General features: G+C 52.8%; 5 protein-coding genes and 1 long non-coding RNA gene across 9 annotated transcripts; 5 read left to right on the forward strand and 1 right to left on the reverse strand.

Annotated features, from left to right (window-relative positions):
* Positions 1–6,368: 6,368 nt before the first annotated feature.
* On the forward strand, positions 6,369–10,804 carry LOC100739611 (proteoglycan 3). The gene is made up of 6 exons (XM_021083042.2): positions 6,369–6,405; positions 6,757–6,892; positions 7,362–7,672; positions 8,761–8,892; positions 9,727–9,838; positions 10,628–10,804. The coding sequence occupies exons 2-6, from the start codon at positions 6,832–6,834 to the stop codon at positions 10,684–10,686; spliced, it is 675 nt and encodes a 224-aa protein (XP_020938701.1). The 5' UTR covers positions 6,369–6,405; positions 6,757–6,831; the 3' UTR covers positions 10,687–10,804.
* Positions 10,805–17,637: 6,833 nt separating this feature from the next.
* On the forward strand, positions 17,638–21,727 carry LOC110255185 (proteoglycan 3). Its single transcript, XM_003480700.5, has 6 exons — positions 17,638–17,674; positions 18,026–18,161; positions 18,629–18,939; positions 19,684–19,815; positions 20,648–20,759; positions 21,551–21,727. Exons 2-6 carry the CDS (start codon positions 18,101–18,103, stop codon positions 21,607–21,609), a joined length of 675 nt encoding a protein of 224 aa, XP_003480748.2. The 5' UTR covers positions 17,638–17,674; positions 18,026–18,100; the 3' UTR covers positions 21,610–21,727.
* A 4,478-nt stretch (positions 21,728–26,205) lies between these two features.
* P2RX3 (purinergic receptor P2X 3) lies at positions 26,206–59,084 on the reverse strand. The gene is made up of 12 exons (XM_003353865.6): positions 58,769–59,084; positions 50,820–50,955; positions 50,310–50,381; positions 50,043–50,106; positions 49,110–49,203; positions 48,735–48,812; positions 47,915–48,056; positions 46,951–47,087; positions 29,099–29,192; positions 28,804–28,869; positions 28,031–28,108; positions 26,206–27,335 (listed from the first exon to the last, which is right to left on the reverse strand). The coding sequence occupies exons 1-12, from the start codon at positions 58,885–58,887 to the stop codon at positions 27,222–27,224; spliced, it is 1,194 nt and encodes a 397-aa protein (XP_003353913.1). The 5' UTR covers positions 58,888–59,084; the 3' UTR covers positions 26,206–27,221.
* A 1,952-nt stretch (positions 59,085–61,036) lies between these two features.
* Positions 61,037–70,522, forward strand: SSRP1 (structure specific recognition protein 1). 2 transcript variants are annotated; one of them, XR_014836960.1, is made up of 17 exons: positions 61,037–61,183; positions 61,681–61,819; positions 62,255–62,440; positions 63,081–63,186; positions 63,479–63,669; positions 63,774–64,004; positions 64,141–64,244; positions 64,320–64,448; positions 64,645–64,866; positions 65,590–65,684; positions 65,774–66,209; positions 66,348–66,393; positions 67,809–67,938; positions 68,358–68,528; positions 68,682–68,770; positions 69,584–69,770; positions 70,026–70,522. XR_014836960.1 is itself a non-coding variant. In XM_003353864.5 (17 exons), exons 2-17 carry the CDS (start codon positions 61,766–61,768, stop codon positions 70,095–70,097), a joined length of 2,130 nt encoding a protein of 709 aa, XP_003353912.1. In that variant the 5' UTR covers positions 61,037–61,183; positions 61,681–61,765; the 3' UTR covers positions 70,098–70,522. The 2 variants fall into 2 exon arrangements, 1 of the variants encoding a protein (XP_003353912.1); XM_003353864.5 differs by having other exon boundaries at positions 65,590–65,662; positions 66,071–66,209.
* A 1,046-nt stretch (positions 70,523–71,568) lies between these two features.
* CNOT12 (CCR4-NOT transcription complex subunit 12) lies at positions 71,569–98,077 on the forward strand. 3 transcript variants are annotated; one of them, XM_085011114.1, is made up of 12 exons: positions 71,569–71,696; positions 74,564–74,671; positions 75,732–76,365; positions 78,103–78,172; positions 82,792–84,324; positions 86,280–88,402; positions 95,134–95,488; positions 95,702–95,852; positions 95,947–96,074; positions 96,755–96,912; positions 97,150–97,222; positions 97,640–98,077. In XM_085011114.1, exons 2-11 carry the CDS (start codon positions 74,578–74,580, stop codon positions 97,208–97,210), a joined length of 5,307 nt encoding a protein of 1,768 aa, XP_084867240.1. In that variant the 5' UTR covers positions 71,569–71,696; positions 74,564–74,577; the 3' UTR covers positions 97,211–97,222; positions 97,640–98,077. The 3 variants fall into 3 exon arrangements, with proteins under 3 accessions (XP_084867240.1, XP_084867239.1, XP_084867241.1); XM_085011113.1 differs by lacking the exon at positions 71,569–71,696 and adding an exon at positions 74,065–74,249; XM_085011115.1 differs by lacking the exons at positions 71,569–71,696; positions 74,564–74,671; positions 75,732–76,365; positions 78,103–78,172; positions 82,792–84,324 and adding an exon at positions 85,378–85,625.
* Positions 98,078–105,171: 7,094 nt separating this feature from the next.
* LOC146405111 (uncharacterized) lies at positions 105,172–111,971 on the forward strand. Its single transcript, XR_014836961.1, has 2 exons — positions 105,172–105,427; positions 111,799–111,971. It is a non-coding gene; the product is annotated as an uncharacterized LOC146405111 (long non-coding RNA).
* The last annotated feature ends 26,182 nt before the right edge of the window (positions 111,972–138,153 follow it).

Genomic DNA, 138,153 nt, shown 5'->3' on the forward strand with positions numbered 1-138,153 from the left:
GTCTTTATGGAACACTGCCTGGCAAGCAGCAAGAGTGTCAGTCAGGGAGAGTCCCAGCTCTGCCTACTTGCCTTACCTTTGCCCTACCTCCCAGCCTACCTTTCACTCCTGCCTCCTTCAGGGTCACCACATACAATTTCAGTGGGTTGATGACAGTGCCTGGAGTTTTGTGTACTGGGCTGCTGACCCGCCCTGGAGCGATACAGGTGGATGTTGGTCTCTGTTCACCCCAGTGAGGTGGGAGTGGGGATGAGTGATGGAAAGTCCTGGGAGGTGGGAGGGAGGCACAGGGAAGCTGCTAGGAAGAGGCACACCCTCCAAAGGCGAAGCCTCCTGATCTTTGGCCTCCATATCCACTGAGGTGTGGAGACAGGCCCTCCTTGGGGCCGAATCAGGTGGGACAAGAGGCTGAAGCCCACTTCCTGTTGTGCCTTCCCAGGAGGCCACTGGAGTTGAGCTCACTGTGGTGTGAGCCTCCCAGTCCTCTGTTCCTACTGAGCTGGTTCCAGCGAGGGGTTCAGAGCTGGCCCCTCCTGGGCAGCCTCCTGCCCCCCCACCCCGGCCCTTCAGCCCCCAGCAATAAAATTGTTTTCCTAAAACTGGTATCTTTTTCCTCCAATCATTGATCCCCTTTGCTTAGCCCCGCTCATAAGCTTTCTGCCCTACAATGACCACCCTCCCCACCCTACTGTCTTCATAAAAGGGGCCAGAAGTTATCACTCTTAAGGAGGGGTGGAGCATGCGGCGGGGTCTGTGGGGACTTCTTGGAGACAGAGGAATGGGCTCGAGTAGCTCTCTTCATAGGACCCCAATTACTGGGCACATGGGTTCCTGGCATGGAGCCCCCACCCCCACTGTGCATGCTCCATCATCTGTCTCAACATTTCAAGATGCAGTGTCCTGTAATTTGCATCTCCATGACTGAGGACACTTTTTTTCCCCTCCCACAAACTGGGGTTGTGTTAATGTGCCAGGATATTGACAAGTCCCTGGGAACAGTGCACAACTCTCATGAGTGGGTGTATGAGTAACTCAGCCCCTTGTGCCTCAAGTGGGGAATAATTACGAGGCAAGTATTGGGTAGTGTTTTTCAATGGCTTTAACTTCCAGTTAACCACCGAGGTACCTGACTTTATAACACACGTCATATTAGCTGCCTTCTCTTCCCCATGGGAATGCTCCTCTTCCATATCAGCACCTTCCAAATAAACTCCTTGCACTCAAATCCTTGTTCAGGGTCTGTTTCTGGGGAATCTCAATATAAGACAAACAGCTCTACCGCAACTCTCTAGAAGGCCTGGGATTACGACAAGACACAGCCCCCTGCTGTTCAGGGATACAGATATAACAGAAGCACATCAGCATCTAGTAACTGTGCACTCTCCAAGTATTCCCCTCACCCACACCTGTACTGTGGCAGGTACCTTACAAAGATGTCCTTGTATGATCAGTAAATATTGTCTCATTGTACAGAGCCAGGCTCAGAGGAATTATGACCTGTTTTTTTTGTGTGTGTGTGCCCAACATCTAACTGTGACCCATGTTGTGACTCAGCTATCTCATTCCAAAGCGTGTTCTTTCAACCACAAGGATTCCCTGGCTGGAGGTGGAGGCTGCTTCCAGCACATGATCATGGGGACAGAGCACAGAGGGGAGGCAGGAGGGACTCCTCTCCCTTTGGGTATACCTTGGGGCACAGGACTCGAACCCTGTTGGACATGAGGATGTCCCAGCAGAAAGGAAGATGTCAAGTTTCTGAAGACCTTTCCTCCAGGACCCTTCAAATTGATAGACGTTCAGATGGTCCCAAGGTCTTAGAGGTAAATCAAGAACTTCACATTTGTTTTGAATGGCCACAGCCATGGCATATGGAAGTTCCCACGGCCAGGGATCAAATCTGAGCTGCAGCTGTGATCGTTCTGCAGGTGCAGCAAAACGAGAACCTTTAATGCACAGTGGGCCAGGGATTAAACCCATGCACTGGTGGTGACTAGAGCCACTGTGGTTGTTTTCTTAATACACTGCACCACAGGGGGAACTCCAAGAACTTGAATTTTTTTAAAGACTACTTGCTCAAGGTTGCACGGTAGGTTGAAAAAGATAGAAATCAAACTGAAGGCTATTGTAACTGCTGTGCTGTTGATTTCATTGACTGAGGATTTATGAACACTCTTATGGGTTCAGCCCTGTGCCGGATGCCCTGGAGGACACAGCTAGAGCAGAACTTTCCCCCTTGCCCTTGTGGACTTTGTACTCTGGTGTGGGGAGGCATTGCTTCTCTTCATTCTAGTGTTAATAATAAGGAGTAACAGGGAGTTCCCTTGTGGTGCGGCGGGTTAAGGGTACAGTGTTGTCACCGCCGTGGCTTGGGTTGCTGCTACGGTGCAGGTTCCATCCCTGGTCTGGGAACTTGTGCATGGCATGGGTGCAGCCAAATAAAATAACAAAGACTAATAAAACCTTCCATTTATTGAGCATTTCATAAGTGCCAAGCTCTGTGCCAGGGATTTTGTGCTAGGTGGACTTTGTCTTCTTTTTGTGTGAAGGAGAGCTTGTGTGTTTAAGCCTCTTCTGTGTGTTTGTGGCAGAAGTGTACTTCCGGTCCAAGGAGGTTCCCTTTTGGGGGGTTAACGTGAAGAAGGGGGCACGAAGGAAGTGTGTGGACTCCCAGGAACATCCTTATCTCCAGCTGGGCACAGGTCCTGGGTGCATTCCCTCTGCGACAGTCCCCCCGAGCTCTCCACGTTACAAGAGGCACGCTAACCATCCTCAAGAAAAGGTTTCAAAAGGTGAAAGAAATGAAATGAGAGGACTGGCCTTCCATCCCCAAAATGGGTTTGTGTTGTCTTCTTCTTTTTTTTTTTTTTTGCTTTTTTGCTTTTTAGGGCCATATTGTGGCATATGGAAGTTCCCAGACAAGGAGTCGTACTGGGACTACGGTTGCCAGCCACAGCCATAGCAACTGGGGATCCCAGGCGCGTCTGCGTCCTACACAACAGCTGATGACAATGCCAGACCCTTAACCCCCGGGTCAGGCAGGGGTTGAGCCCACAACTTCATGGGTACTCGTCAGGTTCATCTCACTGAGCTATGTCTAGAAGTCCCTGTGTGTTATTATTCTCATCCACAAAGATGCTAAGTGAGCTCTGGGAAACTCAGCTGGTGTCTTCACAATGAATCCCTGGAATTCCTGACATCGCACAACACACAGAGCAGGAGCTCAACCAATTCTTGGTGTTTACTTGTTGATTAAGGTGACAGTTCAGTCCCAGTTTCCTGGCAAGGGCTTCCCCCAACCCCACGTGCCAGGCCCTGTTATGAGAGTTTACTGGAGCTGATCTCATGAGGGGCAGGTCCTGTCATTAGCCTCAGTTTATGGATGGAGAACTGAGACCCAAACGGGTGGACTCTGAACTGGTGATTCCATTGGACACCACACTAGCTTGCCTTCCACAGAATGTGGGGCAGGTGGGAAATCGGAGACAAGGGGCTTAGTTTGAGATCCCTGCGGATATAAATCCCTCTTAGGAAGCCAGAGAGCTGGAGTTTTGTGGATGCTGAAAAGGGTGGGCACCGTTGGCTAGACTGGAGGTCACGCCTCTGGGCAAATCGAAGAAAGCCAGGACACGAGAGTCAGGCAGCCTCGGGTCCGACATGCCACTTCTTGCTAGGTGTGTGAACGTGGACCAGTTATTTAACCCCCCTGAGCTTTTGTAGCAGATATGGAGCCCAGAATGGCAGTGACTAGTTTGTGGGATGATTGTAAAGATGAGGAGGAATAATGGATGTAGAAGCCTTACTGACGCATACTGTTTGGTCCGTGGTTGGCCTTCAAGAATGCTACTCCCAGGAGTTCCCATCATGGCTCAGCAGTTAAGGAACCGACTATGATCTTTGAGGGTGGTGCTCGATCCCTGGCTTGCTCCGTGTGGCAAGGAGCTGGCATTGTCATGAGCTGTGGTGTAGGTCACAGATGTACTGAGATCCCAAGGTGCCGTGGCTGTGGCATAGGCCGGCAGCTGCAGCTCTGATTCCACCCCTAGCCTGGGAACTTCCCTGTGTGGTGCGTTTGGCCCTAAAAAGACACACACACACACACACAAGGTCTTCCAGTTTTCAATCAGACACACAACACCAAGGTCACCAAGGATGTCCCTGAAGTCCATGGGAATTCTTTGCCCAGGGTCAACATGGGGACGGGGAGAGTGGAGGGAAGGGGAGTCAGTGAGAGGAGGCAGAGGGAAGGCAGCCGTGGATGGATAAGGAGCTGGGGGACCTAGTTTGGGCCTGTCTCTGACTGGCTGTGTGACCTTGGGCAACTCAGTTAAGCTCTCTGAGATGCCATGGCCTAATGTGTACAACAGGGGCATTTTACCAAATAAGGCTGGCAAAACTGTTATTTTTATTTTTATTTTTGGAAGGCTTGTAAAGCTTCTCCTGAGAGTGGCTGACCTTACTGGGCATCCCAAGCACTGGGTGAAATGATGCCCCTGACCTGGGTCTCGGCCTGGCGAGAAGAATGGGGAGGGGCAAAACCCTCCCTCCCTGCCCGACCCCCACCCCACTGGGGACATCTCCCGCTTGAAATCCAGACACCAGTTTGGGGCCCTGGAACTAGCCAATCCCCACCACCCCCACAACCCCCGCCACCCCCAAGTCAGGTAGATAAGCCGAAATTCAGGTCCGTTGGGCTGGGGAGATAACGGCCAAGACCGTTACTCTGCAATCAGGCCAGAAGTGACCTCTCAGATACTTACTTCTCCATTTGCAGGTGCACGGGGAGAGCAGAGGAAGGGAAGGAATCCAGGCCTTTTCACCCTCTGGGCTGCTTGTCCCTGGTGCCCTGAGCCCTGGAGGGCTGGGCTGGAAGCCAAGGAACAAATTGGTGCTGCCCAGCTAGGGTACCACTGAGTTGAGTCACCCTGACCAGCAGGTCCACTGGCTCTTGGCATGCAAGTCCAGCAAAACAGGACTCAGCACTTGCTGGGTTCTCCCTGAAGTGCAGTGAGTTTGGCTGGAACATGAGTGGTTCAAGTTCTGACATTTTGTTCATCATGGTATTTTTGCAATTGATTCTGATTTGGGGAGAAAGATTGTATTAAATGTTTGTGGTTTATTTTTGCAGTTGATTCTGATTTGGGGAGAAAGATTGCATTAAATGTTTGTTTGTTTATTTCGTCTACTGAATTCTTAATTGTCCCCTTACATTGTGCAGCTGAGGCGAGCGAGTGCCTCACTGCCTTCCCCTTAGTCCTCACCCTGCTGGTGATGGAGGGCTGGTGGGAGATGGGGAGTCTGGGAGCGGGGAGTGTGGCCCACAGAGCACCTGAGTGCCTCTGCATGGGAATGCTTCCATTCCAGCTGCTGCCTCTTGGCCAGAGATATGCCTCCAGGTTGGACAAAATGGCATGTTCTAGGTCAGTGACCCTCCCCGGGGGCAAGTTTGCTTCCCAGAGGCCGTTTGGAAATGTGTGGACACATTTCTGATGGACACGCCTGGGGAAAGGATGATGGGCACCTAGTGGGTAGAGACCCAGAGATACTGCTCAACTTTCTGCAAGACGCTGAACGGCTCCCCCTCAGCAAAGAACTCTTTGGTTCCAAATGGGAAGCGCCTAAAGGTTGAGAACCTTGGTGGAGAGGCACCGTCTCAAGAGCCTAAGCTCTGCACAGGCTAAAGGTGAGAAAAAGGAGAGGGAGAAGGAGAGGAACAGAGAGGAAGAGAGTGAAGGAGGGAGGCAGGGAGGGATGGAGGGAGAGTGAGAGGGAGAGCGAGAGAGCGAGAGAGAGGTGGTTTTGGAGCCCCAAAGACTTAGAGATCTCAGTGCCCCCCCTTCCTGGCTAACCTTGGCAAGCCACTTTCCCTCTCTGAGACTCATTTTTCACCTCTCTGAGGCAGGGCTGATGACCCACTCTCGAGGGACAGGGGTCAGGAAGGTGAGGCGGCAGGGATGTGATGTAGGTAAAGCGCCTGGTCTAGACAAGAGCTCAGCAGGGCTGTGGCTCCCTTTCACCTCCTGGCTCCTCTCCTGAGCTCCCTGGGAGCCTCCACTTCACTTGCTGGCATGCCGACCGGAGGAAGGCTGTTCTGATGTTAAAGAGTGCTGTTCAGGGCCTCTTCCAGCAGACTCATGCCTGGATCGTAGTCATCTGGAGCTGTCTTGCGCCCACTAGGGGGTTGGGGCAGCTACGTGTGGCAGGAGGCAGGTCCCTGGAGTTCCAGCAGAGAGCAGAGCCCAACGGTGAGAGGATTAAGCAAACCTCTTATCAGCTGCACTGCCCACTCCCCAAGCCTGGGGCAATCATCCTGGCCCCTTCTCACTTCCCCAAAAGCCCAGTATAAGGGCTGCCTCTGGGGTCCAGCGGCCAGAGGCACTGAGTGTGAGGGCTTCAGACTCTGGAGAGGTAAGTGCTCCCTCTGCTGCCCAGGGAGGACAGGTCCAGGGCTGGGAGGATGCCACACCCTATAGAGAAAACACCTAGGAAGCTTGTCCTTAGGACCCGAATGGTCACTGCCCTTCCCCTTCTTCCCCTGTGTCAGTGAAACTGGCCTTGATGGTGCGCAGCCCTGTTCCCGCAGGGGCAACTGCTCTGCGGCCATCTTTCCTGCGCGCAGTGATGGAGCTCTCGGGAAAAAGGGACTTTAGTTCTTGAACTGATAACCCGCCTGGTCTGTTCACTGGGGGAGAAGGAAGCGCTCCAGCTTGCCCTTTAACCAAGCTGTTAAGCAAAAAGTGCCTCTCTGCCGTGTGCCAGGGACTGTGCAAACACACAGGACATCGCCAAGGAGGGCAGGTGAAGCTGTCTTCCCTGTCCCAAGACTCTGTGGATATGAAAGGCCTCCTGCTCCTGCCCCTTCTGCTGCTGGGGACAGTTTCGGCTCTTCATCTGGGTAAGTCCTTACCTCCCTTTCTCATCCATCTTTCTCGTTTCTCTCCTTTCCCCCTGCGAGTTCTTTTGCTCTTGGGGCCAGGGCCACAGCCTCCCCTCTTCAGGGGACCCAGCCCGTCTCTAGTGAGATTTCTCCTGGACCCAGAAGTGTGACCTGAGCTTTCCTTCGGGGCTCCTTTGCGAGGAGAAATGCCCATGTGTGAAGAGGAAGGACTTCCCACAGGCGCTTCCTGACCCTCCCCCACCCCCCCCCCCCACACACACTCAGGTGGTGTCAGGCAGCATCAGCTTCGCACGCATGCAGTTGTCCATGTACTGCAAGAGTTCTGGTGTCACCCAAGCCCAGGGCGATTCCTCCAGGCTTGGTTCTAGATGGCATTCTAGGAAGGCTGAGTGGGGCCACCGGAGCTGTCCGTGGTCCTGGAAGAAGGGGGACCCGGGCCTGAGGGCAGCTTACCTCTTCTTCCCAGAGAATGATGCTCCCCATCAGGGCAGAGGAGAGACACAAGCAGACCTGAGGCAGGATCTGGAAGGCTCAGGAGACCAGGAGCGAGAGCTGGCCCTGAATGATGAAGTGCCTGAGTCAGAGGGAGAGGCCAGGGCTCCCAGCTCTCAAGATGCCTTTGTGGATGAGGAGGCCATGGAGTCAGACCAAGCTGCCCTAGATGAGAATGTGGAGTGTCCCAGGGAAGAAGACAGAGTTCTAATGCAGGCGAGCACTGGGGGCCAGACCTGTTCCTACGTGTTGGTGAAGAGACGAAGGACATTTAAGAAAGCTCAGGTAAGTGGCACGGAGGCTACTATGTGGGGGGCAGAGGGCGAAGAGAGTGGATTCAGCCTTCTGTTCCCTATCATTTAGACGAAGGACATTTAGGCAAGCTCAGGTGGGTGGCAGGGGAGCCCGGGGGAGGAGAAGAGAGTGGATTCAACCTTCAGTTCTCTATCATATAGACCAGTGGTTCTCCAAGCCTAGTATGTATGCATCAGCCTCTCCTAGAAGTCTTTGTTTTTTTGTTTTTTTTTTTTTTTTGTCTTTTGTCTTTGTTGTTGTTGTTTTTGTTGTTGTTGTTGTTGTTGCTATTTCTTGGGCCGCTCCTGCGGCATATGGAGGTTCCCAGGCTAGGGGTTGAATCGGAGCTGTAGCCACCGGCCTACGCCAGAGCCACAGCAACGTGGGATCCGAGCCGCGTCTGCAACCTACACCACAGCTCACGGCAACGCCGGATCGTTAACCCACTGAGCAAGGGCAGGGACCGAACCCGCAACCTCATGGTTCCTAGTCGGATTCGTTAACCACTGCGCCACGACGGGAACTCCTAGAAGTCTTATTCAAACACAGATCTCTGGGGAGTTCCTTGGTAGCCTAGAAGTTAGGGATTTGCCTTGTTACTCATATGGCTCAGGTTACTGCTCTGGCTCAGGCTTGATCCTTGGCCAAAAACTTCCACATGCCACAGGTATGACCAATGCCCCAACCCCCCAAAAGCCCTTCACAGATTCCTGGCCTGTGAACTCTCAGTTTCTGGTTGAGCAAGTCCGAGGCTTAAGAAGTTGCATTTTTACCCAATTCCCAGGTATTGATAATTCCGGCCTGGCAACTGCACTTTGAGAAGCACTGGTTTAGTTCGATAAAGGGTTTTGGCGTAAGGTATACTTGTACCAAGTCCTTGTACCAATAGCCATTGGCTATTTTACCTGGGCAGTTCACTTCGCCCCTCAGGGCTGTTGTGTCTTCACGTCAATGGAAATGTATGGTACCACCTCTCAGAGATGTGGTGAGGATTAAATGATACTTGGCATGTATTGTTGAGAACAACAACAACAAAAAAAAAACCAGTCAATTCTCCACCCCATCTCCTCTTTCTGCAGTATGTTTGCAGAAGGTGCTACCGAGGGAACCTGATCTCCATCCACAATTATCGGACAAACCGTTTCATCCAGCGCTGGACCAGTTCACGTAACCAAGCACGTTTCTGGATTGGAGGCTTCATCAGGCACTGGGTAAGTGAGGGGCTGACTCCCAGGTACAAGAAGGTCTTTCTGACTGCCCCCAATGGAACACTGGCTGGCATCAGGCCTCATTCTGGCGCCTGAAGTGGCCTTCGAGTGGCGCACAGTGCCGTGCTCTAGCTGGCTAGCCCTGGCTTAGGAGACCTGACAACTGAGGGCTTCTCTTCCCAACTCCATGTTCAGGGATGACATGCTTGTAGCCTGAAATTGGCCCCACTGGATGTACATGCACAAAGGAAATGGGCAGTTGTTACAAATCAGGTTTCTTCCCTCCCGGTGCCTCTCTCCCTCCCCCAGGGCTGGTTGTTAAATGCTTACCAGCACATCCCTGGAGTCAGGAGATAAATTCCATCTCCAGCTTGGTCTCTTACTAGCCGAAGGACTTCCTCCAAGTTTCCGTTTCCTCATCTCTAAAGTGGGGTCCTTCTCTCAGAGTGGCCCTGGGACTGTGGATGAGTAAGTGCCATCATATTGGCCACTCAAGTGTGTTGCATGGGCCAGCAATGTGGACATCGCCTGGGAGCTTCTTGGGAATGCACAATGCTGGGTCCTTTGGAATCAGAATCTGCACTGGAACGAGATCCCTAGGAGATCTGTTTGTGCAGTTCAACCTGTGGGAAGGCTGCAAGTGATGCTTTGTCTGCCATTGTCATTGCCTACAAGCCCTGAGGGGTGCATCTCTAAGGTACCTGGCTCCTGGCCGGGTGGGCAGTGAGAGGAGCTTACTGTGCCCAGAAAGGGAAACTGAGAGTGCTTTCCCTGGAGCCCCAGAATCTGCCTGTCTTCCCACACACCACCCTCTGACCCAGCCTATCTCTAATCCAGAACCGGTGCAGAAGATTTCAGTGGAGTGATGGGAGTTGCTGGAATTTTCAATACTGGGCCCCAGGGCATCCTAGGAATGGGAGAGGTCGCTGCGTGTCCATGACCTCCAGAGGTGAGTGGGGCAGGGCACCAGGCCAGGGGAAGGGGTGGCAAGGTGGATTCCCACACATATGAGCCTTTGAGCTGCCTGAACACACCTCCACAAACCCATGCCCTTCTTTCACCTGGAGAAACAACGTCCTGTTTGTGAGAAGGGCTGAGATGTCAGGATGCCTCAGAGCAAAATCAGGTGATGGGGTGCCCTGGGCAGGGGCTAGTTGGGGCACAGAGCTAGGCCTGGGGCCTGGGGACTCCTTTCCCTCCTTGGAGATGATGGTGACAAAGGAGTGAGTCTGGGAGAGATGGGAGAAACAGAGGTGAGTGTAAGGTAGGGCTGCGGGAGGAGGAAACGTTGTGGGAATTAGGGATGGTGGACAGATAACTGGACCAGCACGGCTGCCAGTTGTAAGGGAGCGGACTTGGTACAGTGGCTAAGACCATATGGGCTGGAGTCAGAATGCGGCCATTGACTTCCCGGCTCTGCCACTTGCCGGCTGAGATACAGGCAAGGTATCACACCCACCAAGCCTCAGCTTCCTCATCTGTGAAATGGGAGTGATGAGAGCACCGACCTCTGGGAGGCATGGGGAGGATGAAGCCATCCTCCATGGAAAGCTCTTAGTGCACTGCCTCTGCCAGGGAAGAGATGGATAGACGTTGGCTGAGGGGTGTGGGAGTCAGGCTGTCAGATCCGGAGGACCACAGGCAGAGCCGACTTAGGAGGTGCCTGTGGAGGGAAGTGGGGGGCACAGGCCACTCCCAAGTAGCTGACATCCCTGACAGCACTGTGCTCTCCACCTAGGTGGTCACTGGCGTCGAACTTCCTGCAAAAGGCGCCTGCCCTTCGTCTGCTCTATCTAAGCCAGAGGCAAGGAGCCCCTGCCTTGGAGCCGCTCGCTCCCTGGACGCCCTCCTGGATGCCCCCACCAACTCTTGTTCCCCAGCCAAGCCAATTAATAAAGCCAGACTTCCCACAGCATTCCCCGACCCTTGTTTCTTCTTCGTGCGCTTTGCAGGACTCCTCTGCGTTGGAAAACCCTCAAAGCACGCCCTCCTGCTTCGTGGGGGGTGGGGGGTTTGGGGTAGGGGGTGGGCTGTGAGGAAAGGAAAAGACCTCTGAGGCCAGCGCCAGCGGGATTGAGGGGGGACGGGGTGGCGCGTTGGGATGGTGTCCTGCAGCGCCCCCCCGGGGCGGAGCGTGGACTAGGCGGCGGTCTCCCTGCGGAAGGCCCTCCCTCATCCCTCCAGGGGAGCAGCGCCTTTGGTGAGGGCATGGGGCACTGGCCCTCCAGTTTCCAATCGGTCTCAGGAAGGGATGCTGGGTGGGGTGGGAGGTGGGTGGTTTTACCAAAAGGCGGCGATATTGCTGATTCAAGAGTTGGGTGGCGCAGGGAGGTCCCGCCTGCGGGAATGGCTGGGAGGGAGGAGAAAGGAGCCTCCAGGGGCAACTGGCTTCTCTGGCCCTGGGTCTTCTTCCCCTCTGATGGTGGCCCCTAGGTCCCATCCTCCTCCCAGCCACCTGTGGGTGAGTGGAAAGGCCCCAACGTCCTCTGAGCTGGGCTCCCTAGTCCATTCCCAGGAGGGTGGCTGCCCCAGCCCCAGCCCCAGCCCCAGCCCAACCCCCCCGCCTCCCTCCCTAGAGGGACCACATTCTCAGGAGGGAGCTGCCCGCCCCCTTACCCCCTGCCACCCCCCGCGCTCCCTGTCCCCCACCCCTGTACCTTGAGGCCAAATCCAGGGCCTCTGGTAGCCCTGGGGCTGCAGTCCTGGTGCTACAGCCCCAGGCTTCTCCCACCTTCTCCGACCCCAGGGACGTGGAGAGAGAGCTGTTGCTGCTCTTGACTTTGTCCCAGCCTGGGCTCTATCTGGTCAGGGTCTGAGCTGGATGAAGTGGGAGGCTCAGACTTGAAACTGGGTATTCAGCGGGCAGAGAGGCCTGGGTGGCGGGGGAGAGAGACTTCTTGGGAAATGGGACATGTATTTCTGGGTGGACGTGTATCTTGGTGTGTACCTGAGTCCGTCTTTGTAAGCCTGTGCATCCCGCATGCAGGTGAGTCTGTGTTTGTACATATGCATGCATCTGTGTGTGAGTCAGCATGTATTTGCGTTGTCTGTGTGAACACTTTTTGTTTTAATAGCAGTATCTGTGGCATATGGAAGTTCCCAGGCCAGGAGTCTAACAGGAGTTGCAGCCACCAGCCTGCAGCACAGCCACAGCAATGTCAGCTCTGAGCCGAGTCTGCAACCTACACTGTAGCTCAAGGCAACACCACATCCTTTAACCCGCTGAGCAAGACCAGGGATGGAGCCTGCATCCTCGTGGATACTACTTGGGTTCTTAACCTGCTGAGCCACAACAGGAAGTTGTACATTTTCTCCATCTCTGCGCATGGATGTGCCCGTATGTGTGTCCTTTTTTGAGGGTGTGTATCTTGGTAGCTTTGTTGCTGATACACCCGCATCTGTGTCCACATGCATATGTGCATGCCTCTGTGTCTTTGGCCACACTCCCGAACGGAGTGTGAACGCATGTCAGTGTGTGTCTGAGCACACGCGTGTGCAGGTCTTCGTTTGCGTGTGTACATGGATGTGTATCCGAACAGCCATGTGACGAGAGGTGGAGATTCAAGGTTTGCCAGATGCGTTTTGTTGCTAAAGGTGCTGGAATTGCTGGAACGGGACAGGTTTGGAGAAGCCCAGGGGAAATGGCTGGTGATGATGCAGGAGGGATGAACACGAACAGGCCTCTGGCAACGGGAGCATGGGCCTTGGCACAGCCCTGAACCTCACCAGCGCTGGGCCCCAGGGCCTGCCTCTAGGTGAAGAGGCTTGTCCTCAGTAGAGGGGTCTGTGCCTCTGCCTTGGATGGAGACTGGTCCAGAAAGCTCCCCATCACTGCCTGTCAGTCTCCCAAGGGCATGGAAGGGGTGCTGGTTGGGGTCAGGCCTCCCCCCAGGTCCCTGCATCCTGTACTGCATCAGGCTAATTCTTGATGCTGTAGTTCTTCTTTTTTGTGTGTGTTTTTATGGCCGCACTAGTGGCACATGGAGGTTCCTAGGCTCGGGGTCTAATTGGTGCTGTTGCTGACAGCCTACACTCTGCCAGAGTCACAGCAATGGCAGATCCGAGCCGTGTCTGCAACCTACACCACAGTTCATGGCAATGCCGGATTCTTAACCCACTGAGAGAGGCCAGGGGTCCAACCCGCAACCTCATGGTTCCTAGTCGGATTCGTTTCCCCAGTACCATGACGGGAACTCCTTGACACTGTAATTCTTAAAGCATCAGGAGCAGTGGGAGTGGGGTAGGGAGGATGCGCTCCGCATAGGTGGCTTTGAGACTGGTACTTTGACTGGATGGCAAGCCTCCTCTTATCAGCCTCTACTTATCTCCTTCCTGGGGAGTGGGCTCTGGCCACTGCTAACCAGTAGTTTTTTTGTTTGTTTTTTTTTTTTTCTTTTTTCCCTTATAGCTGGTTTACAGAGTTCTGTCAGTTTTCTACTGTACAGCAAGATGACCCAGTCACACATGCATATATCCATTCATTTTCTCACGGTATCATGCTCCATCATATGTGACTAGATAGAGTTCCCAGCGCTATACAGCAGGATCTCATTGCTTACCCATTCCAAAGGCAATAGTTTGCTTCTATTAACCCCCAATTCCCAGTCCATCCCACTCCCTGCCTGCTTGGCAAGCACAAGTCTGTTCTCCAAGACCAAGGTCTTCTTTTCTGTGGAAAGGTTCATCTGTGCCTCATATTAGAGTCCAGATATAAGCGACACCATATGGTGTTTGTCTTTCTTTCCCTGACTTCCTTCACTTAGGGTGAGAGTCTCTGGTCCCCTCCATGTTGCTGCAAATGGCATTAGCTTTTCTTTTTGTGGCTGAGTAGTATTCCATGTGGTGTAGTATACACCACATCTTCTTGAACCAATCACCTGTGGATGGACATTTAGGTTGTCTCCCAGTCTTCACTGTTGTGAACAGGGCTGCGATGAACACGATGAACACGTGGGTGCATGTGTCTTTTTCCAGGAAAGTTTTGTCTGGATATATGCCCAAGAGTGGGGTTGCCGGGCCATATGGTGGTTCTCTGTACAGTTTTCTGAGGGAGGTCCGGACGGTTTTCCATAGTGGTTGGGCCAATTGACATTCCCACCAACAGTGTAGGGGGGTTCCCTTTTCTCCACACCCTCTTCAGCCTTTGTTACTTGTGGACTTACTGAGGATGGCCATTCTGACTGGTGTGAGGTGGTACCTCATAGTCGTTTTGGTTTGCCTTTCTCTGATAATCAGGGCTGTTGAGTATTTTGCCATGTGCTTGTTGGCCCTCTGCATATCTCTTTTAGAGGAATGTCTCTTCAGGTCTTTTGCCCATTTTTCCATTGGGTTGTTGGTTTTTTTGCTGTTGAGTTGTGTAGGTTGTTTGTGTATTTTGGAGATTAAGCCCTTGTCAGTTACATCATTCAAAACTATTTTCTCCCGTTCTGTCAGTTGTGTTTTTGGGTTTTTTTGTTTGTTTGTTTTGTGGTTTCATTTGCTGTGCAAGATCTTGTCAGGTTGATTAGGTCCCACTGGTTTATTTTTGCTTTTATTTCTGTTGTTTTGGGAGACTGAGCTGAGAAAACCTTTGTAAGGTTGATGTCAGAGAATGTTTTGCCTATGTTCTCTTCTAGGAGTTTGATGGTGTCTTGGCGTATGCTTAAGTCATTAAGCCATTGTGGGTTTAATTTTGTGCACGGTGTGAGGGTGTGTTCCAGTTTCATTGATTTGCATGTGGCTGTCCAGTTTTCCCAGCACTCCTCTCATGAGGGTCAGTTCCTGCCATTGGCCTCAGTTTATGGATGGGGAACTGAGACCCAGACAGGTGGACTCTGAACTGGTGATTCTGTTGGACACCACACTAGCTTGCCTTCCACAGAATGTGGGGCAGGTGGGAAATCGGAGACAAGGGGCTTAGTTTGAGATCCCTGCGGATATAAATCCCTCTTAGGAAGCCAGAGAGCTGGAGTTTTGTGGATGCTGAAAAGGGCGGGCCCCGTTGGCTAGACTGGAGGTCACGCCTCTGGGCAAATCGAAGAAAGCCAGGACGCGAGAGTCAGGCAGCCTCGGGTCCGACATGCCACTTCTTGCTAGGTGTGTGAACGTGGACCAGTTATTTAACCCCCCTGAGATTTTGTAGCAGATATGGAGCCCAGAATGGCAGTGACTAGTTTGTGGGATGATTGTAAAGATGAGGAGGAATAATGGATGTAGAAGCCTTACTGACGCATACTGTTTGGTCCGTGGTTGGCCTTCAAGAATGCTACTCCCAGGAGTTCCCATCATGGCTCAGCAATTAAGGAACCGACTATGATCTTTGAGGGTGCGTGCTCGATCCCTGGCTTGCTCCGTGTGGCAAGGAGCTGGCATTGTCATGAGCTGCGGTGTAGGTCACAGATGTACTGAGATCCCAAGGTGCCGTGGCTGTGGCATAGGCCGGCAGCTGCAGCTCTGATTCCACCCCTAGCCTGGGAACTTCCCTGTGTGGTGCGTTTGGCCCTAAAAAGACACACACACACACACACACACACACACACACACACACACACACAAGGTCTTCCAGTTTTCAATCAGACACACAACACCAAGGTCACCAAGGATGTCCCTGAAGTCCATGGGAATTCTTTGCCCAGGGTCAACATGGGGACGGAGAGAGTGGAGGGAAGGGGAGTCAGTGAGAGGAGGCAGAGGGAAGGCAGCTGTGGATGGATAAGGAGCTGGGGGATCTCGTTTGGGCCTGTCTCTGACTGGCTGTGTGACCTTGGGCAACTCAGTTAAGCTCTCTGAGATGCCATGGCCTAATGTGTACAACAGGGGCATTTTACCAAATAAGGCTGGCAGAACTGTTATTTTTATTTTTATTTTTATTTTTGGAAGGCTTGTAAAGCTTCTCCTGAGAGTGGCTGACCTTACTGGGCATCCCAAGCACTGGGTGAAATGATGCCCCTGACCTGGGTCTCGGCCTGGCGAGAAGAATGGGGAGGGGCAAAACCCTCCCTCCCTGCCCGACCCCCACCCCACTGGGGACATCTCCCGCTTGAAATCCAGACACCAGTTTGGGGCCCTGGAACTAGCCAATCCCCACCACCCCCACAACCCCCGCCACCCCCAAGTCAGGTAGATAAGCCGAAATTCAGGTCCGTTGGGCTGGGGAGATAACGGCCAAGACCGTTACTCTGCAATCAGGCCAGAAGTGACCTCTCAGACACTTACTTCTCCATTTGCAGGTGCACGGGGAGAGCAGAGGAAGGGAAGGAATCCAGGCCTTTTCACCCTCTGGGCTGCTTGTCCCTGGTGCCCTGAGCCCTGGAGGGCCGGGCTGGAAGCCAAGGAACAAATTGGTGCTGCCCAGCTAGGGTACCACTGAGTTGAGTCACCCTGACCAGCAGGTCCACTGGCTCTTGGCATGCAAGTCCAGCAAAACAGGACTCAGCACTTGCTGGCCTCCCCCCAAGTGCAATGAGTTTGGCTGGAACATGAGTGGTTCAAGTTCTGACATTTTGTTCATCATGGTATTTTTGCAATTGATTCTGATTTGGGGAGAAAGATTGCATTAAATGTTTGTTTGTTTATTTCGTCTACTGAATTCTTAATTGTCCCCTTACATTGTGCAGCTGAGGCGAGCGAGTGCCTCACTGGCTTCCCCTTAGTCCTCACCCTGCTGGTGATGGAGGGCTGGTGGGAGATGGGGAGTCTGGGAGCGGGGAGTGTGGCCCACAGAGCACCTGAGTGCCTCTGCATGGGAATGCTTCCATTCCAGCTGCTGCCTCTTGGCCAGAGATATGCCTCCAGGTTGGACAAAATGGCATGTTCCAGGTCAGTGACCCTCCCCGGGGGCAAGTTTGCTTCCCAGAGGCCGTTTGGAAATGTGTGGACACATTTCTGATGGACACGCCTGGGGAAAGGATGATGGGCACCTAGTGGGTAGAGACCCAGAGATACTGCTCAACTTTCTGCAAGACGCAGAACGGCTCCCCCTCAGCAAAGAATTCTTTGGTTCCAAATGGGAAGCGCCTAAAGGTTGAGAACCTTGGTGGAGAGGCACCGTCTCAAGAGCCTAAGCTCTGCACAGGCTAAAGGTGAGAGAAAGGAGAGGGAGAAGGAGAGGGACAGAGAGGAAGAGAGTGAAGGAGGGAGGCAGGGAGGGATGGAGGGAGAGTGAGAGGGAGAGCGAGAGAGCGAGAGAGAGGTGGTTTTGGAGCCCCAAAGACTTAGAGATCTCAGTGCCCCCCCTTCCTGGCTAACCTTGGCAAGCCACTTTCCCTCTCTGAGACTCATTTTTCACCTCTCTGAGGCAGGGCTGATGACCCACTCTCGAGGGACAGGGGTCAGGAAGGTGAGGCGGCAGGGATGTGATGTAGGTAAAGCGCCTGGTCTAGACAAGAGCTCAGCAGGGCTGTGGCTCCCTTTCACCTCCTGGCTCCTCTCCTGAGCTCCCTGGGAGCCTCCACTTCACTTGCTGGCATGCCGACCGGAGGAAGGCTGTTCTGATGTTAAAGAGTGCTGTTCAGGGCCTCTTCCAGCAGACTCATGCCTGGATCGTAGTCATCTGGAGCTGTCTTGCGCCCACTAGGGGGTTGGGGCAGCTACGTGTGGCAGGAGGCAGGTCCCTGGAGTTCCAGCAGAGAGCAGAGCCCAACGGTGAGAGGATTAAGCAAACCTCTTATCAGCTGCACTGCCCACTCCCCAAGCCTGGGGCAATCATCCTGGCCCCTTCTCACTTCCCCAAAAGCCCAGTATAAGGGCTGCCTCTGGGGTCCAGCGGCCAGAGGCACTGAGTGTGAGGGCTTCAGACTCTGGAGAGGTAAGTGCTCCCTCTGCTGCCCAGGGAGGACAGGTCCAGGGCTGGGAGGATGCCACACCCTATAGAGAAAACACCTAGGAAGCTTGTCCTTAGGACCCGAGTGGTCACTGCCCTTCCCCTTCTTCCCCTGTGTCAGTGAAACTGACCTTGGTGGTGCGCAGCCCTGTTCCCGCAGGGGCAACTGCTCTGCGGCCATCTTTCCTGCGCGCAGTGATGGAGCTCTCAGGAAAAAGGGACGTTAGTTCTTGAGCTGATAACCCGCCTAGTCTGTTCACTGGGGGAGAAGGAAGCGCTCCAGCTTGCCCTTTAACCAAGCTGTTAAGCAAAAAGTGCCTCTCTGCCATGTGCCAGGGACTGTGCAAACACACAGGACATCGCCAAGGAGGGCAGGTGAAGCTGTCTTCCCTGTCCCAAGACTCTGTGGATATGAAAGGCCTCCTGCTCCTGCCCCTTCTGCTGCTGGGGACAGTTTCGGCTCTTCATCTGGGTAAGTCCTTACCTCCCTTTCTCATCCATCTTTCTCGTTTCTCTCCTTTCCCCCTGCGAGTTCTTTTGCTCTTGGGGCCAGGGCCACAGCCTCCCCTCTTCAGGGGACCCAGCCCGTCTCTAGTGAGATTTCTCCTGGACCCAGAAGTGTGACCTGAGCTTTCCTTCGGGGCTCCTTTGCGAGGAGAAATGCCCATGTGTGAAGAGGAAGGACTTCCCACAGGCGCTTCCTGACCCTCCCCCATCCCAAACACACACACACTCAGGTGGTGTCAGGCAGCATCAGCTTCGCACGCATGCAGTTGTCCATGTACTGCAAGAGTTCTGGTGTCACCCAAGCCCAGGGCGATTCCTCCAGGCTTGGTTCTAGGTGGCATTCTAGGAAGGCTGAGTGGGGCCACTGGAGCTGTCCGTGGTCCTGGAAGAAGGGGGACCCGGGCCTGAGGGCAGCTTACCTCTTCTTCCCAGAGAATGACGCTCCCCATCAGGGCAGAGGAGAGACACAAGCAGACCTGAGGCAGGATCTGGAAGGCTCAGGAGACCAGGAGCGAGAGCTGGCCCTGAATGATGAAGTGCCTGAGTCAGAGGGAGAGGCCAGGGCTCCCGGCTCTCAAGATGCCTTTGTGGATGAGGAGGCCATGGAGTCAGACCAAGCTGCCCTAGATGAGAATGTGGAGTGTCCCAGGGAAGAGGACAGTGTTCAAATGCAAGCGAGCACTGGGGGCGTGAGCCACTTCTACTTGTTGGTCAGGAGCCCAAGGACATTTAAGGAAGCTCAGGTAAGTGGCATGTAGGCTACTATGTGGGGGGCAGAGGGCGAAGAGAGTGGATTCGGCCTTCTGTTCCCTATCATTTAGACGAAGGACATTTAGGCAAGCTCAGGTGAGTGGCAGGGGAGCCCGGGGGAGGAGAAGAGAATGGATTCAACCTTCAGTTCTCTATCATATAGACCAGTGGTTCTCCAAGCCTAGTATGTATGCATCAGCCTCTCCTAGAAGTCTTATTCAAACACAGATCTCTGGGGAGTTCCTTGGTAGCCTAGCAGTTAGGGATTTGGCATCATCACCTCTTTGCCTCAGGTTACTGCTGTGGCTTGGTTTTGAGCCCCATTCCAAGAATTTTCACAAGCCGCAGGTTTGGCCAACCTTTCCCCCACTACCACCCCCAATCCAAAAACAAACCCTTCACAGATTTCTGGTTTAGCATGTCTAAGGCTTAAGAAGTTGCATTTTTACCCAATTCCCAGGTATTAATAATTCTGGCCTGGCTACTGCACTTTGAGAAGCACTGGTTCAGTTAGATAAATATTTTGGTATAAGTTATACCTGTACTAAAACCTGGCTCCACCTGCCATTGGCTATTTTACCTGGGCAAGTCTCTTAACCTTTCAGGGCTCCTGTGTCTTCATGTCAATGGAAATGTATGGTAGCACCTCTTAGAGATGTGGTGAAGATTAAATAATACTTGGCATGTATTGTTGTGAAAAAAGAGTTAATTTTCCACCTCATCTCCTCTCTCTGTAGAACGTCTGCAGCAGGTGTTACCGAGGGAACTTGGCCTCCATCCACGATTACAGGATAAACTCTTTCATCCAGAATGCGATCTGTTTGCGCAACCAAGCACAGGTCTGGATTGGAGGCTTTCTAGGGCCCTTGGTAAGTGAGGGGCTGACTCCCAGGTACAAGAAGGTCTTTCTGACTGCCCCCAATGGAACACTGGCTGGCATCAGGCCTCATTCTGGCGCCTGAAGTGGCCTTCGAGTGGCGCACAGTGCCGTGCTCTAGCTGGCTAGCCCTGCTTAGGAGAACTGACAACTGAGGGCTTCTCTTCCCAACTCCATGTTCAGGGATGACATGCTTGTAGCCTGAAATCGGCCCCGCTGGATGTACGTGCACAAAGGAAATGGGCAGTTGTTACAAATCAGGTTTCTTCCCTCCCGGTGCCTCTCTCCCTCCCCCAGGGCTGGTTGTTAAATGCTTACCAGCACATCCCTGGAGTCAGGAGATAAATTCCATCTCCAGCTTGGTCTCTTACTAGCCGAAGGACTTCCTCCAAGTTTCCGTTTCCTCATCTCTAAAGTGGGGTCCTTCTCTCAGAGTGGCCCTGGGACTGTGGATGAGTAAGTGCCATCATATTGGCCACTCAAGTGTGTTGCGTGGGCCAGCAATGTGGACATCGCCTGGGAGCTTCTTGGGAATGCACAATGCTGGGTCCTTTGGAATCAGAATCTGCACTGGAACGAGATCCCTAGGAGATCTGTTTGTGCAGTTCAACCTGTGGGAAGGCTGCAAGTGATGCTTTGTCTGCCATTGTCATTGCCTACAAGTCCTGAGGGGTGCATCTCTAAGGTACCTGGCTCCTGGCCCGGTGGGCAGTGAGAGGAGATTACAGTGCCAGAAAGGGAAACTGAGAGTGCTTTCCCTGGAGCCCCAGAATCTGCCTGCCTTCCCACACACCACCCTCTGACCCAGGCTATCTCTTCTTCAGACCCGGTACAGGAGATTTCAGTGGAGTGATGGGAGTCATTGGAATTTTCAATACTGGGCCCCAGGGCAGCCTAGGAATGGAAGTGGTCACTGCGTGTCCATGACTGCCAGAGGTGAGTGGGGCTGGGCACCAGGCCAGGGGAAGGGGTGGCAAGGTGGACTCCCACACATATGAGCCTTTGAGCTGCCTGAACACACCTCCACAAACCCATGCCCTTCTTTCTCCTGGAGAAACAACGTCCTGTTTGTGAGAAGGGCTGAGATGTCAGGATGCCTCAGAGCAAAATCAGGTGATGGGGTGCCCTGGGCAGGGGCTAGTTGGGGCACAGAGCTAGGCCTGGGGCCTGGGGACTCCTTTCCCTCCTTGGAGATGATGGTGACAAAGGAGTGAGTCTGGGAGAGATGGGCGAAACAGAGGTGAGTGTAAGGTAGGGCTGCGGGAGGAGGAAACGTTGTGGGAATTAGGGATGGTGGACAGATAACTGGACCAGCACGGCTGCCAGTTGTAAGGGAGCGGACTTGGTACAGTGGCTAAGACCATATGGGCTGGAGTCAGAATGCGGCCATTGACTTCCCGGCTCTGCCACTTGCCGGCTGAGATACAGGCAAGGTATCACACCCACCAAGCCTCAGCTTCCTCATCTGTGAAATGGGAGTGATGAGAGCACCGACCTCTGGGAGGCATGGGGAGGATGAAGCCATCGTCCATGGAAAGCTCTTAGTGCACTGCCTCTGCCAGGGAAGAGATGGATAGACGTTGGCTGGGGGGTGTGGGAGTCAGGCTGTCAGATCCAGAGGACCACAGGCAGAGCCGACTTAGGAGGTGCCTGTGGAGGGAAGTGGGGGGCACAGGCCACTCCCAAGTAGCTGACATCCCTGACAGCACTGTGCTCTCCACCGCTAGGAGGTCGCTGGCGACTAATTTCATGCCTAAAGAGTCTGCCCTTCGTCTGCTCTATCTAAGCCAGAGGCAAGGAGCCCCTGCCTTGGAGCCGCTCGCTCCCTGGACGCCCTCCTGGATGCCCCCACCAACTCTTGTTCCCCAGCCAAGCCAATTAATAAAGCCAGACTTCCCACAGCATTCCCCGACCCTTGTTTCTTCTTCGTGCGCTTTGCAGGACTCCTCTGCGTTGGAAAACCCTCAAAGCACGCCCTCCTGCTTCGTGGGGGGTGGGGGGTTTGGGGTAGGGGGTGGGCTGTGAGGAAAGGAAAAGACCTCTGAGGCCAGCGCCAGCGGGATTGAGGGGGGACGGGGTGGCGCGTTGGGATGGTGTCCTGCAGCGCCCCCCCGGGGCGGAGCGTGGACTAGGCGGCGGTCTCCCTGCGGAAGGCCCTCCCTCATCCCTCCAGGGGAGCAGCGCCTTTGGTGAGGGCATGGGGCACTGGCCCTCCAGTTTCCAATCGGTCTCAGGAAGGGATGCTGGGTGGGGTGGGAGGTGGGTGGTTTTACCAAAAGGCGGCGATATTGCTGATTCAAGAGTTGGGTGGCGCAGGGAGGTCCCGCCTGCGGGAATGGCTGGGAGGGAGGAGAAAGGAGCCTCCAGGGGCAACTGGCTTCTCTGGCCCTGGGTCTTCTTCCCCTCTGATGGTGGCCCCTAGGTCCCATCCTCCTCCCAGCCACCTGTGGGTGAGTGGAAAGGCCCCAACGTCCTCTGAGCTGGGCTCCCTAGTCCATTCCCAGGAGGGTGGCTGCCCCAGCCCCAGCCCCAGCCCCAGCCCAACCCCCCCGCCTCCCTCCCTAGAGGGACCACATTCTCAGGAGGGAGCTGCCCGCCCCCCCCGCGCGCGCGCTCCCTGTCCCCCACCCCTGTACCTTGAGGCCAAATCCAGGGCCTCTGGTAGCCCTGGGGCTGCAGTCCTGGTGCTACAGCCCCAGGCTTCTCCCACCTTCTCCGACCCCAGGGACGTGGAGAGAGAGCTGTTGCTGCTCTTGACTTTGTCCCAGCCTGGGCTCTATCTGGTCAGGGTCTGAGCTGATGAAGTGGGAGGCTCAGACTTGAAACTGGGTATTCAGCGGGCAGAGAGGCCTGGGTGGTGGGGGAGAGAGACTTCTTGGGAAATGGGACATGTATTTCTGGGTGGACGTGTATCTTGGTGTGTACCTGAGTCCGTCTTTGTAAGCCTGTGCATCCCGCATGCAGGTGAGTCTGTATTTGTACATATGCATACATCTGTGTGTGAGTCAGCATGTATTTGCGTTGTCTGTGTGAACACTTTTTGTTTTAATAGCAGTATCTGTGGCATATGGAAGTTCCCAGGCCAGGAGTCTAACAGGAGTTGCAGCTACCAGCCTGCAGCACAGCCACAGCAATGTCAGCTCTGAGCCGAGTCTGCAACCTACACTGTAGCTCAAGGCAACACCACATCCTTTAACCCGCTGAGCAAGGCCAGGGATGGAGCCTGCATCCTCGTGGATACTACTTAGGTTCGTATCCTGCTGAGCCACAACAGGAAGTTGTACATTTTCTCCATCTCTGCGCATGGATGTGCCTGTATGTGTGTCCTTTTTTGAGGGTGTGTATCTGGGTAGCTTTGTTCCTGATACACCCGAATCTGTGTCCACATGCATATGTGCATGCCTCTGTGTCTTTGGCTAGTGTGTTCGGGAGTGTGAACGCATGTCAGTGTGTGTCTGAGCACACGCGTGTGCAGGTCTTCGTTTGCGTGTGTACATGGATGTGTATCGGAACAGCCACGTGACGAGAGGTAGAGATTCAAGGTTTGCCAGATGTGCTTTGTTGCTAAAGGTGCTGGAATTGCTGGAACGGGACAGGTTTGGAGAACCCAGGGGAAATGGCTGGTGATGAAGCAGGACGGATGAACACGAGCGGGCCTCTGGCAACGGGAGCATGGGCCTTGGCACGGCCCTGAACCTCACCAGCGCTGGGCCCCAGGGCCTGCCTCTAGGTGAAGAGGCTTGTCCTCAGTAGAGGGGTCTGTGCCTCTGCCTTGGATGGAGGCTGGTCCAGAAAGCTCCCCATCACTGCTGTCAGTCTCCCAAGGGCACGGAAGGGGTGCTGGTTGGGGTCAGGCCTCCCCCAAGGTCCCTGCATCCTGTACTGCATCAGGCTAATTCTTGATGCTGTAGTTCTTTCTTTCTTTTTTTTTTGTTCTTTTTATGGCCGCACTAGTGGCACATGGAGGTTCCCAGTCTAGAGGTTGAATCAGAGCTATAGCTGCCGGACTATGCCACAGCCACAGCAATGTGGGATCCAAGCCAGGTCTACCAGCTACACCACAGCTCCCATCAATGCCGGATCCTTAACGACTGAGCAAGGCCAGGGAATTGAACCAGTGTCCTCATGGATACTAGTAGGTTTTGTTAACCGCTGAGCTACGATGGGAACACCAGCAGGCTAAGTTTTTTTGCTTGTTTTTTTTTTGATTTTTTTTGTCTTTTCAGGGCCACACCTGCGGCATATGGACATTCCCAGGCTAGGGGTCTAATCAGAGCTGTAGCCACTGGCCTACACCACAGCTCACGGCAACGCCAGATCCTTAACCCACTGAGTGAGGCCAGGGATCCAACCTGAAACCTCATGGTTCCTAGTCGGATTAGTTTCTGCTTTACCGTGGCAGGAACTCCTTGACACTGTAATTCTTAAAGCATCAGGAGCAGTGGGAGTGGGGGTAGGGAGGATGCGCTCCGCGTAGGTGGCTCTGAGACTGGTACTTTGACTGAATGGCAAGCTTCCTCTTATCAGCCTCTACTTATCTCCTTCCTGGGGAATGGGCTCTAGCCATTCCCAGTATTCCAGTATACTGCCAGCCAAGGCCAGAGGTAGAAGGAGGGAGGAGAGTGGTGAGCGGGAAGGGTGCCTAGACCCTTCCAGACTGAAGCTTGCTTGATGCAGGCCACAGTAAATTAGATGTCCTTTAACTATCCAGCACAGCCTCAACTTCAACCATTATATATTCATTCCTTTGGCTGTTTAAGGCCTTTCAGTTTTGAAGCCCTTGATTAAAGAGCACCTATTCTTAGGAGAAGAAACTCTTGAGTGTGCTATCTCTTAATACCTCTGGGAGATTCACTGGTAACTTGCTGAGAACAAGGTTTTGTGAGAAGGTACACAGAAGGGAAAAATGTGTTTAACTGTTAGTGGGCATGGGTGGGGAAAGTGGAGAAGAAAAACTATTAAAATGGAGATAATGAAGCAGAGAGTGCTGTGTTCGCCTTTTTCTCTTCCTGGGACCTTGGAAGACTACATTCCTCAGTATTTCTTCTAGGAAAGTTGGGCTCTGCAGCTCGATCCTCAGTCTGGCCAGTGCAATGTGGTTGGAAGTGACAGAAGCCCCATCCGGGCCCGGGCTTTCAATGGTCCCCGTGTTCCTCCAGTTCTCACGTTTCTTGCCACAGTGATCTGGGAGTCCGTGTGTGTCTCAGGTGGCCTAGCTGCCAGGTGGAGGGGGCTGTCCAGCCTCCTTTCTTATATTATATCCTGAGATTTTGCAGTTTCCTTGTTACCGAGGCAAAACCTGGCTTAGCTGAACACCTATAGAAAAGAAGGTGCCAACAAACTTAGTTTTCCCCAGGCCGTTGTGGCACCGAAGTCAAGATCCCAGAACATTCCTGTGATCCTACCCTCAGCCCAGCCTCCTGAGAGCTGGATTCACTTGGGATGCCTGTGGGACTCCTGGTTGGCCAATCCAGGGCTGCTTCCCTCAGGTGTCTGCTGGTCACGTCACCCCTAGGCTGCCCCTGGGGAAGTGTTACCATTCCATCCTAAGGATGGGGTGGGGGGTGAAGGCTGAGCAGGGAAAGGGGTGATGGGCCTGGTGTGGGGGAATCTTACTGCCCCTCCCCCTGGGGTGGGGGATCACTGGGGTGGGCCTTTGCAAGTGCCTACAGCTTGGTCCTCCCAAACTACTCCCCAGGCTGCCCCTACCCCATTTCCCGCACCTTCTATAGAGGGGCCAGCCTCCACAAAGAGTCAAACTTGTTTCTGCTAAGACCTCATGATCAGGCCTGTGCTCCAACCTTTCCAGAACATTTACTGGGAAGCAAGTGAGAAGTGAAATGTATAGGGAGTTCCTGCTAAGGATCTGGCATTGCTGTAAGCTGTGGTATAGGTTGTAGATGTGGCTCAGATCTAGAGTTGCTGTGGCTGTAGCTCTGATTCGACCCCTAGCCTGGGAACTTCCATATGCCTAGGTGCAGCCCTAAAAAGGAAAAAAAAAAAAAGAAGTTGACTGTATACTCTAGGGCCCACCGAAGTCCCTTCTAATACCTAATTCTGTGCCATTTGTAAAAAGACGACCCATATTGTATATGCTTCAGGCTTCAGAAAACCTGGATCTGCTTCTGAGTTCTGCCCTGGTGAGATTCCTGGGTCTCCACTGTGGAAAAGCCTAGAAATGGGAGGGGGTGTCGGGAGCAAAGGGAAGCAGGTGGGCTTGGTCTTGCTCAACAGCCTTTGCAGCCGCCTGCTCCCACCTCCTTTCCTGAGCAGCAGGACACCTGGGTCTCTTTGGGCCCGTAACTGTATAACTCCAGACAAGTCACTTTTCCTCTCTGGCCTCAGTGTGTTCTTCCATAAGCAAGAGAATCAGACAAGATGGTTCCTAAAACCCTTTTAGTTTCTGACATTAGAAGACCGACCATCTCATTAGGGCCCCGCGGGGAAAGCCCTGCTGAACTCCTGCTGGCAGGGTGCAGGGTGTTGGGTCTTACTGGACCTTTTCATCACCGTGTTCCCAGGTCTGGGAATCCCATCCCACTCTGTGCGTGGGTGGGGGGGGGGCGTGTCCTACACAGCTGTGCAGTGAGGGGCCCAGATGTGTGTGGGCACGTGGAGGTCCCAGAGAAAGCAAGAATGGCCCCTGCTCTGGCTTGGGCTGAGGGAAGGAAAAATTCACTGACAGTTACGCCTCCTGTTTCCTTCTGAATTGGGGACCCACTCTAGTCTGAGAAAGAGGCCCTGCACTGGGGTCTGGCTGGTTGCCCCTAAAATGGGACCTGCCGCATTCCTGGGGATGGGCTGGGGCTTACTTTACGAAGCCGACCCCAATCCTGGTCAAAGCAGAGGAGCCTGAAGCAGCAGTGCCGACACCCCCTGGGCGTTTGTTCTCTCCTTGTGGGGTGTGGGTGATGGAGTTAATCAGACCTGGGTTCAAATCCCAGCTCACTCAATTCCTGGCTGTGTGGCCTAGGGCAAGTGACTCAGTCTCTCTGAGCCTCAGTTTATCTTCAAACTAGGGAAACGAATCTCTACCTCATAGCACTGTTCTCAGGATTAAAGGAGATAATGGGTGTGAAAGTGCCTGGCACCCGGTAGGCCTTGTGGCCGCTAGTTATTACTATTATTATCTCTACTCTGTGGAAGGGGGGGCAACTAGGTACCACTGCCCTGAGGGTCCTGGGAGGCAGACAGGGGTGAGGCAATGGGGTGCAGGTGAGACTGGGGTCTTGGCAGGGAGCACGACCTGTCTGTAGAGGATTGGTGGGGTCAGACACTTTGTGGGTGGCCTCGTCGGGTGAGCAGCAAAAAGGAGAGCCCCTCTCCCTCCCATACCACCCCCGCTCAGGTGGGGAGGCCTGGAGCCCAAGGGTGAGGGTGGGGCCCAGGGAAGAGGACTTAGTGGCCAATGGAGTAGGCCCCCGAGTCTGTGGACTGCTTCTCCTCCGTGGTCTGGTCACTGGGGTACACCGGGTTGGCCGAGGCTGTGATCTTCAGCGTGGTCTCGTTCACCTGCAGGCAGGAGGGCAGGCATGATGGCGCTGTGACTGTGGGCAGGGTCCCCCCATGGGCCCATCTGACAGCCAGCCATCAGGGCTTTTTTTTTTTTTTTTTTTTTTTGCTTTTTTAGATCTGCACCTGTGGCATACGGAAGTTCCCAGGCTAGGGGCTGAATTGGAGCTGAAGCTGCTGGCCTACACCACAGCCACAGCAATGCCAGATCCGAGCCTCATCTTCAACCGATACCACAGCTCATGGCAACACCAGATCCATAACTTGCCGAGCAAGGCCAGAGATCGAACCCGCATCCTCATGGATACTAGCAGAGTTCGTTTCCACGGAGCCACAATGGGAACTGTGCAGTTAGAGCTTAAGGTCTGGTCACTAAAGGAGTTAGAGTAAGTCTGAGCAATCCTAAGATTCTTAAACCTGAGCTCACCTATAGCAGGACTTGTCCTGCCCCAGAAACAGAGAGGGGACAATGTGTGGATGGGGACATTGACAGTGATGACCACAGAGCCCCCAGGGCTCTCCACAGAGCCCATGCTTAGCCAGACTGCCTCTGATCCGGACCCCAGATATGCCCTGAGGCCCAGTGAACTGCCCTGCAAAGCCCCCAAAAGGTGAGCTCCTGAGAGCATCGGGCCCAGGTCCCCTCCCTGCCCTGCCCCTCTACCTCTCGGGATACGCACCCTGGCCCCACTCACCTCCTCAAACTTCTTGGCTTTGTACTGGTCAGCGCCCTTGAGGAAGTTGAGCAGGATGATGTCACAGAGGACAGTCCCCTGGAGGAGGAAAGGCAGGGTGGCTTGGAGGAGCTGCAGGGTCAGAGTGGGGTGGCAGGAAGTGTGGGCAGTGGGCAGGCCTGCCCTCAGGCAGAGAGAGGTCAGAGTGGGGTGAGTCCCCAGGCCAGGGATCAGATCTGAGCCGAAGTTGTGACCTAAGCAGCAGTTGCAGCAACACTGGATCCTTAACCCACTGGGCCCAGCCAGGCTCCCAAGACGCCACTGATCCTGTTACACCACAGTGGGAACTCCCATCCAGGGGGCTTTGCAGGGGCTTTACAGGGTTTTGCAGATGTCTTCAGGACCCGCCTCCCCAGCCCCTAGGGGTGAGCCCAGACTAAAATGCAGAGGGACTGTGGGGGTGGGAGGGGGTACTAATCCTTGGGGGTTGGGCTCTTTCCCTGCCTTGCCAGCTGGCTCTGCTCCTCATCCAGGCTCTGAGGTCTGAGAACCTGGGCGTCTCCTCCCCGCCTTCAGGGTGAGGAACAGGCACTTGGTAACAAGTGGGAGGCTGCCTCTGAGGCAGTGAAGGCTCCATGATTGGAGATGTTCATCGAGGGTGGACCCAGCAGGGTGGTGGTGGCAAGAGGCTGAGCTCACATTCTGGGCAGAAGAGAGTCATTCCCTCCCACCCCTGCCAGCCCGGCCTCCACTCTGAGCGGCCTCCTGTCTGGGCCTGGAGGGACTGAACTCACCACACCCACGGAGGTGAAGGCTGCCACGGAGCTGATGATGGTGGGGATGATGTTGAACTTGCCGGCCTGTGTGCGCAAAGATCAGGGCGAGTGAGCAGAAGGTCCGGCAGGACTGGTGCATCCTGAGGCTGCACCTGGACTCCCCGGCCTGGGAGATGGTGGAGCCAGAGGGTTCTTGATGGATGAGCAGACCCCACGTGCTATGGACATGTGATCAGAAGGGACCCCACCCCCTTGAGGAGCCTCTTCAGGGCCCAGGCTTGGTGGACCCCATCTGCGCAGAAGAAGGACTCACATTCCCATACACCAGCACGTCGAAGCGGATGCCGAAAGCCTTCAGAAGTGTGCGGTACTCGCTGCCGTTCTCCATCTTGTAGTACTTGGCAAACCTGGAGGCCAGAGGGAGGTAGGTGGGTCCCACTGGGGGTTCCTGTCTCTCCTGCCTGGACCTTCGGAGTCCTCTAGAGCCCTATGACCTTCGCCACTGAGCAACCCTTACTGATGGTTTGGTGGGACACCTGCCATGGTCCTCCCTGTGTGGTCAGCTGATCCCCTGGACAGGCATCACCTCAGGGGCTTGTTACAAAGGCAGGTTCCCAGGCTCTCACCCTGAACCCTTGGAATCAGCATCTCTGGAGGTAGAGCCCAGGACTCTGCCTTTTAAATAATTGCTCTAAATGATTCTGATGTACATGAAAGTTTGTGCCCTGCCAGACTCTAAGTTTCTGCTGCTCTGTTTGAGCATCCCAGGGTCCAGCAGGCGCTCCCCTCTCCACGGGCTTCTCAGCCTACTTGGGATCAAAACCTGGTTCTGCCACTTGCCAGCCGTGCAACTTGGGCCAGTTATTTGACCTCTCTGAGACTCAATTTCCTCATGAGTGAGTGGGAGTAATACAGAAGTCCTGTCTCAATGGGTTGTCATAAAACCACACCTGTCTGGGGTTGAGAACAGTGGCTGGGACAAAGTAGGAGCCCAGGAAACGGTCACTGGTGTTGGCTGTTGATACTGCTGAAGAAATTTCTAGAGCGGTTTATAGAATAGTTTAAAAAGATACTTTCAGACTCCTCATCTCACAAATCTGTAGGATAAGGATGTGATTGCTCAATATTTATTTCTTCTTCTTCTTTCTTTTTTTTTTTTTTTTTTTTTTTTGTCCCACACCAATGGCACATGCATGTTTCCAGGCTAGGGGTCCAATAGGAGCTGTCGCCGCCAGCCTATGCTACAGGCACAGCAACATTAGATCCTTAACCCACTGAGGGAGGACAGGGATTGAACTCTCATCCTCATGAATACTAGTTGGGTTTGTTAACTGCTGAGCCACGACGGGAACTCCTCGATTTTTCAAATAAGGCTCCCAGGGTTAAGTGACTGGTCCAGGGTTAACCAACTGGCTGTGACTCAGTGCTGGATTTGCCTGCCCTGTTCAAGAATTTGTCCTCTAGGGAGTTCCCACTGTGATGCCCCTCCCAAGGATGTTAGAATTTCAAACTGTCCTGCCGGGGAGCAGCAAGAACTCAGTCCAGGAGAGAAATAAAGGAGGCAGGAGGGTTAACAAGCACTCAAGGAAGAGCCGCTTTACCTCCTAAATGTCCCTACAGTCTGCTCCGGCTGCCCCCGGGGAACTCTGGAGTCAGGCAGAAGTAAGTCCTGGCTCCACTACTTGCTGGTGGTGTGGGGCCTTTTATGTGACTTAGCCCCCAGGGTTTACTTGCCAGGTCTATCAAATGGGGGTGCCCAGGCCCTCCTTGCAGGACTCTTGGTGAGAGGAGGGACCACCGAGAACAGCCCGTGGAGGTGTGTGCTCTCTGGATCTCACGCTGGACATCCTGCCTGCCCCTCTACACCCTGTCTCTGCCCTTCTCTAGGGGTCCCAGGAGCCTGCTCTTCAGAAATGGCTTCTACCTAGCTCCCTGCCCTCTGCTTCCAGTAGGGGTTCAGCCAGTGGGAGGCGCCCCCCAGGCAGCCAGAGGGCGAGAGGGAAGAAGGGTGGGGCGTTCAATCTCCCAGCTCCTCTGCTGGGCCTCTAACAGGGCCCAGAGCCTGTGGGTGGCCTGCCTACAGCCCCATCCCTCCCCAGGGTCTGAGACTGCTCCCTCCCCCTGCCCTGCCACCCGAGAAGGTGGTATCAGCTCTCCTGAGGCCCCTCTGGTCCTTCCCCAGGCTTCTAGGTTCCTTTACCCTGCATGTATCTTTGCAAAGAGTCCGTTCATTCGGTCACCCTTTGGTTTTTTCTTTTTTTTTTTCTTTTTTCTTTTTTTAGGGCTGCACCTGTGGCATATGGAGGTTCCTGGGCCAGGGGTCGAATCAGAGCTGCGCTCCCAGCCTATGCCACAGCCACAGCAACGCTGGATTGTTAACCCACGGAAGGAGGCCAGGGATCAAACCCACATCCTCATGGATACTAGTCAGGTTCTTAGCCCGCTGAGCCATGACGGGAACTGCCATTCAGTCACCCCTTTAAGATCACTGACTGTTTCTTCCCAGGACACCTGCCCTCACTACGCCTCATTTTACAGAGCAGGAAGCTCAGGTCTCTAGAGGTTTATCTGGGTTGGGGAAGAAGTTCAGGAGGAGGGTAGCACGTTTTCTGTCTCTTTCAGTGCCTGGGCATAGCAGGACCCATGTGGCTCAATAAAGCACCTGTTACCCCATTAAGGCTATAAGAAAGCTGTAAACTATTTGGTGAGAAAAAGGTTTCTGGGGAGCCTGACCTGCGAATGTGTTTCTTGGGGGCTTTGGAGCTGGAGAGGGGGTGGGGGCGGGACAGGGGGAGCAGGATGATCTTCTGGAAAGTGAGACCCAGAGTAAAAATGAGAGCGCCCCCTGAGAGCGCCCCCTTGAGGAGGCTGAAAGGACAACTACTGAACCCTAAGAACAAAGGCTTGGAGGACACGGAGAGAGGCACCTGCTACACCCTCCTTAGAAATAAGCTAAGTATGGTCTGGGTGGCGGCAGCAGAGAGCTTCTCAGAGCAAAGCAAAATGCAGCCAACTCAAGTTGCACCAGCAGCAGAGTCAGACAGACACCAAGGAAGAAATCTTGTCAATAAAGATGCGGAGGCCACGGAACCTAATTCTGCAAGGAGGCCTCTGGGGAGATTTTAAGCCAGTCTTCGAAAGAAGTACCTGGGAGGGGCTGAAGGCCCCCGGAAGTCTTCACTGTGGCTTTCAGGTTGGCCCGAGGCTAAGTATGAACCTTCAACACCTCTGCACCCACGTTTACAGAGCACCAGAGAAATACGCACATCTCAAGATAAGCCCCTCAAGTAACCTTACCAGGGCCCCACTGTCCCATTTTTCAGGTGGAGAGGCAAGTGAGAAGGTACTTTGCCTGAGCCAGAATTCTGATCCTCACTTACAACTCCAAGGTCTGTGCTCTTACCCCAGAACCGTCCTGCCTCTGTGCTCTAAGTGGCCATGAGGAACACAGGCAGCTCTGTGCTGGATCTCAAAGCATTTCTGTATTCCGTGTTCTGTCTCCTATCACTGGAGAATCCAGGCCCCTTGTCTGAGTGATATAGCAGCTGAGAGACGGAGGCCGGGCAAGGGTGGGAGGTGGGCCACAGACGTTCAGGGCAGGGTAGAGCCTGGGACCATGTCCTGAGGTCTACACCACCGTCCTGAGGCTGCCGCCGTGAATCCTGCTCTGACATGGACTCGGGGAACAGAAAGTCAGCATCCTGGGCACTGCCGTTCAAAGCAAGGCTGGCTAAATTTATCTTGGGAAGGAATGTGAAGGGAACAGGGAGGAAAACCAAAGCGGACTTGGTTTTCCTCCAGCACCTGCCTTCCAAGAGGCAATAAGCATGATAAGATCATTATCTCACCACCACCCACCCTCGGAGGAGGCTTGGCAGGGACTGACTGGTTCTCTTCCCGGGCAGGCGGGAGGAGGAACAGCATTCAGGGAGGGAGGCCCAGGCTGCAGATGGGAGGCGAGGGGAGGATCTATGCATCCTGACTTCTGCCCTGGGTGTGGCCAGTGCGGGTCAGGGAATCCAGCCCAACCCTGTGGCAGAGACTGGTTCCATGCTCACTGGAGTCTGGCTGATCTTCTCTCTTGGCATAGGGCTGAACCACATTTCCCAGCCTCCTTGCATCCTGCTGGGGCCCCATGACTGGTTCTTGTCAATGGACTGTGATGGAAGGGCAGAGATGTGGTAGAGCTTCCTCAGCCTCCCTTGTCTGGTGCTTGGGGGCCAGGGGAGAACTCAGGCTCTAGAGGAGACTGATCAGTAGGTGGCAGGAGCCTAGATCCCTGAATGACTGCATGGAGCTCCCCACCCATCCTAACCCACAGGGAACTGTGCCAAGAGCAAGACACAAACCTCTGTGCTAAGCCATTGAGATGAGGGGGGGTTGTTTGTTACAGCAGTTTACAAGATTTAGCTGACTGTTACAAACTCCTATAACGTTATAGTCGAGAAGACCGAGGCTCAGGGAGAAGGAACATTTGTGAAAGAACAAAGAACGCATTCAAACTGGGAAGTAGGGAGTTCCCGTTGTGGCTCAGTGGTTAACAAACCCGACTGGTAACCATGAGGTTGTGGCTTTGATCTTTGTATGTTGCAGACTTGGCTCGCATCCTGAGTTGCTATGACTGTTGGGTAGGCTGGCAGCTACCGCTCCGATTTGACCCCTAGCCTGGGAACCTCCATATGCCGCAGGTCGGGCCCTAAAAAGACAAAAGGCAAAAAAAAAAAAAAAAAAAAAAAACCCCAAAAAACAACCTGGGAAGTAATTCCAAACTATGACGTTTGGAGTGGATAAGCAATGAGGTCTGCTGTATAGCACAGGGAACTATATCCATTCACCATTCATGGATGGAACACGGAGGATAAAATGAGATAAAGAATATATATGTGTGTGTGTGTGTGTATATATATATATATAAAACTGGGTCACTTTGCTGTACAGCAGAAATTGAAAGAACATGGTAAATCAACTATAATAATTTTTTTTTAATTTGGGAAGTAATTCAAGACTCAACAGAGAGAGGGCAAATTCTAGTGATGCCACATTCTCAGGAATAACCTGCTAATAACCTGCTAATAACCTGGATGTGGTTCTACAGCTTCTTTTAACTCGCTTGTGTGTGTGTGTGTGTGTGTGTGTGTGTCACACATGCGGCATATGGAATTTCCCAGGCTAGGGGTTGAAATGGTGCTGCAACTGCTGCCTACTCCACAGCCACAGCAATGACAGGATCCAAGCCGCATTTGTGACCTACACCACAGCTCACAGCAATGCCAGATCCTTAACCCACTGAGCGAGGCCAGGGATCGAACCCGCATTCTCATGGATACTAGTTGGATTTGTTACCACTGAGCCATGATGAGAACTCCTAATTTGATTTTTTTTTTTTTTTTTGTCTTTTTAGGGCGGCACCTTGGCACATGGACATTCCCAGGCTAGAGGTCAAATCATAGCTGTAGCCACCAGCCTGCATCACAGCCACAGCAACACAGGATCTGAGCCACGTCTGCGACCTACACCCAGATCATGACAACGTCAGATCCTTAACCCACTGAGCAAGGCCAGGGATCGAACCTGCGTTCTCATGGATATTAGTCAGGTTCGTTTCCACTGAGCCACATCGGGAACTCCCTAACTCGATTTTTGACCCTGGGCAAGTCACTTAACCTTTCTGAGCTTTTTATCTCAACTGAGAGGTGAGAGTAAAAAGAGCTACAGGAAGGATGAAATGAGATGGTGTCTAGATAGAGTAAGTGCTTAAAGCATGTTCCTTTTCTTTCTTATCCTGAAATCAAGGTAAAGTAAAATAATACCTAGGTTTGTCTTCACCACTACACTCTCCTGCCTCCTGGAGATAATAACATTAGCAACAGTAACAGCCAACATACACCGAATGCTTACTGTGTACCTGGCACTGTACTAAGCTCTCTTCACCTATTAACTCATTTAACACATACGACTGCCCCATGAAATTCAGTACTGCTGTGACTCCCATTTTACAGATAAGGAATCAGGATCAGAGGGGTTGAGCCACCTGTCTAAAGTCACACAGCCAATAGTCAGTCAAGATGGGATTCAAAGCCAGACAGTCCAGTTCCAGAGCCCACACTCTTGGCCAGTATTCTAGACTGCTCTTGTTGTTGCCTGGTTTCTGTTAGATCCTAGCTAATTTCTTTCAGTTCTCCAGCTGGGAACCCCTTTTGCATTTGCAAGGTGGGTCTTGACACACAGAGTTATCCAGTGGGAGTAGAACAGAAAGCTGAGAAGAGCCACAAAGTGTCCAAAGAAGGACCCCCAGCCTCCTCTTCGGGGAAGGAGAAGGGGAAGGGGAGGGGATGAGCTACTGCATACCTGGGCCCTGATTTCTCCCCAGTCCTCTGATTCCTAGCTCTCTGCTGTGGTCTTCACGGCTGGGAAGTGGTGCTGATACTGACATTCAACACCTTGGCCTGGGGTCTTGGGCCCCGCCAACCTGGCTGGGTCCACCTTCCCAGCCTCACCTGCAGACCCCCTCACCGAATGCACATCACGCTACCCGCTTCCTGTATTCCCCAAACACATGCCATAGACAGAGAGTTCTGTGCCTTTGCCCATGCTGTTCCCCAACCCTCCCTTTTCCACCATGAAAACTCCTATTCATCCATTAGGGCCCAACTCAGTGACTTATTTTTTCCACATTCAACGGATCTCTTGAGAACCCCTGCCCTGTGCCAGAGGCAGTGCTAGGCACTGCTGAGCCATCGGCAAGCTCTGCTCTCATGCAAGGACAAGAGATACGAATGAATCATGCAATCCCATAAATAGGTAAACTCAGATGTTGGGCTAGGAAGGAAAGGAGTGCCACTCTCAGCACAGCTAGTGAAGACACTGGACTGGGGCAGTGGGTCAAGGAAGGCTCTTTGTGAAAGTGGCACAAAGGCTGAGACTTCGAGGATGGACAGATGAAAGGTAAGAAGAAGGTCAGAGCTGGGGCAGATTTCCTGCCTGAGGGGTCTGCAAGTCTTTCATGCAAAAGGATATAGTGTTTTTGAAGAAGCTCTGACAGAGTCAGATGGAAGAGGCAGGGCTGGGTCCAGCTCACCCTGGCTGCCAGAGTCAGTGTGTGTCTCTTTTCCCATTTCCACATTCAGGGACTTCACGCTTTAGCTTGAAACTGACCATGGTGGAGTATTTACACCACGGAAATTGGCAAGTGCTACAGATCAGCGCTCTGTTGTTGTTTTTTTTTGAAGATGCTCAGTGTTTTATTTTGTTTGTTTGTTTTTGCTTTTTAGGACCAAACGTGCAGCATATGGAGGATTCAGGGCCAGGGGTTGAATTGGAGCTGTAGTCACCAGCCTACACCACAGCCACAGCCAAGCCAGATCTGAGCCTCATCTGTGACCTACACTACAGCTCACAGCAACATCAGATTGTTTAACCCTCTGAGCGAATCCAGGGATCGAACCCACATCCTCATGGATACTAGTTGGGTTCATTACCGCTGAGCCCCAACGGGAACTCCTCAGTGCTCTGTTTCTTTTTCCCCAGTGAGCTGGTTTACCAGTGTAGCGCTGAGACTGTACAAGCCCCCTGGGCTACCTGTCCTGTCTCTGCTGGGATCCAGGCCTTTCCTCCACTACTCGCCACGACAGACTCTAGTTAATAACTGGGACTGTGGACTATGAGTCAGGTCTCGCTGTCCCTCTTTGCCCCAGGCCTACCCAATGCAGCAAGGAGAGGGGTAAACACTTGCTGGAGGGATAAATGGATTTCCTGACATTCTTGACATCTCCTAGATAAAGCTTAGCAAGAGTGGCCTCTGAGTTTCCTCCTCCTGACTGGCATTTCTGCATTTCTCCCAATTCTTTAGGTGGAGCTGATATGATGTGATAACAACAGGCTGTTTCTCTCCCCAACAGAAACATTTAGATCTGACAGCTGGCTGGGTGGGAAGGTAGGTGCTATTGGCGGGAACCAGCTCCTACGGAGGGGACAAGAAGCGGTAAAACGTAAAGTGGAGCGTGTACTCCTGCTGAGAGCTAGGCTGGAGTCTTCCACTCCCATTATTTCACTGAGGCCGCACAACCACGGCTGCACAGGATAGCTGGTGGCTTAGAGGCTCTGAAAGGAGACAGTCCCGGGCTGGTATCCCAGCTTTGCCACTTTTTTTTTTTTTTTTTTCTTTTTAGGGCCACACATGCGGCATGTGGAAGTTCACAGGCTAGGGGTCGAATTGGAGCCACCGCCACAACGATGCCAGATCCGAGCTGCATCTGCAACCTACACCACAGCTCATGACAATGCCAGATCCCTAACCCACTGAGTGAGGCCCAGGATCGAACCCAAGTCCTCATGGATACCAGCTGGATTAGTTTCCAAGGCACCACAATGGAAACTCCCCAGCTGTGCCACTAGAATTAGCTGCATAACTTGGGTTACGGTGCCTCGCCCGCAGCCTCAGTTTCCGCAGATGTGACATAGAGACACAGCAATAGCGGCAGGCTTGTCGGAGAGGATTTGGTGAGCTGCTGGAGATGAAGCCTCCACTGCACTAGCACAGAGCTTTCAGTGAGCATTTTCTACTGACCACCTGACCACACTGTCCAGATTCGCAGGCTCTAGGGAAGCACTGAAACTCTCCTCTGGCCACAGGGCCTGCAAGGGGCACAGCTGGGATCTTGACTCAGGCCTCTGGAATCCAGAGCTTCCTGCCCACCCCCTGCTGCTTCCCTGCCAGAAGAGCCAGAAAGGAGAGTTCACTGCAGCCTGGGTGGGCAGGGAGCTTGTTCAGCTGGTGCCTGTGAAAACACCTCAGCTGTGGAGGCAAGCACAGCGTGCCTCTGACCATGACATGCCAGAACGATCAGAGGAGAGGACAGAGCCGACACCTGTCTATGCTGAGCTGGGGGTGGGGAAGACAGGGAGGGGCACCGGAAGGGCTGGAGCCAGTGGGGTTGGGAGCCCCCCCTACCCCGACAGCCCCGGATTTGAAGGAAGCAGGACGATCACCCAAGGTGCTGACTGCCGTCCACTGACCCAACACCAGTCTGTCTCTGGTCGTGGCCTCCTGCGGACCGACCTCCACAGACCACATTCCTGCCCAGTTCCCCTCTGTTTGGTTTGTTTGTTTGTTTGTTTATGGATGAACCTACGGCATATGGAAGGTCCCAGGCTAAGGGTTGAATCAGAGCTGCAGCTGCCAGCCTACACCATAACCATAGCAACGCCAGATCCGAGCCACATCTGTGGCCTACTCTGAAGCTTGCAGCAACCCTAGATCCTTAACCCACTGAGCGAGGCCAGGGATCAAACCCGCATCCTCATGGATACTAGTCAGGTTCTTAACCTGCTGAGCCACAATGAGAACTATTCCCTTCCAGTTTCCGGGGCGTTTGGTTAATGGGAGGCACTGGCCGGGAACCAGAGGATGGGAAGGAGACTGAAGGGATATTTATTCCGCCCACTGCTTCCCTGCTTTGCTGTGGTTCTGCCTGTGGCCGTGGCTGCTGCTCCTTCCTGTCAAGGACCCTTGCTCTCAGTCAGGCTCCCACTTCTTCCACTGGCTGGGGGTCTAGGGATGGGAACAGCTCCCATGTTGCAAGGTCCTGGGTGTGTTTCTTCACAAAGCTGAGCGGGCTTTCCCCCCAGGCCCCTCACTGGACCCCTTGCTCTGTGACCAGACAGGACGCCCCCAAACACAGACCTGAATCGAACACTTCTGGAGCCTGACAGTATGGTGGGTGCGTGTGTGCCCATGTGCGTACATGCAGCGATAGATAAAGAATGAGTAAGTACAAAGTCAATTACCACAATAAATCACTTGTCAGAGGCGCTTCTGCAGGCAGGGCCAAGTGGAAGCTCCATTCCACTGTGATTATCTATCACAGGTCTATAAATAAGAGTGCGTGCTTCAGCAGCCCAAGCTTCCAAAGCCTTTCCTCAGACGCCCACATGCGCTGATTCAGACTTTTAGAGCTTGAAGGAGCCTTGGAGATGATCCCCTTTAACCAGCCCATTTTACAGAGGAGGAAACTGAGGCCCACGGAGGGAATGAGAGCTGTCAAAAAGTCACAGTGAGCACCTCTGGCAAGGCCTGAACCATAGCCTGTACGTCTCCTGACCCACAGCCTGGGTCCTGCTTCTGCTTCACCTCTGCCTCCTCTTAATTATCCTTGGCTTGCCCCAGCATCAAAAGTTGCTCACGTAAACATTTCTTAGGGGGTTCTCCTTGTTAAGAATCTGACCAGTGTCCATGAGGATGAGGGTTTGATCCGTGACCTCGAGGATCTGGCGTTGCTGCAAGCTGCGTTGGAGGTTGCACGTGCGGCCTGAATTCAATCTCTAGCCTGAGAACTTCCACAGACAGCCATAAAATTTTTCTAAAACATGTTTTCTGTTTTCGTTTTTAGGGCTACACCTGCAGCATATGGAAGTTCCCAGGCCAGGGATTGAATGCATGCCACATCAGCAGCCCACGCCACAGCTCTCAGCAGTGCCGGATCCTTTAACCTACTGCGCCAGCCCAGGGATTGAACCCGCACCTCTGCAGTGACCCAAGCTGCTGCAGTTGGATTCTTAACCCACTGCACCATGGCGGGGACACCTGTAGAAACATGTTTGTTATTTGGGTTCACGTTGATCATTTCTACTAGATTAAAAATTCCTAAAAAAAAAAAAATTCTTTGGTCATAGGAACTCGGTATTGTTCACCTGTGTGTCAGCCACACAAAGCCCAGCATGAGATGTAACTGGAAGTTAAAAGAGATGCGCAAAGGCCTCCCCACCTTAGCCAGGAGAGGTTTCCTGCCGCTGCCTGAATACCGCCAGGGAGAGAGAGTCCCTACCTGTGGGAGCCGCCCAACTCAGCTTTGGATGGCTCGCACCTTAGCAGTGCTTCTTCACGCTGAGCTGACATGTGCAGCCGTTGGCAGCCAACAATTGTTGGCTGAATGGAGAAGGGTTTTTTATCACCATGTACAAATCCCTTGGAGGCGCTCAGACATCTGTTTAGAAACCATCCATCTCCCAGGGAGGGGTGGAAATTCCTTCCTAAAGCAGGGACACATAACTGTTACAACAGCAGGAAAAACAGCAACAAACTTACGGGATCTGGATTGGACCTGTGAGGGAAAACTTGGGCCTGGAATTTGGGTGTCTAAGTGAAGGAGGTGGTGTTCTCAGCAAAGCTTTTTGCCTGGCGGGAAGTACTTTTGCCAGCTGAAATATACTGTTACAGTTGATCTGATACCGATGGGGAAATATCTCCTGGCAGACTCGCTGCAAGGAGGTGAGGGAACATCCTTCCAGCGGGCTGGGACACTTCCCCTTAGAGAAAGGCCCCAAAGCCATATTGATTTACTTGTGTTCCAGGAACCTAATCAATTCCAAAGGCAGATATTTAAAATACGGGTTCTTTTACAAATTTAGCATATTACTGTTGATTAATCTTTAAGGAGGCAGGGGAAAAATCACATGGACACAGAGTTAGAAGATGTCGCTGAGAGCCAGGTTACTGGCTGTCTGCTCTTGCAGCAATCTTTTTTTGGCCTCAGTTTCCTCATCTGTAAAATGGGGGTAATCCCAGTGGTCTTATCAGGATACTCATGGCTGTGAGCCCAGGCTCTGGAGCCAGCCTGCCAGGGTTTGGATTCCAGCTCTAGCACTATTTGCTGTTTGGCTCTGGGCAGAGAAAGGCAACCTCTGAGCCTCAGATTTCCAGCTGTAAAATGTTCCCTCTTCAGAGACCACGGGATAATCCACATAAGAGCACTTGCTAAGTCCCGGGCTCACTGGTTAGTGCTCGATGAGAGTTAGCCAATATTTTCTACCTGTAGTGTTGGTTGTTGGGAAGACAGGCTGGACATGAACATGACAAAGGGCTGAATAAATTCAGGATCACTCCAATTGCCTCGCCTCCCACCGTGAGCTAAAGAAAGTGAAGAGGAAAACAGATCGGGGAGATTTCAAGCAAGTTCGCCCCATCCAAGAGGGCCCTGCACGTGTTCCTGTGGCAATGATGGAAAAGGCTGCTTTTTAACACATATTCTATGGCTTTTGGAAGGAGAAAAATCCAGATTGCAGAAAGAACGATTAGAGCCAAGGGCGCACTTTGATTCCGTCTCTGTCAATTGGCCTAAGATCTTGCTGATCTGCACGTAGCAGCTTGGAAGCAGAGCATGCGCCAAATTTCAGAGCTTCACGAAAGCTGCCGTGGGTACGTTTCCAACGCCAAACGATCACTAGAAACACCTCCGGCACGAGGAACATCTAGCAGCTGAGCGGGTGTTTTTTGTCCCAGACACCAAGAGAGGAAATCCAAAACTGCATTGCCTTTTAGTAGCAAAGCTGTCTTAGGAACTCTCGGGAGAAACAAGAAATCAGACATTGCTAAATGCACCGTTCTGCTTGGGTCCGGCAAGCGGGACCGGAGGTATATTCTTGACGGCTGCCTTTTTTTTTCCCCCCGCAAGCAGTGCGATGGTAGAAGGTGTGCTTGGCTTTCTTCCTTCTATAACAACAGTGATAGATTTGGTTCCTGGGTTTGAGGACTGGTGCTCCTCTTCATTAGGCTGTATAATCTTGGGCAAATCTCAGTGTCTTTCTGAGTCTACCTTGGGGGTGCGGGGTGGGCAGTGAGCTGTAAATCTCGTCCAAAGCAGGTGTGAAAGAGCTTTGCAAACTCAACTCTAGAGGCTCTCAATCTGGGTGCAGGGATAAACTTTTTTTTTTTTTTTTTTTTTGGCCACGTCTGCAGCATGCGGAAGTGCCCAGGCCAGTGATCGATCAAACCCACACCACAGCAGTGACAATACTGAATGCTTCCTCTTAGGCCAGCAGGGAACCCTGGGGTAAGCTTTGAAAGGTCTTCGAAAATCCTAATACTATGCTGCATGAATATAAATGCAGAGAAAAAGGACAAACAAACACTTCCTGCCAAAGGAGCGGAACTGGGGGAAGAAAGGGAGTTTCCATGTCCTTCATCTGTATGTATCTGGCTGGCTGGCTAGCTTGGATTCATTACTCAGAGGCTGGATTTCACCTTATTTATAGAAAAAAGAATTACCCCCCCCCCCTTTGCTTGTTTTAGGGCCGCACCCACAGCATATAGAGGTTCCCAGGTGAGAGGTCGAATCAGAGCTGCAGCTGCCGACCTACGCCACAGCTCACAGCAACACCAGATCTTTAACCCACTGAGTGAGGGCAGGGATCCATCCGCCATCCTCATGGATACTAGTTGGATTTGCTTCCACCACGCCACAATGGGAACTCCATAAAGTATCTTTGTAAAAAGAAACTGCGCACAAAATTGCCCACAGGTATGAATCCATCCGTGTATTTTTCTTGAGCAATCAAAGCTTTTGCCAGGGGCATGAAAGGGGCAGAGGCCTCCACAGGTGAAGCAGGGCTGTGGTTTTACAAAAGGAAGTTGTCAGGCCTCGAGAACTGGTTGTCTCTCATCACGCTCCTCCCTGGCCCACCCTGAGCCCTGCTGCCTCGGCTTTGCTTCTGGCTGTGACCTCAGCTGGGTCACAGCTCCTGTCAGGGGGTCCCTCCTCCCAGCTCTCTGTGTCCAGGTGCCAGGAGCTGCTTCCCGCCCTCGTCCCTTCAGAGCTGCATGGTCACCAATGTCCTGTTACTGCCTCCAGACACTACACCATCATTTGTGGTTTCTCTCTACTCCCTTGAAACAGTCCCTTTATTCAAATTCTCCTCAAATTACCCAGTTTGCATGAGCCATCTGTTTCCTGCTGGGACCCTGACTGATACCGTATTTGAAGTTTGTATCATCTCTGCCTAGCCACCGACACACGCTCCCGTAGATTCACTGACACACTGGCACACACTCACCTACTCACACAGCTGACACACACATCCACTCACACCCAACCTGCCCACACTCCCTCATAAACACGCACGTGCGCACACATGCCTGCTCAAGGGCAAACTCACATGCAGCACTCACACAACAACGCCACCTGCTCCCAGCACTTTGGGGGAACGCGGTGCCCTGGTTAAAATCCTACTCTGCTGAACTCAGGGTGCCCTTGCCTGTCACCCTGTGCACCAAGGAACTGGTGACCCTTGCTGGATGAACCCACCAACCGCGCGTTCTCAAAGTACTTGGAAAGGGGTGTCATAAAAACACCAAATTAAAGTGGCCCCCGGCATCCTGAGCCATGAAGAATAGACCTAGGAGTTAAAAATAAAATCTTGCACCAAATTTCATGTAGGGACTGATGGAAACCTTCAGGAGATCAGTCAGATTAGGAGGAACTTAGATGGACAGCTACCAGGTGCTTTGGGTGGGAGTGGAAGGGGGACAGATTTTAGCTGAAAATGAGGTCACCTTTCCAATAATCGGAGCTGTCAGTGATGGACAGGCCATCTTGGCAGGGGGCGGGGAGGGGGCTGCACCCCAGAGAGACTGATGCAGGAACTGGGAGAAAATGACCTCTTAGGCTACTCTAAGATGCATCCATGACCCCAGGCTCATCATGTCTTCCTTTGGAGGGTCTGCTTCCTCATCTGTTTTTTCGTTTGTTTGTTCTTTGCTTTTTTAGGGCTGCACCCACAGCATATGGAGGGTCTCAGGCTAGGGGTCTAATTAGAGCTGTAGCCGCCGGCCTACACCATAGCCATAGCAACACGAGATCCGAGATTCGTGTACAACCTAAACCACAGCTCACGGCACAACACCAGATCCTTAACCTGCTGAACGAGGCCAGGGATCAAACCCGTGTCCTCATGGATACTAGTCGGGTTTGTTAACTGCTTCCTCATCTGTTAAATGACCACCTTAGTCTAGGTGTTTTTGAAGGGTCTTCAACAGCTAAAAACTCTCCAGGTCTCTGATGCTGCAGGCCAAGGTCCTCAAAGGCTTGGGGCGGGGGGGGGGGGGGGATTTGGAAAAGGAGCTGCAGAAGTAACTAGTGATGGAAGCGTGAATCTCTAGCTGCCTCTGGATGTCTGGAGTTTGCAGATTAAAACAAGGCTGACTCTTGGCTGAATGAGTCCATGTCCCCCAGAGCAAAGAGCAACAGCAGGATATTGGCAAGGAAGAAAAAAAAAAAAAAAAAAAAGGTCTGGCCTCTGTTGGAGCGGGAGAAAGAGATTAATTTGCTTGGGAGACAAAAGGCCAGGGTAGGGATGGTGCCTGAGCAGCTGCTAATCTTTTCGCCTCTTTGGCCCTCAGATTCCTCAACTTTAAGTGGCGGATGAAAGTGTCCACCACACTGATGGCGTTTTTCTGAGGATGAACAAAGGTGAGTGTCCCGAGCCTTCCTAGTTGGGATGGAAAGCAGCCAAGAAAACAGGTTTGCAGCAGGTGCCCATGCTTCCTGGCTCTGTGACCTTGAGAGAATTATTTAAGTCAAAAGCCTCCTTTTTCTCATCTGTGAAATGGGGGCACCGAAGCCCCTTCCCCGGGGTGGGGGGGTGTTGGGGAGGAACTGTAAGCCAAAGCACACAGGAGGCTCTGCACATGGGGCAGCTCTCTAGCAGAGAGCTTTGAGGGTGTCTACAGAGCAGACACATCCTTTTTTTTTTTTTTTTTTTTTTTTCAGGGCTGCACCCACAGCATGTGGAGGTTCCCAGGCTAGGGGTCAAATTGGAGCTGTAGCTGCTGACCACAGCCACAGCCACATCAATGGAGGATCTGAGCCATGTTTGTGACCTACACCACAGCTCACAGCAATGCCGGATCCTTAACCCACTGAGCGAGGCCAGGGATCAAACCCTTGTCCTCATGGATACTAGTCGGGCTCGCTAAGCACTGAGCCACGATGGGAACTCCTAGAGCAGACACATCTTAGAGCATTTTAGGAACTGTGCCGTGGAGGGGCTGAACCTGGCTATGACCCTTTATCTCTCATCCGAGGATCTAGAAAGGTGGCCTGGAGCCTCCTTGTGGGGGCCCTTAGCTTAGCCTTGGGTGTCTGAGTGGTGCCAGCCACTTGAAGGCAGCGTGAGGGCAGTGGGTGGGCACCCAGGAGAGGGACTGGAGGGAGCTTGGGCAGAGCCCTCTGCCCGCCACGGCCTCAGAGATTCCCCCTCACCCAGGCTACTTCTCAGACCCTCTGGAAACTCAAATCACAAGGGTAGAATCGAGCAGCTTTGCCTCTTCATACTCCAGCCCAGAGGTCTGGGGTGAGGGGCGGGTCACCTGGGACCCACACCTCTCAGGGGGTTTTCCTTGGGCCCCTGGGGATTACATTGCGGGGTCCTTAGACACCCCCTAACTTGTCTCCCCACATGTAACCCCAGCTTATTTAGGATCTGGTCTGTCTTGTGTCCTGCTGTGTCTGGGGTCGTAGGGGCAGTGTGTGTGTGTGTGTGTGTGTGTGTGTGTGTGTGTGTGTGTGTGTGTGTGTATGTGTGCGTGCGCACGTGCACAGGTCAAGGCACTACAAATTTGCGAGAAAGGACTCCAAATCAAGTCTTCTTTAAATGAAAGACTTTGTTCTAAAGCTGTATGAGACCAAGAGTTGGGGTCTTCATATTAGCTCTATTCTTCATAAGCTCTCCTTTCAAATGAGCGATCTGGAGGATTGAAGAATTCCCCATGGCCAGAGGGAAGTTATGCAGAGGAAAGCTTGCATTTTAGATCACACGAATTTTATTAATACGTTACTATTTTAAGCCATCGTACAAATACCCTTTGTATTGATTTCAGTGTGATGCACTGACTGAATAAATATGCCAATTTCTGCCAGGGAGCCAAACAGTATTTTTAACCTACTTTAAAATATGTGTTGTTTCCTATGGGTTTTTTTTTTTTTTTTTTAAGTTTAGAGTTGACTATGAAGGCACTTTCAATTTTAAAAAATTCTTCTTTCCAGAGAATACACATCTATTTTAAACTATTAAATACAAAGCTGAATGGGTGGATACTTATTTTTTTTTAAACTATGAATAAAGATGGTGAGAAAAGGTGAGATGACTTCTTTGGCTATGAGTGCCATTATATTGCAAGCTACCCCATGACAAAAGGAATTTGCATATATAGCTGAAATGTATTCTCAAATATATTTTTTCCCTGATTCCTGCCTATTCATTTCATTTAGTCTGTTTAGTGTATACGCAGCATTGTGTACTTAATCAGGGTCCTGCTGGAAACTTCAAGATCTTAAAAAATTAAGAAAGAAAAAAAAAAAAGCAACAACTCCAGAGAGCTGAAGCTTTTCACACACTGGCTGATACACTCCTCGAGATAATAATGATACCACTGCCATTTCAGAGCTGGGGAAATGAGGATGGGAGAAGGTCAAGGGCTTTTCAAGGGCTTTCAGCTGGTTCCCAAGAGTTTATCTCCAAGTACTTCTTTTTCTTCAAAGTGGGGGGGGGGGGGAGCCCTCATGTCTCAAGACCATTGGGAATGTAAATTAGATAATATTTAAAGATTGGCATGAGTTCTTGTTTAGAAAGACCCCGATGAACCTTTGTAATTGTCCTTTGTGACTCAGATGAAATCTCCTGGTTATGGACAGAAAGGCAAAATGCCCACCTTGTAAAATGATACCAGCTACCACTCTAAGAGCTTTGCAGATCAAGAAAATCTCAAAAAATTCAGGGACAGGAGAAGGAGTGGGGCTGCTTGGCGCATTACAGCTTCAGAGCCAGAGCTAAGAATCGGGTCAGAATCACAGAACCCAACATTTCAGGAGACCCTGGTCACGTGGCCCACCTGGGAGCATGACTCTTCCTCACAGTCCCTCCCTGTGACTGGGAGCCACTGGCTCACAGGATGGCCTGCCATCTCGGAGGGGTTGACTGTTGGAAAGTCCTCCCTGATTTTAGCTGAAACCTGAGGGGGGCACAAGGGACCTTCTCTTCCCAGGATGCATTGTTGCTGGAGGTCTAGTTCTTTTTTTTTGTCTTTTTGCTATTTCTTGGGCCCCTCCCACGGCATATGGACATTCCCAGGCTAGGGGTCGAATCAGAGCTGTAGCTGCCAGCCTACGCCAGAGCCACAGCAACGCGGGATCCGAGCCGCGTCTGCAACCTACACCACAGCTCACGGCAATGCCAGATCCTTAACCCACTAAGCAAGGGCAGGGACCAAACCCGCAACCTCATGGTTCCTAGTCGGATTCGTTAACCACTGCGCCACGACGGGAACTCCTGGAGGTCTAGTTCTTTAGGTCAACCCTGCCTACTTTTCCCGATGTCCCAGGGGACGGGGGTTACCTGAAGTTGTAGCCAGGGGAGATGCTGCTCTTTTCAGAAATGCCGTCAAGTCGGGTGAATGAATATTTGGGGATGCACTGGTCCCAGGCCTTGTCCAGGTCGCACACCCAACCGATCTTAATGCCCAGAACTCCGCCCTGGATGGAGAAAGGGGGCAGATCTGAGCCCTCCCACAGCCTGCCAGCTCCCTGTCCTCGGCTGGAGTGGATGAGGCCCCCCAGGGGTGGGGGAATTGTGACAATTATACACATGATTTCTTTCCTTTCTTGTTTGTTTGTTTTCGTTTTTGTTTTTAGGGCCCCACTTGCAGCACATGGACGTTCCCAGGCTAGGGGTCAAACCAGAGCTGTAGCTGCCGGCCTATGCCACAGCCACAGCAATGTCAGATCCGAGCTGCTTCTGTGACCTACACCGCAGCTCACGGCAATGCTGGATTTAACCCACCGAGTGGGTCCAGGGATTGAACCTGCAAACTCATGGTTCCTAGTCGGATTCATTTCCGCTGTCCCACTACAGGAACTCCCCCTCTTTCCTTCCTTTAGGTGGAGGATGGATGTAGGGAGAAAGAAGAGTAAACTGTCATGTGTTGCTTGGCAAAGAAGTACAGTAACTTAAACCCTTGAGCCTCTAAACTCTGTTTTTGGTATCTTTAGTTCCTTTGCTACAACCCAGGAAAGTGGCCACAGATCCACTTTCCCAAGGTGTGGGCCTTTTTGGAGATCTGTGGTCTCTGCCTGCAGGTAAAGCGTGAAGAAAGGAATGGGAAACCGAGGCTTTCAGGGAAGAGAGAGGGAGGCCAGACGGCTCAGGGCAGGTGCCCATAGAACAGGCCCAAGGCCAAGTTGCAGGCCCAGGCCTCTCCCAGCAGGTGGCGCTACCGCCCTTCAGGGCCTCCTCCCCAGCATCCTGACCACCTGCCAAAGGGCCCCCAAGCAGCGGAAAGAAAGAGTGACTAGGTCCTCACCGTGCTGGCCAGTTTGGCAAAATCCTGCCCCGCGAACTTGACCACATCCCCCACCCGCAAGATGGGGCAGAAGGGCGCCTTGTCGGGGTGGAAGCGGCACGTCTTCATGTCTGCGGCCGTCAGGTTGGGAAGGAGGTTTCCCCTGGAGAGGAGAGGAGCCAGGGGAGGCCCAGGGTTAATCTGAGAACTGGCACGACTGGATTTTCCTCTAGCCTCTCGGGCCGATCTACCCTCTGGGCCCGACCTCCTGGACACCCACCTTCCCCCTAACCTCCCCTGCATCTTTCCGGTAACTGCCATCACCCCCTCCCGTGTTAGGGTCTGCGTGCCGGGCTCCCAGAGGGCAGGAGTCTTTACTCATGGCTCCTCTGTTGTGCTTTGCACGTGGCCGGCACCCACCCAAGAGTCGCTGAATGGGGGAGTCACTGAAGAGGGGCTGAATTAAGAGAAAAAGGACAGCCGCACAGGGGCTAGAGGGGGGAGAACGGAGGTGGGAGGGGCCCCTCGGCCCCGCCTTTGGAGGCGTCCCAATTCCAGGCCCAGGTTACTCTAGGCCCTCCCCCTGCCGAAGCAAAACCCACATGTGGGGTCCTGAGCCCCAGGGCAGAGAGCTGCAGAGAAACTGGCCCCTGAGTTCCCCTAATACTCGGTGGAGATGGCCTGCATTGCGGGGGGACGGTGTGTCGGGAATATGTGCCCAGGGAAGCTGGTGGAGGGGGAGAAAGGGGGTGATTCATGGTGAAGGCGTGTGCGTCTCCACGCCTGGCGGAGTGGGGTGGCTGCACTGTTTCTGGGCTTTAGGGTGGGAGCTCAGACTCACTTTTCAAAGTTGAAGAGGGGGAAACGGATGCTGTTTTTGATGAAAATAGTGAAGTTCTCGGCTTCCATCATGACAGGCCTGTGGGCGAGAGCAGGGGGCCTTAGCTTCTTGGAAGAAGGGGAAACAGAAGGAGCTTCCAGCCCAGGGACCACCTTCCTTCTGGGTGTCCCCCAACAAACACGTGATCATGGCCTCTGTGGGTCTGAGGGGCAGAGGGACTGGAGGGTAGCAGGTAGGGCGGGCTGGGGAAGAACCCATGGAGCGGACAGGGCTGGAGGTGCCCAGGAGAAGCCCTGAGAGCTCAGAGATGCAGAGCTCCCCCTGCTGGCAAAGCAGAGCTAGGGCGGGTCCTTTGTCGTCGGCTCAGGTCCTTACATTTCCACCGTGTCCACCTCGGCGGGGCACCAGCCCTGGATCTCACAGGTCCGGAGCACAGAGCTGTAGTTCACGCAGCGGCCCGTGAGGATCCCTGGAGGGCAGAGTGACAATGGCTGGGGGCATGTCTGGCCCTTCACCCCTTCCTCATCAGGGATGCCCTGCAGCCCCCCGCAAGGGACCCCACAGGTGTAGGGTAAGGACAGGCAGGGTCAGAGAGGTCAACTGGGGCCCAATAGCCCAGACCAAGCCAGAGGGAGGTGACAGCCCTCCCCTCATACGTTCCAAGCCCCAGTCACTCTGAAGACACCCTCATATCACGCTCTTCTGAGCCTTTGCTGCCTCTGTTCCTTTTGCCTAGAATGCCTTTTTTTTCTTTTTCTTTTTTCTTTTTTGGCCGCCCCCCAGCATGTGGAGTGCCTGGGCTAGGGCTCAGATCCAGGCCACAGTTGCACCTACGCCGATGCTGCGGCAACGCCGGATTCTTAACCCACTGGGCCAGGCCCGGGATGGAGCCTGCATCCCAGTGCTCCCAAGATGCTGCCATTCCCACTGCGCCACAGCAGGAACTCCTAGGATGCCCTTTTTGAAGCCAAATCCTACCCAGACTTCAGGACCCATCTCCAGCGTCCCTGCCTCTAGGAAGCCTTCTGGGGTCACCCACCAGGAACTAATCTCCCCAGACCCCAGGGATCCCACAGTCCCTCCATGATAGCACTTGCCACTTCCTGGCATACCTGTCTGTCACCACCATCCCTGGACCGGGAATGTCTCTGGGGGCGGCCCCACTGGGTGGCACACGGTGGGCAGCTATTAATGCTGGCAGAGTTACAAGGAAGGGGCGATTCCCACTCCCTTGCCTAGGGTGGGCTCTCCCCTGTGGGGGACTTGCTGACATCTTGGGGTTGTGAGGGGGGAGGGGGCAACACTCACCCCCAGCTGGGAAGCGCTCGGGCCCACACTGGCTGTCTGAGACACAGCGGAACTTCTCCTCGCTCTGTGGGGAGACAGGTGGGTGCAGGGCCTGCGTTGGCTCTGGGGGAGCCCACCCACCACCTCTGGAGGGTGGAGGTCCCAGGGCCCCAGCTCCAAAGCTGGACCCTGGGCCTCTGCTTACACCATCCCACCCCCATATTGCCCCCCACCCCCATTTTCCTCCCCGACCTGTCTCATCCAACCTCCCTCTCTCCCTCCTCTCACCTCTGGGCAGAATCCTTGCATCTGGTTTTCCGTTACGATCATCTTGGTGATGATGACGAAGACAGAGGTGCCCTTGGGAAGGGAAGGGAGGGGAGAAATGCAACAGTGCCACCCCTCGAGGCAGGTACTACTGCTACTCCCGCTATTGAGAGGAGGAAACTGAGGCTCAGGCTAAGAGAACTGGCCAAGGTCCAGGGCTGACAAAAGGCAGAGGTGGGGTCCAAGCCAGGCTTTTTCCAACCGCCCACCTGGCCCTTCTTGCTTCCTCTGTGTGTTGTCCTCATTTATAGGACAGGTTGGGGCAGAGCCGGAGAGAAACCCAGACACCTGGTGCTAGCTAGTGGGAAGGCAGGCCCAAGCCCCCAGCACCTCCCAGCCGCTGCGGAAGGGGTTTTCTGGATGACCGATGCCACAGAATCTGGTTTGGGAATCCCATCAGCACCCCCTCATCTCCAAACTGCCCTGAGTCTAGGCACCCACAGGGCTCTGGGGTACGTAGGGGGACCATACCTGGGGTGGGGTCACATAATCAGACACGTCCATGACTCGGTTGGCATAGCGTCCAAAGCCCTTCACCTTGGTCACCACCGAGGACTCAATGGCTGTGTCCCGCACCTGGTACGCCTTCTCGTGCAAGAAAACCCACCTGGGCAGGAGAGCAGGGGTGGAGAGCAACAGAGGAGGTGCTAGACCCATCAGAGGCTGGGCGAGGTCCCCTTCCTGCTAACATCAGAAGGACACAGGTGCCCAGCCAGGGGAAGCTGGGCTATAAGAGTGAGCCCTGGGCTGGTGTAGGCTTGTGTTCCTCCACCTTGCCCTCCACATTCCCTCTAAGGAGACTTGTAGACTTTTTTTCCCTAAATGTACCCCTTCTTTGAAATTTCTTTCTCTTTTGGCTGCCCAGCGGCATATGGAGTTAGAAGGCAAGGGATTGAATTCAAGCCAGAGTTGTGACCTACGCTGAAACTACAGCAATGTTGGATCCTTAACCCACTGTGCCAGGCTGGGAATTGAACCCATGTCCCTGCCGCTGCAGAGATACCAGCAAACTTGTTGTGCCACAGCAGTAACTCTTCAAAATTTTAATACTGTAGATATTATTTATGTCTTGTTTGTACATTTTTTTCAAAAAATTATTGTTGATTTACAATGTTGTGTCAATTCCCGCTGCACACCAAAGTGACCCAGTCACACACACACACACACACACACACACATATATATATGTATAAACATTCCTTTTCTCATATTTATCTTCCATCATGTTCTATCACGAAAGATTGGATATAGTTCCCTGTGCTGCACAGGTGGACCTCATTGCTTATCAGGGTTTGTGTATTTTTGCTTTCAACATAAAAAGAGTGAGATATTTTTCACTCCCCAAGAACCAATTTTCACCCGCATTGAGCATGCACTGTCATTTCTCTTTGACTGGCAGAGAGAGGAGAGGATCCCAGGCCTCTGACCTTTGCATCTCAGGCTTTGTTCATGACTGTATTCTATGTGCTGACACATAGTAGGTGTTCAGCAAACAAATCAGTGAAGGCCCTGGGAGCTGGGTGCTTGGCAGAGGCTCCATCCGTGCAGGGGTGGGATGAGAAGGAACAGAGGAGGAAGGGAGGGGCCTTGCGAAGCCTTTAGGTGGCAGGTAAAAGGAGTTGGGTGGAAAGGGAGGTGGGGCCTCTAATCTCACTCCTTGGACTGTGCTGCCACCCAGTGGACATTTACCTGTACTGGCTTTCCCCTGCAGCTTTAAGCCCACGCAGGACCATGAGGAGAGAGGGTTCCTTGACTTCTTCCATCCCTCACACCCCCCTGTCCCCCTCCCAGACTCTCCCAGCCTTCCCAAGCAGCACAAAGGGCCTGCTGACGCATCACTGTCTCTCCTCTGCCTTTCTGCAAGGCGCCCGCCTTTCTATGTGAAATCACCCATCACAGCCCTCAAGCCTCTCAATACGAGGGGCCATCCCACGTGCTCCTGACAGCACTAGGGCAGGCATATTCCCCACAGTGCAGACAAAAAAAACCCTGTCACATGTTTGGAAAATTCGGTGCATTCAGTTTGGGAGAAGCAGTGGTAATGTCTCATGGCATCTAGGAGCTCAGTTTCAGAATGCTGTCTTAGAGTCATTTTTTTTTTCTTCTCTTTTTACAGCTGCACCTGCAGCATATGGAAATTCCCAGGCAAAGGGCCGAACTGGAGCTGCAGCTGCCGGCCTATGCCACAGCCACAGCTACGCCAGTTCCAAGCCGCATCTGCCACCCATGGTGCAGCTTCTTGCAGCAACACTGATTCTTAACCCACTGAGCGAGGCCAGTAATTGAACCTGTATCCTCACAGATTCTAGTCAGGTTCTTAACCTGCTGAGCCACAGTGGGAACTCCTAGGGTCATTTTCTGATTCGGGAAAACCCCACCAAATGAAGATGAGAAGAAGGAATGGAGCATGGGGTGCAGAGGAGACAGAGCTGGGGGGTCCTAGGCTGGGAGGTGGCTGAGGGCAGTAAGTAAGCTGCCCTGAGGAGTTTATGAAGAGGGGACTTTGGGAGTTCCCATCCTGGCTCAGAGGTAACGAACCCGACTAGTACCCAGGTTTGATCCCGGGCCTCACTCAGTGGGTTAAGTGGTGTTGCCATGATCTGTGGTGAAGGTCAAAGACGTGGCTCGGATCTGGTGTTCCTGTGGCTGTGGTTTAGGCTGGCAGCTTTAGCTCCAATTCAACCCCTAGCCTGGGAACTTCCATATGCCTTGGGTGCAGCCCTAAAAAAACAAAAAAGGCAAAAAAATAAAGAGGGAACTTTAGGCCCAGGAGATTTCTGACCTCTGGGGTTCCCTACTGTTGAGGAACGCAGAGGGGAGTAGCTCCGGGGGCAGGCAGGGGTCACAGTCACTTGTGGGGTCCAGTTAATGGGAACAGAGGCTGACATCTGCCAGCAGCTCCTCCTCCAGTTTTCAGCGAGAGGGTTCAGAGTTCCCCCACTCCCTCCAGGGGGGCCTCCCTCAGGCGCCTGAATCCCGAATGCTGTCTTGAGTGGGAGAGAAAAGCTGGGTCACAGCCAGGGCTGGCAGCAGTCTCCTGGCCTGTCCTCTGCGAGTTGTGGCTGCCTTACCCCAGGTGACATCTGGCTGGGTGTACAGTGAAGTCATTTGAGTGCTCGTAAGATGCTCTCAGGAATACCACCCCCCTGTGAAAATCGGTCGGGCACTTTTCTTCTTTTTTGCGGGGGGCGGGGAGCACACCTGCAGCATATAGAGGTTCCCAGGCTAGGGGTTGAATCAGAGTTGCAGCTTCTGGCCTGTACCATAGCCACAGCAACACAAAATCCGAGCCGCCTCTGAGACGTACACCACAGCGCACGGCAACACTGGATCCTTAACCCACTGAGCAAGGTCAGGGATCGAACCCACATCCTCATGGATACCAGTCAGGTTTGTTACTGCTGAGCCACAACAGGAACTCCTCTCCTGTTATTTGAACAGGGAGGGGTTTCATCAAGTGTCCCAAGGGTCTGTGGCTCCCAGAGACACCCTACCTGCCACCTGACGTCCTTGCCAAAGGGAAGAAGCATCGCTTTCACGGGAAACAGCGAAGTCATCCAGCTGAGCATTGTCAGTGCCCGGGCTGGGACCCTCGGAGGGAAAGGAGTGAGGTCCCAGCTGGAGCATCTTTGCCACTGCTGCAGCCTCACCCAAGTGGGAGACACAGTTACCACACTCCCTTCTGGAACCTCCGTGTGCCCAGTCACTGAATGGTTACACCTCTGAGGCTTGGTAAGTGAAATGGTTTCTTGAGGCCCCTCCCCTGCTCCTAAAGTCTGGGGACATTCAGATGAGAAGTAGGGTTCAGAGGATTATTATCTAATCAACACGGCACACCGAGTGCCCTAGGCATTGAGGGTTCATCGAACATTTGTTCACAAGTCAAGGAGATAGCTGTGGCATTATCTTCATGTTCCAAAGGAGGAAACTGAGGCATGGAGCAGTGTGCTAACTCCCCAGGCTGGAGTGCGGGTTCCAACCCCAGCTGACGGCCGTGGAGCGCTCACGGTCCCCAGCTGTGTCCCAGCTCAGCACCTGGCCACAGCTGCCCCTGGACGGGACGCTGGTCCTCGTCCCCCTGGCCCTGCCCCGTCACCAGGGACAGCATCTCCTAGCTCAGGACAGTCTCAGGAGGCAGAGCCCAGGGCTCCAGGGACAGTTAACCAGCCTCTTTCCGGTTCCGCGTCCTCCCTCAAGGCTCCTTCTTGTGCCCAGTCGGAGGGCTGGTGGGGGGGAGGTGAGGCCACATTGGAATTTTTTTCTCCCGGTTAAATAAGAAGCGGAAGAGTTTCGGAGGCCCCGTGGGGCCGGAGGACATCATCAGGGCCGCTCAGAATAAGGAGACGTTTCATTTCCAGAACAGAGGGGCTGAGTCTGTCTCCAGAGGCCAGGGCCGAGGAGATGCAGAAGGACGGAGCCTTCGATTCTTGGCATTTACTCTGCGGCTCTGACTTTTTTTTTTCTCGTGTTCCTGGTTCATTATTTATAGAGCGGAAGGCGGGTGGCAGCTCCTTGGCAGGTGGGATGTGCAGGAAGGCGGCCAGCATCCCGGCATCCTCCTGTCCACCCCTGGGGAGTCGGGGAGGCGGGGGTGGGCCTGAGGGGCGTGGGTTGTGTGTGCAGCGAGCAGAGGGGTGTCTGAGGAGGGTGTGAGCTGGGCCGAGGGAAGGGGGGGCCATGCCGAGGGAAGGGATAAGCGTCCTTCTCACTGAGGCACCCCCCGCCCAGGCAGGCACTGACATACGTTCCCTCCCGTTGGCAGCACCCTCCCAAGGAGGTGTTCCTAAACCCATTTTCCAGATGTGGGGACTGAGGTGTAGAGATGTAAGGTGACCTGCCCAGGCTCCACTCCTGGTTGGTGTCAGGGCCAGGCTTCTAACTAGGTCTTTCCATCATGCGGCTGCGCTGAGGGGGACGGGAGACAAGAACGAAACCCACTCCTCCCTCCTGATCTGCATGATGGGGCTTTCCACATGGCTCCCCGCCAGTGTCACCTCAGGGGCTGCCTCGGGCTGAGAGGGTGGGAAGGGGGCCAAGAAGGTGGCATTCCAGGCACCTCTCTTTAAACTGGGGCAGCACCCCCTTTTAACTGCTTTACACATTGACCTTCTATGTAAAATCTGAGAGGGGTTGAATATCATGAACCCAAGTGGGTGGCTTGAACCCAAGTGAGTCTGTGGATCGGGCCTTGAACAGGGCACGGAGAGCAGGGCTCGGCCGGGTCAGAGGTGCCATCAACCACCACAGGCCCTTCCCATGGAGGGAGCATCAAAGGGCTGGGACCACTTTTGCTGCTGGCTTGCAGGGCGGTGGCTTCCTCCAGGAAGGCCCTGGAAACCAACCTCAGGCCAAGCCCTGGCTTCTGGTGACTCAGGCCCCAGGGATCTTTGCCTTCCTCCTCCTCAGGGGCCCATAGGATCCAGAAAGGGGACTGGATCCCAGGAAGTTCTCCCCCGCCCCTGCCAGGAGACTGGGCATCAGCACTTAGGCCCAGTGTGAGAAACTCCTAGTACATTCTGCTCTCTGTGCACCTGGGTTATATAAGGAAGGCAGGACGAAGTGGTGTCAACCACAGACAGGCAGCTGAGGCTAGAGGTGTGAGAGTGTGTGTGTGTGTGTGTGTGTGTGTGTGTAAATGATTCAGTGGTGTGTTGTGTGCAAATAGAAATGGTTGGCTTATGTCACACACGGTCTGGGTAAAGCGATGCATCTGGTCTACCTGGCAGGACTAATACAGAAGAGATTCAAGTATTAGTTAAGCATTAACATCAAAGCGCTCAAAATCCTTTCAGATTCTCTCGAGTCTAAGCCATGGTCATCTCTCTTCACATGACTGCATCCTCTCATCACAGGTTTTGCTGCATCTGCTTCTACCCGCTCCAACCCCTTGGTGTCTCAGCCAGGGTGGTCTTCCCATCTCCCCCACCCCACATAAGTCCAAACACATCAGTAGCTTCTCATCCATATCCATTCCGCTTCTGTAAAAACGAGAGATCTGAAGGTCTCCAGGTCTGGCCTCCGTCTGTGACCCCACCCCCATCTCACACCCCCCCGGCCTGTGGTCCCTCTGCTCCAGCCAAAAACCTTTTCTTCCCCGCCTGTCAGGCTCCTTCCCTTGGCAGAGCTGGGCTTCTCTGCCTTGGACCCCCTTCCTTCCTCTCTCTCACCTGGGTTGCTTCCCCTCATCCTTCAGCTCTCAGCTTAAATGTCACATCTCCAGAAAGCCTGGCCTTCCCTGACCAGGTCAAGGACCTCTATCCTAGCCGCCCTCTCAGCACCGTCCGTCTCTTCTTCAACCCTGAGCCACAGCTGGAATTTGACATTTGTTTGCGGGGTTGATTTGATTAATGCCCATCTCTGGCACCAGAAGCTCCAGAAGGGTGAGGACCCTTCCTGTTTTTGCCCACTGCTTTCTGCTCCACGCAGAACGCCTCCCGTGAAAAGATGCTCCATACATTTTTGCTTCATTCAGGACAATGGATTTGTAAATCCTAACGGTGCTTGGGCTCACGTGCACAAAGATGGGGCCCGGGGGGTGGGGAGGCTGGGCCGAAGAGCGCACTGATGGCAGGCGCTGCTCCGTGGGGAGCTGTCAGGCTGGGAGATGGATGGGCTTGGGTACCAAGACGCCAAAGAGCCTCTCACGCCCGCCCCAGCAGGCGGGGCTCCAGCACGGAGGATAGAGCCTCAGATGGATCAAGATGAGAGGGCAGTGTGTGGGTGGGGGCGAGCCGATGGGGCCTGGAGCCTGCCGTGTCTACCCTCCATCAATCTCCAGCTTGGAGCCAACAAGGCCAGGCTGGCCAGCCCGGAATGTGCTGAGGCAGCTTTGACACTCACCTGGACCCACATACCATTTTGCGGTTGTAGACAATAGCGTCACATACGCACACGAACATGGAGTCTCTAAGAACCAACTCCCAGCTGAGCCCTGGGGCTGCAGATGGGGGAACACGTCCCAACACCAGATCTCAGGAAACCTCCAAGTTGGAAGGGAACTTACAGGCCGTTTAATCCTACCCCAAAGCTTGAATCCCTTCAACATTCCTGCAAGGAGCTCCAGATGGACCGCCTGGCCTACAACATCTGCATAAACGAAGCCCAGTGCTTCTCACCAAGCACATGGAGCAAAACCAAAATCCCTTGATCCGCACCTGCTCACCTTTCCGCACACACCTTCACACGCTACTCCGACCTCGCAGGCCAGTGGGGCCCCTCACACGCCAGCCCCTACCCCCACATCTCCTTTGCTTTCCTTGTGTTAACTCGTGACAGTCCGCAGTGCCTTTCTGTCGCAGACCCACTGGCCAAGGAACAGCATGAGGCTAGAGACCCCCAGGGCAGGAAGGAAAAGCCCCCAGGATTCTGCCTGTCTTTCCTGGTGTGAATGACCACAGGAAGGACAGAACCTGTTTCCCCTGCCCCTTGGGCCACTGTCCGCTCACGGACTTTTGCGTTTGTGTTTGTGTGTGTGTGTGTGTGTGTGCGCGCGCGCGCGCAGGTAGGGGGGTGCCTCCAAGAGGTGGGGGCCGAGAAGAGGTGCGCAGCCCTTATCGGCTCTTAAGTAACTCCCAGGACGGGTTAGAGGGTACAGAGTCAGGTAGACTCGGAACTGTGTGCTTTCTGATAAAGGGGAGCGTTTCTGGATTCTTAAGGAGGATCTCTACATGATGTTTGGAAAAGCCACTCTTCTTCCCAATAACTCTTCCCCTAACTGGTATTTGTATCTGGGTTTCTCCCCCGCCCCCACCCCTGGGGCAGATTCCCCCACCCCACCCCTGCTTTGTCCTACTCTCCAAGAGCAAGGGCCTCCTCTCCCCTTCCACATCCTCTTCGCACTGTCCACCCCCCCGCCCCGCCCGAGGGGAGTCCCTGATTCGAGAGCGGGTCCATCCTCTCCCTCCCACTCTGCCATCCGCCTCATCAACGGGCACATCTCCATTGTTTTCAGCATCCTCCCTTCCCTCTTCCCGGCTGGCTCTCTCGCCTTTCTGAGACCCCCAAAGAGTTGATTGAGGGGAATGTGTGTGTGTAGGGGGGGTCTGGCTGTTCTCTGGTTGGGGGTCGGGGGAAGCTGGGAGAGGGGAAGGTTGTGGTCACTGGGACTGCTCCTGGCCGAGGGGGGTCCGCGAACAAGGACTCCTCTCCGAGGGCTGTGTGCCTACTGTCCGACTCCGGAGGATTCACTGGGAAAAGGAACTCATCTGGGGACCAGATGCCCAGTGGTGGCAGCAGAGGCCAATTCCTGGGATGTGGTCCCACAAAGTAGACTCTCCCTGCACTCCCCCCCCCTCCGCCCCCTGCACCCAGAGGGGAGATGCTCAGGCAGCTGGCCAGCGACACTGAGGGGCCGGGGCGGGGGGGGGGGCAGGACCCCAGGAAGCCCTCCTTTCCTGGAACCTGAAGGTTCACAGACTCACCCCACAAAGTAGGAGATGATCAGGAGCTGAACTGCTCGGTTGATGATCCCAATGGTCCAGCTTTTCACAACCACGGACTTGGTGGTCTCGTAGGTAAAGAAATCTGAGATGCAGTTCATGCTGAGAATGACCCCTCAGAAGGGACCCAGTGGTGGCCTCAGGAGGGAGAGGTCATCAGATGGGGAGACAGAGATCAAGGTCTGGAGGGGGCAGCTTAGAGGGGCTCAAGGAAAGGGCAGGCTGCTCCTTTAAGTCAGGCACCTAAGCCCAGTGCCCAGCTCCTCTCTGCTCTTGACACTCTGAGCTGCCAAGAGTCCAAGGCCAGGGCGGGGGACCCCCTTTTTGTTCGTCTCCACCCCACTCCCCTGTGATGTCATGGTAGGGGTGGGGTCTCCAATCCCAGGCTCCTGATTGCCTGGGATGCAGCTGGCTAGGGCCCTCTGGGACTCATGTTTTATCTGCACTCTGTCTATCGTTTCGGTTCCATCCTCTTATGCTGCATCTTCATCCCGGCTCACCAGCTGCTTCATGCTCTCTTTAAAGCCCCTTGCAACACACCACTCCCCAGCCACCTAATAGCCTGCCTGAGCTGAGTATCCCCTTCAATCCAGAGTGTCTTCCTTAAAGCCGTTCAATTCTGCAGGCGTCTCCTCCCTTCCTGAGTTGCCGGCAATACATGGGTCAAGGGGAGGGGTCTCCTGAATGTTTCTCTTGGTCTCCTGGGTGAGGGTGATTGGGGTTACATAGTTCCTATTTCTTACTCATGTTGGCAGTGACTGAAGCTCTACCTGCAGAGCACTATCACATTGGGTTTTTTTCCTTTTTCTTTTCTTTTTCTTTTTTTGCTTTTTAGGGCCGTACCCATGGCATATGAGGTTACCAATGCTAGGGGGTCGAATCAGAGCTACAGCTGCCGGCCTATGCCACAGCCACAGCCACGTGGGATCCGAGCTGCTTCTGCGACCTACACCACAGCTCACGGCAACACCAGATCCTTAACCCGCTGAAGGAGGTCAGAGATCGAACCCACATCCTTGTGGAGCCTAGTTGGGTTCATTAACCATTGAGCCACGAAGGGAACTCCCACATTGGGTATTTTCTTGTTCTATTTTGTTTTACCATCAGTTTACTTATTTGAATCATTTATTAGATGTCACATGCCTGGAAAACTGGGGCTGTTTCCATCTTGTTTACTAGTTTCCACAAATCCTATCACTGTGTTAGAGTTCAATACATATCTGTTGAATCTAGTTGGACTTATGTTGCTAGATAGCGTGGGAACAGCCATTACCCAGAGGTTAAAGTCGTGAGTTCAGGGAGCAACAGTGCATTCACGTCATCTTGTGTCCCAAGCTGGGGTAACTGTAGGTCAGACTGTCAAAGAAATCTGGAGTTTAAATATTCTGTCTCAATGTTTTGTATACTTGACATCTATTATCAATCATTCCGAATGGAGAATCACTAGTCGGGCTAAGTAGATTTTGGGTTTTGTTCCCCAGGCCACTCCTCTTAGGGCCTCAGTTTCCCGATCTTCAAAAGGAAGCTGGAGCAGACGAATCCAAACATCTCTTACTCGTCCAGCCTCCTCTGATTTTGCGAGGTGCACCCTAGGACTCCATAAGGGGGATCTGGCTTATGAAAGCCCAGGCTGCTGTGATTTCAAATCAGTTCTGGCTCCACGGTGAATGTGACACCAGCACTTGAACCTGATACCGCCGCTGCCGCCGCCGCTGGCCAGCCTCTTCCAGGAGACTCAAACCTTGCATTTATCGATGTCAAGTTTTGGGGTGCAGTGAACTCACTTCAAAAAGGATCCAATCCCTTGTGACAGGGGTGAGCAGTATAGTCACAGCGATACCAACACTCGCATTCTCTTCGAAGCCAGTGGGAGGGGTCATTTCTCTCCACAAGTCGTTAAATATTTTCCTTCTTGTCCTACAAACTCCTTTCTATTCCACAGAAACCACTATGGGGCGGGAGAGAGTCGCCCGTCATTGCTACGCACGCACACGCATCTTTGGCAAGTCTGATAAAATGCAACTACACAGTTTCTCTTTAAAGTCTTGTCGTTCCCGGAAGGAGTGTCTGTGATTTTTAAAGAGCCCGACACGCTCCCATTTTCTAGTCGGACGCCAAACGGGCGGAACTTCAGTGTAACCTGGCTTCCCTCAGGTCCTCCAGCGCTGTGGACGCTCTATGGGACCGCCTCGAAGGCGGGCCGCGTTTCGCGCCTCTCTAGCCGGCTCCTCCTCTCTATGGTCCGTGCTGGGCTTCCGGTGGCGGGACGCGGGGCCGCGCACGCGGGAAAAGCTTCCCCAGCGTCCCCCCCGGACCCCCCGGACCCTACACCCCCGCTGCGTCCCCCAGCGAGCCCACCGCCCGCTTGCGGGCCGTCTGAGGCCGCAGCTTGAGAAAGTAGGTGGTCGCTATCGCCGCGCCCCAGGAAGGCGAGGGCCCTGCTCCCCCGCGGGACGCGTGGGATGGACTGTTCCGCGTTGGAATCCGCGGGCAGCGGGCGAATCCATTTTAGCGGGAGGGGAGAACTGTGGGCCTGGGGCCGCGGCGCGGTGGGAGCGCTGGGAGGGAACTCCTGCTTTTTGAGCGGGGTTGGGGCGCGGGCGAGGTGCGGGCTCCGGATGGCCCAGGGGTTCCGCTGCTCGTTGCCATGGCGCCCGGTGGAGCGCCCAGAGGGGGTGTCTGGTTGGGATGTAAGAGGTACTTCGGGCCGGCTTCTTAAGCCCCGGCCGGGCCTGGCCCTGGAGTTCTGCAGAACCGGCTTGCAGGGTTCCCAGGCAGGGAGATCGTGAGACATCCCAGGCACAGGAAGGGTTGCCACTAGGCTCCCTCCGTGGCCAGCATGAGGTGTTGTTTTTTCCACTTAACTTCAATCCACTTATCCCTCTTCAATTCAGATTCCCAGCCTGCGTTGTGTATCTGCACAACGTACCCAGGAGTTGGGGCCCAGCTCCCAGTTGAGGCCTACAGGGGCAGGTCAGCATGGCAGAAACACTGGAGTTCAACGACGTGTATCAGGAGGTGAAAGGCTCTATGGTAAGAAGGACTGGGGCTTTTGAAACAGATGGAGGGAGGGAGGCGGAGTAGACTTTTTATCCACGCGCAAGAGCTTGTGCTGATGATGTTGCTACTTTGGAAAAGAAGTCAGTTCGATGTGTATTTGGTAGTTCCCCAACAAGAAGCATTACTGAGTGAGGGTACAAGAGTTACAGGATGTCAGAGTTTGAAGGGACTACACCTGCTGCTCAATCCTGAATCCCCAAACTGAGGACCTGCACGGGTTCTGGATGCCAGAGCGAGGATTAGAATCCAGATCTTCTGGCCTTACTCGTCTCTTCTTGCCAGCCCTCACCACTTCAGCTGTTATTGCTCCTGCCTGATACCTGACCAGCCCAGAATGGGTGTTGGGTGGGACCGTCCCTGCTCTACGCTATGGTCGTCCCTGTGCATTTGGGCCTGTTTTCCCAACAGAATGATGGTCGGCTGAGGTTGAGCCGCCAGGGCATCATCTTCAAGAACAGTAAAACGGGCAAAGTGGACAACATCCAGGCTGGGGAGTTGACCGAAGGGATCTGGCGCCGAGTAGCTCTGGGCCATGGACTTAAACTGCTCACGAAAAATGGCCACGTCTACAAGTACGACGGCTTCCGAGAATCGGTGAGATGCCCCTTGCCATAGCCCCCTTTACTGTGCCATCTTCTTTAGTTTTAATCTTCTTGAGAGAAGTGGGGCTCCTTCTGATAACCGTGCAGTTGCTAGTTTGGGATCCTTAAAGCAGGACCGTGGAAGCCATTAAGCAGTCAGTGTTCAGCTTTGGGCTGCAGAGTCTCGGGAGTTTCTTTGTGCTTTAACTCCAGAAACTTTTCTACTGTTTTGATTTTTTTTTTTTTTTTTTTTTTGGTGGTTTCTGCCTGTTGCCTTATCCAGGTTCAGGGGCTTACCTTGAGGTTTTAGGTTGGTGTTGTTTTTCCATTTTGAACGGCTTGTGTTAAAGGCTTTACTTCATTTCCACTTTCACTAAAGGAATACCTGTCCAAAGTCAGAAAAACACTGTGAGACCTGCAAGCAGGAGTGTCAGTCCCTTACTTTACTCCTCCCCCAGCCCGAGTCCAGCCAGTCCCCAGAAATAGCCTTTTTCAACAGTGTTTTATACAATATTATAGCTCTAAGTCAGCATGGATTTCTGATGAAAGTTTATTGGGGTCGTTTCTCAGAAGCAGATAATCTCAGGACCCTCAAGTTTTGTGTTAAGGCTACTGGGGTTTCACTGGGCTTGTTCTTTCCCCTCTTCCCACAGGAGTTCGAGAAACTCTCTGATTTCTTCAAAACTCACTATCGCCTTGAGCTGATGGAAAAGGACCTCTGTGTGAAGGGTTGGAACTGGGGAACAGTGAAGTTTGGGGGTGAGTCCTGGGGAAGATTGAGGTTTGCGGGGAGGAGGTAGGCTGAAGGGTTTCAGCCTTTAACTTGTTTTGCTCTCCTCCGCTGTTTCTGATTTCCTACCAGTTTGTAATTCATCACGTATTTATCGAGGACCAACACTGTATGAGGCACTGTGCCCGGTCCCTGGGGCACAGTGCGAACAAAATGGTCTCAGTGCCCTGTCCTTTGGGAGCCTCTAGGCTGGTAGGAAGGAACATTGTTTATGCGGAGCCGAGGGAAGGAGCTTGTGGCTCAGTGTGCCCTTTCCTACAGGGCAGCTGCTTTCCTTTGACATTGGTGACCAGCCGGTCTTCGAGATCCCTCTCAGCAACGTGTCCCAGTGTACCACAGGCAAGAATGAGGTGACACTGGAATTCCACCAGAATGACGATGCAGAGGTCTCTCTCATGGAGGTGCGCTTCTACGTGCCCCCCACCCAGGAGGATGGCGTGGACCCCGTTGAGGTGAGGCCTCCCCTGGTCTCTTGGGAGCAGATGGTGCTGAGCAGGCCCTGGGTGGCCCAGGAGCAGGATCTCTGCTGCTCGATTGCCAGGGTGTGCTCTTATAGGCCTTTGCCCAGAATGTGCTGTCGAAGGCGGATGTGATCCAGGCCACCGGAGATGCCATCTGCATCTTCCGGGAGCTGCAGTGTCTGACTCCCCGAGGCCGTTACGACATTCGCATCTACCCCACTTTTCTGCACCTACACGGCAAGACTTTCGATTACAAGATCCCCTACACCACAGTGCTGCGTCTCTTTTTGCTGCCCCACAAGGACCAGCGCCAGATGTTCTTTGTGGTAAGAAACCACTGGGGGTGCATTGTGCTGGGTTTTGCCCCCGTCTTTAGTAGACAGATCTCCCCCACATTCAGTTAACCGCACGGCCCTGTGGAGCACTGACTGCTGCTGAACTTGGTCGGCTCTTCCTTCCCAGATCAGCCTGGATCCCCCCATCAAGCAGGGCCAGACCCGCTACCACTTCCTGATCCTCCTCTTCTCCAAGGACGAGGACATCTCCTTGACTCTCAACATGAACGAGTGAGTGTGTCCCTGGTCTGGGCAGCTGTGCCATCCGAAGGCAGCAGTGCTTGTGACCACGCGTCTTGTTTGCAGGGAAGAGGTGGAGAAGCGCTTTGAGGGGCGGCTCACCAAGAACATGTCAGGATCCCTCTACGAGATGGTCAGCCGGGTCATGAAGGCACTGGTGAACCGCAAGATCACAGTCCCAGGCAACTTCCAAGGGTGAGGGTGCAGGCCTGGGCTGCCGGCCGGCCCGGGGATGGGCTGTGCCATGTCTCCACAGTAAACGCCTCCCGGGTTGGGCATGCAGCCCCTTACTGGCCTGGTTGGGGTGTGGCTGCCAAGGGGTGTGCCCTCTGGCCCTATGCCCCCTGCTGCTGAGGTGGGCGCTGACTGGAGGCCCTTTACCTTCCACCAGGCATTCGGGGGCCCAGTGCATCACCTGCTCCTACAAGGCCAGCTCCGGACTGCTGTACCCACTGGAGCGGGGCTTCATCTACGTCCACAAGCCACCAGTGCACATCCGCTTCGACGAGATCTCCTTTGTCAACTTCGCCCGTGGTACCACCACCACCCGTTCATTTGACTTTGAGATTGAGACCAAGCAGGGCACTCAGTATACCTTCAGTAGCATTGAGAGGTGAGCTCCTCTGCCAGTCACTTCCCGAGCATCCTGGTCCTGACCTGGCCTCGACCGAGAAGTCTGGCCTGGGGCTCCCCACTGACTTTTCAGGCCTCGGGCGGAATTTTTCTTCTGCTTTCTGGAATTTGGTCCTCCTCCTTGGAGTGCTCAGCCTTTGGCAGTCTCTCTGTTGCTTTTCTTCCTGTACTTAAAAGAGAATGGTTCTCCGTATTACGAAAGCTCTGTGTGTTTAGTGCTAGCCCTTCCCCTCCTCCCCTCACCCCACGATGGAAATACTATCTCCCTCTTTCCTGGAATGAGCTTCGTGCCCGAGAACACGGCAGCTAATGCCTATTGAGTGCTCGCTGTGGGCTAAACGTTTTACAAACAACCTCACACTTAATCCTCATAACCACCCTGAGAAGTATGAAATCCAGACCAGTAAAAAGATGATGGAACCCCCCTCTCCCACTGACATCCTCCCCCTGCCCTGTGCATTTCGGTAAATAGGTTCCCCCCCCCCACCGCCTTTTCTTTTCCCAAACTCTTGAGACCATGTAGGTTGCCTTGGAGACTGGCGTCTGACTCTTTCTCACCGCCATCGTCTGGGGGTCTCTGAGCTCTTGGTTGGACCGTGTGGTCAAGAGCTCCCGGCTCCCCTGGCTGAGTGTCAGGACAGCACCAGGTTCACCCCTGCATTGACCCGTCCTGTCTGGTCACACAGTGCATCTCCCCTCACAGGGAGGAGTACGGGAAGCTGTTCGATTTTGTCAATGCCAAAAAACTCAACATCAAAAACCGAGGACTGAAAGAGGTACCTCTGTGGGTGGAGAAGGGTGAGCCCCCCTCCTGTTCTTTCTGTGGGGAAGGGGCAGGGCTTTCTCCGGCCTCCTTTTCACTTTCTCTTCTCTTCTTACCCTTATAGAAAAAAGAGGTGGTGTGACCCTTCCCCTCCCGGTGCAGGTTTCCTCAGCATGACCTTAGAGCAGTTTCTGCAACCCCTTAGGAGCCCCCAGTGGGGCTGGGAGAGGGAGGGGCTTGGACTAACCGCCTTGGCAGGAAGTCCTGGGCCAAGGCCCTACACATCGGCTGTGTGTGGACAATCTGGCCCCAGGGTCTTCTGGGCACTGCTGCTCTGATCTACTCACAGGCATGGGGAGTGCTTTTGAGTGTGCAGGCACCAGGGTGGGCCGGCCCTCACTCGCGCCTCTTCCCTGGCCAGGGCATGAACCCCAGCTACGATGAATATGCCGACTCTGATGAAGACCAGCATGATGCTTACCTGGAGCGGATGAAGGAGGAGGGCAAGATCCGGGAGGAGAATGCCAATGACAGCAGCGATGACTCAGGAGAAGAAACCGGTGAGTTCGCCTGGGCAGTGCCCGGCACTGGGGCGGTTGGCTCTCCCTGGGGCCAGGGCTGGGCTCACCCTGGGGCTGGAGCTGGGCCTCTGGATTTCCCTGGGGGCCCGAGCTGATGTGTCCTGTGCTCTTTTTCAGATGAGTCATTCAACCCAGGTGAAGAGGAGGAAGACGTGGCAGAGGAGTGAGTTTTGGGTCCACCTCGTGGGGGTGAGGTGGTGGCCTCTAAGCTTAAGGGACCAGAAGATTTTTGGACATTCCCACGTCTCAGCATTAGCAGCTGACCGAGGGTGGAAAAGTGACTTCCAGTGAGGTGATGATAAACGGAAACGTTTTGAAAGTTGTCGGGATGCTTTGTAGGTACAAGGGACATTGTGAAGCCGGAAGATGAGTGTGGAGAGAGAATGGGAATAAGGGCCAGTGCTGGCCTGCTTCCCCGCTGGGGGGGCCTTTGGGTCAGGCGTAGCATCTTGGTGGCCTCACCTGTGAAGTGCCAGTGTTCCCCTTGTGTGGTATCCGTCGAGACTCTTGATTGCCCATGTCAGAAATGGACTCAAACTGACTTGAGCATAAGAGGAATTCTATAAGCTCATGTAACTGGGAGTCTGATGCTAGAACTGGCTTCAGGCACCTGGATCCAAGTATTCAAAAGTTGTGGGGAATCTGTTTTTTAATTCTTCTGATTTCCTTATCTTAGATAAGTTTGCTCCTTATAGCACTAAATGACCCTGAGAAGCTTTGGGCAGGTTTAATTCTACTGGTTTAACCCCCAGAAGCGCCATTTCTCTGAGAGTGGGGTGAGCAGTGTGGCTACCGTCCCCTCTTGAGTCTGAGTTACTGGGGTGAGCTCCGATGGGCTAGAGCTAAGCCACATACCTGCCCTTGGAGCCTGTGGTTGGAGTGAGCTCCTCCTGAATGGGGGCAAGGTGGTTTCCAATGGGAATTTGGAACTGTCTTAATCCAGAAGAACTGGAAATTAATGTTGGGCAGCAAAAAGAAAAAAATCTGCCGGAGTCTACTAACTAGTTCTGTTTGCCACATACTTATGAAGGTCAGTAAGCAGATGCTTGTGAAAATGCCTTGAAAATGGTTCAGCACCATTTAGCCAGAAGGTAGTTCCATCTTCTGGGGAGTTCCACGTGTATCGGATAGAACAGTTTGTTATGTGGGTGGGTGCTGGGTTGGGCTGAAGTTGATTTTCCCCACTTTTTATACAGTAACTTATTATCTCTTCATCAGAAAAGATTATAGGGTAGATTATAATGTTTAGTTCAAAGGAAGTAGTGAAGTGGACTTGGCCTGTTCTGGGCAAGATGGGACAACGGTTTTGTCTCTCAAGAGCATGGGGATGGTTAGGGTCTGGGTTAGCCTACAGTCAAGGAGAGCAGCTGAAGCCCACGGCTTCATTTGTTTTTCCTCATTGATCGATTCTCCATGGCTGGGCATGGAGGAAGCAGGGATGGGACTGGTGCTGGAGTCTGCGGTCCTTTTCCCACTCTCCTTTCTGGGCAGGTGTCTTTGGACTCATTTTCCTCCTGTCCTGAAGTTGGGGGGTGCTGTCTTCTCTCCCGGTGTCTTAAGACCCACTCTCCTTGACAGGTTTGACAGCAACGCCTCGGCCAGCTCCTCCAGTAACGAGGGTGACAGTGACCGAGATGAGAAGAAACGGAAGCAGCTTAAAAAGGCCAAGATGGCCAAGGATCGCAAGAGCCGCAAGAAGCCCACAGAGGTGCGGCCTCCTCTAAGGGGGCGGGGGGCGGCCGTTGGGGAAGGGAAGCCACCTTCTTCTGTCCCCCACCATAGGGCCTGCTGACTGGTCCTCTAGGTGGGTTTTTGTAGCCAGTGATGATGGCCTTGAGGAGCATCTTTGAAAGTCCTTGGGATAATTAGCTTCTGGGAGATCGGAAGTAGGAGCAGGCTTCCTCTGTCCTGGGAGCCCAAGGAAAGGGGCCCCTAAGGAGCATGACAGTGGGGTGTAGAGGGGAGAAGGGCATGGTCTTTGCCCTTGGGAAGCTCTCAGTCTGGCTTGGTGCTGTTTAGGCTTTTTTCCATTTTATCCCCTTAAGCAGGCGATCCAAATAATTTATTTGGGAGAATGCAAGGGTTTGTGGGAAATAGATGGCTGAAGCCATTTGGGTTCCTCTGCAGGTGAAGAAGGGCAAAGATCCCAATGCCCCCAAGAGGCCCATGTCTGCCTACATGCTGTGGCTCAATGCCAGCCGAGAGAAGATCAAGTCAGACCACCCAGGCATCAGTATCACGGATCTTTCCAAGAAGGCAGGCGAGATCTGGAAGGGAATGTCCAAAGAGAAGAAAGAGGTGAGTGGCAGCAGACATGAGGAGTGGTGAACTTTGTAACTGATAAAAGGGGCAGTGAGTGATAGGCCATTGGTGGAGCTTTTCTCCATTTTTTGCCTGATTCAGGGAAGAGGTCTCATTTTTCTTTCTTTTTTCTCTGTGTGTGTGTGACAGGAGTGGGATCGCAAGGCTGAGGATGCCAGGAGGGAATATGAAAAAGCCATGAAAGAATATGAGGGAGGCCGGGGTGAATCTTCTAAGAGGTGAGTGTTGGGGCCAAAATGGCCTAGTTCACTGCTTTTTTTGGCAGGTATTTTTGCAGGTCCAGGTTGAGAACTGGGGTGTTAAAAATAATAGATGTGCTTCTGACTGCAGTCGGGCGGTGCTTCACAAATCTGGTAGGCAGTTGTCCAGGTGTGGGTAATGTGCTAGAGAATTTTTGAAGTCACATGGATATATATGGCTCATTTTCCTAAGAGGGTGAGTTTTATTTGAAGGTATGGGAAATTAAAAATTATTATGGAGTATAATTCATAAGCATTTTTATTTTTTATTCATTTTTTGTTTTTTGTCTCTTTAGGGCCTCACCTGTTACATGTGGAGGTTCGCAGGCTAGGGGTCGAGAATCAAAGCTACAGCTGCCAGCCTACACCACAGCCACAGCAACGCAGGATCCAAGCCGCATCTGCGACCTACACTGCAGTTCACGGCAACACCAGATCCTTAACCCACAGCGAGGCCAGGGATGGAACCTGCGTCCTCATGGATACTAGTCGGGTTTGTTAACCACTGAGCCACGACAGGAACTCTCACAGGCATTTTTAAAGACAAAGTCAGCAACATTAAGTACGTTTTGTATGTGGGCTGCTTCACGCTGGAGCCCCTGATTCTTTTAGTTCTTCATTTATGATGCGCTCCCTGGGGGCACTTGGGGCTGACATGCCTGGCTGGCTGTTTTCACTGAGCTGGTCAGTGTGGCTGGGATTGGGAAAGGCTCCGTTCCAGCCAGGAGAGGTTTGGCTTTGATGATGGGGGGAACCGGAGGGCCCAGCCCCTTTTCCCTTTTGCTAATGTAGGGATAAGTCAAAGAAGAAGAAAAAAGTCAAGGTAAAGATGGAGAAGAAATCAACGCCCTCCAGGGGCTCGTCATCCAAGTCTTCATCACGGCAGCTGAGTGAGAGCTTTAAGAGCAAAGAGTTTGTGTCCAGTGACGAGAGCTCCTCAGGAGAGAACAAGAGCAAGAAGAAGAGACGGCGGAGCGAGGTGCGGCCGGAGTTTGGGGGCTGAGGGTCTGGAAGGATGAGGGGCATCTGAACCGGTGGTGGGGCAGTTCTTTCTGGACTGGGGGTTGTGGTTGGTCTGTAAGAATAATGAGGGGGCATGGCTCGACCGAACGCTGCTTCTGAAGGCTAGTGTTGGAGTTAAGGCAGGGGGGAGAGGTGGGGGCTCTTCACCACAGTGGTTGGGGACACCTGGATTCGCACTGTACTTTGCTCCTAAGGGAACTTTGGTTTTCAGGACTCTGAAGAAGAGGACCTAGCCAGTACTCCCCCCAGCTCCGAGGACTCGGGGTCAGCATCTGATGAGTAGAGAGGAGGAAGATTCTCTCTCCTTGGCCTTGCCCGGTCATACCCCAGTCTCCCCACCCGCGTTCTGGTACCAGTTTCTCCTCATGTGAAATACAGTCCTTCGATTCTGTGCCATCTGAACAAGCTCCTGCCAGGATGCACTTCATGGGGGCAGCAGGGGAGACGTCTTACTCTGCTGCCTCGCAAGGATGGCTCTTTATAATTTGGGGAGAGATCGGGTGGGAGGCAGGGCAGTACAGGATCCAAATCCTTGTCCTACTTTCCTGACCTTTGGAAACTAGCTGCTGCTTGTCCTGTTCAAGTTGCTGCAAGCAGGGGTCATGTGAGGTCAGGCCTGAAGCTCCTAACTGGGGCTTATTTCTACTTTTATTTTGTATTTCTGGTCTGTGAAAAGCAACATTTAATAAAGGGAACTGACTTTGGAAACCATGTTCTTTTGCCTTCTCTCTAGCCCTGTTGTATCATCCCCACTTTTCTTTGTGTTTACTGCTCTCTCTTTTGACCCTTCAGCTGGGAAGCAAGTCTGCAGGTACATCCTGTTCTGTTCTCGGCTCAACAAGCATTGGTTTTCACTCTCTTCTGCCGGGATGGGCCACCTGAGAGTCCAGAAATGAGAGCTGATCTCATTAGAAAGTCGCTCTCACAGTTACACTCCATTAGCCAAGCTGAGGGGCGGCAGGACCGGCTCCATCCTTAATCACCTATGAGTCAAGGGTCTACCAAGGCTTCAGATAATGGAATCAGGATTGACCAGCTTCCCTGCAGACGTGGGAATGGAAACCTGAGCCTGGAGAATTGGGGAGGATGAGTGTGTGTGTGTGTGTGTGTGTGTGTGTGTGTGTGTGTGTGTATGTGTGTGTCGTGGGAGTGGTTGGGGTGTAGTCTGAGGGTGTGTGGGAAAGAATGGAGTATGTGTGCGGCTTTTCTTACTGGAGGAAAGGGGTATGCCGCATTTTTAAGTTAGGAATTTATATCTGGGAATGGGGCATGACAGGAGGTAAATGAAAATGAGCAAGGAAAACAGCTTCCAGTCATCCCCGTGGTTCTAAACCTGGAATTATACACGTGGAGTGGCCACGTTGCGGAGGCTCTCAGGTGTTTTGCCACAGGAAGCCTTTCCAGTCCGCCAACGGTTACCTTCTTTCTAACCGTGACTCTATGGTGCTGCAATCAGTACAAGGAGGCTGGGCCTGAGGATTGGGCAGTCCTAAAGCAGTCTCCTCTCTAGGCAGTCGTCTCGGTTGCCATTTTGCCCAAGCGCTCTTTAGCTGTTGAATTGCGTCAGTTTCGCCGGGGTCTGAGCCTGGGGCGGGCCCCTCATTTGCAAGGTTCATGAATAATTGAGTACCTGGGCTGCGCCTATTTGCATACGATCTGGCGAGTTCTGCGGGCTCTATCCACTCCTAGTTTTCACCGGCTCATGGATATTCATGAGGCGCCTTGGGGGCGTGGGCGTGGGTGGAGCTAGGGGCGGGGCCCCGCCAAGGCTCGCACTGGCTTGGTCCCGCGGTGACGGCGGCAGCAGCGGCGGTAGCGGCGGCTGAGACTGGCATCGGGGCACCGAGCCGGAGCCGAGCGGAGCCGGATCCCGGGGGAGCGCGTGAGTGCGCGGGGGCGGGCAGGAGGGTGAAGGAGGGGGCGGGGTTCGGGAGAGGTGGCGGCGGGGAAAGGCATGGAAGGAGTGGGCGCTTTCCAGTCGGGACCTCGGTTGAGATGGAAAGGGGGATCACTAGGAAAGTTTGCAGGGGCCGGGGGGCGCGTGGGAGGCGGGGGACACAGGGGAGCTGGAGCGTGTGCGCGGGGGCAGAGGGTGCACGGTCTGGCGCTCGTGCTGGCCGAGCCAGAAGAAAGGGGGGAGGGGGCGAGGGCTTGAGGCGGAGCCGGGGGCGGGCGGAGCTACTTGAGGGACCCCCGCCCTCTCTTTTCCCGGGGCCTGGCTAGCCCCCTCCCCCGGCTCCCTCGGCACGCCCCCAGCCACCCCAGTCCGCCCCCACCCAGTCCGCGTCGCCAGTCTGTTCGCCGGCTGCTTCACATCCCGCGCACAGGTCCTCCGCTTCTGCCGCCACCGCCTCCTCCTCCACCCTGTTCCTCCTCCTCTCCGGCTGCTGCCGGCCCCTCTGTGTCCAGAGCTCCCCACTGGGCCCCTCCAAACGGCCCCTCGCCCCGGGCTGTTCCGTCTTCCCGTTGGCCCTCCCTCTTCCAGCAGTTCACAGGCTGTCCCTGCCGACCTCTCTGGCCCCAGATCCGCTGGAGATCCCAGGGTCCATAGGGGTGACCCGCCTTCGGCGATGCTTCTCTGGGCCTCTGCCCCGGGGCTCGAGCTGCCTGGCCTCCCCCACTGCCCTTCTGGAGGCCTGTGCTCCCGGGGGTCAGCTAGTCTCCTCCTGACTGCTGAAGGTGGGGAGTGCTCAGAGCTGCTGTGAGTTTACAGCCCTTGGCTCTGGCCTTGGTCACCTGGGTTTCCGGGCTGGGGCCTCTGGGCTGCCGCGACCCCCTCTTCCTTTGGGGAAGGCTAACCCTGCTTCCTTGCTGCCGCGGGTCACACCGCTGAGGTGCCCATTAGGACCCCAGCTGAAAGGGTGTCTTGGTTTTGGACCAATTTGTCTCCATTTCTCACCACCCACACCATGTCCCTGGTAACATGTTCAAGGACAAGGAAACAGTCTCGTGTTTTATTTTATTTTATTTTTTCTGTTATGTGCCTCTCCTCCGTGCCCACTTGGACAGGCTCTGCAGGGTTACCCACCCACCCACAGGGAGCATCCTGCTCTGGGGGATTGACCCCCATGGGTTTCTCTCTACCCCTTCCCTGTCCCCTCCCATTTTCAAAACAAGCTGAGGCAGGGTCAGAAGTGAGAGGCAGGTGGGTTTTGCAAAGCTTGGGCACTTGAGGTCCCTTCTTGGGATTTGGTGCTCTCTTCCATACCAGCTGGAGTGGGGTGACTTTGGGGAAGGCGGTTCCCACTGCCAGGGGGCACGCGGCGGGGGGTGTGTGCCTTGGGGGGGGGTTGGTGCTTCAGGAACCAGGACAGGAACTGAGAAGGTGGTGGAGTGTCTGAAGAACAGGTGATATGACTGGGGCCTGTGGGAGAGAAGGTATGGTCTGGAATGCTGGGAAGAGGAGGTGGTTACCAAGGCTGTTGGCTCATTGGTGACACTGAGTGGAATCACACCAATAGTGGCCAACATTTACTGGGCATTTACGTGTGAGTTAGGCATTGTGCTCAGCAGTTACGTGCATCCTCTCATATAAAGCTTCTTAATAGTCTCAGCAACTGCATCGTTCACATGGGGAAACTGAGGCTTAAAGCGGTAACAACATGCTTAAGGTCACAGAGCTGGAAAGCGGTAGATCCACCCAGCATTTGAATCCTGGTCTAGCAGATCCGAAGCTCCTGTTACCGGCGTCTCAGGAGGGGCACCCATTTGGCTCCTAACATAGGGCTGTGTCGCTTGGTTTACAATTTCTCCTTCAGCCTCCCTGCAGACCCCTCAGGTCAAGCCTAGGCTGGTGAGTGATGCCCACAGATCACCTTTTCATAGGCTGTGGCTCTTCCCACTGTGGCTGTCCTAGGAGGAGGAACCCCAGGGAGTTCTCCCCCAAGCCACCCCGCCCCCCGGATGTTCTCAAGCCCTGTCCCATTCTCCCAGCCCCGGCCCAGGCCCGGGCCGGCTCCTCCTTCCTCTTGGCGAGGCCTTGGAAATCCAGTGGGAGGCCATTGCTATGGCAACAGGACTAGGCCCTGACTTTACCTCATCAAATTCCAAGCTGAAGCCAAAGCGATTGAGAAATTAAAGAAAAAAATGTATTCCAGATGTTTACTTTTGATTCCTTATTTTTCCGTGTTTGGATGAGACAGCTCTGAGGGAGGCGGGAGTGGGGCAAGGATATGGAAGGAGGAGGGGGAGAGAAGGGGGAGACGGAACCACTCCCAGCTGCAGGAGGGAGGGAGAGAAGGAGGGGGAGCAGGAAGGGGGAGGCAGGCAGGCTGGCAGGCAGTGGGGCGGAGCCCCAGGTTGGGGAGGAGCGGGTTTTTTCCCGTCTCCCATGAGGTGATTCACGGAGACACTTCAGACTTTGTGGACCTCTTGCTCGGCCCCTGCGTAGATACCTCGAGGGGGGCCACCGGACCCAAGGGGGGCCTTGGGAGTGGTGAGTGCGGTGCCTTAGAGAGCTGGCCGGAGGAGGGAGCAGTGGGTGGCTCCCTGAAGCTCCAGGACTTTAGGGTTAGGAGGCAGGAGCTGGAGAGTGGTCTGGGAAGAGTGGGGGATGTGGCTGCCAGGGGCCTTCCTTGACCTCCTCCAACCCCCTCCTGAGTTCCCTCTTCCTGTCCCACACTTTTCCTCTGCCAGACTTCCCTCGCTGAGCCTACTGCCAACGCCCAGCCCTTTTACTCTCTCTCTCTCTCTCTCTCTTCCTGGGTCTTCAGCCACCCCAGCTCACACCCCTTCCCGATTCCCATGCAGGTCTGCTGCATGTGATGAAAGTGTCTGCTCTCAGGGAAGGCACAGCCATGGCTTCCCCACCGCCCCGGGAGACGGAGGAGGAGCTGGGATCTGCTGGCTCTGAGCCAGGTACCTATGGGTGCAGGGTGGAGCGGGGTGGCTGGGAGGCGGGTGGGAGTGGCCAAGGTGGGAGTGGCTGAGGCTTGGCCCCCTACTCTGTCTTGGGCAGCTGATGACTCTGTTAGGGTGGGCGTGAAGGCAGAAGGAGGACTGAGGATGTGTGGGATGAGTTTGAAAGGTTCTCAGCTCCTGTTGAGACCCTTCAGAACTGTTTGAGATCATAGCTCTCCAGCAGATGAGAGCGTACCAACTGTCACGGTGAGGTGGGCCCTTCCGGCGTTTGACAGAGGAGGAAACTGAGGCCTGGAGGGAAAATGCCATGCACCGATGGGTGTGAACCCAAGCCTCCTGGCTCCCTGTCTAGACGCCTTTCTTGCGCTGAGCCGAATGAGTGGGTGATAAAGGATTCTATTAGAAGGGCCGTGGCCATGAGTAATTCAAGGTCTTTTCTTTGGCATTGGAATGCCTTATATAGAAGGTAGGTTTCTGCTCCTGGATTTTTTTTTTTTTTCTCTGTAGCAGATTTACTTCTGTTTGGCTTAGGTCAATAGTAAGTTTGCATTCCTGATTGCACACCGGATGACAGTGGGAAGGTGGCCTGGGTGTGCACTGGGGGAGGGCACAGCCTGGAGGCAGAGTAGGGAAGCCGAGCTGGGAGAGAAAGTTTCTTATGGCTGGTAGTCATGTGAAAGGAAAGGACAAGACTGCCCAGGTGGTGGGCTGGCTCCTTGATATGGACGGGCAGGTGTTCATTTATTAGCTCATTTGCTCATTTATTCATTCATTTGATAAGAGTGTTTACCACGTGTGAAGTGGGTACAGGGAGAAATAGGTGCCAGGCTTAAAGAGTTTCAGTTTATAAGGGGGATGGACTAAACATGTTGGGAATTAGGAGATGGGAGAAGATGTTTCTGGGGTGTGTATGGAAAATCACGGAGGGCCTCGTGGAAGAGGTGACATTTGACTTGTACTTAGAAAGATGCGCACACACCGAGTGTGTAGGGTGGGATACGAAGTTCTGCTGCCTGTTCTTCTGATATCCTCCCAACCAACCCTTTCCTTTCGGTAGGTGACCCTCGAGCCAAACCCCCTGTCAAGCCCAAACCCCGGGCCCTGCCCGCCAAGCCAGCCCTGCCCGCCAAGCCCAGCCTGCTGGTGCCTGTTGGGCCTCGGCCCCCCCGGGGTCCTCTGGCTGAGCTGCCTTCTGCCCGGAAGATGAACATGCTGGCGGGCCCCCAGCCCTATGGTGGCAGCAAGCGTCCCCTTCCCTTTGCACCCAGACCTACGGCTGAGGCCTCTACCGGAGGGGAGGCCACCCGGGAGCCCGGGAAAGAGGATTCTGCTAAAGAAGAGATGCCCCCCTTGACGCCACCGGCTCGATGTGCGGCCCCGGCAGGTGTGCGCAAGGCGCCTGCCCCCTTCCGTCCAGCCTCAGAGCGCTTTGCGGCCACCACCGTGGAGGAGATCCTGGCCAAGATGGAACAGCCGAGGAAGGAGGTCCCGGCCAGCCCCGACCGCCTCTGGGGTTCCCGCCTCACCTTTAACCAAGACGGCAGCTCAAGATACGGCTCCAGGACGTATGGTGTGGCCCCAAGTCCCAGGGAGGCGGATGGCAGGACCCTCTCTAGGGAACAGTCCCAGGAGGGGCCAGCAAAGCCTCCCGCAGAGTGCCCTGGAGAGCCCAGCAAGACCCCCGAGGAAAGGTGAGGGGTGGGAGGCTGGAGGGAGAAGTGAGTGCCGGCCCCACCTGGGAAGGGGATCCTCCCTCTTAGGTTAGTTGTGCAGTGAGTGCGGGCGGACATTTCTCCAGCAGTGTAATGATTACTGTATCTTTTTACAATGATAGTTTTCTTTACCGGGTTGGTGTATGTTTGTAGCAGAGTTCAAATGTACAGTATGGAAGTTTATTTTTAATTTTTTTATGTCGAGAGCCAAGCTTGACCTCACTCAGTACACAGCTAGGCTGTTTCGTGAAGGGGATGTTAGACCTATTTTATTTAATTAATTTGTATATCATTAAAGATTTGTATTTTTTTTTTCTTTTAAGGGCTGCTGCATCTGTGACGTATGGAAGTTCCCAGACTAGGGGTTGAATCAGAGCTGCAGCTGCCAGCCTACACCACAGCCACTGCAACTCGGGATCTGAGCCATGTCTACAACCTACACCGCAGCTCGTGGCAGCACCAGATCTTTTAATGCACTGAGCAAGGCCAGGGATCGAACCCTTATCCTCGTGGATTCTAGTCGGGTTCTTAACCCTTCTGAGCGACAACAGGAATTCCCATTTACGATTATTTTTTTACTTTCTTTTTAAAATATTATTTTCCATCATGAGACCCCTTTGAGAGAGGAGGAAACTGAGGCTCAAGAGTGACCCCCATGGTCCCTTAGCAAGTGAAAGACAGAGCTGGGGTTTGGATTCAGATCTGTTTGATTCCAGTGTGTGCGCTGACCTGCTGGGATGTGTGCGTGCGCCCGTGTGTGCATGCATGCGTGCGTGCGTGCCTGCATGTGTTAGTTTGAGGAGGGCACTGTCTGGCTGTGTGGGAGAGTCTGATGGGAGAGATGAGTCATGAACACACCTTGATGTCGGGCCAGCTACATCCCTGCACAGAAGGTACAGCTAGGTTGGAGACTGTTGCAGATACGAAGAAGGCTGAGCCTTGGGGGAAGAGGCCCAGCTACACAGCAGCCATCCTCAGGCAGCGAGAGCCAGCTTGAGGCCCAATTGGCCCCTGGGCCCTTGGTGGCTCCCCTGGGCCCACGGGCCCCCTCCCACTCTTGCTGCTGTGAGGGCAGGGCTGCTGTGGCCTGTGTTGAGCTGCTGGCTCAGACCCCTGCCCTACCCTGGGCTGCTCAGCCCTGGCCACCAGCCCTTCCCTTCTCTCACCTGAAAGTTACTGGAGGGCAGGGTGTCCTATCAAGTCTTTGTCCCAGGCCTGGGCTCCCAGGAGGTCACACCCTGTCCGGGCAGGGTTCCGCCCTTCCTTGTCCCCTCTCCCTTGCTCCAAGCCCAGCTTAAGAGGAGCAGCTTCAACTTGGAAAATCACTCTTCCCTCTTCCCCCCTCTCCCTCCCCTCTGCAATTCCTCAAGAAGTATTGGCAGGGCAGCAGGACCAGCTGCAGCACTCGCCCTGGCTGCAGGAGAACATTAACCCCTTACAGGCTAAAGGAAGGAGGAGTTGTCTTGGGGGGGGTGGCATGGAGGGGTCTGGGCAAGCTGGATGCTTTTCCCCAAGTTGCTGGGGGAAGTTAACCCTTGATGGGCAGATGGGGAACAGGCCCTGTCTCCGGGGCACTTTCTCTGCGGAAAGTGCACAGCGTCTCTGTCCCCCGTGGTTCTCAGCAGGGCACAGTAGTAAATGCCTGTGGCCGATGGAGGGGGGACAGATGGGACTTCTCCATTCTTTGCCTCCATTTCCCCTCTTTCTCCCTCGCAGGAACTCCCCGTCAGACCTGGCCTTCAACGGGGACCTGGCTGCGCCAGCCAGCTCTGAGCCACCTACTGACGTGAGTTATCCTCCTATTTTGAGTCAGAATCATGGAATTTTAGAGTTGGAAGGGTCATCTGAGATCATCTGTGCCACTTCACTGTTCAGATGGGGAAACAGAGGCGAGGAGGAGGTGACTTGCCCAAGGGCTGGTCCCAGGACGCAGATTTCTCAACTCCCAGGCCACGGTGGCTAAGTGTGGCTCAGGCCCCGAAGCTGCTTATCGTTTCCATGACAACTGTCATTGACTGCCTACTGTGTGCTGGGCGCATCCCAGGAATGCTGACTGACTTAATCTCTGTGCTAACTCTAGCGAGTAGGCCTGTTGGTCCCACAGGAAAGGTGACACCAGGGCTTACAAAGGTTAAGTAACTACTCAGGAGCTGAGGCAGGATCTGAAGGGTCTGACCGCCTGGACCACCTTCTCAGGGTTCAGAAGAGAGGAGGAGTCCTTTCTTTGGGGTTTCCTGTTACTGCCTGCACCCCCGGCCCCCACAGTGGAGGCAGAGGATGGCCGCCTTGCTTTCCTGGGTAAATAATACAAAGGGTGCCCTTTGCTAGTCAGAGGCTGTCCTGTCTGCCCTATGGGGGCGACCTGGCTCTATTTTTTTTTGTTTGTTTTTTGTTTTTTCTAGGGCCGCTCCCACGGCATATGGAGGTTCCCAGGCTAGGGGTCCAATCGCCTATGCCAGAGCCATAGCAGTGCCAGATCTGAGCCGTGTCTGTGACCCACACCACAGCTCACGACAACGCCAGCTTGTTAACCCACTGATCGAGGCCAGGGATCGAACCCACGACCTCATGGTTCCTAGTTGGATTCGTTAACCACTGTGCCACAAATGGAACTCCACGACCTGGCTCTGTTCATTTGTCCATCCAGAAGTATTTTCTGAGCCTCTCCTGTGACCCGGGGGCTGGGGAAACAGCAGAGAACAAAACACCCACTGCCCTTGCTCTCTAGGCAGTGAGCTGACCTTCTAACGCGGGGAGCCAGGTACCCACACAGCCGTCCCTGTGAACCAGCAGATCCATAGCGTGCGGTGTGTCAGACAGGCTCTGGGGGCGCGGAGTGAGGGTGGTTGTGAAAGGTCTTACTGTAGAGAGGGTGAGGGAGTGAACTGTGTGGGTATTTGGGGAACAGTGTTCTTGGCAGAGGGAACAGCAAGTACAAAGGACTTGGTACCTTCTTGGCACAGGAGCCGGGATGTCTGCATTGCAGTGAGAGAGAAGGAGTTGGGCTGTAGCGAGGACCAGTTCCCAGAGGTGATAGGCCAATGGCACAAGGTTCCTGCCACTGGGAGGACCTTGGCTTACATGAGGGGCAAAGCCTTTGAGGGATTGGAGGAGAGGAGTGACCTCTGCTGGCCTGGTTGTAAAAGGTCCCCTTTCCCTCTTGGTTGCTGGGAGTTGAGGGCAGCAGCAGCAGCAGGGACCAGGCAGGGCTTTGGGATAACTTAAGTGAGAGATGATGGTGGCGTGGACCCTGGAGGTAGCTGGGGGTAGAGGGGGTGAGCAGGCGTGGACTCTGGCTAGAATCTGAAGGTGAGGTGGGTGGATTTGCAAGTAGATTGGTAGGAGGAGAGAGTGTGTGCAGAATTAAGGATGATGCCAGGGCTTCTGGCCTGAGCGACTGGAAGTGTACCCTTTACTGAGAAGGGGACTTTATGGTGAAGCAGGATGGGGGAAATCGGAGGAGCTTGCTTCTGGATTTGTTGACTTGGGTATGCCTCATAGATGTCCAGGAAATGTCAAGTGGGCAGTGGCCTCTTTGCATCTGGAGTGCCAGGGACCTGTCAGTGTACAGAGGGTGATAAAGACCCCTGCACTCACCAAGGGAGTGGGTGTGGCATAGGACGGAGGCCTCACAGAGGAACCTGGAAGAAGCAGGAAGGAGCGGCCAGCATGGGGCGCTGGAGGCCAAAGAATGAGTAGCTTCCAGGACCAGTGGTCAAACACTGCCCGTGAGGCATGGCAGGTGAGCCCTGAGAATGGGCTTTAGCTGCAGGAGGTCCTGGGTGACCTTGAGCCGTGGGGTGGCAAGGTGAGGAAAGAAGCCTGTATGGAGGGGGTTCCACAGAGAATGGGCGAGAGGTGACAGACACCGAACGGAGAGCACGTGTCTAAGAAAAAGGGAGAAGGGTGGGGTCAACAGCACGGGGTGTTGTTGTTTTTTTTTTTAAGACTGAAAAAAGGAGAGCAGTTTGCTGATGGAAATGATCCAGGACAGAAGGAAAAAAATCAGTGATGCAGGACAGAGAGGGGAGGGTTGGCCTTAGCTGTGAGCAAGGCTGGTTCTGGCAGGGAGCAGAGCGCCTGGGCTCCCGTGCAGGCGCAGGGCTGTGGGTGAGGGGTGCGGGTGTCCTCTGCTGACGTTGCTCAGGGAAGGACCACAAGGCTGTGGGCTGAGAGAGGCCGGGAGGAGGTGTGGAAGCTCGAGGAGACCAGATGGGAAAGCGTTGCCTGGGAGGCTGGGGGGCGCGTGGAAGGGGCGGCGGGTTGGCTGGGCCGCTCTGGCTCTCGGGCCCGCCTAAGGGCAGGGGTGGCACAGCTGAAGTGGGACCCAGCCCTCCCGGTTGCATGCTTTTCTGCAGCCATGTCCAGGCCGCCTGCCCGGGTGCAGCTTTGAGGCTGTGAGGAGCTGTGTGTAAACAGATTGAACAGTCGGGTGAGGGAGGGAGTTCAGTGAGCCGTGTAAAAAAGGGACTTGGGTGGCGGTAAAGAGAGAAGGGAGGGCAGGAGGGGGTTAGGGGCTGGGGGGAAGGAAGGAGGGTTAGTGGTTGTGCTTCTCAGAGGGGCTGAAGGAGTAAGGGCAGTGAGGAGATGGACAGAGGGAGCTGGACAGATGGAGGTGGGAGTGGGCGAGCGACACTCATTTTGAATGAGGCTCTTGGGAGTTCCGGTCTCGGCTCAGTGGTTAATGAACCTGACTAGTTTCCATGAGGACGTATGTTTGATCCCCGGCCTTGCTCAGTGGGTTAAGGATCCAGCGTTGCCGTGAGCTGTGGTGCAGGCCAGCAGCTACGGCTCCGATTGGACCCCTAGCCTAGCATATGCCGTGCGTGTGGGCCTAAAAAGACAAAAAAAAAAGAGGATGAGACTGTGGAGGGGCAGCAGTCAGGGGTATGACTCTGGGAGAGCTGGATCGCAAAGTAATGGGGGAAACAGGTCAAGAAGCAGAGCTAGGGTGCCGGACAGGGCGACTGTGGCTGTTGGAATCGCTGCCCATTACAAGGGGTGGCGGTGGGGAGGGTTGCAGTGATCCAGGAGCTTTGCTTTTGAAGGAAGGAGGGGTCTCTACGGGGCTCAGACAGGAGGGATTCTGGATGGTGGAGTTTAAGGGCACAAGCTTTACGGAGGTGTAGCTGATTTGCAAAGATGTGTTAATTTCTGCTGTGGGCATGAGCTTTAAAACCAGAGATTTAGGAGTTCTCTAAATTGCTGGGTTAAGCACCCGACTAGTATCCAGGAGGATGTGGTTTCACTCTGACCTTGCTCAGTGGGTTAAGGATCCAGTATTGCTGTGAGCTGCTGTGTGGGTCACAGATTCGGCTCAGATCTGGTATGGCTGTGGCTGTGGTGTAGGCCTTAGCTGCAGTTCGGATTCGACCCCTAGCCTGGGAACATCCATATGCCATGGGTGTGGCTCTAAAATAAATAAATAAATAAACCAACCCAGAGATTTGTTGGAAGGTGGAGGGGATGGAAGTTGGCCTCGAGAAGGAGGCAGGATGGCTCCCTGTGCACAGACCCAGCAGTGACGGTGTGGGAGAAACGGCCCCACTGGAGAGAGAACAGGACCAGCGTGACCTGGGGCAGGGGGCAGAGGTCAGATAAAGCAAGACTCACTTCACTGCCTGGGGACAGGCCGAGGGGAGGGGTAGAATGCCTGGTGCTGGTGGCCCCAGTGCCCCACAGCATCCATTCTTCCTCTGAGTCTAATCCCGAGAGGCCGTGTGCATGAATCTTATTCAAACCTTACCTAACGCTGTGGCCACCAGCTTCAGGGTGCAGATGGGGAAGCTGGGGCTTAGCATGACAGGAGGGCATATGGCTTAAAAGAGAGGGTGGCTTCAGGCCAGGTGCTTCAGGTCCCCCGGAGCCTTTTGCCTGCATGCCAAGGCTGCCTACCTCCTTGGGTGGAGCTGGGACCTGTGGATGCCCAGAGCAGGGTGGAAAGCTCCATGCCTCCCCCATAGCTGTTCCTGGGAGCTGGCCTGGAGCCCCACTCTGAGGCCAAACCTCTGCACACACGGACGGCCAGGTTCCCAGTTTGCCTTTTCCCTTTATAAAGCCAGGGTTCTTGATCCATGAACCATGGGCCTTTGGGAGGTCCTTGGAAGAGCTTTGGGGTGTGTGAGTGGGAGGGTTTGAACCACCTGGAGTGCCGTGAGTGATGCTCAGGGAACAAGACGATGTGCATTTTGTGGAGAAGGGGCCAGAAGGAGGGGGTCTGTGAACCCTAAGAATCCCAGACACCCTAAGTCAAGGTCATTTGGGAGCCTCTTGCTGCTGTCCTGAGGGGCTGTGCCTCGGAGCCCTGGTTTCTCCTGTGGAGCGAGAGGATGAGGCAGCCACAACCTGGGCCCTTGGGATTGGCCGCTGAGCAGTGAGTGATGGCTTTTCACCTTTCTCTCGCAGGTTTCCAAGCCTCTGGTCCCCTTAAGTCCAGGCCCCACCTTGGAGAATGGAGACTCTGCCGCCCCAGCCTTCGGCCCGGAAGCCTCAGGCCCAGCCCTCACGTCTCCCCACCTTTACTCACCTGATAAGAGTTCTCACCAGTCACCGCTTCCAGAACCCCAGAGCCCTGGGGTTCCCGGGGCTTCTCCCTGCCTCCCCAAGACTCCAGCATCCCCAACCATGGCCCCGCCTGGTGAGGGCTCCTGCCACCTACCTAGTCTGGGGCTCCCTGTTGTGGAACCCCCAGAGGCCCCCAGACCTGGCAGCCCTCTCCTTCCGGAGGTCTTGGGGCACCACAGCTCAGAGCAGCCCCCAGCCGCCTCGCCCCAGCCCCTGACAGAGGGTGGAGAGTTGCTGAACCTCCCTCGGACGTTTCCATCTGGGGAAGTGGCGGCCACTGGTGATGCGGCTGTCCGTCCAGTCACCCTGGCTCATCGCCGATTTTCCGAAGGTGTGCTCCGGCCCCCTGGCCAAGACCAGGAGAAGCTGGGGGGCTCGCTGGCTGCCCTGCCCCAGACCCAGGGGAGCCAGTCGGCCCTGGACCGTCCCTTTGGGAGTGGGACCGAGTCCAACTGGAGCTTGTCACAGTCCTTTGAGTGGACCTTCCCAACACGACCCTCAGGTCTGGGGGTGTGGCGGCTGGACTCCCCGCCCCCTTCCCCCATCACTGAAGCCTCTGAGGCCGCTGAGGCTGCGGCTGCATCTGCAGCTGCAGCTGTGGATGCTGTGGAGGCTGGCCACTGGGGTGGGTCCAGCAGGGAGGAGGGATTGTGCCTGCAAGGTCCAGGGGCTCTAGCAGCTCCAGAGGGGCCAGGGGCACCAGCAGCTCCAGAGGGGCCAGGGGCGCCAGCAGCTCCAGAGGGGCCAGGGGTGCCAGCAGCTCCAGAGGAGCCAGGGGCACAAGCAGCTCCAGAGGGGCCAGGGGCACAAGCAGCTCCAGAGGGGCCAGGAAGGCCTGGTTCTTGGGTGCAGGTAGATGATCTGGGCACCTCTTCAACTCAAAAGGGCGATGAGGAGAGCCATCCCCAGTCCCCAAGTGGTCCCCTTGAGCCCCTGTCAATAGCAGGGGACCCACCTGGACCAGCGTTGCTGCAGGCAGAGGAGAGGTACGAGGAACCCGAGCTCCTGGCTGGACGGGAATCCCCACTCCCTCTGGCCACCAGGGAGGCTGCCCTACCCATCCTGGAGCCAATCCTGGGGCAGCAGCATCCGGCACCCCCTGACCAGCCCTGTGTCCTCTTTGTCGACACCCCTGACCCTGGGCAGGCGCTGCCTGCCAAGGAGGGGGCCATGACCCTGGCCCGGGCTGAGACCACCCAACCCAGGACAGAGGTTCAAGACCCCTGTAGGGCGTCCCCTGAGCCTGCAGGCCCTGAGAGCAGCTCCCGCTGGCTGGATGACCTCCTGGCTTCACCACCACCCAGTGCAGGAGGTGCAAGGCGGGGAGCCGGATCCGAGCGGAAGGATGCACAGACCCCAGGTGCCTGCTCTGAGGTGAGGAGTGGGGACGGGGCTCGGGATGGAAGCCAGGGCATGGGAGAGCGTCCTTCTTTCAACATGGATTTCATGTGTCAAGAGCTTGGGATCCAGCCGTGAGCAAGGCGCCTATGGACAGGACCCTCAGAGCTGTACTGTTGGCTGGTGGAGCAGAGGGTACGGCATGGTGCTTAGAGTTTAGTCGAGTGCATATCAGAAGTCAGATCCACCCCGCTGAGGGGTTTTGGGAAGATACCCGAGCCTCTGCGCTTCTGAGGCCTTTCATGCTGACATGTTCCTCTTAGGCTTGTATTGTGGGGAAGATAGATATAGAAAGTGCTGGGTGCAGTGCTTGGCACATACTGAGTGTTCAGTCCATTATTCCGAGTGGTGTTTTGAAGGGCACCAGCGTAGCTACCAGTTAGATCGTGGGCCCTGGAACCAGACCGCCTGCCTCCGTCTCCTGGCTCAGCACTTTGTCCACGTGTGACCTTGACCATGGGTCTTCCACCTGTGCCTCGGTTTTTGCATCTGTAAAATGGGGAGCTCTACCTTCTGGTAATGGCGAGAACTAAACAAGCTGTAGTACCTGTAAAGTACTAAGAACAGCGCCTGGCTCATCATGAGTACTGGCGAGTCTCGGCTTTTATGAAAGTAGTTACTGTTGAGCTCAGACTTGCCTCTGTAAACACGCCGCTGAGGCCCAGAAGAGGCAGAGGCTTGTGCAAGGTTATCCAGCAGGTTGGTGGCTGGGCCAGGCACAGAGCTCCAGTTCCAGGGCCAGCGCCCTTTCTTCTACCAGGCTGCCTGGGAATCGCAGGGCTGGGGTCCAGGTGGCTTTTGAAACGGTATTTTTCAAATCCAGCCTGAGCGGGTAGGGGTGGGGCTGGAAGGAAGGAGGAGCCAGGGGGCCTGGTGGGGGGAGGCGGGGGAGGTGGGGAGGAGGAGCAGGAAGGAGTTAAGACCAGGCTGGCTCCTGCAGTAGGTGTGTCTGTCCCGGGATGTGGGTGACTCAACTGGCTTCTGGGCGGGGCTGCCTGAACTGCAGCTGCTCTGAAGGGAGCAGGGCCAGGGCGAGTGGAGCCAGAGCCAGAGCCGTCGGACAGGTCCGGGCGAGGGGAGCGGCCCAGCCCTGTCCAGGCACCCGCCGCACCCAGTAGCCCGAGGCGGGCAGGGGGCAGGAGGCAGGGACCATGGCCCGGCATGGGGACAGGGAGTCCAGCATGTCTGTCTTGGAGAGGCTGCTGGCCAACGCGGCGCTGCGGGATGAGGCTGGCCGGCTCCGTAGCCCTGAGCCCAGGGCTCCCCCGCCCACAGGAGTGAGTCAGGGAGTGTGGGGTGGGGTGCATGGAGCCCTGGCTGGGTCTTTCCCCTGTGCCGGAGGAGGCTGTGCTTTCTGCCTCCTGGGGAGGCCTAGGCAGGAAGGTGCTTTCCTAGGGAGGAAGGGGCTGGGAACTCACCCGGGGCCAGAAGGGTTGGGGGTGGGGGTGGAATTTTGCCTTGGAAAGAAGTGATGGAGGGGCTTTGGGTCTTGATCTCTTCTAGCTTAAAGTATACCCCCACTCCCCTGTGAAGCCCACTCCGCCAGGCAGCCTTTCTCCTGGTGGTTAGCCAAGTGTTGCCCAAGGGCTGTAAACATGACCACGGGGTCATCAATTGAGTGGCCGTGGCATGCCAGGTGCTATGCTGAGTACTTGGCTTAAATGGTTTTCTTTTTTATGGTACATCCTCATATACCACCCCATGCTGTAGGAACTGGCCCCATTTAAGGATGAGGACGCTGAGGCCCAGAGTGGTTAAGTGATTTGTCCAGGGTCACACAGCTGGGATCCAAACCCAGACTTTCTGGAGCCAAGGTGGAGCTCTTGAGCACTAGGCAGTGCTGATTTTCATTTTGGATTGATTCCCACCTTGATTGACTCTAAGCATCATTTTTTTTGTCTCTCTCTCTCTCTTTTTTTCCTGATTCCCAGGGACTCCTTGGATGGGCCCAGAAGGATCTGCAGAGTGAATTTGGGATTGCAGCAGACCCACATCCCAGCCAGTTTAGTCCTTCCGGCTGGTCCCAAGACACTTCTCAGGACTATAGCCTTGGGAGTACAAGCCCTAGAGGGGACCTGGGCCTCAGAGAGAGGGACTGGACCAGCCAGTGTGGGCAGGGAGTGGGGGAGGGGAGCTCTAGGGAGTGGGCCAGCAGATGTGGCATCGGCCAGGAGGAGATGCAGGTCAGCCACCCAGATGGGAGTGGAGCATCTGCCCCAGGAGGGCTCATGGGCCAGGACTGGGAGATTGGAAAGCCAGCCCAGCCAGGCGCTCCGCAGGGCCAGGAGGTGGACGTCCAGGCCTGGGAGTTCAGAAAGAGGGATTCCCAGGGCTCCTACTGCAGCCGGGATGTGGCACTCCAGGACCAGGAATTCAGGAAGAGAGATTCTCTGGGTACTTGCAGCAGCCGAGACATGGGCCTTCAGGACTGGGAATTTGGGAAGAGGGATTGTCTGGGTGCTTACACCCGCCGGGATGAAGATGAGCAGAGCCAGAAACCGGGGAAGAAGGACCAGCTTGGTGGGTACAGCAGCCAGGACGCAGACCAGCAGGACCAGGAGTTTGGGAAGAGCGATTCTTCCCTGAGCGTCTACAGTGGCCACCGTGCAGAGCAGCTGGATCAGGATTTCGGAAAGAGCGCTTGGATGGGGAGCTACGGTGGCAGGGGCAGCCCCGAGGCCCTTGGCTCCCAGGACAGAAGCTGCGGAACGAGAGTCCTGAGTGCTGGCTTCAGCCCTGAGGAAGCCCAACAGCAGGACGAGGAGTTTGAGAAGAAGCTTCTGAGAGGCAGAGACAGCCCGGGTGAGGCCAGCAGAGATGCAGGCTGGCCTGAAAAGACCGAGACTGGGGGCTTGTTCGGCCCCAGCAGCCCCCAGTCGCAGGATGGGGCCCTGGGACAGAGAGACCGGAGCAGCTGGCAAGGTGGTGGTGCCAGCCAGGAGGTTGGAGGGCTGCGGGGAAGGCAGCAGGCAGGGGACCTGAGCCCCGGCGATGCTCACCAGGAAGACAGGGGAGCGGGGCAGCGAGGCTGGGCCAGCGACTTCAGCCTCGGTGTTGTCCCCCAGCCAGAGGTGGCCTTCAGCCCGAGGCCGCCAGACTGGAGCAGCGACTTCTCTATGGAGGCTGCCGAGAGGAGCCTTCAGTTTGGCATCATTGGCAACGACAGAGCGAGCGGTGCTGGCCTGAGCCCTTCCTGCGAGATGGGAGGCGGCCCCTTTGTTCCTCCTACGGAGACCTTGGCTGGGACCATGGACTGGAGTGACCAGCTGGGCCTTAGGAACTTGGACGTGTCCAGCTGTGTGGGTTCTGGGGGCTCGAGTGAAGGCAGGCAGGATGCCGTGGGACAGATGGGCTGGGCAGACAACCTGGGCTTGAAAGATGTGGAGCCGGCTGGCCGTCTGGAGACAGGAGGGTCTGAGGAGCCCAGGGGAACTGGACTTGGGGAGAAGGACTGGACTTTGGAGGTCGGGGTGAGGGGCAGAGATCTGGCTGCTGCAGGGGAGGTAGGAGGCCACGGCCACGCTAGAGAGAGTGGCGTGGGGCAGACCGACTGGTCAGGTGTGGAGGCGGGAGAGTTCCTGAAATCCAGGGACCGTGGGGTGGGTCAGGCCGACTGGACACCTGACTTGGGGCTGAGAGACAGGGAACTCGGGGCGGGCCAGGGGCACTGGGGCGACAGTCTGGGCCTGAGGAGTTTGGAGGTGCCCCGTGACTTCGAGTCTGAGGGTTCTCAGGGGCCGCGTGGATGCGGAGTGGGGCAGATGGACTGGACTCAGGACGCGGAGCTCCAGGATGCCGAGAGCCCGGGTGCACCTAGCGAAGCCAGAGAGCATGGGGTGGGGGAGGTCAGCCAGTCCCCAGAACCAGGCCTGAGGAACACTGGCGTCTCCTCCCCTGGCCTGGATGCCAGAGAGCCCTCAGGGGCCAGGGAGCTGGGAGTTGGTGAGACAAGTGGGCCAGAGACCCAGCGCCAAGACCACACCTTGCCTGCCGTGGAGACCTGCCCTGAAGACCACGAAATGGATGTAGGGGAATCCCCCGGCTTTCGAGCCAGGTAAGGGGGTGCCATCCCGCGGTGGGAGGGGAGGTGTGCCGGCTGTCCCCAAACTGCACCCCTTCTAAGGGGGATAGAAACTGCTTTCTCCCAAGGGCTGGAAGTGGTTTGGAAAACTGAGGTGATTTTTTACTTGCATCTTTCTTTTCTTTCTTTTTTTTTTTTTTTAGGGCTGCACCCACACCATGTGGAAGTTCCCGGGCTAGTGATCCAATCAGCTTCAGCCACAGCCACACCTATGCAGGATCCCAGCCACATCTGTGACCTACAGTGCAGCTTGCAGCAATGCCAGATCCTTAAGCCACTGAGCAAGGCCAGAGATTGAACCAGCATCCTCGTGGATACTAGTTGGGTTCTTAACCCACTGAGCCACAATGGGAACTCCTTTTTTTTTAGAGGATTGAACTATGATCCATAGGTGAGTTCCTTTTCAGAGTGATCAAAGGGAGTTCCCGTCATGGCTTAGTGGTTAACGAATCCAACTAGGAACCATGATGTTGCTCAGTGGGTTGAGGATCCTACATCTGTAGGTTGCAGATGTAGCTCGGATCCCACGTTGCTGTGTCTCTGGCATAGGCCAGTGGCTACAGCTCCGATTGGACCCCTAGCCTGGGCACCTCCATATGCCAAGGGTGTGGCCCTAAAAGGACAAAAGACAAAAAAAAAAAGTGATCAATGGGATGTTTGAGGTGTGACTTTTGCAACTCATGCTTTAGGCTTCCTTGGTGACTTTGTGTTGTGAGTGTGTTGAAGGAAGTGGCCCATGTCTTGTCTTTAGACAGTTTCTGGGGGCTGTTCCCTGGGCCTCTCTGTCCTAAAGCCTCAGGTTCTCTGGAAGCAGAGCAGATGATGCTTTCATAGGCCAGGGAAGGAACCCTGCTCATCTTCTGGTCTGAGCACTCCAGGTCAGGGTGGAGCGGGCAGTGGCGCTCATTTCTTGCAGCGGTTAGGACCTCGGTGCTACCTGCCTAAAGAGCCTCCATTTAAGAACCCGAAGGTCATTGAAACCTGGCACCTGGCCCCATGACTTGGCCTCTATGCACAGAGTTGTTGGAAAAGAGCTTTTCCAAAAAAACCCCAAACCAGTAGTTGTATGAGCCAATCCCGGTCTGTCTCCGAGATTTTTCTGTTCTAAAAGCAACTGAGGTGATTTCGCACCTGGTAAGGGTGCTAAAAAGGCATTGCATCTATTTCGCGAACATTTTCATCCACTGAGATGGGGTTTCATTCTCTTGACGGAGTAGCAAGTTTGACCTGAAATTTTTCAACCCTGGAGCTTCGTACCGGCCTGAGAGGGAGAAGGCAGGGGCCAGGGGTGTTGGGTGGGAGCTGTGTTATAGGTGGAAGCACCTGATGATAGCAGGAGGAGGGCAGGAGGGACCACGAAGGGCGAAGAGGCATCTGGGGTTGAGAAGAAGGAGGGACAGGGAAGGTGGGCAGAGTCTGAGGCCAGGATGGTGCCCCCAGGAGCGTTTGGGGGCTCAGGCTGCTGACGGGGAGATGGAGGAGTGTGGGTGGAGGTGAAGTCCTCTGGGAAGGAGGTGAGTGCACGGGACCAGGAGGCCAGAGGCTCCTGGGGTCCTGCACAATGTGCCAAACTAGTCTGAGCTTTAACCTTCCCAGTGGGGGAGGGTGTGAGCTCCCCGTGGTTCCTCTTCCTGGCACTCTCAGAGCTCCATGGTCCCTGGCGCTTGGCTGCCCACCTCATCCCCCTGATCTTCACACCGGCCCTGTGAAGCAGGAGAGGGGATTGTATCATCTCCAGTTTGCAGGTCGAGAAGTGATGCGACCTGCTTAAAGTCACAGAGTCAGCAGCGCCTCTCTAACTTTTGTACCTTAAGTGCCTTCAAGGCTCTTGGAGGAGTTCTCTTTGTGCCTCAGTGATCCCAACCAGGATCCATGAGGATGAGGGTTCTATCTGTGGCCTCTGTCACGGGGTTAAGGATTCAGCATTGCCGTGAGCTGTGATGTAGGTTGAAGACGCGGCTCAGATCTGGCATTGCTGTGGCTGTGCTGTAGGCCGGCAGCTGCAGCTCCGATTCGATCCCTAGCCCCATATGCTGCAGGTTCGGCCCAAAAAAGCTTAAAAAAAAAAAAAAAAAAAAAGACTTTTAGACTACCAAGCAGCGGGACCCACAGCCTTTACCTTTCCCTGAAGATTGGGGTGGCCCTCGAGAGGGGAAAGCAAGAATGTCTCCCCTTACTTTTTTTTTTTTTTTTTTTTGTCTTAACCCACTGAGCGAGGCCAGGGGTCGAACCCAAGTCCTCATGGATACTCATTGAATTTGTTGCTGCTGAGCCACGATGGGAACTCCCACATCTCCTCTTCTTGAGGATGGAGGGAGAGGCTGGCTGGGGGACTGGGTTGGGGAGGGGAGGTTATCCTCAGAGAGGCGGGGAGTCTTCAACGCTCAGCCCTCCGAAGCTTGGTCTCCATCACACCTTTAAAACACTTGGGTTTTCCTGGCTGTGTTATATGTTTGGAAAACACTGTATCCTCAGCAGGCATTTGGGAGACCTGGGGAGTTTGGATATTCGCCCCCGAAAGCACAGGCGTAAGGAAACCTATTTGCCTTTCTCTAACATGATGCCTCTGGAGCTTATTTGACTGATATCCAAATGCCTGGTTCTCTGAGCATCTGACTTAGGGAAATTCTACACTCTGGAGAGTTGCTCTTTACAAGAAAATTTGGAGGTTCTGGTAACGAGAAGTCCTTGAGGACGACTCAGAGCCGGTTGGTTCTGGGCCTGTCTGCCAGGTTTGGGTTCTGATTCTGCCACCACCTCTGTGACCTTCAGCAAGTTCCTTCTCTGCTCAGGCTTCCTCTGTTGAGTCTGTAACTGGGAGTAACTGACGCCTGGCACCCACGGGGCTGTTGGGCTCGAAGTTCATACACAGGGCGTGGTAGAAACCTACCTGGCACGTGCTCATCACTGACCAGACGCTGCCCACTGGTTTTTGTGTCTGTTTTGCAAACGTGGGATGGATGTGAGCTATCCAGAAAGTGAGGCCCTGGGAGGAGTTCTCTTGTGGCCGCAGTGGGTCAAGGATCTGATGTTGCCACTATGATGGCTTGAGCTGCTGCTGTGGCACAGGTTCAATCCCTGGCCTGGGAACTTCCACGTGCTGTGGACAAGGCCAGAAACAAAACAAAACAGTGAGGCCCTGGGGGACATTTTCATCATTGTCCTGTGTGGAACAGAGCTTCCCCTGCCGGTGGTCATTGGCCAAACTGGTGTCTTACAGAACAGGGACAAGAGCGGCGTTGGGGAGAGTGGGGGGAGAGCTCCCCCCGCCCACCGCCCCCTGCCCCATGTCTGGACCACCTTGTCTTGGTGGGAGTGGCACTCATGGGTCTCCCTGAGAGCTGTTACACTACACTGTCCTCTCCCTGGCCTCCTGGTCATCTTTTGCCCCTGCACCTCCCCCCGCACCTGCCTCCTCAATGCAGAAGCATCCCAGCCATTTGGGAGGAGGGGGTCTTCACAAAATGTCAGCTGAGGCCAGCTCCTTCATTCCGTGGGTGGGGAAACTGAGGCCCAGAGAGGCAGTGTGACTTTCTCAAGGCCCCACAATTTGTGAATGTAGCTTCCTTCACATTCCCTTGGGCCCCAGCCCTATGGCCATCTCTCTGGGTCAAGGTCAGCTGCTCCCCTCTTTGGACACATCACTCCAGCTTCAGTCCTGACCGCTCTCATTTTGGGTCTTGGAGCCTCGAACACCAGGAAACTGATTTTTTTTTTTTTGGCTCTGCTCCATGCCACCCATGTTCATACCTGGAGTGGCAGTGGCGGGGTGGAGTTGGATAGCGTCCCAGCCCTCAGGATCCTCGACGTCCAGGTGGGCGAGTGGTTGACATGGTGTACGATGAGACAGGTCTTTGGGCTGGGAGCCTGTGTTCAGGGTGACCATGATTATCCTAAAAATTCATCAGGGGCTAACCGTGTGCAGGGCACACATTTCTGCCAGCAGACCCGGCACCGTGTAGGTATTTGTATTCTCCCCATTTTACAGATGAAGAAACTGAGGCTCAGAGTGGATAAGTCACTTTGCCAAGGTCATGGGCCTGGGGTGCAGTCGTATCTGTACTGGAGGGGGCAGTGCCCAGGACAGGTTCCTGACCTGCTTCCCTACGGGGGAGGGGCACAGATGATAGGTATTCTGGAACCTTCGAGGTAGGAAGCTTCTCCAGGATGGGGAGATGGGCGAGGTGGGGGTGGTGGTTAGGCAGGTCTGCACCGCGCTTCCCTCCCTGACCCCATGGCCACCCCTAGAGCCCGCTGTGCTCCTCCACTGCCCTCCGCCACATGGCCAGGCCAGGTCTCGCTCTGGAAGTGGATCTTTCCATCCGCCCCGTCTGCTCTTTCACACCCCCTTAGCTCTCTGGACCTGCCCTCAGCTTCCTCTCAGCCTCGCCCTTGGGAGAAGCTTTGGGCAGGGCCTCCTCAGGCTGGGTGGGGTGCCGCCGCCCCTTCCCTGCCCGGCCTCCCTGATTTTAAGCAGCAGGGTGAGCTGGCCTTGGCCCCCATCCAGGCTGCTGCTCCTGATTCTGCTGCCTTGCTGCTCTTCTGCTGCTGCCTCTGCCTCTTCCCTCCCTCCCCACACTGCTTTAATTTCCATCTGTCAGCAGCTTGTGGAAGGACAGACTGACACACTCTTGCTCCAGCCCTCCCCACTTCCGGCCTCTTACTGACTCAACTGCCTCTCTCCCGCTCCAGTCCCAGGAACTCATGGCCTGGCTTCCTGGCACTGCCCTGCTCTCCTTTCCCACGCTCATGTGCATGGTGCCTGTGTGTGTGTGTGTGTGTGTGTGTGTGTGTGTGTGTGTGGCTCTGCTGTGCTCGTGGTGGGCGTGCGTACCAGGCGTGTGTCAGGGAGTCAGATGAGCCATGCACACTTCCTTGCAGGAGACGTGCTGTGCGTGTGTGCAGGTGTGTCTGTGTATTTCAGGGGGTCCGCTGGACAACATGCAAGCTCCTCATGTGAGGTACGAGAGCTAGCGAGAGTGTGGTGTGCATGGTGTGTTTGTGTCATGTTTTGAGGGAGCCGCGGGCAGAAGACGCAGACGTGGCATTGAGGTGCAAGGTGACCCAGCCTCTCGTTTTCTCGGCAAACATTTGCTTAGTCTCCCTCCTGCCTGGGGCTGGGCCAAGTGCTGGGGGCACAGAGGCCACGGGGACCCCGTCTTTGCCCTTGAGCTGCTCACAGACGGGCAGTGGGGACCTAGAACCATGGATTCCATGGCAGGGGCTGGTACAGGCAGAGCCCAGGGCTTGCAGGGCTGAGGAGGGTGTGGCTGGGGGAGGGGAGCAGGCCGGCTTCAGAAGAGGAATTGAACGGCAGGGAGAGCGAGTGGAAGGGGGTGGGGAGCTTTCCAGGAGAGAACAGCTTGTCCACATACACAGCCGTCTGTGAGGGCCGGGTGTTCTGTGAGCCTAGGGCACAGGGAGGGATGACGTGGAGGGTGGGGGCTGAAGAGGCCAGATGGGCAGATGGGCCAGTACCTAGCTCATCCCAAGGAGAGTGACCACCCAGTCAGGTGCCCCTGGGAGGGACACACTGACAGCATCAACAACAGGGATGGCAGCAGTAATAATAATGTAATATTTATAGTGCACATACAGAGTGCTAGGACTGTGCTAGGTGCCTTCTTTTTTTCTTTTTTGTATTTTGTTTTTTAGGGCCACAGCTGCGGCATATGGAAGTTCCCAGGCCAGGGGTTGAATTGGAGCTGCAGCTGCCGGCCTATGCCACAGCCTTTGCAGTGCGGGGTCCGAGCTGCATCTGCAACCTACCCCACAGCTCATGGCAAGGCTGGATCCTTAACCACTGAGCAAGGCCAGGGATTGAACCCTCGTCCTCATGGACATGGGTTTGTTACCACTCAGCCACAACGGGAACTCCCTATTTTTTTTTTCTTTTTGTGGCTGCACCTGCAGCATATGGAAGTTCCCAGACTAGGGGTCGAATCCCAGCTGCCGGCCTATGCCACAGCACCACTGGATCCAAGCCGCAGCTGCAGCATCCATACAGCAGTTTGTGGTAACACCAGATCCTTAATCCACTGAGGCCAGGGATGGAACTCCCATCCTCACAGAGACAGCGTTGGGTCCTTAACCCATTGAGCTATGAGGGGAACTCCTGTGCTAGGTGCTTTAGTTGTTCACGTCATTCCCCCGGTGATTCTGTAAAGTTAGAAGACACCAAGGCTTTTCCAGGTGAAGGGGCTCATCCAAGTCACAGTAAGCAGTGGACCTAGGATTTGAACCTGCCGGGCTGACCCAGGTCATGCCCTCTGTGCTGTGTTGTGGGAGTTTTTCCTGATGGAGTTTTTCCTGAAGGAGTCTGGGGAAAGCATGGACAGAGGGAGAGGGAGAGGAGTTCCTGTCATGGCTCAGCAGGTAAGGAACCTGACTAGTATCCATGAGGACGCAGGTTCGATCCCTGTCCCCACTCAGTGGGTTAAGGATCTGGCTTGCCATGAGCTGTGGTGTAGGTCGAAGATGCGGCTCAGATCCTGAGTTGCTGTGGCTGTGGTGTGGGTCTGCAGGTACAGCTCCAGTTTGACCCCTAGCCTGGGAACCTCCATATGCCACAGATGCGCCCTAAAAAAGACAAAAAGAAATAGAAGAAAAAAGAGGGAGAGGTGGGGAACGTGCCCTGTGAAGGGGCTTCAGGGAGGGAGACGCAGCCCCCCGTGACCTTGTCCTCTGGTCTGTCTCCTTTGCAGCCTTGGTGGATGCCCAGCCCGCTCCTCGCCCTCCGGCTCCCAGGCCCTCCTGGAGGCAATGCTGGCTGCCAGCAGCTCCAAGGCAGCGGCCCGTCGGGAGTCGGCAGGCTCGGGCCCCAGGGACCTGTTGGAGGAGGAAGGGGCCACAGCAGGTGCTGACCAGGGAGAGTCTTTGGAGCCTGGCAGGGACCCTCTGCCTTCCTGGAGGCCTCAGCCTGATGGTGAAGCCAGCCGGACAGAAGAGGTGGATGGCACCTGGGCCCCTGCCGGAGCCGGGCAGAGCGAGCAGGGCTCGAGGCGGCTCCCCCAGGGCCCGCCCGCCAGCTCCCCCAGTCAGGATTTCTCCTTCATCGAGGTCAGTGGAGGGGAGCCCAGGGCTGTGGGTGGGCTGTCATGGGGGGTGGAGTCTGAGCCTCATGTCTGGGGCCTCCCCTGTCTGCGTGGCCTGGAGCGGTCTCACTCGGGAGGCGGAAAGCATGAAGCTATAGCCTGCAGCTGTGAGGGGCTCCTGTGGGACGGGGCAGGACCAGGAAGGCGATGGCAGTGGTGGTGTCATTGTTTTGAGCAGGACACTGAGATCCTCGACAGTGCCATGTATCGGAGCCGTGCCAACCTGGGGCGCAAGCGTGGGCACCGGGCCCCGGCCATCCGGCCCGGGGGGACCCTGGGTCTGTCGGAGGCGGCAGAATCGGACTCAAGGCTCTTCCAGGACTCCACAGGTAGGGCCAAGGTATCATTTGATGACACCTGTCGTATCTGGGGGTGGTGTGGGGCGGGGAGGTCCGTGCTGAGCCCCTCTCTGGGCTCTTGCAGAGCCGCGGGCTTCGAGGGTGCCATCTTCAGATGAGGAGGTGGTGGAGGAGCCACAGAACCGCCGGACGCGGATGACCAAGGGGCTGAAGGTCAACCTCTTCCCTGGCTTGAGCCCGTCAGCCCTGAAGGTACCATCTGATCGTGCGGTAGACACATTCAGCCATCTGACCAGTAGCCACCTCGCATCTTCTCTCCATCCATCCTGATCCCCTTTTTCTTCTGCCTCCACTCACTCTGCTCTCCCTGTGCCGGGCGCTAAGTGGGATGGAGGGAAGAATGAGGCGTGTTTAGGTCCCAGAACCTCACGGGGTGGCAGGGGACGTGAGCCGTCTTTAGCTCTGGTGAAGGGAGAAATTTAGGTGTCACTGGGAGGTATAGGTAAGAGGTGGGCTGAGGGCAGTGGGATGGTGGGGATGGGGGGTTAGATGGGGGAAGGCCTCATGTAAGCATTTAATCACAGCGTCAAGGCACCCAGAGGAGTTGGCTGTTGGGACTGGGGCGGTGGGGAGGCGTTCCAGGCAGAGGGAACAGAACCCGAAGAGGCCCCAGGGGGTGGGGGGAGTCACGACAGGCTTTGTCCAGCCTCGTTAGTCTGCATTCAAATCAGCAGTGTCTTTTCGAGGGCCTGCCGTGTGCCAGGCATGGCTCAGTGCATCTCTAAGCGACTTCCCACCCAATGGGGCAAAGGGACCGTGGAGGGGTCTGAGCCTGGTTCTGGGGATGGCAAGGCCTTGGGAGAAGCCCAGCCTTCTGTGGGTGTTCCTGTCTGTGCCTCTGACATCTGTCTGCTCCTGGGCTCGTCTCTCAGGCCAAGCTGCGCTCCCGGAACCGCTCGGCTGATGAGGGGGAGCCGACAGAGAGCAAGTCGAGCCAGAAGGAGTCCGTGATCCATCGCTCCAAGTCCTGCAAGGTCCCGGGGCTGGGCAAGCCCCTCGTGTTACCTCCCAAGCCAGAGAAATCCTCAGGGTAGGTGACGTGAGTGCCAGGCGTGCACCGGCCTCACTGTGTTGGCCTCGAGAGGCAAACCCTGCTTTACAGGAGAGGAAAACTGAGGTTTTGAGGTGGTTGACATGCCCCAAATCAACGCTGTTCGGTCAGTGCCAGAGTGCGGATCTCCGCAGCCAAGTCCCAGGCCACCTCTTCGGTGAGAAGGGTGTTGCTCTCTCCAGGACTCTCTTCTAACCCTTGCCCTCTGCCTTCTAGGTCAGAAGGATCATCGCCTAACTGGCTGCAAGCCCTGAAGTTGAAGAAGAAGAAGGTCTGAGAAGTCACTGAGGTAAGGACGTGGACTTGGGCCTGTCTGGGGCTGGGAGCAAGTTCAGGGCCGAGTAGGGCCCGCCCTGGACAACTCTGGAGGCCCCAGACCCTCTTCCAGCCTTGTGCTCTCCGTCTCTTTCTCTGTGAGGCTGGTAGCAGACAGCTGAGGCCGAGCTCCAGGGCCTTGGTGGGTCCCTTGACTTGGGGGCATCCATTCCCACCTTCCTTCCTGGGCTCAAGGATGTCCCTGTAGCTGGCCCGTGTGTGGTCCTCCCGCCCTTCCAGTCTGGGCCGCCTGGGGGCACTCACCAAGTTCAAGGTCCCTGAGCAGGGCCTTCTTCACACTGGCTCCCCTGGGTGGGAGGGGCGGGCAGAGCCCAAGGGTCTTGTCTGCCCCCACATCTCCACCCACCTCTTCTCTTCCCTCCTGTTGCAGGTCCTTCCCATCTGGCAGTCTCAGGCAGTGCCCATCCCTGTGGGGTCCCCAGCGAGGAGACGGCTGAGCCCCACCATGCCCCAGGCTGCAGCCTCTGCCCCCTCCACCTCTGAGGGGCGTCTGGGGAGGCACAGTTATGCACTTTGTATCATCTTCCCAACTTCCCCCACACCTCCCCTCCCAGCCCGTCCCTAGTGGTCGAAGGTCTTGGTCCCTCCCGCCCTCCCTCGCCCTCTTCCCGCCTCCCTCTTTGCTTCCTCCCCCAGCCTCCTTGGGTTTTCTTTTGATACCAGTTTATAGCATTTTTTATAAGAGCCTTTGATTTTTGTAACGGGCCGAGCCCAGCCGCACCCCAGGTCTCCCTCCACCCTGCCAGGTGCCCCACAGAGACCGAAAACATTTTGCCACTTGAAACAATAAAGTTTTTTGGGAATTGGTGCTGCCCAGGTGGTGGTGTGTGGTCGTGGCGCCACGTCCCCGTCCAGGCCTGTACCTGGGGAAACGCTGGTTCTGTCCCAGGCCCATGGGGAGCTGACTCTGATGCCGAACCTGGCACTTCCACTGCCCTCTCTGTGCTCAGTGACTCTGAGGAAGGGGTATGGGTGATGATGGGCCGATCACCAATTCACACGACCCACACATCTCAGTGGCTTAACACACAGAGGTTTATTTTCCATCCCTAGCTCTGTCCGGGGCGCATGGGGGTTAGTGGTGAGGACACGGGGCACCTTACAGTCGTTCGGAACCCAGGTTCCTTCCCCGTTGTGGCTCAGCCGTCCCTGCAGCATCCAGTGGAGAGAGGGCCGGGATCCTGTGGGAGACCCACAGTCCACTGGCTAAGATTCAAGTCATGGCCTCTGCTAACTGCAGGGCAGACCGGGAAATATAGTTTAGATGTCTGGCCAGTGAAAGAGAGGACCAGATACTATTTAGAAATCTACCCGTTCTCTCAAGGGGGTTGGTTTCTTTGATCCCTAAGGGACCTTGAAACCCAGGCTGGAGGTCAGATTGGAGCTAGAGCTGCTGGCCTGCACCACAGCCACAGCCACTCAGGATCTGAGCCATGTCCGTGACCTACACGACAGCTCACAGCAACGCTGGATCCCCGACCCACTGACTGAGGCTAGGGCTAGAACCTGCATCCTCATGGATACGAGTCAGATTTGTTTCCACTGCGCCACAATGGGAACTCCACATTAACCAGAAATGCTTATGGCCTTCTGGGATTTTGTTTTAAGGCCTATGGGGGCTGTTGACTTAATTTGAGAATTGGACGAAAGCTGTGCACTCTTTAGAAAAATGCACATAGAGGCAATTTCAAACGAGCCCAGAATTCCCATCGTTAAATTCCTAGAGCTGTGGTGGTTAGCCTTCACCACATCAAGATCTCCTGGGATGCTTATTAAAAATGCACACTCCTGGGCCAGCCTCATTCCAGTCTAGTAGGTGTGCCCAGAAATCTGCATTTGAGGGAGCCCCCTGAAGTGGAGGGGAAGGCAGGGGTCCTCAAATGGGTGTCTGGCTGTACCCCTGGGTGGGTCCGTGCCAGCCCTCCTGGGAGCCAGTGGAGCCGAGCTGGCAGGAGCTTTGTCCCGTTCCTTTTCTCCCACCCCTCCCCCCTCCTCCTCGTAGGAGTAGGCCTGGCAGGAACCCAAGCCAAACACTTAAGACTCATTAGCCGGGAAAAATGGAGCCTGGGCCCGTCCCAGTGCCCGGCTGTGCTGGGAGGGAGGAGAGCCTGGGCCCTGCTTCCGGAGGAGGCAGAACCAGGTCTGGTGGGTGGGGGTGTCCCACACTCTTCCTCTGTCTGAGAACCGGTTTGGGGCCCTCACTGGGCTTCAGGGAAAGAAGAGGGCAGCATACATTAGCTTTGACCTGACTGTAAAAGCAGAGTGTCTCACAACAACAGGGAAAGGATATTCTTAGCAAGCAGCCATTCCTCAGACTGTGCCTGGGGTTCTTGGGAGTGGCCTCCGCAGGGCAGAGCTTTGGAACCTGGATTTGGATGTTGGCATCGGCTGAAAAGTCATTTGGTTCCTGTATCGGTGAAAACCTTGGACAGTCAGGCAGGTGGATCAGTTTTGATCAAAGGTGGCTCCAGAGGCAATTTCTGAAGAGCTGAGTGTACTCCGGAAGAATCTCCCCCCATAAGCTTACAGTCTTTGAGAGCACCCTTTTTTTTTTTTTGGCTTTTTAGGACTGCACCCTTGGCACATGGAAGTTCCCAGACTAGGGGTTGAATTGGAGCTGCAGCTGCCAGCCTACACCACAGCTAGAGCAACACCGGATCCCCAACCCACTGAGTGAGGCCAGGGATCGAACCTGCATCCTCGTGGATACTAATCAGATTCGTTTCTGCTGCGCCACAGTGGGAACTCCTGAGGGCACCACTTTAAAAGTAACAAGTCAGTTGGGTTTTTTGGCCGTGCCTGCAGCTTATGGAAGTTCCTGGGGCAGGGAGTGAATCTGCGCCACAACAGTGGCCCCAGCCGCTGCAGTGACAACACTGGGTCCTTAACCCGCTGCGCCACAAGGGAACTTCCAAGTCAGTGTGTTTAGAAAGGAATCAAACCCTTTCCTACGTGTTTCCTACAAAGCTGGGGTTTTTGTTGATAATACTCCAAAAGTCTTGTCCCAGTCCCATTATAATTAGAAGTGTCTCAACACTGTCTCTCCCCCATACCTGGCTTCCGAGGTCACCACCAAGAGCCTGTCCACCTGTGACTTGGATACCAGATAATGAAGAAGCCTTTGGGAACTGAACAGGAGTGCAGCCCGGGGTGGGGGGTGGGGGGCAGTGCCACATTCCTTATGGCCCAAAGCTGGAATTAACATTTGGGTTGGGGTTGAGCCTGGAAATAAGCTGGCTGTTGCTCACGGTGTCCTTGGTATGTGGGTGGTAGTGGAGGGTGTTGTGGGAAGTCCTCTGCCCACCATTGCTGCCCCTGCCCTGTCAGCACTCCCTCCTCCTGCATCCTCTCCCCCGCCCCGGTGTGGTCCGGCATCTGCCATGGGCACAGCCCATCCCCGAGAGGGTTAGAGACAGGCAGTTCTGGTGGCAAGTGAGCAGATCACAGTTTATCTTCTGCTGCTGACCCTCAGACTTCTCTAAGCCACAGCCTTAAAAGAGGAGTAAAATAAGAGTTCCTGTTGTGGCTCAGTGGATGAAGAGCCCGACTAGTATCCACGAGGATGTAGGTTCAATCCCTGGCCCTGCTCAGTGGGTCAGGTATGCCCGTGTTGCCGTGAGGTGTGGTGCAGTTCGCAAATGTGGCTCGGACCTGGCATTGCTGTGGCTGGGGCGTAGGCTGGCAGCTGCAGGTTGGATTCAACCCCTAGCCTGGGAACTTCCATATGATGCAGGTATGGCCCTAAAAAAAAAAAAAAAAAAAAGTTTTTTAAAAAATTAATAGAGGATTTGCTTTATAAAACTGAGGTCAATGGTGTTGAATGAACATATCTGGGACAGAGCAAGTGGCCCTGGCTGGTATGGTCTTGTCTTTCTTTTGTTTATATGGGAGGAACAGAGGCTCTTTTTTTGGTTCCCTTGACTCCTAAGTCCAGAGCAGGCTGACACTGGGAACTGGTGGACAGGATTTTCTTGGGGCTAATTTGCCTCTAGACAGAGTATAGACTTACCTAGGACGAGCCTCTGGCCACGGCAGCAGCGGCCCTGACTCCCCGCCCCTCCATACTGCGAGAGCCCATCCCAGACAGGAAACTGCTGGCAGGTTTCAGAGGCATGCCACTCTACCCTGGGGAGTGTGCCAGGCCCTCGTGGCTGCAGCCTCCTGGGTGCAGAATGATAAAGTGGGTTTTAATCGCTGCCCAAGGAACAACTCTAATTATACTTGTATTTATATAGCACTCTGTCTTCAAAGAGCTAAACATCCATTCATTCTTTTTTTTTTAAAAAAAAGTTTATTGAATTATTTTTCTGATGACCAAAGCAACACATACTCCACACAGACCACTTAGAAAATGGAAGTACAATTAAGAAAAGAAATTGCCTGTAACTTTACCACCTAGATATGCTATTTTTAAAAAGATTGCTTTTATTTTAGAAGAGAATGAGAGGAATAGAAACATTGCAAAAATAATACAGTGAGTTTCCTTGAACCTACGTCCAATTTTCCTTAAGGTTCCTATCTTGCATGTGTATGGTATGTAGGTTACAATAAATGAAACAGTATTTGATACATTATTATTAAAGCAAGTCCAGACTTCATTCACTTTCCTTAGTTTTTACCTAATATGCCTTTTCTGTTCCAGGATCCCACCCAGGGTCCCCTAGGACATTTAGTTATCACGTTTCTCTAGGCTCCGTTTGGCTGCGAGAGTTTCTCAGACTTCCCTTATTTCGGATGACCTTGACAACTCTCGAGGCATGCTTGTAGAACGTCCTTTAATTTGAGTTTGTCTGATGCTTTTCTCCTGATTAGACAGCAGTGATAGGTTTTTGGAAGGTGAAAGTAAAGCACCACTCTCCTTATATCGTAACAAAGGTATGTGCTATCAGTATGACTTCTCACTATTCATTTTAACCTTGATCAGCTGGCCCAGGCAGTGCTTACCTAATGTCTCTGCCATGAAGTTATTCTTTTCTCACTTTCCACACTGTATGGAAGTACTAATTTTTTTTTTTTTTTTTTTTGTCTTTTTGTCTTTTGTTGTTGTTGTTGTTGCTATCTCTTGGGCCGCTTCCGCGGCATATGGAGGTTCCCAGGCTAGGGGTTGAATCGGAGCTGCAGCCACCGGCCTACGCCAGAGCCACAGCAACGCGGGATCTGAGCCGCGTCTGCAACGTACACCACAGCTCACGGCAACGCCGGATCGTTAACCCACTGAGCAAGGGCAGGGACTGAACCCGCAACCTCATGGTTCCTAGTCGGATTCGTTAACCACTGCGCCACGACGGGAACTCCTGGAAGTACTAATTCTGATGTTTGTATATATTTGCATCCAATCTCAGCCTTTTCTCCCTCACCCCCCCCAAACTGAAAGCAAAACTTGTTCATTCCTGACACCTATTGATCTTACCAGGAGCTGGGATCTGGGGTCTAGCCTTGACACTTATTTTCTTAATTCCTGGAGATCTTAGCATGTAGGTGCATATCACCACTTAAAATGAGTCTGTGCCTTGGTTTCATCAATTAAAATAAAAATTTTGAGTACTTACTATGTGCCAGGCACTGTGCTAAGAATTTTCCCTGCCTTATTAATCCACACCTGACCTAGTGGTGGAGATGCTGCTGCTCTCTTCATGTTGCGGGTGAGAAAACTACAATTGGTGGAAGTGAAATAAGTTGCCCAGAGTCACACAGCTGGCAAGGGGCAGAACTGGAATTCAAACCTTAGTCTGTGACCCCAGAGCTCAGCACTAAATCATGCTGACTATGGAAGAGCCAGTCCAGAATAGGCAGGGGAGGCTTGGAGTAAAGGTTCAGGGAGTTTAATCATAGTTCTTCCATTTACTAGCTGTGTGGCCTTGAGTAAGTCACTTCACATCTCTGTGCCTCAGTTTTCTTACGTGTTCAGTGGGAGAGTAACATTATCTTCCTCATAGGGCCTTTGTGAGGATTAAATTACTTAATGCTTGGTTCAAGGCAGGACGCCAATAAAGGTTATTATTATTACTCTGCTGTGTTTTCATTTTCTTTTTTTCTTTTTTTTTAAAATGTTTTATTTATTTATTTATTTATTTGTCTTTTTAGCTATTTCTTGGGCCGCTCCCACGGCATATGGAGGTTCCCAGGCTAGGGGTCGAATCGGAGCTGTAGCCACTGGCCTACGCCAGAGCCACAGCAACGCGGGATCCGAGCCGCGTCTGCGACCTACACCACAGCTCACGGCAACGCCAGATCATTAACCCACTGAGCAAGGGCAGGGACCGAACCCGCAACCTCATGGTTCCTAGTCGGATTCGTTAACCACTGTGCCACGACGGGAACTCCTGTGTTTTCATTTTCACATGCATCCATTCAACCATCCATCCATTCATCAGTCCGTCCATTCAGCTATTTATTCATCCATCCATCCATGCATCCACCTGTTCATCCATCCATCCATCCATCTATCCCTTCCTTCATCCTTCCATCCATTCAACTACCCATCCAGGGAGTTCCCATCATGGCTCAGAGGAAATGAATCTGGCTAGTTATTCACGAGGACGCAGGTTCGATCCCTGGCCTTGATCAGTGGGTTAAGTATCCGGTGTTGCTGTGAGCTGTGGTGTAGGTCACAGACGTGGCTTGGATCTGGCATGGCTATGGCTGTGGTATAGGCCAGCAGCTGTAGCTCTGATTGGACCCCTAGCCTGGGAACCTCCATATGCTGCGGGGGCTGTCCTAAAAAAAAAAAAAGATGCACACACACAAAAGGACAACTATCCATCCATTCACCCATCCATCCATTCGCCCACCCACCCATCCATCCATCCATGAAAAGCATTACTTGCTCTGGGCCTCAGTTTCCCCATCTACAGTGGGTTTTGAAACAGAAGGAGTTTTTAACCCTTTTTGTGCCACTGGACACTTTAGGTGGGCTGGTCAAGTTATAGTATGACAAAGGAAATGAATTATACCCAAATACAGTTATTGAAATATTGAAGAACACATTTGTGCTCTAGTAATACATACATCTACTTACTAATGCATTAACACGATCTAGTGGTAGGTCCAGTCTCTACCACAGTTTTGAGGTAGTCATATTAACGATGTTTTAAGAATTCTGCCGTAACTGTAATGAGCTAATGAGCTAGGAAGATTCTTGTCATTGTCCTTAGTGACAAAATCTTAGGTCCTCCTAATTCTGCTGTGGTTTGATGCCTGCGTTCATAATAGAGTGAAACACTTGGCCAACATGTCCCCCTCAATCCAGGTTCACAGATAGCTAATATTTTTTTTTTTTTTTTTTTTTTTTTTTTTTTTTTGTCTTTTTGCCATTTCTTGGGCTGCTCCCGTGGCATATGGAGGTTCCCAGGCTAGGGGTCTAATCAGAGCTGTAGCCGCCGGCCTACACCACAGCCACAGCAACGTGGGATCCGAGCTGCATCTGCAACCTACACCACAGTTCACGGCAACGCCGGATCGTTAACCCGCTGAGCAAGGGCAGGGATCGAACCCTCAGCCTCATGGTTCCTAGTCAGATTCGTTAACCACTGAGCCACCATGGGAACTCCGCAGATGGCTAAATTCTTAACATGGACCCCAGGTTAAGAAGAGAGTTGGTGGATGACGGGGGTCCCTTCCAGTCCTTGCAACACAGATTCCAGTCTGATCCCCAGGCGTCCTGGGGGTAGAGACAGGAGCCCTGTGCTCCGCGGATATCAACTGCAGGGCAGATAGACCACGGGGGCTTTTGAGCCTTAACCTGGCTTTCCCGGATTGCTTTGTTCTAAATATTTCAGAGAAACTGGCTGGCAGCTCCCTTGGAAACTTTGCCCTCACTGATCAATGGCGGCTGCTCTGTGTTTATTGACCGGGCCCTTTGTTTTCGAGAAGCAACCTGCCTTTCTCTTGTTAACTCTTGCCAGCCCGGCCCCAAACAGGATGCCTTCTGTGCTCAGGGCTCAGCACTGGTGCAAGAGAGACATCAGGAGAGGGTAACATCCGGGACGACGGGCACCCGCCAAAGGCCAGGAGCGATGCTGGGACCTCTTATCCAAATGTTCCGCTCATTTAATCTGCTGGCAGCAAAGGAGCTAGACTTCCAAACCCAGGCCTGTCTACACGTCAAACGCTGTGCTCTCTCCAGGGTACCAGAAGCCTTATCCCTGCTTTGCCGCAGGTGAGTTTGGGGGTCTTTCCCAACTCATACATAACCACCCCTTCCCATTAGCCTTATCCCTGCTTTGCCGCAGGTGAGTTTGGGGGTCTTTCCCAACTCATACATAACCACCCCCTTCCCATTACACACAAACACACACACACACACACACACACACACACACACACTTCCTCTGATTCACAGGATGGAGTTGGTTTTGGCCAGCATGAGAAAGAGCCAGACTTAAGCTTTGAGGGGCTTGGGAAGATGGGAAAAGCCTCCCCTCCCCTCAGTCTGCTAATTTTCAGCCCTTGGCAGCCAGCGTAGTCATCACCAGCAACCCATATCTTTGGGTTAAGCATTGCCCTCCCTGGGGCTTTTGTTTTCGACTGTACAATCTCTAAGGCAGTGCTACCCCTTCCCGCCTTAAAGTCTTGGTGAGCCTTTGTGCAGGGAGCAGGGCGGAGGCACGAAAGGGGGTGCCCTGGGGTCTGAGGCCCCAAGACCCTGCCAGGGCCCTGCTGAGGCGCTCAGCAAACTCCTCTGTGCAGTTCAGTCCAACAGACAGACAGTTTATTGAGCCATCTGTTATTCATGCTGGGAATGTGGAGATGAGTCAGGTACAGCCCTGGTCTTGGGGTCCAAGTCTGGCCAGGGAGGCAACGACAGGAGATAAATCAAAATATGGTGTCATAGAGATAATAACGGTGACACATGTACAGCGCTGAGACAGTGCAGAGCAATTTGCTGACTCAGGGGAGCTTGAAGGGAAAAAGCATCGACCTGCTGGCAAAGCCTGGAAGGGGGTGCTTGCCAGGGGGTGAGGGGAACAGGGAAGGGCGGCACCTCTGGAGGGTGGGGAGGGGCTCAGCTCGGGCAAAGGCCGTGTGAAAAGGTGTGACACTGACCTTGGAAGTTGTCTTGCTTAGTCTGCTCTGGCGGCCGTCACACAAGAGCACAGGCCTGGCAGCCTCAAAACAGACATTTGTTTTCTCACTGTGCTGGAGGCAGGAAGTCCAAGGCGCTGGCAGGGTGGTTTCCTCCAGGCCTCTCTCCTTGGCTTGGAGACGCCCCACCACGCGCAGCACCACCCCGGTCTTCCCTCTGTGCGAGTCTGCGTCCTCCTGTCTTTATCAAGTCATTTTGGATGCGTGCCCATCCACCTGACCGCATGGAACTTAATTACCTCTTTAATTAGGCAGTCGCAGTCTGAAGTATTGCAGGACTTCAACATGTGACTTTGGGGTGCAGGGCGTGTGGTGGGAGCACAATTCAGGAGTTGGAGGTGGACCCGGGGAGAGATGGGGCTGGTGGGGGTGGGGGTAGACAGAGCGGGATCAGGAGAAGCCTTGATGGGAAGGATTTAACTTCCTATTTTAGGACTTCAAGGTGCTGGTGAAACTGACAGCACTAATGACTTAAGCCCAGCCAGATTGGGACTTGAACCCACGTGGCGGGACTCAGACCCAGCTGAAACCCACCCTGGGACTTGAACCCATGGTTTTTCACTCACCTGGTGTCTGGACTTACTGAGGTTCAGGTTCTTTGTGCCTCAGTGCAGAAAGAATTCAGCGAGAGACCAAGTGATAGGTAAAAAAGAGATTTATTAAGATAAGATGCTTGTGAAGTTCCTATCATGGCATAGCAGAATATCCGACTGGTAACCATGAGGTTTTGGGTTCAATCCCTGGCCTTGCTCAGTGGGTTAAGGATCTGGCGTTGCCGTGAGCTGTGGTGTAGGTCGCAGATGTGGCTTGGATCCCGCTTTGCTGTGGCTGTGGCTGTGGCCGGCAGCTGTAGCTCCAATTCGACCCCTAGTCTGGGAACCTCCACATGCCCTGGTTGCGGCCCTAAAAACTTGAAAGAAAGAAAGAAAGAAAGAAAGAAAGAAAGAAAGAAAGAAAGAAAGAAAGAAAGAAAAAAGACGCTTGAGAGATGCAAGCGGGTGGGCAGGCACGGAGGCTCTGCCCTGAGGTTTAGGTGGGCTACTTGTTTATCATCCAAGGGGAGTGGGGGTGGGAAAAGACCACCTCTTCCTCTTTGTTCAAGAGGTAGCACCTCCTCGGTATCTGGTAAGAGAGTAGTTGACCCTATAAGTCAAACTAGGACTGTCGTGGTACTTATTCAAATCAGCAGAAGGGTGGTCCTTAACTTCCTGCCCTCAGTCTGAACCTGAATGCAGGCCTCACCCCAACCCCACCCAATGACCTGAGGCATATCTCTGCCTCCACTCTCGAGCAAGGCTGCCTTGTTCTGAAGACTCTCTTGAGCGATTATTATTCACTTGCAGTGGTCTCTCCAACTTCCCTAGGTTTCCCTGTCTATCGCCCCTTACTGGGACGTCTACAACCACCTGTGTAACTATCCTACTCCGTCCCTGTCACTGGCACCTGGTCTGTCGTTGTAAAGTGAAAGCATCTCCTCTTCCCTTCTGGGTCCTGTGACTCTTGAAATTCTGGGAGGGGTGAGATCTCTTAGGCCTACAGCCCCCGGGGCTCGTCCTCAGGGCCACGCCCCAAGGAGGGGCCAGCCTTGGCCCTCTGCCCAGGCTTCGTGGGTGCCCCGCCCAGCTGGGTGGGTCCTGGAATCTCGTCCAGTAGGAAACCCTCCTGCCTTCCGGAAGCTCCCTTCTGGATGTAGGCTGTGCAAAGACCTCACTAAGCAGAGTCTGATGGGCCATCCAGAGCTCAGCTCTTGCTCTTAACTGGGAGGAAGAGGGGTGGAGCTCTGCCTTTAGGGTTTTCACTCCCCCCCCCCCCCCGCCTCCCTGCCGGGGGTCATGGACTTGCAGTCGAGCCGGAGTCCTGGACTGCGGAGGTCTGAGTCCCCACCTCCGGCCACCGCCCCATTGCCTCGCTCCCCCACCCCCACCCCCGCCTCCGCATTCACATTCCTCTATCTCTCCGCTTCCTGCTTCCTCCTCCGTAAAATGAGAGCCTACCCCTTCTGGCACTAACTTTAAGATTCTGAAACTGAGAAGGAAATGGGGGCAGAAGGGCCAGTTGAGCGGGTGGAACAGGCCCCCTGCCTCTGGGGGGAGTCTCACTGCTCCACTCACTAGGGATGGGGACGCCTGGGAATCTGCTTTTCTAGGGCATGTGAAGCTGGCTGGGGCCAGGATGAGGGCAGGATACTCCCACTGGAATAATTAAAAAAAAAAAAAAATCTATGTTGACCTAGGGTGTCCAGTTCATGAATTTTAAACAGAGAGCTTTGATGGCTTTTTACGTTATGAATACGTTTGCCTAATCACCACTCAGATCAAGATAGAGAACCTACAGGGAGTTTGCGCAGTGGTGCGGTGGGGTAAGGATCTGACTGTAGTGGCTTAAGTCGCCTCAGGGTGCAGGGTCAATCCCTGGCCCAGCACAGTGGGTTAAAGGATCCAGGGTTGCTGCAGAGGCTAAGTGGATTGCTGCTGTGGCTCAGATTCAGTCTCCATATACTGTGAGTGCAGCCATTAAAGAAAAAAAAGAGAAAAAGATATAGACCACACAGAGCCCAGGAGTCTCCCTCCTTTGTACCCCTTGCCCCAACCCCCCAGGTACCCATTATTCTGACTGTAGATTAGTTTTGACCTTGAATGTGACATAAATGCGCTCACATAGGATGCACTTGTTATGCCTGAGAGATTCTCCCACTGGATTCTGCAGGAAACAGGGTCTCTCCCATACATGCCCCTGAGCTTGCCTCCCTGAAACGTGGGCCCCCAGTTCCTCTTCCTGCCAAGAGGTCCCTGCCCTTAGGACCTAAATAGACATTTCTCCGAAGAAGACATATGGATGCCAACAGGCACATGAAAAATGCTCAACATCACTAATTATTAGAGAAATGCAGATCAAAACTACAATGAGGTAACACCTCACACGGGTCAGAATGACTATCATTAATCAGTCTACAAATAACAAATGCTGGAGAGGGTGTGGAGAAAAGGGGACCCTCCTACTCTGATGGTAGGAGTGTAAATTTGTACAAGCACTGTGGGAAACTGTATGGAGATTCCTCAGAAAATTAAATATAGAACTATCACATGATCCAGCAATCCCGCTCCTGGATGTGTATCTGGACAAAACTACTATTAAAAAAAGATACATGCACGCTTGTGTTCACTGCAGCACTATTCACTTAGCCAAGACATGGACACAACCTAAATGTCCATCGACAGATGAATGGATTAAGAAGACATGGTACAGGAATTCCTGTTGTGGCTCATCGGAAATGACTCTGACTAGCATCCGTGAAGATGCAGTTTCGATCCCTGGCCTCGCTCAGTGGGTTAAGGATCCAGTGTTGCTGTGAGCTGTGGTGTGGGTCACAGACGCGCCTTTGATCTGGTGTTGCTATGGCTGTGGTGTAGCCAGCAGCTACAGCTCCGATTCTCCCCCTAGCCTGGGAACCTCAGGTGTGGCCCTAAAAAGACAAAAAGACAAGAAAAAAAAAATGTGTGCATTTACACAGTGGATTACTATTCAGCCATAAAAAAGAATGAAATAATGCCATTTGCAGCAACATGGATGCAACTACAGATGCTCATACTGAGTGAAGTAAGTCAGAAAGAAAGAGACAAATACCATATAATTTACTTATAGGTAGAATCTAAAGTATGGTACAAACCAGAAATGGACTGCTGCAGTCGGATGCTTAACCCACTCTACCACAGTGGGAACTTCTGATTTAGATTACTTTTTATTTATTTTTATTTTTATTTTTATGTCTTTTCTAGGGCCGCACCCATGGCACATGGAAGTTCCCAGGGGTCTAATCAGAGCTGTAGCCGCCAGCCTACACTACAGCCATAGCAACTCAGGATCCGAGCTGCGTCTGTGACCTACAACACAACTCACAGCAACACCAGATCCTTAACCCACTGAGCGAGGCCAGGGATCAAACCCACAACCTCATGGTTCCTAGTCAGATTCCTTAACCATAGAGCCACGACGGAAACTCCTGATTTAGATTACTTTTTAAGCTGCATTATTGACATACAATTCATGTAGGGTACAAATAACCCATTTGAAGTGTACAATTCAATGTATGCTTTAGGATAGTCACAGAGTTGTACAACCATCATCACAATCAATTTTATTTTTTATCTTTTTTTGGGCTATGGTGTGCAGTGGCTTGATGTGGGATCTCAGTTCCCAGACCAGGGATTGAATCCTGAGCCACAGTGGTGAAAGCGCCAAATCCTAACCACTGTACCACCAGGAAACTCCCACCACCACAATCAATTTTAGAACAATTTTTGTCACCCCATAAAGCCACATTGTATGCCTTAGCCATAATCTTCTACCCTCCTCTGACCCCAAGCTCTAGGCAACCACTAATATGCTTTCTGCCTCTACAGATGTGCGTATTCTAGGCATTTCATATAAACAGAATCACGTAGGAAGTCCCCGTCATGGCTCAGTGGTAACAAGCCCAACTAGTATCCATGGGTATGTGGGTTCGATCCCTGGCCTCGCTTAGTGGGTTAAGGATCCGGTGTGAGCTGTGGTGTAGGTCACAGAGTCAGCTCGGATGTGACCGTGAGCTGTGGTGTAGGTCGCAGAGTCAGCTCAGATCCCATATTGCTGTGGTTGTGGCTTAGGCTGGCCGCTGTAGTTCTGATTTGACCTGGGAACTTTCATATGCCACAGGTGCGGCCCTAAAAAGCAAAAAAAAAACCAAACAAATAAAACCAAAACCAAACAAATGAACAAAAAGCCGGAATCAAATACATATGGTCTTTTGTGACTGGCTTTTTTCACTTAGTATGAGTTCTAGGTTTCTCCCGGTTGTAGCAGGTACTTCTCCTTTTTGTTGCTAAATCACATTCCTTGTGCGGCTCTACTCCATTTAATTTGATAGGCGGTCATTGCTTTCACTTTTTGGTTGTTCTGAATAATAGTTATAAACATTTGTGTGCATGCTTCCGTGTGGACATATATTTTCATTTCTATTGGGTACACACCAAGGAGTGGAGTGGTTGGGTCACATGGTAACTCTATGTTTATCCTTTTGGGAAACTGCCAGACTGTTTTCCAAGCAGCACCATTTTACATTCCCACCAGGGGTGTAGGAAGATTCTGATTTCTCCACATCCACACCAGCATCTGCCTTTTTTTTTTTTTTTTTTTTTCTTTTCAGGGCCACATCTGCAGCATATGGAAGTTCCCAGTTAGGGGTCGAATCAGAGCTGCAGCTGCTGGCCTACACCAGAGCCACAGCAACACGGGGTCCAAACCGTGTCTGTGACCTACACCACAGCTCATGGCAACGCCAGATCCTAAACCCACTGACTGGGGCCAGGGATTGAACCTGCATCTTCATGGATACCATCAGGGTTGTTACCGCTAAGCCACAATGGAACTCCCCTGACATCTGTCTCTCTTTGATTTTTGTCTTTTTAGGGCCGCACCCTCGGCAACATCTGTCTTTTTGATTCCAGCCATCCTCACAGTATGAAGTGGTATGTCTTTGGGGTTTTGCTTTGCATTTCCCTGATGGCTAATGATTCTGATCACCTTTTCGTCTGTGTATCCATCTTGTGTATATCTTATTCAGATAAACGTTTATTCAGACCCTTTTCTGGTTGGTCATTTTGTTATGGAGTTGTAAGAGTTGTTTATACACTCTCCATACAAGTCCCTTAGCTTGATTTTTTTTCTTCCCTGCACTTCCAGCATATGGAAATTCCCAGGCCCGGGGATGGAATCAGAGCTGCAGATGTGACCTCCGCCACAGCTGGGGCAACACTGGATCTTTAAACCTCTGCGCCACAGTGGGAACTCCTCTCCTGGTTTATTTTTGAGAATGTTTAGGAAAGACGATTTCATAACTTCCCTGATCCAGTGTTTACTGGCTTGAGAACTGCATCAGAAACAAAACATTGCCTCATTCCTAAGGCAGAACTGACACCTCTTGGAAGCAACGTACATTTCTGGTGCTGGTGAAAATAAACGGAGTCCTCCTGGTTCCGTTTTCTCCTCTCTTTTCCTTCCTTCCTTCCCCTATCCCTTCACCTCTTTCTTTCTTCTTTCTTTCTTTCTTTCTTTCTTTCTTTCTTTCTTTCTTTCTTTCTTTCTTTCTTTCTTTCTTTCTTTCTTTCTCTCTTTCTCTCTTTCTCTCTTTCTCTCTCTCTCTCTCTCTCTTTCTTTCTCTCTTTCTCTCTTTATTTCTTCGCTGACATTTATTAGATTGGTATATGTTTCATTATTTATTGCAAAGAAACCCTTTTTTCTTCTCTGGCTCAGCAACTTAGATACCTTCAGGCGATGGGCAGGAAAAGGCCCAGAGTGTGGTCAACCAAAGACTGTTCTCCCCATCTAAGCCATGCCAGCCAATGGAAATGGCCAAGGGTCATTTTTCTTTTCTTGAGCTTTGCCTAAATCAGCGGGTCGCAAGTGGTGTAGAGTGGAGGCACCCGTGGCACCTGTGGGACTCTTTCAAACTTCAGAAGCCTCCTCTCCCTCCAGAGTTAGATGTGCTTTCCTCTTTCCTCCACCTCCTGCTTTTTTTTTGAGAACCACGGTCCTAAAAGGAATGCTTTGAGAGTAACCCTGGCATGGCATGAAACGGCCCCTAGGTGGCAGCAAAACTGAGGTGGCGACCCAGGGATGGGGGCCATGGCCAGTGCTGATCCTCAAGCCAAGAGAACCGTGTGGAGGTTCCTCAAAAAAATTAAAAAGAGAACTACTCTAAGATTCAGCATTGCCAAAGGAATCGAAATCAAGACGTTGAAGAGATATCTGCATTGCCATGTTCATTGCAGCTTTGCTCACAGTAGCTGAGATATGGCTTAAATGTCCATCGATGGATGAAAGGATAAAGAAGATGTGGTATACACAGACAACAGAGTGTTATTCAGCTGTAAAAAATAACGAAATCCTGCCATGTGCAACATCATGGATAAACCAGTGGGATATGATGCTAAGTGAAATAAGCTGGTCCCAGAAGGACAACGCTATATAGTATCATTCATACAAAGGATCTAGGAACTCCCATTGTGGCTGAGTGGGTTAAGAACCCACCATAGTGCCTGCAAGGATGTGGGTTCAATCCCTGGCCTCTCTCAGTGCGTCAAAGATCTGGTGTTGCCATGGGCTGCAGCATAAGTCGCAGATGAGGTTCAGATTTGGTGTTGCTGTGGCTGTGGTATAAGCCGGCAGCTGTAGCTCAGATTCAACCCCTAGCCTGAGAACTTCCATATGCTGCTGGTGTGGCCATAAAAAGAAAACCAGATCAAACTCATAGAAGCAGAGAGCAGAATGGTGGTGGGTAGGGACTGGTGGGGAGGGGGAAACGGGGAGGTGTTAATCAAGGGGTACAAGGTTTAGGTTATACAAGATTAATAATTAAGTTCTAGAGAGCTACTGTTTAGCATAGTTAATAATACTGTATTCATACTTAAAAATTTGCTGAAAGGGTAGATCTTATGTTAAGTTTTCTTATCACACACACATGCAATAATAAGGACAGGAGGAAACTTTTGGAGGTGATGGATGTATTTATGGACTAGCAGAGATGATGGTGATGATCTCATGGTGTATCCTAAGGCAACAAGTCGTATACATTCAATATGTACAATATTTTGTGCACCACTCATACCTCAATAAAGTGGCTTATTTTTTATTTATTTATTTTGGGTGGGGTCCTGAGGCATGCAAAATTTCCTGGCCAGGGATCAAACCTGCACCACAGCAGCAACTCGAGCTACAGCAGTGACAACACCAGATCCTTAACCCACTGAGCCACCAGGGAACTCTTAATAAAATGGTTTAAACAAAGACAAAATAGGGATAGACAGCAAGGTCCTACTGTACAACACAGAGAACTATAGTCGATGTCCTACGATAAACCATAATGGAAAAGAACATAAAAAGAAAAAGGAGTGTATCTATATGTATAACTCGATCACTTTGCTGTTATAGCAGAAATCATCACAATATTTTACATCAATTATACTTCAATAAAAAAAAATGAAACAGGAGTTCCCGTTGTGGCGCAGTGGAAAGGAATCCGACTAGTAACCATAAAGTTGCAGGTTCAATCCCTGACCTCACTCAGTGGGTTAAGGATCCGGCGTTGCTGTGAGCTCTGGTGTAGGTTGAAGACGTGGCTCAGATTTGCCATTGCTGTGGCTGTGGCTGTGGCGCATAGGCTGGTAGTTGTAGCTCCGATTGGACCCCTAGCCTGGGAACCTGTATACAATGGATGCAGCTCTAAAAAGCAAAAAACCAAAAATACCCCAAAACAAACAAAAGAATAGTCCTTTCTTGCAGGCAGCTGCCCTTAAGGACAGTTGGGGGTCAGATTGTTCCCTTACTGAAGCCAAGAAAGCAAAGTAGTGAGGCACCGTCATGCCCTGGGGAGGAAGGAAGAGATGGGGCCGTGTTTTGTCTCTAAGAAGGGATCTCGGTAGCATCATCTCACATTGAACCAGGCATTGTGCTCAGCATTTTATATTCCTTATCTCATTAAGTCCCCACCACATCCTTCTGGTGAGGCACAGTTCATTCTTGTTTTCCGAATGAGGGAAGTGAGTGCTGGTGGGAATATAAATTGGTACAACCACTGTGGAAAACAGTGTGGAGGTTCCTCAGAAAACTAAATATAGAACTACCATATGATCCAGCAGTTCCACTCCTGGGCATCTGTCTGGACAAAACTACAATTCAAAAAGACACATACACCCATATGTTCATAGCAGCACTAGTCACAATCACCAAAACATGGAAGCAGCATCAATGTCCATCGACAGAGGAGTGGATTTTTTTTTTTTTTTTTGTCCTTTTTTACCCGTGGCATATGGAGGTTCCCAGGCTAGGGGTCAAATTGCAGCTGTAGCCACTGGCCTACGCCGCAGCCACAGCAACCCAGGATCTGAACTGCATCTGTGACCTACATCACAGCTCTGGGCAACAATGGATCCTTAACCCACTGAGCGAGGCCAGGGATTGAACCCATGTCCTCATGGATGCCAGTCAGATTTGTTTCCACTGAGCCAGGAAGGGAATTCCAGATGAATGGATTAAGATGTGGTACATATATATACAATGCAATGCTACTCAGCCGTAAAAAAAGAATGAAATAATACCATGCAGCAACATGGGTGCAACTAGAGATTCTCATTCTAAGCAAAGTAAGTCAGAAAGAAAAAGACATATGCCATATGATATCGCTTATAGGTGGAATCTAAAATATGGCACAGATGAACCTATTTACAAAACAGAAACAGACTCACAGACATAGAGAACAAACCTGTGGTTGCCAAGGCGGATGGAGAGGTAGTGGGATGGACTGGGAGTTTGGGGTTAGCAGATGCAAACAATAACATTTAGATTGGATAAGCAATGAAGTCCTACTGTACTGCACAGGGAACTGGATCCAATCTCTTGGGATAGAACATGATGGAAAATGGTATGAGAAAAAAAATGTATGTGTATATATGACTGGATCACTTTGCTATCTAGCAGACGGGGGCACAACATTATAAATCAACTGTAATAAGAAAGAAAACTAATACTAAAAAATAGCAAATGAAGGAAGTGGGCACAGAGAGAACTTGCCAACCCCCACCCAGATTGCAGGTGGCAGGGCTGGGATTCGAACCCAGCTTGTCTACCTTCGACACCCGCATGTTATAGTTCCTCCTTCTTGGGAGTTCCCTTCATGGCTCAGCAGTTAACAAACCCCACTAGGATCCATGAAGATGCAGGCTCGATCCCTGGCCTTGCTCATCGGGTTAAGGATCTGGCATTGCCGTGAGCTGTGGTGGAGGCTGCAGACGCGGCTTGGATCTGGCATTGCTGTGGTTGTGGCATAGGCCGGCAGCTGTAGCTCCAATTCGACCCCAAGAACATCCTAGCCTGTGAACGTCCATAAGTCCTGAGTGCAGCCCTAAAAAGGGGAAGAAAAAAAAGAAATTCCTCCTTCTTGAATACCCAGAGCACCCAAGCTTTTGAATCCAAATCCGGCTGAAGTTCATTTTCATGTTGTCACTTTCCATAGAAATTTGCATGGGAAGAGTTGAGCTGCACGAGAATCTCTGAGCCTGGGTTCAGAAAACTGGCACCGAGGACTACGCTAGCCTGCTAAGGTTTTGTGTGATTTTGGTCCATGACAACATCTTTCTCTGCATTTCCTTACCGGACAATGGAGATAACATATCTACGTCATGGGGCTATTGTAAGGGTCAAATAAGATTATGGCTGTGAGAATGATTTGTAAACTCTGAAGTTTAAAAAGTCAGGAATTGTTATTCCTATTACATTGTTCCCTTAATTCGGGTCAGATCCTGTAATTAGCAGCCCCCAAAACCTAGATAATAAGAGTTCCGAGTCTTAGCCAAGAAGTTCAGTGTTGGCTCACTTCTTTGGAGAAATAGTCAAGACAATAGAAACGGGGCACCACCCAAACATTGGAGTTTGGAGCTTGTGACACTCGGTTAATCCCTGAATCCCACCCATTTTTCCCCACTTCCCAACCACCAGCCCAGATCTTGGTCCTTTGGCCCTCAGCCCCCTTCTCCCCTCTGCACTGATGGGCTGAGCTGGCAGGCCCTTGACCTTTTACCTGCCCTTGGCAGGAGCCGTGTGGTTCTTGGGGGCAGAGGCAGGATGTGTTCACTGAATGTCTGTATACTGCTTGATTGGGGCTAATGAAATGTAAGCAGAAATGACATGGGTTCCTTCCAGGCTGAGGCAGTTAAAGCCAGTGTTTCCCCGTCCATCTCTTTTTTTCTCTGCTGGAGGTCATCTATAAGAAAGAAGTCTTTTTTTTTTTTTCCCTTTATTGGCTGCACCTGTGGCATGTGGACGCTCCCAGGCCACAGGTTGAACCCACAACCCAGCAGCGACTGGGGCCACAGCAGTGGCAAGGCAAGATCCTTAACCCACTGAACCACAAGGGAACTCCAAGAAAGAAATCTTTGATAAACTACTGTAATGTGGTGACTAATTTTTTTTTTTTCTTTTTTGGGGCCGCACCCTTATATGGAAGTTCCCAGGCTAGGGGTCTAAGCAGAGCTGCAGCTGCCAGCCTAGGCCACAACCACAGCAATGCAGGATCTGAGCAGCATCTGTGACATACACCATAGCTCACGGCAATGCCCTATCCTTAACCCCCTGAGCGAGGCCTGGGATCAAACACACATCCCCATGGATAATAGTCAGATTTGTTTCTGCTGTGCCCACAATGGGAACTCTTGGACTAATTGTTAAGTGATGTAGCCTTAATATATTTGGCCCCAACAAATATATTTCCTATTATCAGTGTAACTGGAGGGGAGGATGGAAGACCTTCCTCCAGGCAGAGCAGCATGAGTAAGATACGCCGTATCAAAGGGAGGATGAGAAAACTGGTGTGGCTGGAGCTGAGGTTCCCTGCGCACAGGACTCTCTAACACAGTGGTTAAAGTCACATGCGTTGAGTCCTGGCTTCTGCCATTGACTGGCTGTGTGCCTGGGACAACTGCACTAAGTCTTGGTTTCCTTAACTGTACATTTCAGACACTATCAGCATCGAGATTGGCCCGTGGAGTTGTGGTGAAGATCGAATGAGTGCTTAGCTAAGTGCCTCAAGTAGGGTAAGTGCCACATATGGTCATTGTGACAACGGAGGAATGTCCACTGATGTCAGGACAAAGAAAATTCTGTTCCATTCTGATAACAATCTGGAGCTGAAGATGGTCAATAAGAAAAGACACAGAGATAGGCTGTTCTGAAGGCACCTAGGATTGATTCATCCAGCCTGCGTACCATGCATCCATGCATCCATGCATCCATCATAGATGCAACAATCTAAACAAAATTAAAAAAAAAATCATTCTCTGACTCTTGCAAGGGTGTCTTTAACCCACAGGGAGATAAAGCCTGAAATACTGGGGTTATTGGAGAAACCCTTTTACGGTTCTGCTGCCTCCTTAATGGGGGAGCTAGAAAAAATAAAGTCATGAAGGGAGCCAAGACCAATGACGCCTTGGTAGGAAGGTCAGCAACAAGAAAAGAGCATGGAGGTTAAGTGCCTCTCCTGGGGCAAGTCCTCTCCTGTGTGAAGAGCTTGGTGGGGCTGGATGCGGGACGCTCTAGCCCAGTGCACCACAGTCCAGGGGTCTCTGGCTGACAGCCCAATAGGTTTCTGAGCTGGTGTGAGGAGAGCAGGATGGTGGGAAGCCAGGCAGAGCTTTGCTGAAGTTACATCTCAGAGCCAGGGAGAATGGGAAGTACCACCCTCTGCAGTAGCCTCACAGGAGTGTTAGGAGCTGACCTGTAAATAGCAGTCAGAGTGAATATGGTGGGTCTTTTCTGCCCAGCATCTATTGCCCTGTCTCCTGCTTACCAAGCCAGCTCTAAACCCATAGGTTCAGCAGAGCTGACTCCAGCTCCAGAGTTGGACAAATGACCAGGGCTTGACTAATCCCAGCATCAGTTCTTCTAGGCCACTGTAGTTGGTTCAGGGTAGACATGTGACCGAATTGGTCAAATGGGATTCAATTTCTGAACTTTTGTTTGAACTGTTTGGGAATAAAATCTCTCTCTCTTTTCACTGGACTCACAGTGAAGAAGATATGGGGCCTGGAGCTTTTGGAAGCTAGTGAGTACAGGGCTAACACAGCAAAGCAGTGTTGAGAGAAGGACAGAAATCATATCCTGATGCCATGTGTGTGAGCTCCTGGATCCAACCATACCTGAAGGGTGACTGAGTTTTTCAGAGATTCGAGGGTCCTGATTGATCCACTGGCTCTCCAAAAAAACACATCTGGCTCTCTGAACACCATTAGGTGGGAGAAATCTCACCACCAGAATGCATTTCCACTCTCCACCCTTCCTCTCAACTCACAATGGATTACTTTCTCTGCAGCAGTTTATAAGCTGGGATCCTGGCATACAAAGGGAATAGGACCTGGGTGTTCTTTTCAAAGACTCATGGTCTAAAGCGAGTGACAAACCTAACTAGAATAGCCCAGTATTAAGATGTTCCGAGATGAAATAAAAACTGTCATAGGAACTAATTGGAGAAAGGAAGCCTGGGTCTCAGAGGGGGCTGGATGCAGGACGCTCTAGCCCAGTGCACCACAGTCCAGGGGTCTCTGGCTGACAGCCAGAGTGTTCATTAAGGCTGTTGAGAGGAGGTGATATTCATTCATTCCAATAGGTATCGATTGAGTATCTGCCATGCGTCGTACACTGTGCTAGGTGATGGGAATACACAGTTATTTACAAACAGGTCCCTCAAGGAGCTGAGAGTCCTGTGGAAACAGGGGCACCAGACGTCTCAGATAATCGATGGGGGCAGGAGGATCATGGTGCTAGGAGAACAAATAACCAAAGAACTTGGCTTCGGGATCCAGGGGAGAAGTCTCTGAAGAGGAGATGCTGGAGCTCATAGTTGGAGGAGGAGCAGGAATTAACTAGGACACATGGTGTGAGAACATGAGGAAGTGTTCTTGGCAGATGGAAACAGCATCTGTGCAGGTTCCATGTGGGAAGGAGCAAGGTAACCAAAGAAATAGAACAAATTATTTGGCCATTGAACTAAGTTGGGGCCTGTGATCTTTAACTCCATGGCTTTCTCATCCAAGATGTTTTTTAAAAAATAACCCTGAGGAGTTCTTGTCGTGGTGTGCAGCAAGACGAATCTGACTAGTATCCATGAGGACACAGGTTCGATCCCTGGCCTTGCTCAGTGGGTTAAGGATCCAGTGTTGCCATGAGCTATGGTGTAGGTTGCAGATGCGCTTCGGATTTGGTGTTGCTAGGCCAGCAGCATAGGCCAGCAGCTTCAGCTCTGATTCGACCCCTAGCCTGGGAACCTCCATATGCTGTGGGTGCAGCCCTAAAAGGACAAAACAAAATAAATAAAATAAACTCACCCTGAGTATCATTATCTTTATCTACAAAATGGGATAGGAATATTCCCTTTGCAGTCTTGTTGAGGGGATTGCATGAGATGACGTGTCAAAGGCCCAGCGCAGAGAAGACGGTCAGTAAATAACATTTTCCTTCCCCTTAGTTCCCATCCTGATCATCATCAAGTGTGATGTGCACTGTTATTTGGTTTCCCAGAATTTTCTCTTTCCTTCTCTGAAGCTTCCTCCCTCTTCATTTGCTCCCTGCAGCTCTGCCCCCAGAACCAAGTTCGCATAGGCTCCTCCAGGATCTTAAGACCTGGGTGGGGTAGTGAGGACAGAGATAGGGTGTGGTCTCGGCTGAACTGTGCCTCTCACTCCTAAATGCATATGTTAAAGTCCTACCTCCCAGGACCTCAGAACGTGGCTGTATTTGGAGACAGGGTCTTTCGGGAGGCAATTAATTAACATGAGGTCATTAGGATGGGTCTTAATGCAGTATGGCTGGTGTCCTAACAAGAAGAGGACGTCGGGATATTTCTATCTGTGGAGGGAAGACCAAGAGACTCAGGGATGGAGTTTCCAGGTGGCGCAGCAGGTTAAGGATCTGCTGTTGTCACTGCTGTGGTATAGGTTTGATCCCTGGCCTGCAGGCCACAGGAGAGGCAAAAAAAAAAAAAAAAAAAAAAGACACAGGGAGAAAACGGGCATCTCCAAGCCAAGGAGAGAGACCTGAAACAGACCCTTCTCTCACAGTGCTAAGAAGGAACCAGCCCTTGGGACACCTTGATCTTGGACTTCTGGCTTCCCAAACTGAGAAAACACATTTCTGTAGTTTAAGCCATGCAGGCTGTGGAATTGATTATGGCAGCCTGAGCAGACTAATACAGGTGACAGTGACAGGCACAGAAAGGTGCCTGGGCCACAGGTCATTGCCACATGCCTACAGAGGGCTCCTAGATGCTTTACCTCCTATGTCCCTCCTACCACCCCCTGAAGCTGGGAGAGACAACCTCACTCTCCTCTCCTGGGACAGAGACAATAGAGGAAGAGAGTGGGGAGAAAGACAGAGGCCCTGGGGACAAAGGCTGGTGTCAAACTGCTTGAGTTTTCATGTCCGGATCCTTAACCCACTGAGTGAGGCCAGGGATCGAACCGGCAACCTCATGGTTCCTAGTCGGATTTATTTCTGCTGTGCCACAAGGGGAACTCCTCATCTATTTTAATTAAGTAAAATTAAACTTAAAACAGCTTCTTGTGGCTCACGGCTACATTGCTGGACCGACTCAGCACAAAGCTATCCCGCCTCCTGATTTCTGTGCTAAAGCTAAATTTCTAAATGTAGATGAGAAATTTCTAAATGTAGATGAGAAATGTGATTCTCCAAATTCTCTAGCTGCTAAGCCAGGTTGTTGGGACTCTAAATCACTGCTCCTAACCTTCACCCCAGACTTCAAGCCTGTCCTGACTCTTCCCTGCTGGCCCCAGAGAGGACAGGCTGTCCACTCCTGGGAGATGACAACTGTCAGGGGATTTTCAGAGGCAGGGGCTGGACCTTGTGTTTCCCTGATAGGAGGTGGGGGGGGGAGGTTGAGCACCCTTCCTGCTCTGCCACCTCCCCTCCCCACCCGTGGGCCCCGCCCGGTCCCTGGTCCTTACAGGCCACCAGGTATGAGCTCTGCTTTCCCCACAAGAGCAAAGGGGAAGCGAGTTGAAACTCCCGCATCACCTCTCTGATCTGGAAGCCAAGCTGGCTGGCGCTCAAGGCTTAATTAGCTGAAATAACTGTGAATAATAATCTTTAAAATGATAGTGGTTAAAGCTCTGGCTGCACTGCTTCTGATTATTCAGCCTCCCGGCAGGGGCATCGTGGCTGCCAGCTCGGCTGTGCCAAATCCACTAGGCTGACTGGCGTGCCCCGTGGAAGAAGCTCTCTGTCCCCCGTCCCTGCGTGATGGGAGAGGAGAGGCTCAAAGTCTTGGGGGGCCTGGTTCTGCGTCTGCGAGATGGGGACCATACCCACTGAGCAGATGATTCCAAGGGGTCAGCAAGATGCTTGCAACCTAGAAAGTACTCTCAGAGAATGCCAGTTAGACGGGCTGCACGGATGGCACAGACAAGGGGACGCTAGTGCTTGCTGCTGAGTGATCTTGAGCTTGGCTTTTTTTTTTTTTTTTTTTGCTTTTTAGGGCCACACCTGCCGCATATGGAGGTTTCCAGGTGAGGGGTCTAATTGAAGCTACAGCTGCTGGCCTACACCACAGCCACACTAGACCTCAGCCGCGTTTGCGACCTACACCACATCTCACCACAATGCGGGATCGTTAACCCACTGAGTGAGGCCAGGGATCGAACTGCAACCTCATGGTTCCTAGTCAGATTTGTTTCCGCTGTGCTACGATGGGGAACTCCCCACCTTGGCTCTGTTTTGGCTGACACCCAAGGCCAGGATGGGAACCTGTTCCCTGCCCAGGGATGGAACATGTGCCACAGCAGTGGACCCAAATTTCCGGGCCAGGGCTCGAACCCACACCACAGCAGGGACAATGCTGGATCCTTAACCCTCTGAGCCACAAGGGAACTCCAAGACACTCACCTTTGAAGGTCGCTGGGGAGGAGAAAACGCACATGAGTACACACTGGCACAAGTGCCTGGCCAACCACAGATGCCCTGCACATATCACTTTCCCTATTTATGGTTTTCTCTTGTCTTTCTGCTGGATCTTTCTTGGAAACATTCCTAGTGTAGGATGAGAGGGAAGGACTTGATCAGGAGGTTGAAAGAAGCTGACATCCCAGAAACAGTTCTCTCCCTGAATACTTACCCGAAATCTCTGGGGGAGGCTGATGTAAGTGCTCGCTCGGATTTGGAGGTTTCAGACACAAGAGGCAGCGAAAGAGGACCCCAGTGAGGACAGGTTGTGCGCGTTCTCCCCCAGAGACCTCCAGAGCCAACAGATTACTTTTCATGGTAGAACTACTAGGCTGAACCATAGGAAATTGCCGTTTTTCTAGGTCAAAAGTTGTTTGAGCTTAAGACTTACATGATAAGTAAGGCTTGACTTTAATTGTCTGCGGGAAGCAATGTGCTGCTTCTAGGTGCCTGTTTAAGGATGTAAGACAAAAAGCATAAATCTTTTAATAATGAGATTTAAATAGCCCTTCAAAACATGGTAGGAGAGAGGCCATCAGGCAAGATGTAATTAATTGCCAAATGATTTGGAAGAACTTGACTGGGGTAGGAGTTGAGAGGAGGGGAGGGTGCTTCGGAGTAAGGGGTAGGGGGGACGGGGGTGGGGCTTTGGGGGTGGGGTGATGAGCAGGTTGGCAGAAGGAGGTGGGGTTTATGTTGTGTCTGGAAGAATGGTTAGCAGCTTAAATAAGCAGAAAGGGGTCAGAATGATGCTCTTGGCAGAGAGAAATGGCATGACCAAGGTCTGGGGACTCTGAGAATCAGCAGGGCAGGGACAGCATATAAACATTTCTGCATCCAGCACAATTCCTGTGAAAGACTAGGCACAGAATATATTGGGTAAAAGAATGAATGAATGAATGAATGAATGAAAAATGAAAAGTGTGGGGAGGTGAGCAAATCAGTTGCTTGAGGGGAGTGGGAGATAAAGCTGTAAAGACTGATGGTGGAGGGTTCTGAATACAAAGGTGTTTGGACATTACATGGAGGACATAGGAGTCCCCTCCTATGAATTCAGCAAATACTTATGTGTCAAGTCAGATTCTAGAGGTTAGAGAAAAGCCCTCTAGGATCTCATCATTGGCTGATTTTATTTTATTTATTTATTTTTCTTTTTCAGGCGGCACCTGAGCCCTGTGGAGGTTCCCAGGTGACGGGTTGAATTGGAGCTGCAGCTGCAAGCCTAAGCCACAGCCACAGCCATGGCACCATGGGATCTGAGCTGCATCTGTGACCTACACTGCAGCTGGTAGCAATGCCAGATCCTTAACCCACTGAGCGAGGCTGGGGATCAAACCTGCATCCTCATGGACACCATGTTGGGTTCTTAACCCGCTGGGCCACAAGGAGAACTCCAATTGGCTGATTTTAAGTTGATGTGGTCCTGGAAAACAGAGGCCGTTCTGTATTGGTCTGGATAAGTGAGACTGTGTTGCAGTAACAAATAAGCTTAGAATTCCAGCGGTGTACAGCAACAAACTCACCTCACAGGTCCCCGGCACCATTACCTCATGCCACTTTCACGCCAGGATCAGCTTTTGGGATGGCCTAGATCTGGGATATAGCAACAGCAGAAAAGTGAAACCTGCTAAACCACGTGCTGGGTCTTCTGCTTCGAAGTGATACATTCCCTTTTCTAAAGCAAATCCTCTGACCGAGCCAGATGCCAGTGGGGTGGAGAAACACGACCTCCCTTCCCAGGGAGAGCCAGTCCATGTTTCTGAACAGCACAAGTTACTGCAGTTCCTCACGGAAACTCTGTGCAAAGTGAGAGTAAGAAAGCCGACTTACTCACATGGGCAGATGGGGAGATAGCGGGGAGATAGACGATCTGGGTTTAATCTAAATTTGAGCTTTGTCATTTTTCGCCCAGCTGTAAAGAAGCTATTTCTGCTTGTGTAGCTATTCTTGGCCATGATCTGGATAGGTGAGTTTTTTTTTCTTTTCTTTCTTCTTCTTCTTCTTTTTTTTTTTTTTTTCTTTTAAAAATTTTTATTTTATTTTATTTTATTTTAGGGCCACATGCATGGCATATGGAGTTTCCCGGGCTAGGGGTCCAATTGGAGCTATAGCTGCTAGCCTATGCCACAGCCACAGCAATACAGGTTCTGAGCTGCATCTGTGACCTACACCAGCTCATGGTAACGCCGGATCCTTAACCCACTGAGTGAGGCCAGGGATCGAACCCGAAGCCTCATGGTTCCTGGACGGATTTGTTTCCGCTGTGCCACACTGGGAACTCCCCCTTTTCCTTTTTCACAGCTGCACTTGCTGCATATGGAAGTTCCCAGGCTAAGGGTCCAATTGAAGCTGCAGGTGCCAGCCTATACCATAGCCACAGCAATGCTGGATCTGAGCTGCATCTGCGACTTATGCTGCAGCTTGCAGGAATGCCAGATCCTTAATCCACTGAGCAAGGCCAGGGATCGAACTCGTATCCTCACAGAGACAACATTGGTCCTTAATCCACGGAGCCACAGTGAGAACTCCTGGGTGAGTTTTCTTTATGGGGTAGGATAATTTGAGGGGCCCATTACAAAGTGAAAATGTGGAGCCCTGGCTCAAAAATTATTAGGAATTTCAAGACAGGGACAGCCCAGCGGTAAACCAGGCAAGGAACCATTTAAGCACAGGACCCTGTGCATAGTACAAGCCAGCCTGTGTGCCTGAGCCCTGGTTCAGAGAAGTCCAGGCAGCTAGTGTTTCCCTCTGCTCTGCTTTGCCTGACTTTCTCCTCTATTTTGGGCTCCTCCCCCATCACCGCTTCCCACATTTGAATACGTTTGCCTCTTTCTCCTTGGCCTGGTCATCATTTCCCCCCATCTGCTAATAGATGCTTCTGCCCTTCATGTATCACGCACGGGAGGACCAGAGGCAGACAAGCAGGAACGGGGTGAGTTGGAGGGCAAGTCGGCTGCAGTGTTTCCAGCAATCCTCCTCCTACTGTCCACGACCACTTCACACCCTTTCTGTTCCCTCCAGAGCCCTGTCTTCCGGTTCATCCATCAGATGAGAGCGGCCGTCTTCTCAAATCCAAATCTAAAGTCCCAACATCCGCATCCATCCCAGCGCTGAAGAAGCGGTCTCTGTCCTTCCACCTGAGGCTACTCCCTCCACCTCTGCTTTGGGGCCCTTCCTCCTTTAACTTTTATCCCTTTTGGCCTTCATCTATTTTACTTTCTCTCAACGGGATCTTTTCTGTTGACTTTTATCTTAACAACAACAGTTTTTGGGAGCTAGAATTCACAGACTGCACAATTCACCTATGTGAGTGTACAGTTCAGTGGTTCTTAGTATTTTCAGAGTTATTCAACCAGCCCTACTTTTAATTTTAACAATTTCATCACCCTGAAAAAACTCTGATACCCACTAGCAAATATTCCCCTTCTTACCACCCTTTCTCCACAGCCTTAGGCAACCACTAAAATATAGATGTGTCTATTTTGGATACTTTAAATTAATGGACTCATCCAGCTTGTGATTCTTTGTTACTGACTTCTTTCACTTAGCATAATGCTTTCATGTTGTACCATGTATCACTTTTTTTTTGTTTGTTTTTGGCCGCTCCCCTGGCACAAAGAAGTAACCATGCCAGGGATCAAACCTGTGCCAGAGCAGTAACCAGAGCCACAGCAGTGACAATGCCAGGTCTTTAACTCACTGAGCCACCAGGGAACTCCCACTGCTTTATTCTTTTTTTATTGCCAAGTAATATTCCATTGTATGGCTATGCCACATTTTACTTGATGGGTATTTGGGAGTCCTAGCACCCTTTGTTGAAAAATTTTTCTTTCCCCATTGAATTGTCTTGGTATTCTTGCCAAAAAATCAATTGACCATAAATGTGAGTTTATTTGTGGGGGCTGTATTCTAATCCATTGATATATATGCTAATCCTATCTTTCTTTATATAGCTCTCTTATTTATTTTTTGGCTCTACTCAAGGCATGCAGAAGGCCAGGGATCGAATCTGCACCATAGCAGTAACCAGAGCCACAGCGGCGACAATGCAAGATCCTTAACCTGCTGAGCCACCAGGGAACTCCAGAACTCTCATTCTTACTAACTGCTTTTCCTCCTGGGCAAAATCTCTGAATACTTTCTTCAGAGCTGGGGGCAGGGACAATGGCCTGCTTTTTCAGAGTGATCTCTGATTTATGAGCAGGGCACTTAGTGAAGATGGTAGCCTTGAGTCTTCTCAGCTTTCCTCCCTTAGCACGGAGCTGCCACTCTGCAACTGAACTGGGGTGACGGCAATCAGGTCCCCCATGTACTTGGCCTGCTGTGCCTGGGGTTGAGCCTCTGATCTCTGAGTGAGGACCAGGTGAAAGAAGTGAGCCCCTGATATCTTGGTGGCTTTAACCAGGAGTTTAGCCTCTGCAGCTCGGAGTTTTGGGAAATGAGAAATTGTAGTGGCTTACCTTACCCATTGAAATACTTTATCCCTTGAGTGGGAACTTAGGAAAGAGGAAGGCCTATTTTTTTTCTTTTTAAACCACACCAGCTCAGATTGGAGCAGGTGGAGATGTGGAGGGAGGCGGGAGGGAGGAAGGGAGCAGGGCCCCAAATTTCACAGACGCTTACTGTCCTCACTGAGATTTAGTTCTTGAATAAATGTTGCTTCAGTTACTCTACTCCCTTAGGACAACTTCGAAAGACTAAACGGTTGGGTTTAATAATTTTCACTAGTTAAGCTTGTGTCCTGGGGAGCAGGTGGAAGTCCTCATCCTGTCATCCTGCAAGTCCCTACTGGCTTTTTACAAGCTCAAATCTTTGCCGATAAAGAAAAAAAAATTCTACCTTGCTCCCACTGCTGTTCTATTTCTTTTTGCTGTCACTGCCCAAGTCCTAGTAAACGCTCTCTATTTCTTCCTTTCCAGCTTTCTCCTCAGTGACACTAAGCAGGTTTTCCAGGCCCATTTGTCCTGAAAGAACAGCTTATATCCTAAGGTCACCAGTGACTTCCACATCTCAAGGTCATCTCAAGGTCAAGGTTCTCTGATCTCATTTGATCCGTCGGCAGCATCCCACCATTGTTGGCTGTTCCCGTCTCATTGAACTGTCTGCTCCTGGATCCTGTTTCTGGGCACCCACTTGGACGGCCTCCAGGGCCTGGGACTGCTGGTTCTTTGCCTCCTTTGCAGACTCTCTCCCCTCTGCCAGCCATCAAAGCAGACGGATACTCAAGGCTCTGCCATCGGCTCTGCCTTCGTTATCCACTGCTGAGAAACAAAGGACCCTTAAACTTAGCAGCTTAGAACGACAAGCCTTTATTACCTCTGTTTCTCTGGGTCAGGAATCTGGTTCTCACTTAACTGAGTGCCTCTGGGCTAGAGTCTCATAAAGCTGCAGTTAAGATGTTGGCTGGGGCCGTGTCGTCACCTGAACACTCGACCGAGACTGTCGAATCTGCTTTCAATCTCCTCCATGTGGTTACAGGCAGGATTCATTTCTTCCCAGGATGTAGGACTGAGAGCTTCTGTCTCCTGAGAGCGAGAGGCCTCCTTCAAGTCCTTGCCACGTGGGTCTGTCCATAGGGCAGGCAGCTTACATCATGCCAGTTGAGGTCCCTCAGAGCGAGTGACTGAGAGAGAGGGCACCTGAGATGGAAACCAGTCTTTGTTATCTCATCTTGGAAGTGACATCCTATCACTTTTATCATACTCCATTTTTTTTTTGGCTGTGCCCATGGCATGCAGACGTTCCCCAGCCAGGGATTGAACCCAAACCACAGCAGTGACCTGAGCCACAGCAGTGACAACACCTGATCCTCAATCTGCTGAACCACCAGGGAACTCCTACCATACTCTATTTTTTCTTGTTTTTGTCTTTTTAGGGCCACACCCGTGGCATATGGAAGTTCCCAGACTCGGGGTTGAATCAGAGCTGCCGCTGCCAGCCTGCACCACAGCTCTTGGGATCTGAGCCCTATCCTCGACCTACACCACAGCTCACAGCAATGCCAGATTCTTGAACCACTGAGCGAGGCCAGGGATTGAACCTGCATCCTCATGGATACTAGTCAGGTTCGTTACTGCTGAGCCACAGTGGGAACTCCAACCACACTCTAGGTTTTAGAAGCAAGTTACCAGGTCCAGCCCACGTTCAAGGAGTGTTGCCCAGGGTATAAATACTGGGAGGTGGGGATTATACTGGTCCGCCTTAGAAGCTGCCTGCCACAGGCTGTCTTCTCTTCTCACAATCCACCCTCTTCCTAGACCACCTCAGACACATTTAGACATGAGAGGGGGATACTTTCCAAACTTCTGTTTTCAGTCTAGGCTTACCTTTCGTATTCCAGACTCACATCTGACAGATCAATGGCCATTTCATTTGGATTTCTCCAAGGCTCTTCCAACATAAAAGGTCTGAAAATGGACTCATGGGTTTTCCCCAGACCTGGTCTTGTCCTACAATTCTCTATCTGTTGGCGATGGTACAGGCTAAGGTGTGAGATGGAAGGACAGATGGGTAATCCAGCCTGATGCCAGAAAGATGCTACCGGAATCTGGGATCTTATTCACACAGTCAAAGAATGAACTCTGCAAACACACAGGCAGCAAGCGAGCAAAGTCTTTATAACAGGAAAGCAAATAGTTCCCAGAGCTGCTGCGAGCGGGGAGAAGAGCCCCCGCTCTCTATTGTCCTATAGGAGTTTTTATCCCTTAAAGATGGGGGGTACCAATGTGGGGTCCAGAAAGATGTGGTTTTCTCCCATTGGCCTTGCCTACCACAAATGTTAATCAATAGCCATATCAAAGAATCCATGCTCCTACACTGACTCCCCGAGTTGGCATTCTGCCCCAAGTCCTCCTCCACGAGGTATCCAGTGGCTCTGCCATTCCTTTCCGATGTTGTCTTCATTCATGGGGTCAAAGCTGGCTTACCTGTCCGATGCCCATGTCCCAGCCCAAGGAGCAGGAAACGGAAGGAAGTGAACAGCAAGGAATTTCCTTTCAGAAGGACATGACCCAGAAATAGCCCATCCCTTCTCCTCACATCCTGTGCACTGGCTGTGAGCCTGCAGTTGGGGAGGGCTCTGCCATGAGGGGGCTGAGCATCCCCCATTGCCAGTCCTGCAGCGGTGTCCCCAGTTACAATGTGGGGGCTATATTATGGCCTAGACTGGGCTTCCTCTCAGAGAAGAGTCTGAGGCAGGGGACCTCTGTGCTGTTAATAATTACTTAATTAATTATTTTTTGGTCTTTCTCTCTTTTTAGGGCTGCACCCTAGGCATATGGAGGTTCCCAGGCTAGGGGTCCAATTGGAGCTGTAGTCGCCAGCCTACACCAGGGATCTGAGCCGCATCTGAGACCTATACCACAGCTCATGGCAATGTTGGATCCTTAATCCACCGAGTGAGGCCAGGGATCGAACTTGCATCCTCATGGATGCCAGTCAGGTTCGTTAACCGATGAGCCATGACGGGAACGCCGGTGCTCTTGTTTTATTAGGGAACAAAATCCCAGGGCGTAAGAGTAACTAACAAAGGGAGCGAGGCAGGAAGGAGAGAGTTTTAAGATGAGGAGGATGCATAATATGAACTTGGGCTACTTCTCCAAGTTGTGTAAACCTCCCTTGAGGACCAGCCCTCGGGGGGGAAAAATGCAGGAAGAAAATTTCCGCTGGCTCCTGTCTTCCATTGGTCAAAAGTTGGTCCCCCAGTGGTAGGGCGGGTGCATGTGATGCACTCACCCTTTTGTTTTTCTGACTTTGCATGCAGAGACAAGCGCACCCAATTCAACAGGAAGCCCCAGCACTGGAGGTGAGGAGGTGGGGTCTGGGCCAGCGGTGAGGGGCCTCAGAGCCCAGCGGAGCTGGAGCCAAAGGTAGAGGGGCTGGAGGAGACCTGAGGGGGCCCCTACTAGGCCTCTCTGCACCCACTAAAGGAAGAAGAGGAGAGTGGATGCGGGGGTTCACTTGCTGCTCTCTGCCACATCCTGTTCCCATGAATGACACTCCTTTTCATTTAGTTCCAGCAAGTGAGTAATCTAAGAGGCACCCTTATCCTTAGACCTGCACCTGACCCCAAATAGCCCATCATCTATTTGCTTCTCTCCATTTGGACGATGTTCTTACTCAGAGCTCCTATTATCTTCCATGGGCACAGATATCTCCTCAGTGAGCTCTTGTCCTCCTTCGTATCCATTTTCCACACCCAGCTGGAGTAAACCAACTGGATCTTGTCACCATGACCTGCTCATTTAAATCCTCTGACAGCTTTCCATTGCTTGGAGGATAAAGACAAAATGCCTCAAGGTTGCCCACAAAATCTTATGTGTCCTGGCTCCTCGCCTTCTCTTGGAACAAGGTCCCCATTATCTTCTGTTCCAGCCTCACCTGCCTCCTTTTGGCCTTGGCTTTCTGAAGCTTTGGGCTGCCACAGGACCTTGGCACATGCTCTGCCCAGTGCTTGCCAGTCTTTCCTCCCAGCTCCCTTCTCATTTTGAAGCTCTCAGAGCAGTTACCCTTTTCTCAGGGAGGTCTTTCCTGATTTCCTCAACTGGGACAAACTCCTGTTATATAGGTATCCAGTCCTGGATTCCCCAAGAGGCAGACTAAGTATGCATTTTATATTTCAGGATTTTGTAAAACACGGTCACTCCTCAGTTTTCCTAAGATGCTAATTTCAAAGAAGTCACCATGGGAACGATAAGACTCTTTGGAGATTTCTCTACACTTGCTTTTTTTTCCTGCACTCACAGCACATGGAAGTTCCCTGGCTAGGGATCGAACCCAAGCCACAGATGTGACAACACATCCTTAAGCACTAGGCTATCAGGAAACTCCCTACCCTTTGCGTTTTTATTCTAAATTGGTTTTGGAAGAGGTCATAATCTTTTCAGTCCTTAAAGCCTCTAAGAGTCAGACTCGAAAACTCTGGCTCTGGAAATAACTCTGCTTGTAAGACTTTCCACAGTTGCAGCTTTGCTTTTTTTGCATCATTAGTTAATAGATGTCTGTCTCCCCCACAAGGCTCTCAGTCTTTTGAAGGTAGAGGCCTAGGTGGTGTTCTGACTCACCAAGGAGCTTAGCACAGGGCCTCCCACCGAGGAGAAATGCAATAAACCTTCATTAAATGCCTGAATCACAGGAGCCTGAGACTTCAGCCTGGCTCAGTCACTTACTAGCTCGGTCCCCACATCTGTCTATGCTGCAGTTAACTTCTCCCCCCCCCCCCACCTTTTTCTTCTTTTTAGGGCAACACCTGCAGCATATGGAAGTTCCCCAGGCTGGGGTCGAATCAGAGCTGCAGCTGCTGGCCTATGCCACAGCCACAGCAATGCCAGATCTGAGCCACGTCTCTGACCTACACCACAGTTCACAGCACCACGGAATCCTTAACCCACTGAGTGGGGTCAGGGATGGAACCTACATCCTTGTAGATATTAGTCAGTTTTGCTACCACTGAGCCACGACAGAAATTCTCCCTGAAGTTTACTTTTTAACTGAGTGGCTGGTGCCTGAGAACTAGGGAAATGTAATTCCAGAGAGAGAAAGAGGAAAAGAGAGAAGGCATGCACACATTTTAAGAGATGTGATCAATTCAATCTCTGTCAGTGTCCCCGGCATAAGATTGGAATAGCTTGGAAGGGTTATGAATGAAGAATATTTCTAAATTCACACTTCTGGCTTAGGCCCACTCAACTATATGTCCACCTTTTTTTCATGCTAAAATTAGTAGGTGTAATAGGAGAGATTTCAGTACAAATTTGATGCAGATAAAAAGGTTCTGATAAATTCTCAGTACGGGGAGTTCCCTGGCAGCTCAGCAGGTTAGGGATCTGGCTTTGTCACTGCTGCGGCTCAGGTCCTGCTAAGGTGCAGGTTTGATCCCTGGCCCGGGGAACTTCAGGAGTGCGCCCCCCAAAAGAAATTCTCTCTCTGTCTTAAGTGGTGGGTGAGGAAGTGAGCACAGTGGAGGGTGGGGCTGCTATCATGCAAGTAACCACCAGGTGGCGCTGGGTGCTAAGCAATGAGATTCTTGCTTTTGGGGTCTTGACTGTCACCTTTTTTTCCTTATCAATTGTCAGTTTGTTGAACAAAGATTCTTTAGTTTCTTTCTAGTCCATAATTTGCTTTAATAAAACAGAGCTACACTTCCCCCTTTTATGTACATCTTTACAGAGTGACACGTTTGACAAAGTCATGAATAATACCGAGGATGATTCAATGTCTGGGTTTTACTCCTGCGCCATCCAAAGAGAAAATGACAAGAATGCTTCTTTTCCTATATCAGTGTCATAATATGATATTGGATAATTGCAGCGCAGTGTCACCACATTTCAGGAGAGACTACATAGCTCAGAATACTGAGCTGGGTGTAGGGGGCCTAGTGCCGGATTTTCTAGGAGACCGGGGGCCTGAGATGGGTCCTCAGACCTGCTTAGCCCCAGACTCGTCTGCTGATTTGCCTGTGGCCAGGTCCTCTTGGCTAAGGATTTTTAGCACAGCCGCAGAGCTGGAGGATTCTGGGGTTGACAATTCCAGATGCCATGGGAGCCTAGAGGAAGACGAGGTCGGCCTTACCTGCGCCCCCTGGAGGCTCAGCTTGTGGACGCTCTGCACCCGAGGCAAGACCCAGAAGCCAGAGCTGAGAATGGGCGAGGGTGAGTACCAGCTCATGTCCACCAGAGGTCAGCATCGCCCAGCAGTCAGAAGCATTGCTTCTGGGTCCTGGCCGTTAACTTGAGAGGACGTTCTGTTCTCTTGTCTGGCAGTGACACCCGTGTCCAGTGCTTATTTCCACCTCCCCAACCACCCCTGGATCCCAGTAGTCACAAGGGTGGGAGATGCTGCAGCACCTGCTTTGTGCCTTCTTGGCAAAGATAGTAGCCATTGGATACATGTGGGACCCATGGAGCCCTGGGGCTGATCAGTGGCATCTGGAGGGAGTTTGTCCTCAGCGCTCGCATCAAGCTGTTGACTATCCCACTGGAGGCTCTCCAAGCCTTGGGCAGGTGGAGTTCCTGTCGTGGCGCAGTGGTTAACGAATCCGACTAGGAACCATGAGGTTGCGGGTTCAATCCCTGGCCTTGCTCAGTGGGCTAAGGATTTGGCGTTGCCGTGAGCTGTGGTGTTGGTCGCAGACGTGGCTCGGATCTAGCGTTGCTGTGGCTCTGGCGTAGGCTGGCAGCTACGGCTCCGATTGGACCCCTAGCCTGGGAACCTCCATATGCCGTGGGAGCAGCCCAAGAAATGGCAAAAAGACAAAAAAAAAAAAAAAAAAAAAAAAAAAAAAAAAAAAAAAGCCTTGGGCAGGTAGAGCAGGCACTTTCCTGCCTCAAGAAACTAGGAAAGCCTCATTAAAAAAGAACAGGAAAAAAAAAAAATGACTTCACGAATTGTTCAAGATCGTGAACGGTATGCCGTGGTAATTCAGACTGCATATCTGGGAACCGGCCACCCGAGATCTGAGTCTTACTTCTAATATTTAGAAATTTAGGAACTTAGATTTCTCTGTGCCTCAATTTTTGCATCTGCAAACTGGGAATATTATTCCCATTTATCATAATGGGACCTTTCCTATCCCATATTGTAAGGTTAAAATGAGATATAATAGACAATGTTTACTTAACCAATGCTCTGTGCCAGACACAGACCGAAGTTTTTTTCTTTAGTATCTCAGATTCTGACCTCTGTTGTCTGTTATTGTTCCCATTTTATGGTCAGTGAAACCAGGGCTTGGGAGGTACAGTAGCAGAGCCAGCGTTTGAAACCAGATATTTTGACCTCAGAGTTTACTTTTTTTAAAATTGCACCTGCGGCATATGGAAGTTTCCAGGCCAGGGATCAAACCCAAGCCACAGAGAGAGCTGGACTGCTGCAATGACAGTGGCAGACCCTAGACCTGCTGCATCATAAGGGGACTCCCAGAGTTTACTTTTTTAATCATGGCAAGGCATGCAGGTCTTGCAAATGATGGTTTTGCTGTTATACGTAAATTCCAGGGCGCTCTGGAGGATATCTCTAGGTGAGTTTTTCTTCATTCACCCTCAAGGTGCAGACAGGCTGCTTGCAGTTGGGCTAATGCTCCAGCTCAGAAAAAAGTAGGCTCTGCTTCAGTGAAGCACTAACAGGCCCTCTTTGGGTGCAGAAGCAGTGCCCTGCATCAGGAGGGTGTATCCTGGCTGTAGAGCATTCAGACTTCTGGAGTCAAAGACAAGGGTTCAAATCCTTTCTCTGTTACGTGTTAAGTCACATGCTCCTGAGCCAGCGAGGTATCTCTTGGAGCCTTGATTTACTAATCTGTAAAATGGGATTATTTCGATAATGTAAACTATCTAATAAAATGTTTATGAATTTCAAAAATATTTAGGAAATTATATTGGGGAAAGTATTTAAATGTGTTTATGCAGTGCCTGATAAACTTTACCTATCAGGATGTGACAGGGAGTTCCCTGGTGGTCTAGTGGTTAGGACTCTATGCCTTCACCGCTATGGCTTGGGTTTAGTCCCTGATCGGGAAACTGAAATCCCATATCAAGCCACTGCATGCCGTGGCCAAAAAGAAAAAAAAAAAAAAGAGAAGAAAAAGGATGTGATAAGCATACATATTAGTGAGAAATCACATCCCTCACCGTTCTGCCTTGTGACACTCCCCCCACCCCAAAATCTGAGTCCTCCTTAGAACAGGCCTTTGGTTCAGACAACTGCATCTGTTTTCTGCTGAGTGTCCCCATTCCACCCCCGGCCCCCGCCCCCAAAGATGCCTGCAGATGGAACATCTTAAATCTTAGGTCTGATCCTTTGGCTCAGCACTGCCCCATGGGAATAAGAAGGGAACTCCACCTGTAATTCTAATTTTTCCGGTAGTCACAGTAAAAAAGTAAAGGAAACAAGGACAATTCATTTAATTTTTTTATTTAAAAAATTCATCTTAATAGTATATTTTATTTACCCCAATATCTCCAAAATATTATCACTTGATATGTGATCAATACAAAAACTTATGAATGCTCTGTTTTACTTTCCTTTCTTCGTCCTTTGACACCCAGTGTGTATTTTTATTTATTTATTTATTTGTCTCTTTAGGGCCGCACCTGCGGCATTTGGAGGTCCCCAGGCTAGGGGTCTAATCGGAGCTGTGGCCGCCAGCCTACGCCACAGCCACAGCAAGGCAGGATCCCAACCGAGTCTGCGACCTACACTCACCACAGCTCACGGCAACGCCGGATCCTTAGCCACTGAGTGAGGCCAGGGATTGAACCCACAACCTCATGGTTCCTAGTCAGATTCATTAACCACTGAGCCACGATGGGAACTCCCCAGTGTGCAGCTTGTCCCTGTTCACCCTGGTCCCCTGATAGCCTCAATGGTGTGTGGGTAACCCCCTGAGCACTGCAGGTCTGGCTCTTCACTGTCACTTTAATGGCAACCAAAAGGTGGCTGGTTTTCTCAGCCTCATCTAGCTTTATTCCCAAGGCATTTGAAGCTCTTTCTTTTTCATCTCTGCACCTCGGCCTGTGTCTTCGTGCTGCGTGGCATTCTCTCCAAGTTGGGTGCTTTGCCTCTATTGTCTTATCGACTTATCATACCAACCCCATAAGGTTGATACTACAATGACTCCCATTGCACAGGTGGGAAAACTGAGGCTTGAAATGATTGGGCTGCTGGCCCATGGCAATGTGACTTGTGAGCCATCATTCTGTGCTTTGGACCATTCTGCTCTGTTGAAGGTGACACTGTGTGAATGAGCAGGGAAGTCCCCAAGGTGGACTGGGTTGGGGGGCTGCCAGGGGCAGGAGTGAGTGTCTGGCCAGCAGAGGTATGCAAGAGACCCCTGAATGATGGCCCCCAGATTGGGGTGCAATCGAGGAGATTTCTGCACTGGACTGGGGCGGGGTGGATGATGCTCTTTGCGAGTCTGAGAATCTAGGCCATCTTCCCGTCCCAGGGGAGGGTGGACTCCAGGCAGCCTGAACCAGCAGCGCGGTCTCCTCCTCTGGCCCTCGGGGTGAAGGGCTTGACCTCCTCTGTGGCTGAGCGTGAGCAGGGCAAGGCTGGCCTTCCCCAAGCCCCTGTCACCCCTGTGCAGCCTCTGGTCTTCCTCCTCTGGCCCTCGGGTGAAGGGCTTGACTTCCTCTGTGGCTGAGCGTGAGCAGGGCAAGGCTGGCCTTCCCCAAGCCCCTAGTCACCCCTGTGCAGCCTCTGGGCTGATTGCGTTGGTCTTCTCCCCTGGAGGGCCCAGCCCCACATCCTCCCATTGTCAGCACTGATACAGTACCTTGTTAATTTAGGCTCACTGTAAATATTTTTGGAAACTCCGTGTTGCTCTCCTGAAGGCTGATGGGGCTGGGTGTGAGCAGGGGTCAGGGTCCCGTCCGCCTCTTCCTGACCTCCTTCCGGCCTCTGCTCTGTTTCCTGTCCTGGCTGCCTCCTGCCCAAGGCTCCCCTCTCTGTGTCACAAAGGCACGTTTGCGCCAAGAAGGAAGGCGGCCTCTGGATGCAGTCTTTAGGGATGGGAGGGGAAGGCAGAGTGGCACGGGGGACAGCGTGCTGGACCCCATGGGGTCACCTAGAGCCATTCCCTTGCCCTCCTTGGGCCTCGTTTTCCTCATCAGCAGAGTCAAGTATGCATAACACATTAGCGGCTGCAAGCTTTTGGCCGGCAAAGGCCACTTGGCCTGCTTTCCTGTCCTCCCCCAAGGAATGAGTTATCACTTTGGAGGATTCTGTTTATCTAGCCCCCTCCGTTTATTAAATAATGAGGAATTCATCTTCTCAGCTTTTATTCATCAAAGGCATCCTGAGCAGTGTGGAGCCACCAGAGTCGGGCCACTTGGAGGTGTGAAAATCCAAGCTGACATGGAGAAGAGTTATCTCATTAAGGGGGAGGCGGGGAAGAGGGCCGCTTCCAAATGGTTTCACGAAATGCCGATGCTGGCTGGGGGCTACTTCCTCTCCCATTACTACCTTCTTAGGGTGCCTGGCCTCAGCTTGGGAATCAACAGTCCCAATACACTTAAAAAAAATTTTTTTTAATAATTTTTATTTTTTTCATTATAGTTGATTTATAGTGTTCTGTCAATTTCTACTGTACAGCAAAGTGACCCAGTCATATATATATACATACCCACATATATATACACACATATATTCTTGTTCTTACATTATCCTCCATCATGTTCCATCATAAGTGACGGGATATAGTTCCCTGTGCTACACAGCAGGATCTCATTGCTTACCCACTCCAAATGCAATAATTTGCATCAGTGCATTTTT

Source organism: Sus scrofa, chromosome 2 (genome assembly GCF_054392235.1).
Source record: "Sus scrofa isolate SSC_HxYL_T2T_F1_AM1 chromosome 2, Sscrofa_HxYL_maternal_Yorkshire_Landrace_v2.0, whole genome shotgun sequence".
Lineage (NCBI taxonomy): Eukaryota > Metazoa > Chordata > Mammalia > Artiodactyla > Suidae > Sus > Sus scrofa.

Bases quoted from the DNA above. Each gene is read 5' to 3' on its own strand.
- SSRP1 (XM_003353864.5), top strand. From the start codon at position 61,766: ATGGCAGAAACACTGGAGTTCAACGACGTGTATCAGGAGGTGAAAGGC. The intron at 68,529-68,681 runs GTGAGTGGCAGC...TGTGTGTGACAG, and splicing joins TGTCCAAAGAGAAGAAAGAG to GAGTGGGATCGCAAGGCTGA. The intron at 68,771-69,583 runs GTGAGTGTTGGG...TTGCTAATGTAG, and splicing joins CGGGGTGAATCTTCTAAGAG to GGATAAGTCAAAGAAGAAGA.
- P2RX3 (XM_003353865.6), bottom strand. From the start codon at position 58,887: ATGAACTGCATCTCAGATTTCTTTACCTACGAGACCACCAAGTCCGTG. The intron at 49,204-50,042 runs GTGAGTGTTGCC...TCTGCCCTCCAG, and splicing joins CGAGCGCTTCCCAGCTGGGG to GGATCCTCACGGGCCGCTGC. The intron at 29,193-46,950 runs GTAACCCCCGTC...TCTGGCCTCCAG, and splicing joins TCCCCTGGCTACAACTTCAG to GTTTGCCAAGTACTACAAGA.
- LOC100739611 (XM_021083042.2), top strand. From the start codon at position 6,832: ATGAAAGGCCTCCTGCTCCTGCCCCTTCTGCTGCTGGGGACAGTTTCG. The intron at 6,893-7,361 runs GTAAGTCCTTAC...TCTTCTTCCCAG, and splicing joins AGTTTCGGCTCTTCATCTGG to AGAATGATGCTCCCCATCAG. The intron at 9,839-10,627 runs GTGAGTGGGGCA...CTCTCCACCTAG, and splicing joins CGTGTCCATGACCTCCAGAG to GTGGTCACTGGCGTCGAACT.
- LOC110255185 (XM_003480700.5), top strand. From the start codon at position 18,101: ATGAAAGGCCTCCTGCTCCTGCCCCTTCTGCTGCTGGGGACAGTTTCG. The intron at 19,816-20,647 runs GTAAGTGAGGGG...TCTCTTCTTCAG, and splicing joins GAGGCTTTCTAGGGCCCTTG to ACCCGGTACAGGAGATTTCA. The intron at 20,760-21,550 runs GTGAGTGGGGCT...CTCCACCGCTAG, and splicing joins CGTGTCCATGACTGCCAGAG to GAGGTCGCTGGCGACTAATT.
- CNOT12 (XM_085011114.1), top strand. From the start codon at position 74,578: ATGAAAGTGTCTGCTCTCAGGGAAGGCACAGCCATGGCTTCCCCACCG. The intron at 88,403-95,133 runs GTAAGGGGGTGC...TCTCCTTTGCAG, and splicing joins TCCCCCGGCTTTCGAGCCAG to CCTTGGTGGATGCCCAGCCC. The intron at 95,853-95,946 runs GTAGGGCCAAGG...GGGCTCTTGCAG, and splicing joins GCTCTTCCAGGACTCCACAG to AGCCGCGGGCTTCGAGGGTG.